The 127,520-nt window shown below is 38.5% G+C and overlaps 1 protein-coding gene across 1 annotated transcript; it reads right to left on the bottom strand.

The window, feature by feature from the left end:
- Positions 1-8,321: 8,321 nt before the first annotated feature.
- Positions 8,322-113,462, bottom strand: LNPEP (leucyl and cystinyl aminopeptidase). Its single transcript, XM_023212204.2, has 18 exons — positions 113,339-113,462; positions 66,736-67,576; positions 61,560-61,698; positions 60,096-60,227; positions 52,093-52,213; positions 51,256-51,410; positions 48,729-48,842; positions 47,124-47,255; positions 41,785-41,916; positions 39,096-39,256; positions 38,804-38,892; positions 31,300-31,483; positions 30,026-30,182; positions 22,744-22,928; positions 20,790-20,951; positions 18,716-18,856; positions 17,978-18,059; positions 8,322-17,394 (listed from the first exon to the last, which is right to left on the bottom strand). Exons 1-18 carry the CDS (start codon positions 113,355-113,357, stop codon positions 17,263-17,265), a joined length of 3,078 nt encoding a protein of 1,025 aa, XP_023067972.1. The 5' UTR covers positions 113,358-113,462; the 3' UTR covers positions 8,322-17,262.
- Between the last annotated feature and the right edge of the window lie 14,058 nt (positions 113,463-127,520).

Here is a 127,520-nt window from a genome sequence, read left to right as displayed (position 1 = left end):
ATCTATCTATCTATCTATCTATCTATCTATCTATCTATCTATCTATCCATCCATTCCATTCCATTCCATTCCCTTAATTAACCTGCTTTCTTCTAACCCATCCCAGCCACTGGCTGACCTGCATAATGTATCTCTTCTTAGCCCCAGGGATGCTTCCTCTCCCCCAAAATGGTCTGCACAGGTGGGCCATTAGTATGTATGGAGCATCACCAAGCTTGGAAGCCTAAGATATGAAGCACCTGTTTTAAATGTCAACACCATGAACAAACACTTGTGGAGACAAGAGCTGCAGAAAATCCCACAGGGAATGTTTGCCAAACTGCCTTCTCCACAAAGTCCAGTGCCTAATACTCTCAAATACTCATCCCTCTTATTAGGTGAGACTGGTCTGAAATGCACATTCTATGTTTTTCTGCCAATTACTTGCAGAACTGGTCTAGAAAGGAGTGAAATAGGAAATGTTCCTGGAGCAGTCATAAGGCTGAGGCTGAGCTGCAGTTCTCTTTCGTACACTAGGGTAATGCCACTCAGAACTACTTTTCATAGCAAACCAACAGTCAGTACATCAGCCTCATTATGGGTTGACCAGGCTCCTGTGCTAACTCAGGACAATCATTTTTAAGTCAAACAAGAAACACCTTTGAGGACCAGCACTCCTCTGCCTTCCCCGCTAAGTACCCTTGTCTCACAGACCCTAGGGAAGATTCCTTGCCTACAGAGACCTGGGACAGGGTTTTCACCCTGGAAGGCATTCAGCTGCCCTGGGACAGCACCACTTTCCACATCTCCTGTTGGAGCCAGTCCTACTCAAAACAGCTCAACTTCCTTCCTGGTCATCCTGGCCAGTGGAAATTTCTAGGCTATCTAAATCAGACCACAGATCAGCTCAGCCACTTTACAGGAAGGTGCAGGATACTGTTTAGAGTTAACTGTTCATTTCAAACTACAAAGGGGAAAACTTTCATTCTAGGCCACTTCACTGGAAACTATGCTTTTTTAAAGCACCCTTTCACAAGAAGCACATTTCCCAGGATTTCTTCAATTTCATCTGAATTTCTCTTCTTTTCCATGTGAGTCTGGAAGTTTCCATGAGTGCTGTGTGGACTCTAAGCTGTTTGAGGACAGACAAGCCTCCCCGTCTGTTCCTGGTCACTCCTGGTGAGCACTGGGCAAGGACAGAAGCCACCAGAGTTCTCCCCAACCAGCCCACACCGGTCCAGCTGACACTGCAGCCCAGGCACATTCTAAAAGACTTGAGCAGACTGCTCTTAAGGCAAGGACCCTGGAGAGGTCAAAGATCAGAATTCCTGCTCTGATTACTGAGGCTAGAGGGCAGTCATTGAAATAACTGAGGCGGGTGCCTGTCATGAAGAAGTCAATCAGGCAAACAGTGCCATTTCCTGTGTGGCACATTTAATTGATTATGCTCTGGAACTTCACCTAGGGGCTTTCCACTCCAGGCAGCCACAGACCCTCCTTTTATTGAAGTTTAGGTGTTAAGTCAAGACTCCCTGCATTACAAGTCTATCTTGAAACACTCTCTTTATTCTTAGCCACACAGAGGAACTCAGACAAGAAAGCACTCTTACAACTCAGGTTGAGGAGAGCCAAGCTCATTTATGGCTAATTAGAATTTAGGAGAAACCTGGAGTGAAACTGAAACAGGCAATTAATTTCCCACCTCCTGTCATTCACTTGGAACACCCGCAGGAATGTATACCTGTGTGGTTACTCAGTGTGGATCAAAAGCACCTCTGGTTCCCAATAAGCGACACAGGGCATTCAACGTGGTACTTAAGCAGCGGTGAGAGGTCTCCACTTCTCACATTCCTCTGCACACTCCAATGAACAGAGGGAGACTTCTGGCTGAGGAATGCGAGTCCCCCAGACTTGCCCCACTCAAGATGGTGTGCTGCCATTGAAACAGGCTACACCACCACCAGTTTCACAGCTTGAAACCTCCCCTGGCAACACCCTTCACTTCTGTTCCACATGAACCCCAATGCCCTCGACTGTCTACCACCCACCACGCAGGCCGTGTTATAAAACCCAGGTGGCAATTCCCCGCCCTGAGCCAGCTACGCACATTAGAGTCAAGTCTCGGGTACCCACGAGCTCAGGGCCTGATGCATAGTGGACAGATCACAATATTTGTTGAATAAATGATCCATAAAAATATTTTTAAAGTATGCCTTGGCTTTCCTCTTCCACCAGTTCAATTTATGGCTGCTTTCTCTTGCACCAAGTCTGGATGGGGTCAGATAGAAGTCAATTATCTATTAGTCTGGAAAAACATAGGAAGAAAAATCTGTTGCCAGTCTACAGAGGCAGATAAAGATTTCTAAGAACATTTGTTTGAAATAAATAGTTGATAAGCTGCTTGCTTATGGGAAGGGGTGAGACTCCAGGGAGCATGTCCAAATAGCAAAAGGCCTCCAAACCTTGGGGCCAGCTGCTCACTATAGGCCGTTAGTTTTGTGGAGCTTTTGATGTGCTTGGCGTCAGCAAGGCCTGGGGGTGTGTGTGTGTAATTTGGGTGAGGAGCACACAAAAAGATCCCCCCAGAAATGGCAAGATAAAGGAGAGACTCTGGAGAACAGAAATATAAGTGAGGATGACACTGTTACGGCATGTGAGAGTAACTTCCCTCCAAACTCTCCTCTGGGTACTATCTTGGAGAAAACCTATATTGCTCAGCAATGCTTTGGCTTTAGTGCTTTTTGTGGAAAGGAATCTTGAAGAGGTGCTAACTTCCAAGTCTAGGTTTGCTCAAGGCTGAAAAGAAACTACAGACATGCATGCGGGGCAGAAGAGGGCCAACTGCATTCAGGTTGTCTCCTCCATAAAGCAAGTGAAATCAATGGTTTTTAAATTGTTTAATGTTGCCTCTTTTCCCATGCCTGTATACTTCTTGAAGTTCCTGTCCTTGTGGCAACAGGAGGTCTGTTGAAAAATAGGAAAGAGGCTGGGCATGGTGGCTCAGGCCTGTAATCCCAGCACTTTGGGAGGCTGAGGTGGGAGGATCACTTGAGTTCAGGAGTTCAAGACCAGCTTTGGCAGCATAGAGAGATCACTGTCTTTATACAAATTTTAAAAAGTTAGCCAGGCATGGTGGCACACACCTGTGGTCCCAGCTACTTGGGAGGCTGAGATGGGAGAATAGTTTGAGCCCAGGAGGTTGACACTGCAGTGAGCCATTATCGTGCCATTACACCCCAGCCTGGGTGGCAGAGTGAGACCCTGTCTCACAGGAAAAAGAAAAAAAAGAAAGGATGTCAGTCTACTCTCAAAGTCTAGGATTCTGTGGCTGAGGACAGAAGGCCCATCTCGGGCTGATTTCAAACTACACTCATGCGTTGTTTGCTGATTTCATCATGGTGCAAACAACACAAATCTTGGTGGCTTAGACTACTACACACCTAGGCGATATGGTACAGCCTATTGCTTCGTCCTAGGCTACAAACCTGTATAGCACATGACTGTACTGAATACCACAGGCAATTATAACACAATGGTATCTGTGCATCTAAATACATGTAAACATAGAAAAGGTACGGTAAAAACAGTGTTAGGAAGATTTTTATTTTTATTTTTATTTTTATTTATTTCTATTTTTTTATTATTTTTTTTTATTATACTTTAAGTTCTAGGGTACATGTGCATAACGTGCAGGTTTGTTACATATGTATACCTGTGCCATGTTGGTGTGCTGCACCCATCAACTCGACAGCACCCATCAATTCATCATTTATATCAGCTATAACTCCCCAGTGCAATCCCTCCCCCCTCCCCCCTCCCCATGATAGGCCCCAGTGTGTGATGTTCCCCTTCCCGAGTCCAAGTGAACTCATCGTTCAGTTCCCAACTATGAGTGAGAACATGCGGTGTTTGGTTTTCTCTTCTTGTGATAGTTTGCTAAGAATGATGGTTTCCAGCTGCATCCATGTCCCTACAAAGGACGCAAACTCATCCTTTTTTATGGCTGCATAGTATTCCATGGTGTATATGTGCCACATTTTCTTAATCCAGTCTGTCACTGATGGACATTTGGGTTGATTCCAAGTCTTTGCTATTGTGAATAGTGCCGCAATAAACATACGTGTGCATGTGTCTTTGTAGTAGAATAATTTATAATCCTTTGGGTATATACCCAGTAGTGGGATGGCTGGGTCATATGGTACAAACTACCATCAGAGAATACTATAAACACCTCTACGCAAATCAACTAGAAAATCTAGAAGAAATGGATAATTTCCTGGACATTTACACTCTCCCAAGACTAAACCAGGAAGAAGTTGAATCCCTGAATAGACCAATAGCAGGCTCTGAAATTGAGGCAACAATTAATAGCCTACCCACCAAAAAAAGCCCAGGACCAGATGGATTCACAGCTGAATTCTACCAGAGGTACAAGGAGGAGCTGGTACCATTCCTTCTGAAACTATTCCAATCAATAGAAAAAGAGGGAATCCTCCCTAACTCATTTTATGAGGCCAACATCATCCTGATACCAAAGCCTGGCAGAGACACAACAAAAAAAGAGAATTTTAGACCAATATCCCTGATGAACATCAATGCAAAAATCCTCAATAAAATACTGGCAAACCGGATTCAGCAGCACATCAAAAAGCTTATCCACCATGATCAAATGGGCTTCATCCCTGGGATGCAAGGCTGGTTCAACATTCGTAAATCAATAAACGTAATCCAGCATACAAACAGAACCAAAGACAAGAACCACATGATTATCTCAATAGATGCAGAAAAGGCTTTTGACAAAATTCAACAGCCCTTCATGCTAAAAACGCTCAATAAATTCGGTATTGATGGAACGTACCTCAAAATAGTAAGAGCTATTTATGACAAACCCACAGCTAATATCATACTGAATGGGCAAAAACTGGAAAAATTCCCTTTGAAAACTGGCACAAGACAGGGATGCCCTCTCTCACCACTCCTATTCAACATAGTGTTGGAAGTTCTGGCTAGGGCAATCAGGCAAGAGAAAGAAATCAAGGGTATCCAGTTAGGAAAAGAAGAAGTCAAATTGTCCCTGTTTGCAGATGACATGATTGTATACTTAGAAAACCCCATCGTCTCAGCCCAAAACCTTCTTAAGCTGATAAGCAACTTCAGCAAAGTCTCAGGATACAAAATTAATGTGCAAAAATCACAAGCATTCTTATACACCAGTAACAGACAAGCAGAGAGCCAAATCAGGAATGAACTTCCATTCACAATTGCTTCAAAGAGAATAAAATACCTAGGAATCCAACTTACAAGGGATGTAAAGGACCTCTTCAAGGAGAACTACAAACCACTGCTCAGTGAAATAAAAGAGGACACAAACAAATGGAAGAACATACCATGCTCATGGATAGGAAGAATCAATATCGTGAAAATGGCCATACTGCCCAAGGTTATTTATAGATTCAATGCCATCCTCATCAAGCTACCAATGAGTTTCTTCACAGAATTGGAAAAAACTGCTTTAAAGTTCATAGGAAGATTTTTAAAATGGTGCAGCTGTGTAGAAAACTCACCATGCATGGAGCCTGCAGGACTGGAAGTTGCTCTGCATGAGTGAGTGAGTGAATGTGAAGGCCTAGGACATTACTGTACCCTACTGTAGGCTTTATAAACATTGTACACTTAGGCTACACTAAGTTTATAAAATAATTTTTCTTTCTTCAATAGTAAATTAACCTTAGCTTAATGTAAACTTTTTAATCATTTAAAATGTTTTAACTTTTGATTCATTTGTAATAACAGTTTAAACACAAACACATCGTACAGTTGCACAAAATAATTTTCTTTATATCTTATTCTATAAGTTTTATATCAAAAATTTTTTATTTATTTTTTAACTGTTTTTGTTAAAAACTAAGACAAAACCAAACACATTAGCCTTGGCCTACACGGGGTTAGGATCATCAAGATGTCACAAGGCAATGGGAATTTTTCAGCTCTATTATAATGGGACCATCATCGTGGCACATGACTGTACTTTAGGAAAATGGTTCATTTTCACTTTCTACCTATAGTTGGTGAAGCTTAATATTTATGTTCTGCCATTGTGGCAGTTGTTACTTTACCAACGCTAACCACCCTCCCTCCTTCCTGAGATTCCCTTTGGTGGTGAAGGAGTGTCTGAACCTTCTGACATTAGTATCTTCTACTTGAGAAATTACTTCAATGTAATTCACTTCATTTAAACATTCAAAAAAAAAAAAAAAAAACCACGCTACTCTTTTGAGATCATGTTATTTGAATCATTCACGGCATCATTAAATGTAAAAGTGAAAACATTAGGATAGTTTAATTTAGCTCTGCACTCAACAACAATGAAACACCTCTTTCAACAGCAAATTCTAATACTCTCTTCTCCAAAGAAGCAGTATCCCGCAGGCAATTGCACATCATTTGTCTCAAAAATGATGCATATAAACTGTTTCTAATCTAAAAACATATACAAAATTAACATACAATGTTATATCATGTGGGATTTTAGCTCAAGCATAACTTCTAATGCCCTTAATCTGTAAAAGGAGGAAATTTAGACTAGGTCATGTGAAGGAAGTTTTCCTTCTAGCACTAGTAATCCGAGGTCCTAAAATATTTGGCCAATTTCTCTCCATCATGCCCTCTAATGCCTAAGTTGCAAACAATTTTTTTTCTAGCTAGAATGGAGTAGAATGGAGACTTAGGCATGTCTGATTCATTTGCATACTTAGGCAAGTAAACTGAGAGAAGGAAATGAGTATTTGTGGAGTACCTAGGAAGCACCAGGTGTATTTTCCTACATACCTGTTCTTCATGTTATTACTGCAAAGTAGATTTGCTTTGCAGATTAGTCAAGAGTAAGTATTTTGTTTTGTATCTACTTTTAATTAACCAAATTCAGCGACAGCCAGAATTAACTTCAGTAGTGAAACCTATATAACTCCACGTTTTTCCTAATATAATGCCTCTCAAATAAAATCTTTGCATATTTAAGGCTTAAATAAAAAGCATATTAGACTAAAATTATTTCTGTAATTTCCTGACTAGCAAGTTATATAACCTTATTCAATTTTAAAAACTCATTTCCATCTGTAGCTGAAGATATTAATATCCATACACCTCACTAAGCAGCTGGGAGTTTTAACAATGACAGTTAATACTTACTATGCCTGGGCCAGGCAATATACTAAACAATTTATAGGTTATTTTATATAATGCTAACAGCCCTGCAAGGTAGGTAGGTAGGCAGTATCTCGGTTTTATAAATGGAGGAAACTGAGGCAAACAGGAATTAGTAACAACTCTCTAAGTGGAAAATGATTGAACCAGAAATCAATTCTAGTTCTGATTGATACCAGCCTAATTATTTCATAGCCTTTCAAGTATTTAAATTTCTTGAAATTGTTACCTTTTGTTATGTGATAATAGTAATATTCCAATAATTTTGCTCAAGTTAAAAATTACAGAGATCTTTGGGTCCTACATGCAGGATTGAACATGGGCTGCCCTATGGATTTAGTGACTGTTTATGTCTTCATTTTATTTTTCTCAAAGATTTCTCATTCTAGTTCATATATCTGGAAGCCTAAGAAATTCTCAATTCTCCCTCAAGGATCCTCATGCAGATAGAATCAAGCAGCTCCTTTTGTAGATCTGACCAGGAATGTAACTGTGGCAGTGTGCCTCTAAAAAGGTGCACTCATACTCCTACTTATATGTGAATCAATGCAAGGGATATTTCCCTGATAACATCCAGTGTCTCACCTTCAAAGTAAGACAGTGTTCCTTGGTTTCACTGGCATATGACACGTATAACATTTCTCACACTGATTTAGGTACTGTATTACTACTGCATCAGCTGGCTACTTAGGTGACCTGAGTGTTTACGAGAACTGCTTTAGTCCAAACAGTAAATAATGGTCCTGATGGAGCGCCCATGACTGTTACTTAGTTCTCCGCCCTATGCATCCACTCCAAGTTTTAACCCTCACCTCAGGGGACATTTGGCAATGTCTGGAGGAGAGGTTTTAGTTGTCACAACTGGGGACAAGAGTTGCTATTGGCAACTAGTTGCAATTGGCATGGGAGGGATGCTGCAAAATGTCCTATGATTCACAGAATAGTCCCCACAACAAAGAATTAGCCACCTCCAAATGTCAAATGTCAACTGAGGTATATGCAATAAAGATACTGGATACTGGTGAAATAAAAAAACTAATCACAAAAGACAATGAGTACAGGAGCTGCCCCGGTAGAGGTCATAACCTAAGAAGAAATACCACTTTATATATACGTTAATCCAAAGAGTCCACACAATATTTGTATTTAAATACTTTTATTTTCATTTCACAAAAAAGCAACAGTGTTTGCAGTTACACATGCCTTTCAGTCAGTGCTGGTCATATGCAAAACAAGTTATCAGAAATATAAAGAAAAATAAGCCTTTTCCCTTTACAAGTGAAACAACACAATTTGCATATACAATATTATATATATACATATTTTCAAAATCTTTCACAAAAGACAGATTATGATACAAATTTAGAATTCCACCCACAAGCTCAGACTCAAGGAATTGAAGATCTCTATAGGTGTTTAAATATAAAAATGTAATACCTTTACAAGTTTCCAAGTGACTACTTTCCAAAGTATTTGAAAGAGGCTATTCTTCACAGCAACATGGAACACTTGGCTTTAATCAAGACAGCTGTAAGACTAAGTTTCGTCTCAATCTGAGTTTGTTGATTAATGCAAATGCTCCAATTATGCCATAATTCTCATTTTATATACACACACATACACAGCGTATTATTGTACTGATGGTTTATAAAGTCCAATTTCTGGAGCATTTCCTTCAGCTAACCCATGACCTTTACTTCCTTTGAAGTATTTTAAGTTAAGAACTGTTCAGAAATATCACTAATGACTACCATGACTAACTCCGAAAAGGTGCCCTTTTTTCTTTTACTTCTGATCAAATTTAAATGTGTCATGAATAAACTTAGTTTTTTCTATGGCAGCAGGTATAAGTAATAGCAAAGTATAGGCTTTTTCAACACTAGAACCTGAGAGTTTGATATACAGTATATAACATTTCTTTGAAAATTTTCTAGGAGTTCTATCATTCAATATTTCCAAAACAGTAATATGGCAAATCTTCAGCATGGAATAGTAGTGTCAGAAATGGAAAACAAACAATGCTAAGAGACTTGAAGGAAGGGAAGAGAGCGGGGCGGGGGGGGACGGGGGGGAGGATGTGTGCATATGCATTTTCTCTGATGCAGACAAATGTGGAGTTTTAACATTTACCATATGGTAGATGAAGAGACAGTGTGATGTAAGAATGCTTAAAGTGAACATACAGTTCTGGATACATGATATGCACACAAAATACAAGGCTAATGAGGCAGCAATGGCTTAAATTTGTGAATGCCAGTGAAGAAAAACACCTAACAGTGTAGGCACTAAAGACAAAAAGTAAAGCACACAATGGAGAACAGCGGAGAAAGATGCAGTCACACAAAATAACTCTGGGTAGGAAAGGGCTAACTTGTCTTGCCACGTGGGGGATGAAAGATAGAAAATTCCTTTTGGATTTAGTTTTGGGGCTCATGTTCTATTCATCGGAGCCATGTCAATAACTCAAAAGGGTCACTCCAACAAACAATTTCTACCAGGTACACAAGCTATGCAATTGATGGAATCATAATAGACTTCTATAGATGAACCACAAGCCCAGGCCTCAAGAAGAAGCTACGCTTAAGGGTTTGCAAATGAGTTCTAGACAGCACTCTTATTGGCTTATCAGCTTCGCCGGTTTACCAGTTACTAAAAGATATACGAGCAATGAAGTTTAAACACATCTTTATTCAATACTGTCCTCTTGCCTTTCTAGAATTTACAAAAGCACAGGTCCCTTTTCACTATCTCATTCAATTTGAATCAACATAAGAAATGCTGGATCTAATTAGCTTTCACAACTCAACCATAGCCGAGTGTCTTCTCCTGTTTTATCTGCTGCACACTTGTTGCCATTAGTTACATCACTACACTGCTACACCTTCCAGCCAGACGGCAGGGATTTAGTAGGTCTTTATTTTTGTTAGGTACAGTCAGGTCCCCTGCAAGGGACTTAGTGTTAAAAGAAAATAATGGAGGAAAAAAGAAGCAAATGATATATGTGCATCTATATGCTTGTATCCTTAATGGAATAGATCCTAGAGAATGAAATAAAATAACCACATAAGTAGGAAAAGAAGTAGTGAGGTGTCATATTACAAAACTCAACTTTCATTAGGTCCCTACGTAGCCATGCAAAAGACTACAAAATGAAATAAAGATATGAAAACATATTTATACTTATTAAGAATATTCCCCTACCAAAAATAGAAATCTCTCCAAAACAGATAAGTAAGTAAACAACACACAACTATTCTACTTGCTATTGCCAACACAGGCAATAAGGAAAGGGGAGGATGGGAGATTTGTCATACACTGATCCTCGATTTTCATTAAGTACCTATATATCCATGCAAAGGACTAGGTACAAAAACCAATAACATGAAAACATTTATATACATCTTTAAAAAGTATAGACACTGTCCTTTCCCCCTAACTACTACCCACCCAAAGAACCCCTCCCCACACAAAAAATTAAACAATAAAAAACCCAAGATATGAAACCATTGCCCCTGCAGGCAATGAGGGAAGGGAAACAGAGGAGAGTTATCATACGTCTGGACCTCCATGTTTCATTATATACATACATGTCCCAGCAGAGGACTGGGTACCACATTATATAACACAGAATGTAGCAAATATTTATATACATTAAAATGTGTGTGTATAGTATATAAATATGTGTGTCCTTGTGTGTGTATACACACACACACACACACACACACACACATACACACACCCAGACACCCCCCAAAAGAAACCAAACATCTATTCTACCATTGCCCCCTAGGCAATGAGGGATGGGGAGTATGGGATATTTTTCATAGAGTTAATCTCAACTTTATTACTATTAAGTACCTAAGTGGTCATACAAAGGACCAGATTCAAAATGAAGTTAACACCAAAAAGGGGCAAAACATTTATATACATTAAAAAATTATATATCTTGCCTTTTCCTCTCACAATCTCACTCCTCATTAAAACCCTCAAAAGCAAAAAACCAAAACCCAAACCCTGTAGTGCTCATATACTATTTGCTTGTGTACACAGCTCTGAGGAAGGGAAAGAATATTTACCATATTCCTGGGTCTGGGTCCCTCATTACATTTGATTCCTACAACCCTAAACAAAAAACTGTGTTGAGAGTGAAAGAACAACAACAACAACAACTAGCAAACTTTTATATACATTAAAAAAAAAGACACACCCAGAAATTCCCCCACCTCCCCCCCACCAAAAAAAACAAATCCCTTAAACTACTCTACTAGTCATTGCCAAAACAGGCAATAAGGGAAGGGGAGAAGGGGAGATTTTTTCATAGAATGAACCTCAATTTTCATTACGTACCTAAGTATCCATGGAAAGGCCTTGGCACACAATGAAGTAACAGGAAAAAGAAGCAAGAACATTTATATACATTTCTAAAAGTGCACACCCCACCCTCCTGAAGATAGGGAGATGGAGTAAAAAAGAAAAACCATCTATACTACTCTATAATTATTGCCCACAGAGGCAATAAGGAAAGGGGAAAAGAGGAGATTTTCATACATCCGGACCTCCACGTTTCATTAGGTACCTGTAAGTCCAAGCAATGGACTGGGTACAGCATGAAATAATACAATATAGTAATGAAAAGTATATATACATTTTTAAAAAGTATATAATCTGCTCTTAGATCCTTCCCACCCCTCAAAACTTCAAAAAATCCAAGCTACTTTAAAATTATTGCCCATATACATAAAAAGGGTTAAGGGAGAAGAGACTGTTATACATCTATAACTCCACAGCTCATTAGGAACCTACATGTCCAAGTGAACGACCGGGTACCCAATTAAACACTATAATAAAGAAGTAAAAATATGTACATACATATACAAAAGTATATACCCCAATACCCACAGAAGAATCCCTGAAGCTAATCAACTACTCTCTTAGACACCTGCCCACACAGGCAATCTAAGGGAAGGTGACAAGAGGAGAGTTGTTACAGGCTGAACCTCAATTTTCTTCATATATCCATGTAAAGGACAAGGTAAGAAAGGTTGTGACAGAAAAGTAGCAAAAACATTTATATACAGGTTTAAAGTATATACTCTTACCCTGAAACCATTTTCTCTCTCCTAGCAAAAAATCTTCAATAAACCCAAACTACTCTAAGTATTGCCCACATAGGCAATAAGGGAAAGGGAAAAGAGGAGACTGTTATACATCTGGAACTCCATGGTTCATTAGGTACCATTTAGTCTGGGCACCCGATGAATTAATACAGTGTAGTAGTAGTATAAACAAGTATATACATTAAGTGCCTTTTCCTACCTTCCCCATCCCTCCCCTTCACCTCAAATACTCAACTTGACAACTACTCTGTTAGCTACTGCCCAGCAGTCAATAAGGGATGAGGAGAATGGGAGACTGTTACACATCGAGATCTCCACATTTCATTGGTACTTTCATGTCTATGAGGACACAGTATGAACTAAATTAGTAATACAATGTAGTAGCAAGTATATTTATATACATTAAGTGCATACTCCACTCTCTCCCACACCCCAAAACAAAACAAACTACTCTATTAGCTACTGCCTAAATAGGCAATAAGGAAAAGGGAAAAGAGGAGATTTGTCATACTCTGAACCTCAGTTTTCATTATATATGCATCCATACAAGGAAACAAGTATAAAATGAAGTATAAAAAGGTGGCATAATATTTATACACACTTGAAAGAATATACAACCCCAGCCCCCAAGACTAGATCAAAACAACAGCAACTAGGATTGCTCTGTTAGTTACTGTCCATGAGAACAATAAGGATAAAGGCAAAGGGAACATCTGTCATGCTTTTGGACCACCACGTTTTAGCTACACGTCCACAAAATGGATGAATGAAATGAAAATGAAATAACACAAAATAGCAAAAACATCTGTACACACTTTTAAAAGAACATACTCTGCTCTCCTCTCAACATCATCACCTTCTTCCAAAGAAGGAAACCAAATAACTAGTCTGTAGCTATTGCCCATATAGGTAACATGGGAAGGGTAGATGAAATTTTCATAGGATGATATATCACTCTTCATCAGGAAAAAAATATACAAAATGAAATAATACAAAACTATCAAAAACATATATGTACATTTTAAAAGTATATACGCCCAAAAAACCCACTGAAAAAAAATCAATCAACTTTTCTATTAGCTATCACCCACGCAGGCAATAAGGTTAAGGGAGGAGATTTACCATACTTTGGCACCTCCACTTTTATGTGGTACTTACTTGGTAAAGCAGGGAATGGAGCACAAAATAAAAGAATGCAAAAACAAGCAAATATATATACCTTAGTTTTTAAAAATACAAATGGGGTAAAGGGGGAAGGAAGCTCTTTAAAAAGAGATTTAATTCCCCTAAATACAAAAGTAACAATGGCAAAGATGAGAAGAAAAGCTACGTCATATCCATGACCTCAGTTTTTAGAGAGGCCTAAGTAACAAAATCCAGACCTAGTTTTGCAGCCCAGGAACTGCTCTCCTTGGAAGTGACTCATCTAAGATGTATTTGCCTTCCCCGTAGCCCTGTGAAACATGGGATTATGTGAATGTTTAGCAATCTGATGGCAGATTATGGTTCCAGGTACTTTGGTTTGAACAGACTCTTTTTAAAATCCACCTCACTGTCAGTAATCCAACAAAATCGACACTTAACTCTTTTTTTTTTTTTTTTTTTGAGACAGTCTCACTCTGTTACCCAGGCTGGAGTGCAGCGGCATAACCTTGGCTCACTGCACCCTCCACCTCCTGGGTTCAAGCAATTCTCATGCCTACCAAGTAGCTGGGATTACAGGTGTGCACCACCACGCCCAGCTAATTTTCATATTTTTAGTAGAGACGGGGTTTTGCCATGTTGGCCAGGCTGGTCTAGAACTCCAGGCTGGTCTGGAATGGTCCTCCCACCTTGGCATCCCAAAATGCTGGGATTACAGGCGTGAGCCACCGTGCCCAGCCAACACTTAATTGATTTCTTATTTCCTAATAGAAAGGATTCTGTTTGGTACCCTATAATACTGATGCAGCTTGATTTGCTCTCTATACCCAGGAGTCTTCTGACAACTCTTCTGTTCCTATGGTGGCTAATGTCCCATAAAATGGAAACACATATGGCAAAGAAAATTAAAGTAGAACCTGTGATACTAGGAAAGTTCATGAATGCTGAAACAATGACAACAAAATTTCATTTAAAGAGACTTAAATAAAACAGGATGGAGGAAGGCCCAAGCTTATAGTGAAGCTGATACTACTTGCAGTTTAATATATCTAACCATTTTATATTAACAGAACAAACTGGACTCATCCAATTCCTACATTCATAACTTTTTAGATCTCCAAAGCATAAATATTTCTTCCACAATTCTAGATTTCCAATTCTCTTTTTTTAAATAATCTAGTATGATGTCCCTTTTATATTCAAGTAGACCTCTCTGCAATGAGAACACTTGTTCAACAAGTACTTGTGTCATGAATCTGTGTGCTTAAATAAAAGAAGCATACTGTGACTTCTGTGCTTCAGTCTGAGTTCTCAGAAATACAGTGGCTAAGACAATGTTTTGAGAAGATAAAACTTTGAAAGCTACCGTTATACCTATTACACCGCAAGTTCTACCTCTCATTTAACCTCACCTTCCTGATGTAGTTTTTAGAAGTCCTAGATAGATGGGTTAGTTCAATATTAAAATTGTGGAATTCTGTGGGAAAAACTGAGGCAAGGCCTACTAAAACTACAAATAATTAAGGTAAGGGCAAGAACAACAAAAACCTACAACTACTATGGATCTGGTATCAAGGGAATGAACAGCCTTTGAGTAATAAAGATAGCAATGGATCATGAGTTATCTCTTTTTTAGGCCAAGTTTTGATAAGGTTTTACTCATAACAATACCCCCCACACCACACATACACACACACACACACACACACACACAGAGAGAGAGAGAGAGAGAGAGACAGAGAGAGACAGAAAGAAGGAGAGAAATGATATAATTCAAGACAAGATTTGCCATATGCAGAGTTAACTAACATACATTACAGGAGTGATGTCAAGAAGCACAGGTAAAACTGAAGAATCTTAACTGATTTTGAGAAGTTACAAAATTTAAATTTTGTATCAAAGTGGAATTTAGTACAACATGGTAAAAAACCAGCAACAACAAAACTTTCAAAAGTTTAGTATTTTTCCCTCACTCCAAAAATATAAAAACACATTAACTTTCACTATAAACCAAATTATCATTCATTTAACCAAAGCACAAGAATAAAGACTTACAATCACCTCAGTTGAGTAAGACATACTTAGATGATTCTGTGATTCTCAGGATATAATATTTTCTACTCTAAAACAGATAAGGTTTAGAAAAGACTAAATTGGGGAAAACACACTAGGATTAAAGACGACTATTTTTTTAGCTTACCAGCCTTTTAAATTTTATTATATAAAAATATTTTCATAAAATAAAATATAATTTTATTCACAATTCCACACATTCTAACTTTATACCTGCTGAACAAAAAAGGTGACCTTTCCCACTGTCTGACTCTGTGGAGTGTTTTAAGTGCTCACAAATGGGTAACTACCCTTTTTATGTACATAGAAACTGTTTTCAAACATAGTTCTCAAGAGTTATTAGGAAGACAGCTTTTCTCCTAAGAATCAAAGAAACACAACAATCTAGGTATAAGTCTGCATAGCTCAAAAATTCAAGTACAGTATTTCTCTTTCAGAAGGAGTAAAATGCCATACAGCTTTGGACATCCTCCCTCATTTTTCTTTCTTTCCTTCTTTGAACACTCCTTTTATGCTAGTTTGGACACACAAAAAAGAAAAAACTGTAATTTTTAACTAAACAAAAGCACGATTTCTGATAGTGAAAAAAATTCAAAGCCCACCATACTAAACATGAATTCAAGTTACTCCTATCCCACATTCTCTTTGTTCCTTTAAGGTACTATGGTGAACTTCAAATATTTTTTTTTTTTCAATTTCTCAAAGGCCCTGTTTTAAAATACGCTTATAATATGCTACACTATCATATAAAATGAAAATTCACACATGGGTATGATTCAGAGAGAAAGTTTCTATGATCTATGATGCCAAAAGGCAACTTAAATTGCATTCTTAGTAATAGTGATAAAAGTCACAATGAAAAACACTGGTGTTAGCAAAATGCTTGCCACGAATGTAGAAATACTAACCTAAAGTATATCTACGGCAGGGAGTGATAAAGGTGTACAGATTTGGGGACTATCACCATTTATGAATGAAATAATTTTAATTAAAGTTAACTCAGTTTGGAACAGTTTCCTATGGTAACGCTACAAAAGATGAAAAAGAAAGTCTTAAATATTCAAAACATTTAACCTTTTGGCCTTGTTTAGCTTTTCAATACAACAAAAATTTTAAAAATCTGTAGCACCTGGCTATTCTGCAGGAAAAAAACCACAATAGTTACAGACATTATTTAACCTTTTTTTCAGAAAAATAAAGAATTAATCAAAACCCCAAATCAAAGTAGATATGCACACCTGAGGTCGGTTCTTACAGTGCATGCTTTATTGTCTTCGTTATCATATTCTTCAGAGCTAACTTTGTACCACATTCCAATACCATCTATCAATAAGAAGCAACAGATGGCTGACAAATCAGCGGCCTGCAGTGATGGTGGCTCTTAGGGTAGAACTTTCCTTGTTTTACTATGTCAGTAACTTTCTGTATACTGAGGAATAGAACAGAATTCCAAAACAGGGTTTTTTCCCCCATTTGTGTATCTTCAAAGTAGAAAAATTACTCACTGTTTTTGTAGATGGTTGGCATTTAGGTGAATATAATTTTATAATAAATAACTACATACTGCCCAAAGACATTTCAGAAAAGACGGATGAAAAATACAGTCAGGCCCTGAGCTAACTAGAACTCCTAAGAGTGCAAACAACTTGGCAGCAATCCTGGCTTTACCTTGGCTTTTGAAAAAGCAGCAGAGCCCAAGCTTACAAGCTCTCTGAATGGGCGACAAAATGAGGTGCAGTTGTGCATGCTACAGCCACCATGTGAGAGTTTTTAGGTTCTTCTCCATCCACTGGATATTCAACTGAATGACTTCCAAAGCCTCCTGGACACAACGAAGCCGGAAGGTTGCCTCTGACTGATTTTCAAAGAATGCCTGAACCTGTAAGTTCCACACAGAAGAATTTCAAAAGAAGGACAATAAACTTTAGGTAACTCCAGCTTTTAAAATAAGCTTTAACTTAGTGATGGCTATGCTGCTATCTTGAAAGCAGTAGAAAGAAGTACTTTAATATTCAAGGTATCTACATGGAGTTCCCAATCAATATGGTGATATCTGAAACAATTTTAAAAAGGAAATCTTTTTACTCCCACACGGATACATTTTTTCTAACGTAAAATGGAACTGAAGAGATGTTTAAGTAACAATAAATAAGGTAGAGTCCAAAGGCTTGGTGCTATGAATTCACCCTAAGAATGCAATTCTTCCGAACAATTTTATGACCCCTTAAATTATTTATATTAGGGAGACAAGGGAAGAGAATGGAATCAGAATTTTTCCTCATTATCATATATGCCACCCTCTAGAAGTAATCACAATGCTGAATCATTAGTACTGATTAAGGAAGACAGAGACAAGAGACAGGAATTAGCACGAAAATCCACCACCTCCCTTAAACTGAGTAGCCTGGCCGGGGTGTGCGGAGGGTTGCCCAGTCTCTGTACTAGCATTTTATAAAACCAACCTCAGATAAATGTGCCTTTGTTGAAAACAGGTAAGTTGATCCAGCAACAATACTTTGTATGGTATAGGACCCCAGATGGAACCTGAAGAAACACAAAACCAAAAGCAAAAAAATTTGGCAGCTGCTGGTAAAACACTGTTCCTGAGTGCAAAGGAGTCTTTAATGCCAAAGACAGAGTGGAATCCTCCTTCCGGAACCACAGCTGAGGAAACTGGGGTAGCCCTATGCATACTTATTGCCGGCGGGAAAGAAAGGTGGGCAGAAAAAGGGAAGAGTTCAGAACATAGAGACAAATTATTAATCCGCTTAATATCGTCGAAGATCACACTGTACACCCAGAAATGCCGTTATGGATTTAAAAGAAGCAAAAAGCCTACATCTGCATCTAGCTGAATGTGAGTTCTTAACTGATGCCTTGGTAATGCAGAGGTATTTTTCAATATGCATAGCTAAACGGTTGCTGTGGAATAGTCTGTGGCCATGCTGAGCTAAGTAACCTGGTGCCAAGCAAGGCTAGCCTTAATTAGAACTTAGATGGAATGCTACTGTTAAATGATTCATGCTATGGAATTATGTTAACAAATGTGAAAATTTTCGGATGTTTCAATTAAACTGTCATGGAAGTATTTTTCCTCTCACAGAAAATCCTAACTTCTGTGAGCCAACACAACACTGGGAACTTTTTTCAAATGCACAACTTGAGAATACTAAAAGTTAATAGTTCTCTGAGAAACTTACTTCTGTACAAGCTTATTCCAGTTCTCTTTGACAAAATCCCATGCCAGCAAGTGTCCAGGAAAATGTCGACCCACTGTTCTAATGATAAAAGACAGCTTCTGTGTTCGGATGTTATCTCCATTCAGGCTACTTTTCATTAACCTGAAGAGTAAAGCAGATTTAGCCTCCAAAATTATTATTCATGAAGAAGTGATGACTGAACTTAAATTAAAATTAGTATGGTTTCCTCATTAAAGCTCTGTAGCAACTCAAGAAATAACTGTTGCATTAGTCTACGATCGATCTATAGATTGAAAATATCATTTTTTTAACCAAGAAAGGACTCACCAATGAAATAGACATTTACCTATATTGTCACATGACAATAAATAGTTTTTAAATAGTAAAAACATTTAGGAAATAAATTCTGGTAGAATTTATTACAATTCGGGAGGGGGGTATTTTTTCTCGTAAAAACTTTATTTGATTTGAATGGGCAGGTATGTTATACTACTATTCTTAAACTAGGCCATTTGAATTATTTGAAAATTAGGATATATTTCAGAATATACTCTTATTAATGCTCACAGTAAACATTTACTGACACTATGTACTAAATAATGTTCTAAGTCCTTGACACAACAATGCTATAAAGTAGGTATTTATTAATACTACCTAACTCAATTTTATAGTTGAAGAAACTGAGGTTATCTAATTGACCCACAGTTACACAGTAATAAATACCAAATCCTGACATCTGAACGAAAGCAGTTCTCATCTACTATGCTGTACTAGTTGTTTACAGTGAGAAACCACCCCCTACTCCAAGACTGTGGCAGTATTTTTAGGAGGGAAAAAAACAAAAGCACAACAAAACGTGATGGGTTAAATAAATTATGATAGAGCCATACTACAGAATATTATGAAGCCATAAAAACACTTCAGTTTTTTTTTTCTTTTTTTATAAAGCAGGCTTCATGAAGTGACATGGAAAATCTCACAGTCTGATCATTCACTAAAAAGACTGTCACAAAACACTGAGTATGGTATAAAACTAACGTGGTTTTAAAAATGCAGTTAAATATGTAGGTATATATGTATGTACATACATACATCTGTACATATATCTATTCCTACAGATGAATACAAAGACCAGGACTGACACTGTTGTTAACAGAGAAAACGAGAATGGAAGTGAAGGATCATAAGAAATGCTTTCATATTTTACTCTATATTCTCAGGTACTGTTTGAATACTTTATCATGGGCATTATTAGTGTATTACTAGTACAGTTTAAAAACAATGATTTTTCTCTATTTGTTAAATCAGAGGCTGGCTAATACTTTAAAGAAAATGACTATTTACAGTGTATCTTTTGGTAAGTGCATCTGGACAGGTACTGAGGACATCTCTGGGACATTATTAAGATTTATCTGAGCAAAATCATACAACAGAAGTAATGAGACCCAGAAGCCTCCTTCTATCCTCAGTGTGACTTTTAACATCTGTGCTCTTTTGCTACACCAGATACCTCCACATTCCTCTTGGCTACGTAGAGCTCCTCGGCCCCACCACTGCCTGTTCTTTCTGTCAGGAGGCCCGACTTGCTGCCCTACCTTCATCCATATGACACTCCTACTTCTGGGCCTTCATCACTACATATTAAAAAGGAAAAGTCTGACAAATAAATTCATATGAACATAGAACCTAGAAGGTTTAATATGTTATCTTTTTCTGAAATATCTGCATTTTTAAAATGACAGCTTGCATAAAGCAATGCCTTGGTCCCAAAATATGGAGTACCAATTGTGGGGTACAAGACAACACTCCAAGGGGAAGAAGACTTTTTGAGCAAGGAGGAGGAGGGGGGCTGTGACTCCTGACTTCTTGCAATCCCCTTTGCGAAAGGATTTTCTGCTTGTCCATAAAGATAAAGCCCAGCACCTGTGGTCTCCTCACCAGACTGTCCAACTTAGGCCTGGCCTGTAACAGAAGGGAGGAAAGCAGATCCCCTCAAAAATGAGCTCCTACCCAGGAGCACAGTGTTTGTATTCTTTTGGTTTCTGTATATCATATTCCTCGGGTGGTTTCATACCAGTAAAGCTTCCGCACATCCTCTGAGCTGGCAAGTGCTTCTAGTATTTTGTTCTTCTCTGCTTCAGAGCCTATAGAAATGTATTTGCCCAAAAGGAAAGACCAGCCTTTGTCAGTTTTCGCTCCAACTTTGAACACAGTTGTCATGACGGCAGTAGGTAGGCTGTAAGAGAGGTGGTCAAACATGAGAATAACAAGAAAATATTCTGAATACAAAGGTGAAGAGTTGGCTGTGGTGGAGTTTCTGGTGTGAGGGTCGGTAATAATAACAAGTTTGAGTAAACAATTTAGGGTTGAGAAAAAGTTTAATTCAGTGACTGCTATTTTCCTAGCAGTGCAACTATGGATACATCAGTTCAATTTAATATTCACTGAGAACTCACAAAGAACTACGCAGGCAACAGGCTGGACACTAGGGAGCGGAAGAGAAATGAGAGCCTCTGTCTTCTGAGAACTCACAGGCTATTCCGAAGTATAGAGCAATAAACACAAGCATTACAATTCAGTGTGATAAGTTTCATGGTAGAAATATAGCAGTAAATGGGGTACAGGGAGAAAACACAGTCTACTGCCTTTATTAAGATCTCAGAGCTTGGAAAGACCTCAAAAGGTTATCCAAATCCTCCGTCCCAACTCTTCATCTGATGCTTGAATCTTCTCTCCATAATGTATGGTAAGGAGCTGGAGAGAACCAATTACCACCAACAGCTTTTCTATTCACTGTTAACTCTACCTGCAATGTTTTATTTCTAAATTAAGACACTTGTTTATCACCTCACACCCATTAGGATGGCTGCTATCAAAAACCCAGAAAATGGCAAGTGCTGGCAAGGATGTAGAGAAATTGGAATGCTTGTGCACTGTTGTTGGGAATATAAAATGGTGCAGCTGCTGTAGAAAACAATATGGCAGTTCCTCAAAAAATTAAAACTAGAATTGCCATATGATCCACCAATACTACTTCTGGGTATATATCCAAAAGAACTGAAACCAGGGTCACTAGGAGATATTTGCATACCCATGTGCATGGCATTATTATTCACAATAGCTAAAAGGTACAAGCAACACAAAGGTCTATCCATGAATGAACGGATAAACAAAATGTGGTATATACATACAATGGAAAATTATTCAGCCTTTAAAAAGAAAGAAATTTTAGCCGGGTGTGGTGGCTCATGCCTGCAATCCCAGCACTTTGGGAAGCCTAGGCATGCAGATTTTCTGAGGTCAGGAGTTCCAGACCAGCCTGGCTAACATGGTGAAACCCCATTTCTACTAAATATACAAAAATTAGCCAGGTGTGGTGGCAGATGCCTGTAATCCCAGCTACTCCAGAGGCTGGGGCAGGAGAATCACTGGAACCCAGGAGGTGGAGGTTGCAGTGAGCTGAGATCGCACCACTGCACTCCAGCCTGGGTGACAGAGCAAGACTCCGTCTCCAAAAAAAAAGAAAAGAAAGAAAGAAATTTTAATGCATGCCACAACATGGAAGAACCTTGAAGATATTATGGTAAATGAAATAAGCCAGTCACAAAAAAAGCAAATTCTCTATGACTCTACTTATATGAGATACACAGTGTAGTCAAACTCACAAAAACAGGAAGTAGAATAGTGGTTACCAGGGACTGGTGGGGAGAGGAAGTGAGGAATTATTCAATGGGTACAGAGTTTCAGTTTTGTAAGATGTAAAAGTTCTGAAAATAAGTACACAATAATGTGAATATACTTAACACTACTGAACTGTACAGTAAAAAATGGTTAAGATGAATTTTATGTTATGCGTATTTTACCATAATTTTTTTAAAAGTCTTGTTTGAGACTGCAGATACATAGAGTTCACCTACACCAACACTCAGTTTTATAACATTTATGACCCAGGATGAGAATATCCTGGTTTCTGTATAAGATATGAGATAAAGAAAAAGAAGATAATTCATCTGAGTAGAGTACTTCACCTTTGAGTTCCATTGGACGCCATCCAGTCATCAAACAGTTTCATGGCAGTAGTGGAGCAGTTCCCCAGGTTGTGGGTGCAGGCAAACTCTAGCAGGGCTGACCGAAGCTCTCGCATAGATGGAGTGCCCTCATCAGTCCAAGTTTGTTGTTGAATTTGGTTTTGAAGTAATTTAAATACCCTGGTCTAGAGAGACAAAATAGATTATTAGGACAATCAGAAAAAAACAGGACAATTACTGCCAGGCACAGTGTCTCATGCCTGTAATCCCAGCACGTTGGGAGGCCGAGGCAGGCAGATCACCTGAGGTCAGGAGTTTGAGACCTGCCTGGACAACATGGTGAAATGACATCTCTAGAAAGGCATGGTGGTTGTGCCTATAATCCCAGCTAATCAGGAGGCTGAAGCAGGAGAATCACCTGAACCCAGGAGGTGGAGGTTGCAGTGAGCCGGGATAGCATCATTGCACTCCAGCCTGGGCAACAGAGCAAGATTCCGCCTCAAAAAAAAAAAAAAAAAATTAGGACAATCAGATCTCTTTTCCCCAAAATTTATCCAATGAGGAAAGAAAAAGGCATAGATATTACTCATTAAATATCAACTGACATATGAAGCCCACATACAGCTGGGATGAAACCATTTGATGTAAAGGCTATGCATAAGACTGCTATAGCTAAGGGGAACTTTTAGTGATATTAACTCAGAAAAAAATTAATGACTTCTGTGCAGTAGGGAAACTCTTTGCTGCACTTCTATCTGTACTCAGCTAGAAGTTATTTTCCTGCCAAAAAGTGTCACTTATAACCACTGCTGGAAGGAAGTCAGAACTTCCTGACCTTGTGACTTTACAATCTATAAACCTATAAAGCAATGAGAGAAAAATAAACTTCTTTACTGATAATGTTTACATGTTTCTGAATCCAATATTAAAGGTATATTTAACATTATCAACTAGTTCGATGCTATAACAAATTAACCAAATTAACAAGGAAATGAGGCCTGCAGGGAAGAATAGTTGTTTATAGTTTATTTTTTCTCCCAAGTTTTTATTTAAACAACTTTCAAACCTACAAAAAAAGATAGTACAATAAACACCCATACACTGTTCATCTAGATTAACTGGTTTTTAACATTCTGACATTTGCTTTGTTTTCAAGTGTGTATCTCACACACACACACACACACACACACACACACGTTTTTTCTTGTTTTAGCTGAACAATATGAAAGTAAGATACAGATATGATATTTCATTTATAAATACTTTGGCATGCAACTCACAGATACCAGAACATTCTCTTACAGAATCATAATACCTTATCACACTTAAGAAAACTAATAGTTATTCATTAATATCATCTACTATCTAGTCCATTGGTATGGGATGTCATTGCTAAACATATACTTGTGGTATTAAGGTACTAACAAACACTTTCTCATCTCTCTCCAAAATAAAAACACCAAAGTTGTTAATAGCATGTCGACGTATTTCCATTCTGCAAGTTGTGCATGGTGGGTGGGGGGTGAGGACACATGAGATTTTAAAAAGCATCATATGAAATATGCTTTTATGAATACCACTAGAAGGAACAAACATTCTGATATCAAAAATGTTTTTAGGTATTCTTTATTTATTTATTTTTTTTGAGATGGAGTCTTGCTCTGTCAACCAGGTTGGAGTGCAGTGGCGCGATCTCGGCTCACCGCAAGCTCTGCCTCCTGGGTTTACGCCATTCTCCTGCCTCAGCCTCCCGAGTAGCTGGGACTACAGGCGCCCGTCACCATGCCCGGTTAATTTTTTTTTTTTTTTTTTGTATTTTTAGTGGAGTCGGGGTTTCACCATGTTAGCCAGGATGGTCTCGATCTCCTGACCTCGTGATCCACCCGCCTCAGCCTCCCAAAGTGCTGGGATTACAGGCGTGAGCCACCACGCCCGGCCATTTTTAGGTATTCTTTAGAAAACCTTCATGGCTATGTAAGGAGGACCAAAATGAAAAAAATTCAACAGATACCCCCTCTGCAGTAATCAGCACGGGAGGATTTCTTCCCACTGGTACTTCTTTACCTCCACCACCATCGTGGCGTCTCATCTTAAGTAATCATGTACCACAGATGACCACATACAAAAACCCTTAACTTCAGAAGTTTAGCTCAAGTTCTTCACAGAGCATTGCTTTCTTCCTTTCTTTTAGGTATTGACAGTGAGTACCACTGACTACCACTGTCAATACCTAAAATGAATCCTATTTGGAAATTTTTAAACTATTGAGGCCATTATCCTAGCAATGACTTACTCTGAATAAGCATCTTGTGGATCTGAATATGAGAATGGAAAAAAAGAATCTTCAAGGAAAAGAACTCAAGGTTTGTGATAACATGTCAACTTGCTTGTGTTTATTTCAAAAGCAATGAAACACAGAACAGACACCTTGTGGAATGTGTGAGTGGTAGAGCTTTTGAGTCATTGGGAGGACATGAAGTAGAAAAATAGTTACTATGCTGACTGACAATGCAAGGAATGGACAAGCAATGCAGGAGATCCCACTTGACACACCTGACTTCATTCTACATGGTATCTTCACTGGCTTTACCTTCTCAATAGCATTATGATAGAAAACCATCCCAAATGACTGGAGAACAAAAGAAATTTAAATCCTACTCATAACTGTCAAATAGGAACAAATGAAGAATGTGAGAAAAAAAATCACATGCTTGAAATCCTATTTAAAAAAACAAAATCAGTGAAGAACAATGGCAATACTCACTGAGCATTTACTAGAACACAAAGGCAGCAATGGAAAGAATGGCACTTAAAGTCCTGAAAGCAAAGGAAATCTGACACTTGAAGATGGCTGTGGCTAATTCCTGAGCAGTCACACCACTGAATTACAGGGAGCAATTTTACTAGTTAGTCTCCATACAAAATCATTAAGACAAGTTCTCAAAATAGTTGCTTAAATGTATTTCAAATTATAACATAAGAGAGTAAAACATTTTAAGAAAGAATAATTATATTATTAGAAAAATCCTGTTATAAAATACCATTTTTATAAGTAATCCAGGTTTTTAATATTAATTAATATTAATGAAGCATAGTATGTGCTTCAAATTACCTTTCCCTTTTAGAAACAAAATGAAAAGTTTTTCGATGGCTCCAAATTAATTTTTTTGAAATTTAAGCTCATTCAACTCTATGATTTTACAAAGTGAAATAGCAAGTGAAGAGAGGAAATAAATTGATGGGTTATACAAGCTACAAACACTGGATTTGTAATAAAATGCAACAACAACAATAATATTAAATTATTTTTAAAATAAAACAGGCAGGGAAAGATGCTAGCACTTATGTTGTATATTACATTTTGATTTACTGCTTTAATTTTACACTGATATGCCCAGGGAGTTCTTTCCTGGGTCAACTGAGTTTCTTAAAAGTGAAATGTCAGTTTTTATTGCCAAAGGTTTATCCCACCAATGCCTCATATGTAAAAGAATGACAGATTTGTAAGTGATAAAATAGGAATATGGCTAGGATCAGATGTTAACATCAGATGTGAACAATTTAACACAACTGAAATGTGCCTCCAGACCCTACCCATCACAACACCACAGCATCACAAAATGCAGCATATGGCATGTGCAGCCTTTATAACAAAATGACCAATAAATGCACATAATACTTTGGTTCCAATGATACAGAAGTTAATTAGAAATCAGTCTTAGACACTAATACATTTGAACATCACATCCAAGGATTCATACATGTCTGCCATCCCAATTCCTAACTGTAGAATGTCAGATTTCCCAGTTTGGGAGTACTGATGCTACCAGAATGCCCTAATATTAGAATAAGAATGTTAAAAAGACACGTTCTCCCTCTTGGTGAACTAAAGTTAACTGGGCTTTTAGCTAACCATATGAAGACATACAGCAGTAAAAGGGCGTCCGATCTTGGAAACACATACTAAGCCTTCTGCCCTTGCCCTCTATCCATCAGTCCCTGGATCCCTCCTTGAAGTATGTTCCTAATAAACACATATCTGCCCAGAAAGCCGGAAATCATCTGGGATGAAGATGCAGTTGAAAGAAAAGGTAAGTATCAAGTGCTTCCTGAGCACTAAGCTCTAAACAGAGTTAATAGAGAGGCAAGGAGAAGATTGACTTCTGCCATTATGAAGTTTAACTGGGCAGCTTCAGAGTCGGGAGATATTCTGCCTCCTCATGGTATATTCAGAACCAACACTGCCCTTTAATAGTGAAAAAAAGTGAGTGATATGCACTAATCTTATTTATTGCCACCTGTAGTAGGTTGAATAGTATCCCCTCAAATTTTGTGTCTGCCTGGGACCTATGAATATGACCTTATTTAGGAATAGGGTCTTTGCAGGTACAATCAAGTTAAGATGAGGTCATCCTGGATTATGGTGGATCTTAATCTAAGAATGGGGAAATATGGACACAGAAATACAGGGAGAACACTGTGTTGACAGAGACAAAGGCCGTGGTGAGGCACCAACATGCCCAGGAATACCAAGGATTGCTGGCAATCACTTGAAGTTAGGAGAGGGGAATGGAACAGGTTCTTCGTCAGAAGGAACAAACCTTACTCTGCCAATACCTTGATTTTGGCCTTCTAGCTTCCAGAACTATGAGAGAATAAATGTCTGTTATTTTAAGACATCAAGTTTGCAAGGACTTGTTTTGATAGCCCTAGGAAATTAATATACTACCCCAAAGGCTGTTATTATACTAATTACCTCAAACATAATTCTATGCAATATTTTAAAATATACTGGTCCTGGGGATAACTGGATATCCAGACTGAAAAGAATGAATCTTGGTGTCTACCTCACACCATCCACAAAAATCAATTTCAGATGGATCATAGATCTAAATGTAAAGGATAAAATAATAAAGTTTCAGAAGAGAACACAGAATATCTAGGGGTAGGAGAATATTTCATAAGCTAGATTACATTAAAATTTAAAACTCATATTAATAAAAAATCATTAAGAGAGTAAAAAAGCAAGATGGAGTAGGAGAAGATATTTGCAAATATACATGACCAACAAGATTCATATCTAGGATATATACAGAACTGTTACAAATCAACAAGAAAAAGGCAGACAATTTAACAGAAAAATAAGCAAAAGATGGGCATTTCACAAAAGAACATGTAATGGTCAATACATGTATCAAAAAGAAAATCATCTTCACAATCAGTAGAAAAATGTAAATTAAAGTCAAAATTGCAGTACCACTATGCACCTATCCACATGGCTAAAAAGGATTTAATATGAATGATAATTATCAGCCAAGATATAGAGCACCTAGAATTCTCATACACTGTTAAGTGTAAATTGGTACAACTTTGAAGAACTATTTGATAGTACAGTATTAACTATGCATATGTTATGATTCAATAATCCCATTTCCAGACATATACACCATAGAAATGCATAAAGACATTCATCGAAGACATCATAACAGTGCTATTCATGATAGCTCCAAACTACAAATAACGCAAATGTCTATCAACAATAGGCGAATTGGTTAACTAATGGCCAATCTCTTTATTATATGAACACTAGAAAGTTGCTATTGGATTCTAAGTTTGCCCTAAAGAGATGAGTAAGCTATTTGCATACTTCTTGGAAAGGCACATAAATATTGTTTTAAAAAGTCATTATTAACATTTTAGATATAAAAAAGTCTCTTGACAATTTCATTTTTAGGAGAACAATTAGATGTGGGTCAGTCACTTGAAACCTTAAATGTATGGTCTGCAAGCTTTTCAAAAGAATATGACAAGAAGAAAGCTTTAATTTTTCTAACAAAAGGTATCCTGGAAAGACAACGTTGCTAGGACACAAACTAATTTTACAAATAGCAATATAATACAAAGAGAAGTCTTTGGAGTGAAATTAATCTGGGTTTGAATCTCAGCTTTATCATTTACTAGCTAAGTGACTTTAAAGAAGCTATTCCATCTCCTCGTTTATTTAATGAGGGTAGAAATATCTACCTTGGCATTGTGTGAGAATTAAATGAGGTAATCTACACTAAGCACTGAGCACAGTGGTGTGTAAAAGCACTCAAATGCACGTGTTTCTGGTGTGTTTCAATCATTTATTCACTCAACATTTACTGAGGGTCACTACAGGCCAGGTCATGTTCCAGGCACTGGTTTTTATTAAGGCTGCTAGCTGAAAGCCTTATGAAACAGAAAATGATAAAAATCTTAACCATTAGAAGAGACCTCAGAGAATCACCTAACTTAAGCATCTTGCTCATGGGTAGGGATGGGGTAACTTCTTTGGGGTCAGATCAGAAACTTTTAGAGGAGGAGAGCTTCTCAAGTTCCACACGGCCACTCTGCCCTGCATTCCCTCCACTCACTGAGAATCATGCAGGTGATGAGAGAACTGTTTACAGGAGATGCACGGTAAGGCAATAATAGAGGCAGAAAGAAGGTTGTTTTAAGAAATGATTTAATCCAACCCCTTCCTTTTATCAGTGAGAATACCAAAACCCCCAAAGACTTATTCTAATTCTTGGTCTAATACTATCTCCCTTTCCCTGAAAGCTGCCTTTTGCCTGGGTCCCTGGGAAATCTCACTGGTTTATAAAGCAAACTCTGTTGTCAAAATGTGCTAATTCAGAGAATTAGATAAAAACAAATAATTTTTCACTCTCTTTCAAGCTTTTAAAGTCTCACTTAACAGTTTAATATTGAAAGTATCCAAAATAACAACTGTTAAGATCAGGCAGTTGATATTAAGAAAGGTAAAATGCTCTCTAATACTAAGAATCCTTTAGTGCTTTGCAAAGAAACATATCCACCAGCATCATTATCCATTAGACAGTTATCAGCAAGAACTCTTAAACAGAATATTCTCAATACAAACATAACTGTCATTTTATAATGACCACTAGAAAATTAATGGAGAGATCTACTTTGTAAAAGGGCCTATTTCAAACATTCATCATGTAAAAATAAAACAGGATTTGAATAGAGAAATACTATTCTCATGTGACCTCATTTTGACAGTAGTGTCAAATGTCTGTATTTTGATATTCAAAGAAGACTATATCATACTAAGCCTTTATCAGCTCTTCATCATAAGCAACATCTTGATTTTAAGTAAAGATTTCACAAGGAGGAAAGTGAAGAAAATGGAATTTAACTGGTTGCTTTTTCAGCCTATTATTGACTGAAAATGGAACCATGAATAATAATATTAAAGATAAATAGCAAGAAGCTGGTAAAAAGGCAGACTTACCACCAGTCTTGAGGCCAGATCCATGTATCCCAGTTTTTCAAGGAGGTTATAGATGAGGCCTGTCTGAAACAGGGCTTCAGTGATGGGTGCAGTATGGTTCTCATTTCCAAGATAATTAATCAAATCAAAGGCCCTCTGGAGAGGTACCTTGCCTAGACTAAAGGATAAAAGAACAGGAAAAGTAAATATGCAGAGACACACAGAAGAACTCTATGCATGCTAAGAGAGAAACTTAGGGTTAGATGGCGAGTCTTGAAGACCAAAAGTTTAAGCTTACAGTGGCATTCTGTAAAGTTAAGCTAAATATGATTATCTCTGATTAAGTTAATGTGGCCCAAGATTAAGGAAGCATTTCAAGAGAAAGATAAACAATAGCTCATTTTTTTAATTCCTAAGTCTCCTGTAAATTGCTACTAACTCAGCAAAAATATAATATCTTGGGTTAGAAAAGATGAATAGTACTAATTTTATTTATTAATTAGTTATATTTGCCAGGAAAGAGAGTATAGCATAGACAGTATCTGAATTTTTAAAAAAATTTTGTTGGTTTAATGGGAATTTGTTTTTCAAACTTGTTATGACAAGGTCTATTGTGAATTTACGGTGAGTAAATTTTTAAAATTAACCATTTTATAGAAATCATAGCAGTAATGGCTAAGATGACATAAGAAGGGTACTTCATAAAAAACGAGACAAAATGGAAATGTCCAGGGAGGTCAGAAGGAATATTCTTGTAACCTGAAATGTTCCTGTGTTTCTAAGCCTATCATCAATCTAAATTGGTAATATGCTATTCAGATAATATCTTTACATGAAGTCACTGTCATCCTTGGTTTTGGGATTCTATAATGCATAAGGTGGTTGGAGAGGCAAGCAGTACAGATAAGGTGGCGCCAGCCATCAGAGATGTCCCTCAAAACCAACGCATAAGCACTAATTTTCATGCTTAAACCAACTGCTGCTTGAAAATAATTCTCTTATGAAATAAAGCCTGAACTCCTGTATCAGTTTAGTCAACAAAATATGTATCCTGTTTTTGATATCTAGTCTTGAATTACTATGAAATCCTGTTTCATTTAACTGTTCAGTATGTTTGCAGCTAATGTTTTATAAAATCCCTGGAGGCAATGAACACATCTTGTATTTTCCCAATCCTCCAAAATGAATTGTACCAACCAATACATGCTAGTTCTTTCAAACTGTTTTTCATATATGTTCTTTACATCAATGACACTTTTAAAAAAAGAAAAAAACTCAAACTAAGTATACTCTACCCTGCAAGTTCAAAGATGTTGTTGATAAGGTTGGCTCGGTCTTTGTCACTCAGAACATAAGGATTTATTTTCAACTGATTGATTAGAGCTTCCCAATCATCATCTGCATAGTGTACAATATAATAACCATTCATGTTTACATTCACTTTGACCCACAGCACTTCTTCTGTAAGATTGATGACACCTAATGGAAACCAAAAAATGAGAGATTGAGAGAGAAGACAATTGGACAAGAAAAAAATAATTACATGAGTGCTTTGTTTCTAAGTTAGTTTATTTTTAATCACTCTAGTAAGAAAAAAATGCCTGTCTCCAAGTACAGTTATTTTCACGTTAGTGAAGGTCAAGATATTCATTTAACAATTATTTATTTACTGTGCATTATTGGCTGTAAGCTAAGCGCTAGAAATCAAATGGTGAACAAGGTAGATATATCTCTGCTTTTAGAGATCTCACAGTCTAAAGTAACCAGGCAAGTACAATATCATACAAGCGCTATTGACAGAAAAAGAAAAGACAGCATTCAACGAATGCACATAGAAAAAATGCCTCACTCTCCTAGGGAAAGTTAGGAGCAATTTCTTGGAAGAAATGACATCTAAGTTGTCGTTCTTCTAAGAGACCTCAAAATATTTAGGTGTTGGCCAAGTGAAGAAGATATAGTAGGAAACCTAAGTGCTCAAGGCCCAGAGAGAAAGTACACATGGTATCCATGCACTGAACTGGCTCCCAAGTTCATTGTGGCTAGAGGAGAGAGGGAGGGAGAAAGTAAAGGTGCAGGATGAGACAGCAGTAGAAGACAGTGAGAGAACGGTGTAAAATGTGTCCCATTTCGGCCTCTGTCCTTTGTCATGTTAGCAAAAGAAGAACAAACAAAATCATTTAGAAAAGTCACATTATTTAAAGCTAGCAAAATAAACGTTAGGGAAGGCTTAAGATTACATAAGAGACAAATAAGAAATAATTGGGTTAAAATAATAGGAAAGGTTAGGCACTTTTTGGGTCTCTACTATAAATGCTGAGAGAATTGTTAGAAATTTCTATGGAATTATGTCAATTAATGTACCAATAACGAAGTGCTAAGAGTTAACTGATCACAAAATATATGTATGAATTTTTAAAATCCTTAAGACTGCTAATGAAGAAATGTCTTTTAAAGTTGGCAACAAGGACGTAGACTTAATTATAATGGGGGTACGCTTCTAAGCATCTTGAGGTTTACTACTTTTAGAATATAAGCTACATAAGCTTACTGTTTTGTTTACTGCTAACGCCTCAGCCCCTATAACTATGACCTAGCAGGTATTCAACAAATACCATTGAATTAGTGAGTGAATGAATAAATAATGACTATGTCACAATAAATAGTTTTAAATCAAGTCTAGATAAAGGTTTGTAGATGTTTACTATATAATTTTTACCCCCTTTTAAAATAACAAATACTTAAAAAAATTTTTAATTGTAAGAAAAAGAAGAGTAGAGATAAGAATAATCTAAACTCAGACAATGATAGCATTCCGGAATGTACTTCTTGCCAAGTTTTTTTCTGGTTTTTAATATTTTATATGGCAGATCTATATGCATTTATTTTATCCTTTTTCACCTATCAGACCCCCCCCCACATTTTTCCATTGTCTTCATAAGCAGTGTTCAAATATCTTCATAATATTCCATTTCAAGTTTATCCAATCTATTTTGAACAATTTGGGCTGTTTTAAAATGGTCACTATCATTATAATTCTGTAGTGAAACTTTTTTATATAAAATGCTTTATAAATATGTTTTCAACCTAAAGATTATATATTAGTACCTGAAGCCTTAGCTTAGGTACTAAGTGTTATATATTAGTACCTAATGCCTTAGGGTTTATCAACTTCAAAAACCTGAATTATTCAAATGTGTCAGATGCCCTTAATATCTTTGTTACTCCAATTATACTGATACTGCAAAAGATGTTTAAGATAAAAAAGACATTCTGATCACATATTAACAGGACATATAAGCTAAGCAGTCTTTTGTGCTAAAAAAATTCCATACTTATTTCTGTTATATTGCTGATATAGCAACAGATGGGAAAGATCAATTAAATAAGGTTTATTCCTTTTTTGAGGGCAGAATGCAGTTTTAAGGGATACTTGTGATGGCAGCAGTGGCTGCTCCTAGTTGAAGCCATTTTTAGCAAACCTATGACTAAGGAAATTAACTTTATCATTAGCTAATCCAAAAATATCAATACTCTCCAGGTCACCAACACTATATCCTATGGAGCTTTTATCAAGAAAGAACCCTGGGCCTGGGCATGGTAGCTCACACCTATAATCCCAGCACTCTGAGAGACCAAGGCAGGAGGATCACTTGAGCCCAGGAGTTTGAGACCAGCCTGGACAACATAGTGAGACATCATCTTTACAAAAAATAAAAATTAGCCAGGCATGGTGACACATGTCTGTAGTCCCAGCTACTCAGAGGCTGAGGGAGGAGTATCACTTGAGGTCAAGTATCACTAGGTCAAGGTTGCAGTGAGCTATGATCGTGCCACTGTACCTTAGCCTGGGTGACAGAGCAGGACTCTGCCTCTAATAAAAACAAAGGTAAAGAAAAGAAACAAAGAACCCCAGGAAGAAGGGCTACAGAGACCCAAATCTCCCTTGCCCATAAAAGGAGACAAGGAATGATAGCTATGACAATTGTTCCACTAGATGGATGCAGAAAACATTGAAATACATACAGAGTATCTTGGTTGATAAGCAACTTGTCATGTTGTAAACCTAGCCAAGTCCAGATGGTAAAGAGGAAGGACACAGCTGGGAATATACTTGAAATTATTACTGTCATCGAGACGACACAATATAAAGCAGTACAGCCAACAGCACAAAGACAGAGAGAGTTATCATTTAAAGAATCAACATTATTAGTCTCTTTCAGTTCTTCTGAATGATCCAGAATGGTGGACCTTAAAACCACAGGTATCGAAAAATAATAGCTTTGCACACAAGGGAAGTAACTACATCCTGCAGCTCAAATGTGGATGAGGCTACCCTCATATGTTTTTAATTTACTATAATCATTAACAGATTAACACTTCAATTTTCAGTCTATTGAGTAGCAAAAAAAGAGTGACTGCAATATTAAATGGCAGAAGCCCAGACGAAGTAATCTAACAGTGATTTTTAAAAACCATTTGTCAATGAGCTATGAAAATCAACTACTGTTTTACAAAAAAATTAAAGTTCTGAAACTAAAAAACATGTTTTTACTACAAAGTTACAAAATTTCCTGTACAGTTTGCTCTAGAGTAGCATCATACATGCTACTGAACTGTATCACTCCTGTTCAAAAGCATTCCCTTCTCTAATACCCCTTTCTTTCTCCTTTACTTTATCAGGGGAAAAAAAGGCAAGAGCAGAGAATGGCACATGATAAATATTTTAATTACTATACGCCCTTCCTTCTTTCATCCTAATTACCTTTTCTTCCAACGACATATCTTTTACTTTCACAGCAGTATTTCTCATAGTGATATCCATTTGGAAACATGAATGTTTTGCATTAGATTTAATATGAAAATCTCCTATAGTTAAAGATCTTAGGTCTGAGTAAAATATGGATAAGACAGAGAGAGGGAGGAAGAAAGGGAAGAGGGAAACTTTTAAAAATATAATTTCCTCAATATGTAGACTGGAAAAATGGCCCCATCAGCATTTCTTGTGCACAATAAATATTAATTGTTCAAAATTAATGTATGTGAGAAAAGGAGACAAATATGTTAACCAAACATAACTCCTATATACAACTGAACTAATGAACTAACCCAACAACCCTTGAATTAGAACACATGAAAATATATTTAAAAAAGAAAGAAAAGACATTAAAGATTTAACCAACCATCAAGCATCAAAATAATACACTAAAGTATTACAGCATAAAAGAAGCCTGAAGTCACCCTCTCTGCTACCTTCCTTTTGAGAATAGAAAAAATAAAAATGCAGTTAAATTAAGAGTAATTCTCATCAGAGCATTAGGAACCAAGAAGGCTCAACTGTCCTCAGGGTCAAACATAAGGACAAAAGTTTTCATGTGGACTTTCTAAACCTGAAATGGCAGGAATTAAAATAGCAGCAGCAGCAGCAGCAGCAGCAAGGGAAATAACACAGTTGAGAAGAGGAAGTAATAGACACTACTTTCATCATGTATTGGCCCAGTTCCAGTTCTAGATTAAATCAATTATATTCTAGTGAATTCTGTATATTCCTCTTTACTAAGAGGAAGGGAAAAAGAAAACATCATTTTATCAGGCTTTGCATGTTATTTTCCTAGAAATTTTTATAGTGAGACTGGAGTTACTTCATTATGGACTAAAATTTACTAATTCATTAAGTTTTTGTGTGCCTACTGAGTACTAAAAGTGATTTACAGTCATTCATATAGCCATGATCACTACCATCAATGGGGGAAATACCTAATATGAGGATAGACACGAGTGAACAGTACTTATGGTATATTATGAGTGGAGAAGTAGAGAATGTTATTAAAAAACCTAAGTAGGGCATCTAACCTGACTTCAGGGGAGGAAAGGTTTCCTGGAGCAAGCAATGGCTGAGCTAAGACCTGAAGAATAAACAGGAGTAGGCTGAGGGAGTGAGGAGGCAAGGGTGTTCTTCAAGGAGAGAAAATAGCATATGCAAAGACCTAAAGAGGCAGTATGGCGTGTTTGAGTTGCTGATAGAATTTTTGTGTGGCAAAAGCACAGAATGCCAGGTAAGGGCCTAGAAGGCTAAAGAAGTAAAATATGAGCTAGTCTATGGGGTTAAACTCTCAAAAAGAGCTTAACAAGCTCAGAAGAAAACTGAGGTAAAGAGTAAAGAGAAGCCAGGTGCGGTGGCTCATGCCTGTAATCCCAACACTCTGGGAAGCCAAAGCAGGAGGATCACTTGAGGCCAGGGGTTTGAGACCAGCCTGGGCAACAGAGTGAGGCCCTGTCTCTACAAAAAATACAAAAATTAAGCCAGGCATGGTGATATGTGCCTGTGGTCCTAGCTTCTTGACAGGCTGAGGCAGGAGGATTGCATGAACCCACGGGTTTAAGGCTGCAGTGGGCTATGATATTGTCACTGCACTTCAGCCTGGGCAACAGAGCAAGACTCCAACTCAAACAAACAAACAAACAAACAAACAAAAACCAAACAAAAAACCAGATAATAAAAGATTTCTTATTGCCCATTTCTAATAGCACTAAAAATTAATATACTGTCAGAGAGTTTGCAAAATTTCCTTGTTAGTTTCTTGCGAATACTCCAGCCCTGTTTTGGCTGTGCTGCAGGATATAGGGAGATGGGGTTATTTGTTCTCTCTTGTGTCAGAAACTATCCTTTTAGGGCTCATTCAAAGTTCTGTTTACTCAAAGACAGTAGCAATTCCTTGCACTTCCAGCTATGCTGTCAAAGATACGATGACATTACCTACTACCACTAGGATTTTAAATAAGCAAAATTAGATTGTTGCTGCTTTAACATTCCACTATGGTAAAACTGCAATGAAACTGGCACATGTATCTCAGGTGGCATTATCAACTGTAACTAGACAATAAAAGGGTGATTTAGTTATATGTACCAAATCACAAAAGGTAATGCAGCCTTCATTTTTGAAAACCATTCCTTAAAAATTTTCATATAATGGGCCGGGCGCGGTGGCTCAAGCCTGTAATCCCAGCACTTTGGGAGGCCGAGACGGGTGGATCACGAGGTCAGGAGATCGAGACCATCCTGGCTAACACTGTGAAACCCCGTCTCTACTAAAAATACAAAAACTAGCTGGGCGAGGTGGCGGGCACCTGTAGTCCCAGCTACTCGGGAGGCTGAGGCAGGAGAATGGCGTAAACCCGGGAGGCGGAGCTTGCAGTGAGCTGAGATCCGGCCACTGCACTCCAGTCCGGGTGACAGAGCGAGACTCTGCCTCAAAAAAAAAAAAAAAAAAAAAAAAATTTCATATAATGGAAAAACCTTTAAGATTTGAAATATTTAATTAAGGCAATATTTTATAAAACAAATGGTGAATCAAGTAGGTTAAAAAAAGGTAAGATACAGAAATCATATATATATAATGATTTTGACTACAAATATTTATTAAAAATGACTGTAAACAAATAATCATAAGAATAGTTTTGGCTGGGCGCGGTGGCTCAAGTCTGTAATGCCAGCACTTTGGGAGGCCGAGATGGGCGGATCATGAGGTCAGGAGATCGAGACCATCCTGGCTAACACGGTGAAACCCCGTCTCTACTAAAAAAAAATACAAAAAACTAGCCGGGCGAGGTGGCGGGCGCCTGTAGTCCCAGCTACTCGGGAGGCTGAGGCAGGAGAATGGCGTAAACCCAGGAGGCAGAGCTTGCAGTGAGCTGAGATCCGGCCACTGCGCTCCAGCCTGGACGACAGAGCGAGACTCCGTCTCAAAAAAAAAAAAAAAAAAAAAAAAAAAGAATAGTTTTGATGGTAATATTATTTTTTCTCCATTTTCCAGGTTTTATGTGATATAGATACATTATAGCATTGTTCTAGGTGCTTCATATAAATGAGCTCTTTTAATCCTCACCACAACTACATAAAGTAAGTATAATTACTGTATCTTTTGTACAGCTGAGGGAATGAGGCTCACATAACTCACCTAAAATCATATAAGTGATCAATGGTAGTGCTAAGAATTGAACCAGGCAGTCTCCAAAGTCCCATTCCCTTACCCCTAAGCTACACTCACCCCTCAAAAATATAGGCTTTGACACCAGATCCAAATTCAAATGAGAAATTTTCCCTTTTCATCAATCCAAAGCGTCACTAACGCATCCTACAGAACCCAAGAGCCTTGTGTTTCTTTAGGATGTAAATTAAGAGGAAGATATGTGGTGTGACATTCATAGTGGTATTTAACAAATGGCCCCAAACTACGTTTCAATTGCTTTTCATATTGTAGGTCAGCATATACCATGTTTATATTTTACTATTTCCCTCCACCTTGCTATCATAGTTTCTTCCCCCATTTTCTTGTTTCCCAAAACATATGCTATGTCTTCAGGGCATACTGAAGTAACTATTTACTCTAAATCCAATCATGAATCAACCTCAATTATGCACACAAATCATTTAGGGTGTATCTTGTTAAAATGCAGTTGCCCCAGCCCAACCTGAGACAGCAGACAGCAGAGTATACTTTAAGAAACCCCTCTTATTTTGTAACAAAATATTAATCTTGAATATAAAAACATGGCATTCGCTATTTTCTTTCAGGAATGCCAGTACGTTCTCTGCAAATTTTTGTACCTTATTTCACACGGCTAAAGCCAGTTTTGTGCATGATATAAAGAATCAATCTCATGTTAGTCACATCTTGTATACACAACTCATAAAATCAGTTCAGAGAGTGTCCACACGGGCAAGTGTAATCTTATATATGCACTCTGATCCGATTTTTAAAATTATGCCATTTCCAATCAGAACTGTCATTATAGTCAAACCTGATTTCTTATCCAGTAATGATACCGACTGATATTTTGAATAATTTCTTCCTTCAGTGACATAGGATAGTGGAATATGCCACAGGTAGCTGTAAAGAGAAAACATTGGAAAATTACTATTCTTTCAGTTAGTTGCATATGATTTGTTGGTTTTCTTTTTTTAAAAAAAATTGGTAGGAAGGTTAACTTTGTTAAGCTATTCCTAGGAAGGGATAATCTTGTTAGGTTTCATAAGAACTTATGATCACTGAGGGTGCAAAAGAGACGGCATGAAAAGAAAGAGAGCATGTACCTTGTATCTGAAGGCTGAATTTCAGGCTTCATATTTAAAAAGAATCTCTCTTGTTGTATAAAAAGTTGCTTTCCTTTCTTTTGAACAGTCACTAAAGGAAATCCTTTCTGCAGGGTCCAGGTTTTCATCATTCTCTTTACATCTAGTGTTTCGTTTGTGACCTATAAAATGTATATATATAAAACTCTTTTTCCGTAAAAATAAAAATTGGTTTAAAAATAATTTTAATTTATCTGTACACTTCCCTCTTTTCCTACCATCTATAAAGACTACATTTAATGTTAACATAAAAAAGAAACATGAATGTTGAGTTTACACTTCTCATCTAGGTAAATGAGCAACTGCTAAAAGGAATATAACCTGGAACAGAGCTAAGTGATAGCTAAGGGAGTGAGGGAGGCACTAGGTTGAGAAGTTGCACATGTATCAACCAACTAAGAGTTCATTAAAATCCCTAAATTCATCAATATTAAAATCCCTAAGAAGGTATAAGTATTCTTTCAAATCACAATACTATCATCTAGAAGATATGAATAATGATATACAGTCTAGAATCAGAATCATTGCTACTCAGTGCTGTGAATCACCTGAGTCTGGGTTTCTCTTTATGCTCCTACCCTCCACCTCCATAATGACAATCTCTTAGGACCTAATACTGTGGGAGTGCCAGGGAGCAGCGGCAGCAGCAGCAGAATGACATATGAACAGGTCAGTTGCCTTAAGTCTTTCTAGAAAACACAGGTAAACTACTTTGGTAGTCACAGACCTTCTTTCTCAGAAAATATATGAAGTTATCTATAAAATCTAGAATCTAGTGTCAGAGCTTTGCAGACCCTCTAAGGCCCAAAACCCGTAAGACATCTAGTATCCATAACTAAGAAGCAATTTTTGAACAACAGCCTCTTTAAAGCAGGTGGTTAAACTTAGGATTCAAATGATTTTTCTAGATTACATATGAATTTGAATTGTAAGCAACAAAGTCATGATGTACCTAAATTGATAAAATCACTCTACTACGGCAGGCCTTACCTCAATCACCATATGCCTATTTATTATAGCACAAAAGGATGGAGCAAATCTTCCCATTTTAATTAATCTTATATTTATCATGGCTCTAACCTATTTATTTCTGAACCAGAGAATTAGAAGAAAATAAGCTTGCCTAAAATCAAGATGCTTTTGGGTGTCGAAGCAGTATTGAAGTGAAGAAGCCAATGCATAATTTGATGTGGATGCTGAAAAACCTGAGGATACTGTTAGGAACTAGTTTGGGAAAGAAAAACACCATGATGCAAAAGTTGCAGTCAATAAGAAAGGTAGAAATATGTTCTAAATGCCAACAGATAAGATGGTAAGTATAAAGTAAACAATGTGGCTTTCAAATGAAATGCATTACTATATCAGAGGAAAAAAACAATGATTTGGGAACGACTGTTAGGTAATAAGTTCTCAAAGAGAATTCAGAGAGTAGGGAAGATATATCTTCTGGGCAAAAGATTAACAGCTAGAAAATATCAGGATTCAGATGAGGCAAAGAAGCAGAAAGAATGTATGAGAAAGATCCAGAGCAAGGGTTCCTAACCTAGAGTCGATAAAACTTTGAAACTCTGTGTGATGTTCTGCACATATGTGGTTTTTCCGAGTAATATGGCCAGAACTTTCATCAAATTTCCAAATAAGTCTGTGATCTGATCTTTCCTTTTTTCTTTTTTTTTTTTGAGACAGTCTTGCTCTCTCACCCAGGCTGGAGTGCAGTCGTGCAGTCTTGGCTCACTGCAACCTCTGCTACCCAGATTCAAATGATTCTCCTGCCTCAGCCTCCCAAGTAGCTGAGAATACAGGTGCGTGCCACCACGTTGGCTAATTTTTGTGTTTTTAGTGAAGATGGGGTTTCACCATATTGGCCAGGCTGGTCTCGAAACTCCTGATCTCATGATCTGCCTGCTTTGGCCTCCCAAAGTGCTGGGATTACAGGCGTGAGCCACCACGCCCAGTCAAGTCTGTGATCTTTTAAAGCATTATGACCCATCAATCTAAAGCAGGGTAACAAACACAAATGCTTATAAGAGTTTTGCAGTCAGCATACATGCATGAAGCAGCCCAGGTTCATGTGCTGCTTTGAAGTGTAACTTCTACATAATTACATTGCTTGTTAGAGTATTTCCAGGAACGACAAAATTCCAACAGCAAAACCATCTAAAGGTAATATGCAGTCAGCTTGTGATGTATCATCTACTCTGGAGGAACAGTCACAAAGGCAAGAGATTCATAGAGCAGAGTACAGAATCATTCAAAGGAGGCAGAAAAACTAAAAAAGGGTAAGGATAGGAAAAGAGATTTTTGAAAAAAAAAAGTCAAATAATAAAAATATAGTAATTATTCATTAATATGGAGAAGACAACTTTCCTACAAAATAGGAATAGAAATTAAGGTACAGAAAAAAACAAAAAACAAAAAACTGGCTACCCAAGCCCACACACATTTTTTCCAACAACTAAGAACAGCATTCCCATTTCTTTACATAAAATTCAGTGCTCCATTCATAAATATTTATATAGCAAGCTCCATCCCCCTCTTTCTTAAATAACTATGCTTTGTACCACAGATTAACTTACACACATGCTAAAGAGTATAAATAGACGAACTCCTCTCTTTTTACTGAGCTAAATAAATTACCCAGGTCACTTACCTCATTAAAACTATCCCACAGATCATCACTCTGAATGGATGCATAGCTGTGATTATGCAGGTAAAGGACAACAGCATGTTGAAACACATCTTCACTAAGGTAAGTTTTCAGCATCAACAAGAGAGAAGCTCCCTATTCAAAAAAAAAGTGAGGAAAAAGAAAATAATAGAATACTATAGATCATCAAATTGGGAATCTAAAATTCAAACTATAGTCATTCTAAAAATTTACTTCCATATGTAGAACTTAGTTATAATACACTGCTACTTAGTCTGATATAACTAGATGTGGACTGTGTTCAACTATCTTCACATTATTTTAAAGGATTTGAAAAAGAATGAGTAGATTCCCATGTGCACTATTCTAACCAGGAGCCAGTCTGTGTGGTCTATCGGTATACTCACCGTTTCATTGTTAGTGTTGAAATGCTAAGTATTTATAAATACATTTTAATAGAAAAACATGGCAAATTTTCTGTGGCATCCACACCTCCATCCCCAGTGCTTAAATTACCCGTTGAATTCATGAGCACACACTGCTAGAGACACAATAAATTGGCAAGGCTCTCAAAAGACTCCCTGCTAGGTATGTCATTAATTTCCTATTTTAGTATATTGTGTTGTGAAGTAACCAGAATCTCTTTTCTTCCTGCAGAGTCACTTCAAATGCTTGGAACTAACAAATGTATAGGGCAGCAAGCATACTATTAAGGTCACACTACATCCATTGATGTACATGTCATCCTTCCCAATCCTGAAATAAGCACCACCTCCTCTGTGAAGCCCTTCCTGGTTTGAAATAGAAATCACATTTCTCCTTCTTCAATACAGTTTATTTGACATCCTGTACCTGTTACACATTTATTTCCTCATCTATGCTGTAAGCTAACTGAGAGGAAAAAGTGAAAACTCAACTCCAATGACTAAAACAATGCCCACTACGTGGTAGGCACTCTAGTAGTTTTTGAATGAATTTCACTTTTGATTAAAATGTAGTAATGTCAAGATTATTGTACAAATAACTAAATTATTACCTACTACTCATTTCTATATCACGCTTCATAGCTCTTACTTGTTCTATAAATGTAAGTACTCGTTGTTGTCCCCAACCGTCCTTTCTCTTCTGCATCACCAACTTTCCCCTCCATACTGTAACATGCCCATTAACAAAACAAAAACGGGCCGGGCACGGTGGCTCAAGCCTGTAATCCCAGCACTTTGGGAGGCCGAGACGGGCGGATCACGAGGTCAGGAGATCGAGACCATCCTGGCTAAGACAGTGAAACCCCGTATCTACTAAAAATACAAAAAACTAGCCGGGCGAGATGGTGGGCGCCTGTAATCCCAGCTACTCTGGAGGCTGAGGCAGGAGAATGGCGTAAACCTGGGAGGTGGAGCTTGCAGTGAGCTGAGATCCGGCCACTGTACTCCAGCCTGGGTGACAGAGCGAGACTCCGTCTCAAAAAAAACAAAACAAAACAAAACAAAACAAAAACGAAGTAACATTCCTAATTTTAAACAAATGAAAGGCTCTCTACCTTTCCCTAACTTCACCTTCCTCCAGTTATGGTGCTATTTTTTTGTAGTAAAACTCCTCAAAACAGTTGTCCTCAATTTGCCATCTCCATTTGCTCTCTTTCCATGCTCTCTTGAGCCATCTTCTAATCATCACTCTACTGGAAGTATTTTTTTTTTTTTTTTTTTTTTTTTTGAGATGAAGTCTCACTCTTGTCACCCAGGCTGGAGTGCAATGGTGTGATCTCCGCTCACTTCAACCTCTGCCTCCTCAGTTCAAGCGATTCTCCTGCTTCAGCCTCCTGAGTAGCCGGGATTACAGGCACCATCACCAAGCCCACCTAATTTTTGTATTTTTAGTAGAGATGGGGTTTCACCATGTTGGCCAGGCTGTTCTTGAACTCCTGACCTCAGGTGATCCACTTAACTCGACCTCCCAAAGTGCTGGGATTACAGGCGTGAGCTACCACGCCCAGCCGGAAGTATTTTTATCAAGGTCACTGGTAAACTTCCTGGTGCCATACAAATGTGAATTCTCAGGTTCATCTTACCCACCTATTGATAGCATTTGATATAACTGATCACCCGCTCCTCCTTGAGAGCTGCAGGAGACTACTCTTAATTCTCTCCCTATTCACTGGCCATCCTTCTTAGTCTCTTCTACTGAATCCTCCTCATCTTCCAATGACGGAAGTGTGTCCTGGCATCTGATCTTTGGACCCCTTTTCTCTATCTAAATTTCCTTCCTAGTTGATCTCCCAACTCCAGGTTTCCATATGATCCCCTAATGTATATCTCTAACCAGACTTCCTCCCCCTTGAATTTCAGACCCATATCCAACTGCCTGCATGGTATCTCCATTTGGATGTCTAATCCACATCGCATACTCACTCAGAAATTGAAGTTTCTTCCCCCTTCTTTCCCTAAACCTACTTCTAAAGCAGTCTTCTCCATTTCAGCAAATGACAACTCCATTTTTCCAGTTATTCAGGTAAAAATCTTAAAGTTACCCTGACCCCTCCTCTTGTATTTCATATCTAATCCATGAAAAAATTCTACTGGATCAATCTTTCAAATACATTCTAAGTCCAGTTGTATCTCCATCACCTTCACAACTTCCACACCTGTCCAGGTCACCATTGTCTCGCCATCCATCTATTACAATAATTTCCTAACTAGTCCTCTTAACTCCATGTACTATTGAAGACTAGAGTGATCTTTTACAAAATAAGCCATATCATGGTACTTCCCTAATCAAATCACTTTTCATTTCACTTAGAATAAAATCAAGGTCTTTACCATGGCTTAGCAGACCCTATAATAATCTGGCCTCTTACAATCACTCTAACTTCATCTGCTACTTTCTCCTCTGCTTACTCTCTACTCCAGATAACATTGGATCCTTGCTGGTGCTTGAACATGCAAGCAATCTTTTATCTCAATCTCATATCTCTCTCAATATCATATCTCATGTGAGAGTCCCCAAGACCAGTTCCAGGTTTGATGATGCACTAGAAGGATTCACAGAACTCAGCATATAGTCATACTCGCAGCTATGATTTATTACTGTGAAAAGATATGAAGTAAAATCAGCTAAGAAAAAAGGTGCATGGGGCAAAGTCCAGAGGAAAACAGGCACAAACTTCTAAGTCCTCTCCCAGTGAAGTCACACAGGATGTACTTCATTCCTCCAGAAAGTTGTGACAACATGTGTGAAATACCATCTAACAGGGATGATCATTAGAGATTCAGCACCCAGGTTGTTTACTGTGGGCTAGTCACGGAGGTACCTTCTGCCTAGCACATACCAAAACTCTAGATATCCAGAAGGAAAGCAGATTTTCAACATAAACTACATTGTTTAGACACAGTGAGCCACTCTTATCATGCAATAGTGGGAACTTTCCCAAAACCCAAGTTCCCACATGCCACCCACGGGTCAACCTTGCAAGCAGATCTTTCAAAGGATACCAGTCTCAGGCCTCCTACATTAACTCTTTTCTGCACACAAGCACTATACATTGGTTATTTCCTCTGCCTGGAATATTCTTCCCCAAGAAAACCACATTTCTCATGCCTTAGATGGTGTTCAAATGTCACCATACAGGAGGTCTTCTCAGCCATATTATATTATAAACACCATTTACTTTGTCATTCTCATTTCCCTTATCATGCTTTATTTTCGTATTAGCACTTATTACTTAACACGATACCTACTTATTCATTCATTTGTATACTGTCAGTCTCTATCTTTGACCCCTGAAATGGAAACTTCACAAAAGAGACAAAGTCCACCTTCTTCCCTGATATAACTCCAGCACCTAGAACAATGGCTGGTACATGGTTAGTACTTGTAAGATTCGCTAAATGAATGAAATCTTGCAAGGCAACCTGCATCAGAATTAGGCTTGATGATTATAAAGGCCAAACAGAATATGTCTGCTAAACATATTTCCCTACTGGTGCTTACCTTCTTGTACACAATACTGGTAAGTTATCCAGTATCCCACTTCTCTTAATTACACAGAATATTTGCCAAATCCCCAATTCTGAAACAAGTAGTTACCATATTGACAGGGGTTGACTATGATATGGAAACTACATGTTCAGAAGACATTGAATTCTGGGTTTAGAGGGTTGGGGTCAGAGGCAGACAGAGCTCTGTTATGACTCTGTTATTATATACTGAACTTATAGCATTTTAAGCAGGTTTTCAAATCCTAAAATAACTGCTCTAAGTTTGGTATAATAATAGAACCTCAAGTTTTAAATTTTCTTTATTGACAGGTCCACTATGGGCTTCAAAAATCACACCAGTAGCTCTAATTGGAATAGATGTTATATAGGTAACTGAACTCCTGATTTTCTTGTTTGTTAATAGTAGCTGTATAATAATTCTTGTCAGTCAGGTTTGTATCTCACACATTTTGTGTATTTTCTTCTCTATCTTGTCTAACAGCCATAACATTCATTCCTCCCCACAATATAAATGTGAATGACACTGTTATCCCTATTCTTTCATTCTGTGACCTATGGTGATCCAAATGGGGTTTAACATTCTGCTTTTTCTTTACCTCGAAACCCAGGGTGTGTGTTTCAGATTCTGAAATCTATCTTCTTTTTTTTTTTTTTTTTTTTTTTTTAGACGGAGTCTCGCTCTGTCACCCAGGCTGGAGTGCAGTGGCCGGATCTCAGCTCACTGCAAGCTCCGCCTCCCGGGTTTACGCCATTCTCCTGCCTCAGCCTCCCGAGTAGCTGGGACTACAGGCGCCCGCCACCACGCCTGGCTAGTTTTCTGTATTTTTTAGTAGAGATGGGGTTTTACCAGGTTAGCCAGGATGGTCTCGATCTCCTGACCTCGTGATCCGCCCGTCTCGGCCTCCCAAAGTGCTGGGATTACAGGCTTGAGCCACCACACCCGGAATCTATCTTCAATTCTTAAAAATCTCTTTTTGCTTACTTGTTTTGGCAATCCTGACTTGAGAGCATACCTCAATTCTGAGTAACACAGCCAAGAGCTTGCTTAGGACCTTCCTCGAACATATTCTACCTATAGCTCTGGAGAGTAAACTGACTTTAAAAGATGCAGTGCTATAAGATCTGGTTAATTGTCTGGAATACTAGTCATACAACTTAAATGAGAGTTAGAGAAAGAAAAAAAACTCCCAAAAAAGTTAAGGCCAAGATTTATATAGAAGCAAACATTTTATAGTTTACCATTAATACCTGAAAAAAATTTAATCTTTAAAATAATCTAAGTCACGCAGCTTGCTCACATATGAAATTTTAAACCCACTCCAGCTATCTTTTTGTTCACAGCAATACCTTAAAATAGGAAAGAGAATCAAACATTTCTTCAATTTGTTCTGAAGACTGAACAGATGATGATATTGGATGAGATGAATTTAAGGAGTCTTTCTTCATGGTTTTAAATCGAGCATCTAAGAAATCTTCATACTGTCAAAAAATGAAAAGATTAGAATATCACAAGTAGTATCAAATGCAAAAGTATAGCAATTATTTATATGAATTAGACTAATTAGTATGTAAGATCATTAGGAAAAAAATGACCAGTGTCACTAAACTTCAGGATATAAGCTCTCAAAAATGTAGGAAGATTATAACCTTCATGAATATTCCTTAAATTTAAAGATACAATTATAACCTGGCCACATTAAAATTAGCATTTCCTAAACAACAGCATATGGGAAAATTAAGAATCTATTACCAAAGTAAACAAATGCCAACTCTGGGTATCCAAGATGAATATTCTAAAAATGTTAGCATATTTTTTTTTTAATGAAACCTGAAATTTAAAAAGAGAAAGAACAAAAACTGGTCCTTATGCTGATTTCTCATATATGGTCTAGAATTTCTACAAAGAAAATATACATTTCCCTTAACTGAGGTCCGTTTTAAATAAAATATAACTCTTAAACAGAAATAATTCTTTAAGAGCTCAGCAGACGAGTTCCCCTAGAACATGTATTAGACGTTTTTACACATTCTGGGCACCACCAAGTGGTCAAACTGTGTATCTCATTGCTTACGTAGTATACGTGGATTTAGAATATCTTTCTTAGTATTCTAGCTACCACTTGATATTATTATCAATTAATTTCCCCTACCACTTGAAATTTTTCAAAAAGCCCTATCTAAAATTTCAAATCAAAAGCTCTAAAAGCATTTCTGTTTTAAAAGCCATCTTGGATCATAACATCAGGAAGTTTAATAGAAAGTCAAAAAATTTGGGGGTTGGAAGGTTATCTTTACACTTTCCCACCTATTGTTTGAATTGTCTTGACAATATCTGTCATATCATGGCCTAGTGTGTCTGAATATCCCTAAGTACTGAAAATGTTTCCCAAGAGTCTAATACCATAGTGAAACCACTATTATACTTCTCTGTACTGAAATGGTATTCCTAATCTTTGGAAAAAGGCATAAAATGTGGTTTGTACCTTAAAAAGGGCAAATTTTATTTGTACCAAGCTATATATAACTATTACAAGAATGTACACAGTGATAACAGAGAAACAGTATTGCTACAAAATATTTTAATTTTTTATCTAATTTTTACACAGGATAAAAAAGTTTAATTTTGCAAAAAGGACTTTGCAACTTTAAATTCCTGCGAACAGAAGAACTACAGCTGTTTAAAAGAAAATGCTGCAAAACAATTTAAAATGTTTATCTTAATGACAAAAATGTAAAGTAATCTTATATAATTTCAGTTTTCAATGAAACACATCAATAAATAACAGCATCACTTTCACTGTCAAATCTCAAAAGGTATAGATATCAATAATCAAGGTCAAGTTTTGCATACCTTCCTAGAAACAATTTTCATTACTCCAGATGCACTGAAAATCTGATTTGACTATTTTTCCTCCTAGCATTCATAGTAGGCCAAAGGAACCCTGTACTTACACTAGAAAGCTCTTTGAATATTTTTTCCAAAGAGAAATACTCCATGAAAGTGGCAAAACCTTCATTTAGCCATAGATCATTCCACCACTTCATTGTTACCAGATTGCCAAACCACTGGGGGAGAGAAAACAATTAACCCACAGGATATTTACAGTCTCAGGAATTTTTTAAATAATTGGCTGAAGTGTCATATTAATCACTTATAACTTGATTACAATATCTTAAAGATATACTGGTATTGTAGTTAAAACAAACTATATTCAAATTAATTTAAAATTTACAAAAGTTATATAAATTTACATTAAAACTAAAATAAAAATTTTAATCTTTTACCTTAACTGAATGGGAAACAAGTAAGCAAAGTTATTAGCATATTTATCAATTTAACAAACATGCAATATAGCATGAATATAGGGAAATAAAAACCTTTCTTGGCCACCTCATGAAATGAGATTTCCTGGATAATGACATTTTTCTACCTTCTAATATCAAGTTAGTAAGATTATTTTCCATTGTATCTACAACCATCCATGACAACTAAAAAGTCTCTATATGAGAGATTTTCCTGTAGTCAGAAAGCCTATATTTTGTTTCTCCTCAGTTGCCCAAACTGAAGACAGTATTTGCATGATTCAAAACGGAATTCAAACAACATTCCTTAAGAAAGTTGACATATACAGGCTGGGCATGGTGTCTCACACCTGTAATCCCAGTGCTTTGCGGGGGCAAGGAAGGAGGATTGCTTAAGGCCAGGAGTTCAAGCCAGCATGGGCAACATAGCGAGACTCTGTCTCTACAAAAAAATTAAGCCAGGCATGGTGATGCATGCCTGTGGTCCTAGCTACTTGGGAGGATGAGGTGGGAAGATCAGTTGAGCCCAAGAGTTCAAAATTGCAGTGAGCTATGATCATGCCACTGCATTCTAGCCTGGGTGACAGAGTGAGACCTTGTTTCTTAAAAAAAAAAAAGATGGCATATATATAAACACATGAAGTCAGACAGATCTTTAAATATTTTCTTCTATGAGGTAATAATGAGGAGGAAAAAAATTAATAAGAGATTCTCCTTAAAAAGTGTATCTAAAAAAAACCCTTGAAATGAAAAGTAGTTATAAGGTATGTAATTTGGTCAGTGTGGTCTTTGGCTTATCTCAAATCAGCAGCAAAAGGACGAGATTACTGCATAAAACAAAACACCTTTCAGAATTACAATAACATATTTTTCTAAGATATCATCTTAAAACCTGTTTCAGAGGAAGATGATTTCTAAGTCCTAAAGAGGAAATAACAGAGAAATACTCCCAAATGGTGATGAGTGGCTTTAGAAATAACAGACCTAGAGGAGATCCCCAAAAAGACATCTTATCTATATGATCTATTTTTTTTTTTTTTGTGATGGAGTCTCTCTCTGTTGCCAGGCAGGAGTACACTGGTGCAACCTCAGCTCACTGCAACATCCACCTCTTGGGTTCAAGTGATTCTTTTGCCTCTGCCTCCCAGGTAAGTGAGATTACAGGTATGTACCACCATGCCCAGCTAATTTTTGTATTTTTAGTAGAGATGGGGTTTCACCATGTTAGCCAGGATGGTCTTGATCTCCTGACCTTGTGATCCGCCTGCTGCTGCCTCCCAAAGTGCTGAGATTACAAGCGTGAGCCACTGCATCTGGCCCATGACCTATTTTTAAAGCAAATAAGAATGTGCTCATATGCCAGCTTGTCATGAAGTCTTCACAAGGGCTAGATTCATATAAGGTGTTTGATGTAGGAAATAAGCTCACCAGAATACATCCTATTCATATACTGAAACTGTGATGACATCACCCAAACCATACCCAATGCTAGTTAAGCACCTCTTCCAGGGCACAATAGAGACAAGGTGTTAGGGAAGAATGGGGGTGTTACGTACCCATATAATCTTCTTTCTCTTCATGGGACAAACAGTCCCTTTGCCATTTTCTCAGAAACCCCCTCTCCAAAATTAAAGACAACCCTGTTCTGGCAGGAGATGAAAAAAAAAAAAAAAAAAAATCCAGCCCTGACAGCTACAGTTTGAGTTGTCAGAAGGGTGCAACTTAGGGAAAGAGATTCTTCCCCAAAAAGTTATACTGGGCAATGGGCATTTGTCATAGGTGATGCAGCTGTGTATTACTGAGGGGGAGAAGAGATCTTGAAGAGATAGTGGCTCTTCATGGCCCAGTGCTGCCACTTATTAGCTGTATGACTTAGGGCAACCCATTTATTTGAACTGAGTCTCAGTTTTCACATCTGTAAAATGTGATTAATACCCACCTTAGAGAAGTTGTAAAGTAAGACAGATGTGAAAATGCTTTAACTTGTAAAGTCCTATACAAACATCTGATAGAATTTTCATTTGGAAACGAAGTTTGTGTTTAAAAAGCATCTTTGTATTATAAAAGAAGGCAAGACTTAAAAAAAATAGAATTATTAGCATCTAAATGCTAACAATAACTCCAGGACACGAAGTAGACCACAGGTGTGACATATAACAGCCTTGGTTGCTAATACCTGGTGAGCCAGTTCATGAGCAATGATTTTAGTCACCAGTTTTCTATCTGCCATTGAAGAAGTGTTACTGTCATACAGAAGCGTCTCCTCTCGGAAGGTGAGCAAACCCCAATTTTCCATTGCTCCTGCTTCAAAGTCAGGAATAGCCACCAAATCTGGACATAACAGGAAATAAGTGATCAACTTTCCCTCATCTTAGGCATTTTCTACTCAAAGTATTTTATTCAATGGTTTATCACTGTGAACGCAATGAATTCTTTTTATACTTCTAATAAATGGAATCTTCCTTATTCTAACTCTGTATGCTCCCTACCCACATGTCAGCTGAGGAAGACCTGTTCAAACCCTTTTAGAGTCACTGTTCCACTCTCCCTTAGTGAAGAAAGAGATGCCTAATTCCTTTACAATCAATCAGCTTCTCAGAGCAAGAAGGACAAAGTTCACGGCCAATACTCTGCTCTCGAGGACTAGATCCATGTTGAACAGTACTGAAATGTTCTTGCTTTCCTGAGCTCCCATTACTCAGTTGTTATTATTTAAATTGGGTATTTCTTGGAAGTTAGAATTAGTCAAATTGCAGACTAAGCCCTAAGCAAATTCCCATTTATATAGCACCTTCTTAGCAGCCCTATAAACTTAAGTGTTTTAAGCTCCAACTTCAGATATATTCATGAAATCTAAATAATATTAACAAATACAAACAATTTTTAAAGCATTAATAATGGTTTTTGGTTTTCTCTGCAAACAACTTGGGCACAACCTCTTTCTAAAAAACATTCACAAAATAAATCTAGGTTCTAATTATAACAAAAATCAGAGACACTATTTGATTCTTACCCAATTTCTTAAGTGGATACTGAATTTCAAAGTAGTTTTGATAAAACTCAAGAAGCTTCACAGTTGTTTCCAAGGCATAGTGAACTTGACTGATCTTTTCTGGTACAGCATATATAGAAACCTAAAGGGAAACATTATGTATGATATAAGGACAGGTATAATTAAAATGGCATGATACTCAAGTAGCACTGTCAAGACTAGCATATCTGAAAATTCTATAGAATTGTGTGAGATCTTTCTGGATAGAAACACTCGCTTATGGTTACTTTAGCCCCCACAGCAAGTCCCTTCTACACATACAACATTGTTGAAAAAATTTACTGATCCCCCCCCCCTTTTTTTAAGCTAGCAACATCCAAAGTAACTACTTTAGGTCATCTTATAGCAATTTATAAGTATTTGCCTATTTAATTTTATGATACTCTTCTCTTCCTCTCCCCTTACCTGTAGCTGCCCTTCCTTACTTACGAGGTAAAAAGATTGAGTTATCTGAAAGACAAAACTAAATTTTCATCCTTTCAGGACCTATCACCGTGCCTGGCATCTAGCAGGTACTCAACACTGAGGAGTCACATCTTATGACGGAGTTAGTTCTAAAGTTAACATGTAAGGCATAAATTGCACATTTGAAATTATCCTGGAAAAACCAATTAGAGACCAACATATTCTCTTCCAGTAAGTATGGCACAGCCAGTTTATCTTCCAGTGCTTGGGACAGCTTCACTTTTTTTTTCAGTTGTTGGCTTGTTTTTAAGGATCATGTTATAAAAATATATATATTACGCAGAGAAACACTTGTGTTACCAGTTGTACACAGAACTAAAACCAACTAAGGGAACAACAGTTTCATGTCTCCCACTGCCCATTCATTCCAGGGTACATACTAAGAAAGAAAGCAGATGGAATCATCTTTATTATTTAAATTGCAATTCTTGCTCACTCTCCTTTTTTTTTTTTTTTTTGGCTAAATGAATAAATTAAACATATATGATGTGACAAACTATGAACATCTTATTCAGTAAGTATCAAAAGGCAAGTGCTAAACAGCCATGTTCAAAGCAATGGGTTTTACAAAACAATACTTTCCAATTGATTTTAAAAAGCCCTCTATACTCACCTGGAAAAGTGGGATGTAGATTAGACACAGCAGAAAAATAAAAACCTCAAAATGAAGATCTCAACAGGTGGAAAATGTAAACTTTTTGAACAATTCATAATTTGGGAAAAGCACATTGGTGAACTCTAACTCCAATTCTGGTTTCTCATTAAATGATTTAAAAACTGTCAACAATTTCTTGAAGCAAACAAAAACAAAGTGGGAAAAGGACACCCTATTCAACAATCAGCAGAGTGAACAGACAACCCACAAAGTGGGAGAAAATCTTCACAATCTATACATCTGACAAAGGCTAATATCTAGAATCTAAAAGGAACTCAAAACAGCAAGAAAAAAAAATAATTCCATCAAAAAGTAGGCTAAGGACATGAATAGACAATTCTCCAAAGAAGATATATAAATAGACAACAAACATATGGAAAAATGCTCAACATCACTAATGATCAGGGAAATGCAAATCAAAACCACAATGCAATACCACCTTACTCCTGGCAAGAATGGCCATAAGCAAAAAAATCAAAAAATAATAGATGTTAGCGTAGATGTGCTGAAAAAGGAACACCTTTACACTGCTGGTGGGAATGTAAACTAGTACAACCACTATGGAAAACAGTGTGGAGATTCCTTCAAGAACTAAAAGTAGAGGAATCATTTGATTCATCAATCTCACTACTGGGATTGATCAATGAATGGATAAAGAAATTGTGATATATATACATACCATAAAATACTACTTAGCCACAGAAAGGAATGAAATAATGGCAATCGCAGCAATCTGGTTGGAATTGGAGACTATTATTCTAAGTAAAGTAACTCAGGAATGGAAAACCAGACATTATATGTATGTTCTCACTCCTAAGTGGGAGCTAAGCTATGAGGATGCAAAGGCATAAGAATGATACAATGGACTTTGGGAACACGGAGGAAAGGGTGGGAGGTGGGTGAGGGATAAAAGATTACACACTGGGTACAGTGTACACCACTTGGGTGATGGGTGCACCAAAATCTCAGAAATCACCACTAAAGAACTTATTCATGTAACCAAACACTACCTCTTTCCCAAAAACCTATTAAAATAAAGCAAAAAACCATCAACAATTTCTAAAAGGTCAAATAGGTTTCAACCATATTGTCTTTATGTGAGGCTTCAGTCTATAGAACATATGCATTCATCACAGAAATACAGAGGTGGCATAAAAGTTAAACAATATAGAATGTTTAAGTAAATGAACAAAAAATGAAATATATAGGCTCTGTATATACAGTGCTGGGGTTCAGATCTCTGTTATCTGTATGACCTTGAGCAGGCTAGTTAAACCTTACTTTCTTTATCCATCAAATGGTGATAAAAGTGGCTCCTACTCTCATAGAACTTCTGTGAGGATTAACTAAGCTAATACATGTATAGAACTTAGATTAGTGCATGACACAATGTCTAAGTGTTCAATAAATGGTAGTTATTACTGTTATTACAAATAGACTCCCATCAGAATTGAGGCAAAATATGTGTGAACAGAGTATCTGTGGTTACAGTTATTGGAAGAATTATATCTATAGAACTGGAGTTAACCAATTAAAAATATGTTGCTTTCTAAAGTAATGAGGGAAGAAATTTATTCTCCCATATTATGTGGCCAACCATACTTCATTAGCCCAGCCTTCTACCACCTGAAGCCCCTGATACAGGACTGTGACCACAACTTACTGAATTCAGTCACCGCCTACAAGCTGATCCTACTTACTGCATTTCCTGCATCTTTCCCCAACAGAAGTCAGTTTTAGTATACACACACACACACACACACACACGCACACACGTGCGCCTGACATACAATTTTTAAATCTCCAGCTATCATTATAAATAACTGTATCAAGATCACTGGAATTTAAGACAGGTCTTTATTAGCTGTACCTGTTCTTTGCAGACAAACATATCTTGTGTTACAGTTGCCTCAATCATCTAGAAGATGGTATCCCAATAGAAACATCACCCATACCTCCAGATTACTCTAAAACATTTTTCTATCACACACACCATTTGGCAACTCCCATCACTGTGCACCTTTCCTTAGAGGACAAGTCAGGAGAAAAAGTTCAGACGAAACTGAACTTTGACAAAAGGGTCCACTCATTCCCATCTCTGGAATATAATGATTAGGAAAAAATGTAGTTTCAAATACTTTCTCTTCCTTTCTACCTCTTTTTCTTTTCCATAAAAGAACATCTGTAATGAGTTCTTACTAGAGGTAAATAATCTGGTCATTATAATTATTACCAAGCTTCTCTAAGAGCAACAGATGCAGTAAGAAATAGAGAGAGCAACCTAGCTCAGCAAAGAAAGTCTTGAACAGCATTCTGGACTTGGTAAGAGAACTCTAAACATTGTAACATTGTTAAATAAAAGTCAGTCAGCACTCAGGCCTTAAAACTTACAACTTGCCAGATCTCTTTCTTGCTAGATCTCTTTCAAAGATCTTATAGGAGATTTCTAAAAACACAACTAGAAAGATCCCTGATCAGCTCTCCAAGAAGAAGGTTAACATTGAGCAATAACAGATTTAAGTTTAACTTATTTCTTAATTTAATAATAAAAAAAACTAATTAACAAAAGCAAAAATAGAACAAAACCTCATACCCTCAAAAAGGACAATAATACGGTCTGCAAGATTTATAAAGGCAGAAAATATTAGAAGCTTCAATACTAAATTTTCTGAAAAACAACAGTCTTCCTCAACAGATAACTGGACACACATAAAAGCAGAAATTCTACCCCTCTCCCCCACAAAAACAGTTAAGTCTATTCAGAATAACTGATTAGATGGCTTTAGGAGAATGATATAAATTGTGTACAATGTTCCAGGCTGGTGGAAGATAGTTGAGGTAGAAATGTTTTTAGAGGAAATTTGGAACAAAGTCATGTAGTCATGTTTCTGACTAAACATGAATAAATTAAAATTATAACTTCACATGGATGATACTGGTGAAGTTTCTATTTGAATGCTCAATGTCAGATGTGGTGGCCACACCTGACTAACCATGACTAGATTCTGATTCTACATATTATGCCTGTCTACAGTAAAAACAAAAGCAGGCAGTGGCAAACAAAAGTAGACATTGTATTTCACAACTGGCCTAGAATTGTCTAGGTAATTCTGGTATTTCTGAAGGCAGGGGGAAGTTTACGGAATGAAGAATGAACAGAAATAATGAAATACATGTTCCTCTTTTTTTAGGTCTTTGACAACAATGCAGTATTTAACACTGAAGAGGACACATGTAATAATCTATAGTCAACTCTGAAACTTTTAGTTGGTGAGTAATATTGACTTTAGTAAGTAAAGCTCTATTGACTTATTTCTGAATATTGCCTTATTTCTGAACCTACCCATCAAATATTACAAAATAGAAGCCATCCTAGAGATTTTGGCATAACAAAATCTATCAACATATCAAAAAGTCTAGTCCTTTGTTAGACTCCAAGTTTTAAATTTCTGGTCACCATACCCAACATAAACAACAGAAGTTACTTATATCATTTGGTGTAGGCAGCAGAATATTGTGGTGAACAAAACAATTTTGACTACAACTTACTGATTATGTAATCTTAGGTCAATTACTTAATTCCTTTGAGACACTGCTTCCTTATCAGCAATGTGGGTCTAATACGTATCTTCCCCTTAATTGGCTTATAAAATGAAATAATGTTTATAAATGAGTGCCTAGAACAGCTGCCAGCACAGAGTATAACTCCATGCATGTCACATTCCTCCCCATTTCCTGATAAAAAGGCAATAAATTAATAAAACTATTATTTATTTCTATAATGTTAATATTTTCAAAACATTTACTTCTGGGTATTAAAAATAATGTAGATTATATTTACTCACATGCAACGATTTTATATTTTCATATGGTAAAAACGAAGTATGCACTCTATCCATGCATATGTGCATACGTATATGTGCGTATATGTCTGTATATATGTGTGTATATATATACATACTGAGAAAGGATGAGAGCAGTCTACTTAAGGGCCCATAGCTAGTAAGCTGTCTAGGAGGGATGTTAACTCATTTAGACTCCAGAGTCTATGTTTAACCATGTTGTTTCCGAATACAGGCAAATAAAAAGCAAAAAACAAAAAATAGTCACCTGAAACTTCTCTCTTTCTCTTTCCAGACACATACACACAAGCATGCACATGCACACACATATATGAGAATGCAGTATGTATGTGGGCAGTGAATAATTCAGCTTGCCTAGATGAAAGAATTCACAATGAGGCAATTGGAAATATAGCTGAATTTGCCAGAAGTGTGGTTTAAACCTGTAACCCCAGAACTTTGGGAGGTGGAGGCAGGAGGACTGCTTGAGCCCAGGAGTTCAAGCTGGCCTGGGCAACATAGCAAGGTATCTCTACAAAAAATTAAAAAACAAAACAAAACACCTAGCCAGGTACGGTAGCAGGTTCCTGTCTGTAGTCCCAGCAACTTGGGAGAGAATCACTTGAGCCCAGAACTTTAATGCTATGGTGAGCTATGACTGCACCACGTACTCCAGCCTGGGTGGCAGAGTGAGACCCTGTCACTAAAAAAATTTAAAAAAAGATCCCAGCACTTTGGGAGGCAGAGGCAGGCGGATCACGAGCTCAGGAGTTCGAGACCAGGCAGGCCAAATAGTGAAACCTCGTCTCTATTAAAAATACAAAAAATCAGCCAGGCATGGTGGAGGGTGCCTGTAATCCCAGCTGCTCGGGAGGCTGAGGCAGGAGAATTGCTTGAACCTGGGAGGTGGAGGTTGCAGTGAACTGAAATTGTGTCATCTATACTCCAGCCCAGGCAACAGTGTGAGGCTCTGTCTCAAAAAGAAAAAAGAAAGATCAGTGTGCAGATGGGTGGAACAAATTTTTTAAAGGAAAAAATAAACTTTAAACAAGAAAAGAAATATGGCTGAATTATAAGGAATTTATAAGGAAGGCCTTGAGTATCAAATGATGAATTTGAATGTAATCCTACAGGTAGTGTGAAGCAAACACAACAGATGAGAGAAGGAGGGAAAAAGGAAGAGAGAGAGTGAAGAGGAAGGAAGAAAAGAAAGTGGGAAAATGCCAAGACTGCATACATTTTGGGCTACATAAAAAGTGCTGGGGGTTTTATACCAATGAGTATAAGAACTACAAAAATGAGATAATTAAAGTGCTATGAAAGATCAGAGAGGGAATGATTAATTCCAGCTGGGGTAAGAAAGAAATGCTTCATGGAGAAGGTAGTGTTCAGCTGAGTCTTGAAGCAGCAGCAAACCTGGCTCTTTTAGATTGGGCTTCTTAGGCTTTATTGAGGCTGCAAACTCTAGTTCTTATTTTTTTTTTTTTTGAGACGGAGTCTCGCTCTGTCGCCCAGGCTGGAGTGCAGTGGCCGGATCTCAGCTCACTGCAAGCTCTGCCTCCCGGGTTCACGCCATTCTCCTGCCTCAGCCTCCCAAGTAGCTGGGACTACAGGCGCCAGCCACCTCGCCCGGCTAGCTTTTCGTATTTTTTTTAGTAGAGACGGGGTTTCACCGTGTTAGCCAGGATGATCTCGAACTCCTGACCTCGTGATCCGCCCGTCTCGGCCTCCCAAAGTGCTGGGATTACAGGCTTGAGCCACCGCGCCCGGCCTAGGAGGCTGCGAACTCTAAAACAAAGGCTAAATGTGTGGTGCAACACCAGAAGTGGAATTAACTGAATTATTTCAGATTTAAACCAGTCATAATATCCTTTTGAAAGGATTCTGAAAAATCCTTGACATAAAGTCTTTCAATCCAAAGGTGAGTGAACCATTATTTAGCACTTAATATTATAGTCTACACTTACCATTAAACACTTAGTTTACTTTTTGAGTAGTGTCATTAAAGGCATATAGTATTATTGCTGATAAATCGCCAGAGAATCCTTACCTCTGCCCTTATCTCTGAGAGGTATGGGATAGACATGATATGATAGTCTTTTCTAATAGGAAACATACACCCTTTTGAAGTAGCAAAATGATAAGATCCAAGGATCCTGTGATTAATATAAAGCTCTTTAGTCTAGAAAGGAAACCCAAAACTAGCAGGATATTCCCTGGTAGAGCTCAAAAATATGAAAACAGAAACTAAGACATTCTATCATATTTCTATCATAAAGAATAATTGTTTTTAGTTTAATAAATATGATAGAATGCCTCTTCTCCTTCTATGTTGTATTTGAAAAAATTAACTTTATTAGGTGTCTACTGTGAAATTAAAGTATAAAATTCAATCAAATAATCATTTACAAATAGGTACTAATGACAAAGAAAAACAAAAGAGTCTAATTAGAACAAATCATCAATTTTGACAAAATACAGATAAACCATACCCTTAACTAAATAAACAAACTTATTCATTAGGATGAGGAATCTCATCAGGATTTGCTTTGAAAAAAGTGAGGATTCATCTAATTTTTACAACCTAGAGCTATGGAATATGTAGCCACTAGTCACACGAACACTGCTGAACACTTGAAATATAGTTAGTGAGACTGAGGAAGTGAATTTTAAATTGTATTTAATTTTAATTAATTTAAATCTAAATATTCCCCTAAGGCTAGTGGCCATCACTCAGTTCGAAAAGTTTTAGTATACATACAGTATCTTACTAAAATTCTCCTTAAAAGTAAAATTTTTTAAAACTTGAAAATTATTGACTTTCAGGTATTAGTAACAGTAAATAACAGCTAAGCAAAAAAGTAGCATTTCTGATATAAAATGTCAGAGTGCGATCTAAAAGCTTGTTTATTTCATACAGCAAACACCAGGAATCATTAAAGCAAGAGTTCCTCTGAACCTCTTGTGACACAGGCTTTCAGACAATTACCACATCGACATACCAGGGTTCCATTTATGTCCTGACTCAGGTTCTTCATCTCTCCCACAATGAAAGCAACCAGGTAAGTGCTCATCTTCACACTCTCAGAAAACTCATCCTGAACAAGTCCATCTTCTAGAATGACTGATGACTTCTACAAGCAGAGGGGAAAAGACAGTTCTGTTAACTATAGGAATAAATGGCAATAACAAACAAACAGAGAAACTGAAAATTCAAATAGGAAATAAGTGGTAAACATGCTAGCATATTATAACCTCTCAGTATGAATTTCTGCAAAGAGCATGGCTCTTAGTCTCAGTCTGTTGTACCATCCTTCATCCTGAGGACATATGGAGCACCGTGAAAATCCTGAACAATTTTTCAGTCCCAAAGATGACTAAATAAATGTTAAGTTAGAGGTAGTCACGGATGGTTCTGCTTCTCCCATTGAAACACCTCTGAAACCAAAATCCTTCCTTATGCCCTGGGATTGCTCCCCTCTACTGCTACAAATACATCCACAGAAGAAGGAGCTCTAGCTGTGACATCTCTTCAAATGATCTGAAATGGCTTCATGGAGTACCATGTTGAGGATCCCCAAGAAAGCTTAGTGGGAACAAAATCAGGAGGAAGTCATTAGAGAAGTCAGCAGCAGACACAAAATGAGGGAATGCAGGCAACCTTACAGAATTTTCCAACCACAAATTAAAGTAGGCATCTGCCTCTTTAGAGAAAAATGAAGTTGAAGAGTATGGCTGAGTGTGGAGAGTGAGCTGGTACAGTGCTGTCTTGTTATAGATTATGCTCTCTGCTGCCTACAGGATTGGCTCCATAGCCTGCTGGGTATGGCTGCTGCTCCTCTCCCTTAGCCACATGGGTCCAGGAGGCTCCTATCAAGCTGCACAGCCCCTCAGGTGTCCAAGACCAAAAAAAAAAAAAAAAAAAAGGACCCCCTAGGTTCCAGGTTTTGTTTGGCATAAAAACAATTACTGGTTTCACCCTCACTGCATCCCACACAGAGTTAACATCTAAGAATCTAAGAAAGAGGCTCCTGTTCTTGTTGTCAATCTCCAAATTATAACAAAATTGGTTTTTCATTTACCAAGAAAATACCAAAACCAGTTATTATTCAACACTCTCAAATAACACTGTTTAGAATAGCAAATTCATCCTGTCTCAGAAAATATTACTCTAATCTTGTGAGTTCATTATATTAATATTTGCACAACTTAATACACAATGCACACTCACATTTCCTACCCACACATTCCAAGTCCAGCAGGTCTTTCTCTTTCCTCAAGTCCTCCTCAAGGTGACTTCCCAACTGATGCCAATATATTTTAATTTTTATTTAAGTATTTTAAGGAAGAATATTAATGTATATGATTTTAATCATTCTCAACTGCAGTTTGGCAAAGAGGAATTTAAGTGTTCTTAAAGAAAGAGACCCATTCAAAGATTTTACATTCAAGGAACAGAACGGTACCTTAGGCATATTTGATAAAGCAGTGTATTGCTCATCCCTTATGATCCTGATGATAAAAGTGGCTTTAAATGCTGGTTCATCAAAACAAGGAAAAGCAGATCTTGCTGCCAGGGGTTCAAACTGAGTTGCTGCAAAGTACCTAAAACAAACACAAATTCAATCCAGTAGTTACTGAGCACCTACTGTACAAGGCACCCTGCCAAGTATACTAAGATAAATATGTTACAATCCTAGTCATTAAAGGATCTGCAATAAACTGGGAAAGGCAGACATTTATACAATGAATAGAAACTTACATCAGGCTGTAAATCATGTCCTAACAATGAAAATAAAGCAGTGGGAACAAAGGGAAGGAAACAAATTCTAACTAGAGGTGGAAGATATTATAAGGAAACTTGTACAAAACCCGAAGAGGGCCTAAAAAGATGAGTATTTGAAAAGGTGAAGAAGGGAAGAAAGTATACTCTGGAAAGAGTGGGTAACACAAGTGTGGCAAGCCAGGTCTCACTAATGCAGGCCTCCATAACAACTCTTTCAGTACTGGCTGAGTGGGTTAAGTTAACTATTAAAAGCCAGTGCCCTTATACAAAGGCTGGAATTTAACAAAAGCCCACCAAGAGTTTTGCCTGGGTCTTAAAGCATGACAAAATAATGAAGGAATTCTTAACATGACCCATTTAGGATTAAATACGTCTTATTGGAGGGTCTGAAGAATACTCCCCAGGCCTCCACAGACAATTACTGGAGGTCTGAAGGAACTCCCCAAACCTCCGTGGTTTAGCAGGAGACAAGATAAGGGTAATCACCCCAGCACCTGGACCCATTTAGATTAAGTAAATTTACTGAGTCTCCAGAGGAAGGTCTTCAAGACTCAGACCTTAGTTATGGATTAAAAGAAGTTAATCACTTATGTCTTTAGATAAATGCACACTTACATGTAAACATATAGTTTAGAAGGTATATAAACTCTGGAAAACTTCGTAATTTTGAGTTGGCCTGGCAATAATTTCCAGGCCTTCTCCCTGTATAATTGGTTATAGAAATAAAAGGTTTCTTCCCAATTCATCTGCATCTCGTTATTGGGCAGCAAAAAAATAGCAGCCTGACCCTCAGTTTGGTCTGGGAACACAAGGAAAGAGAGCAGTGCACGTGCAGAAACTCGGGGTGGCTGCCCAGTGTGGCTGGAGATGAAACCACAAAGGTAGGCTGCAACTGGGCACTGAGGTTTCTGATGGAAGATTATTAAGAAGGGTGGTCATTAATTGCTGCGAATTATCTGTACAGCCTCTGGCTTCACAACACTAAACCTCAAATTCACAGCTTGCATTTTCATGAAGACTGAAAACATTAGGTGTCCTGTAGTATTTTTGTTTCCTTTACTCTCCTCAGAGATTAAAAGAAATTTCCTCCTCTTTCTATAGCACACCAGCAACAGTTGAGAATATGACACATAGAAAAATCCTCAATTACAGTCTGGGCCAGGTGGCTCATGCCTGTAATCCCAGCACTTTGGGACGCCAAGGTGGGCGGATCACTTGAGGTCAGGAGTTTGAGACCAGCCTGGCCAACATGGTGAAACCTCATCTCTACTAAAACTATAAAAATTAGCCAGGCATGGTGACACATGCCTGTAATCCCAGCTACTCAGGAGGCAGAGGCAGGAGAATCGCTTGAACCTGGGAGGCAGACTGCAGTGAGCCGAGATTGTACTACTGCACTCTAACCTGGGCAACAGAGCAAGATGCTGTCTCAAGGAAAAAGAAAAAAAGTCCTTGATTACAGGTTGGTGGAAAAGCATAAAAAGAAACAAGGAGAAATGTAGATTTTCGGTTAAGTAAAAGAATAATGCAGATCTGAACTTGGGAGATCTTGAATCCCAATGTGGCTATAATCCCAGCAAATATGGCCCTGGTGTGCATATTTCAGGTACCAATCAATATAGCACATATACAACCACCACTTTGGAGGTGGTAGCTTCTCTTATTTCAGGCTAGTTTCCACTACTAGAAGATAAGGAGAAAAGAAAGAGTATGAGATTTGGAGTCAGAAGACCCAGACTCTATAATTTACTAACCACATGATTTTGGGCAGATCAGTATCCTACATCTCATACATTTCAATGTCCTTATTAGTTAAATTAGGACTGAGATAGAATCCACTGCCGAATACCAGGGTTTTTGTTAGAATCAAATAAAACCATTTATAATAAAAATTACTTGTATACCATATGGTCCTAAATACTAGGATTTTTGTTAGAATCAACTGAAACTATTTATAATAAAAAACTACTTGTATATCACATGGTCCCTAATAGATATTTATTACAAATGCAGGATAGTCCTAACTTCTTCCACACTTAAAATTAGCGTACTATTTTTGTTTTGTTTTGTTTTGTTTTTGCTTTTTTTTCTGTTAAGGATGTGTCCCCAAATAACTGTTGCTATTGGATTGGGTAAACTGCAAGAAAAGTAGCAATCAACATATATGAAACAATTTACACATATTATGTTTCTAATATTTCATTTCTTCAACCCACCCCCAACATTCTTATCTAGTTAACAGAAGATTTTGGAAGAGAAGCATAAGGGACCAGGGAATAAAGTTTGATGTTATCCCTACTATTCATACAAGAGAGACCCACCACTACTGGATAAAAATTAGATCATAACACACTAAGGCAAATAAAACCTTAAACTGTTGAGAGATCCAATCATAACTATCTCATATAAAAATCCCTTTGAGAAGGCTGTTGCTTGATAATACTTATAATCTATCTGTTCTATCTATGCTGAATAACTTGAAGCTTATTCTTTCACTGGAGAGTATATTTCCTTTCTGAAATACTAAAGTTCAACACTTTATCAAGTAGTGTTCAAGATAATTACAAATTAACTGTGGATAAGAGAATTTTAAGCACTGGAGATAACAATGTACAAAGGAAAGCAAGTATGAACTAGAGAGGCAGTGCACCATGGTGGTGAAAAATGTGGCTTCTGTAGTTAAAATGACCTTGGGTTTGAGTTCTCCCTCTGCTACCTGCTTGCCATGAGATGCTGGATAAGTTACTTTATGTGCCTCTGCTCCCTTAGCTGTAAAATGAATATAATGTTAACATCTATCTCTTAGTGAGTTTGACAGAATAAAAGACTCAACATGTGAGATGCCTGGAACAGTTTCCAGCCCTTCAGTTCCAGGTGAATACTGGCCATTATTATTACCAGAAAGTTCACCATGGCAGGTGAGAACTGTGAGAAAGAAAAAACAAGGGCCAGATCAAAAACAGTCTTGAATTAAATCCTGTTAGAAATGAGGAACTGCTGAAACACATCCCTATCCTGAATTTGTTTACTAGTTCTTAGTATCAGTTTGTTATCTAGGACTTTAAGCCTATCATAAACAACTTCTAGATTTAACTCCAAGGTTACTGATTGTCTCTATCTCTTAGATCACATGGGTAAAAAAGGTAAAGTTCCCTTACAACAAGCAGTGTCTATGCAAGGTGTCTGACATTTACATACAATGGTTTTCCAATCAACAAGAAATATATCCCTTACTTACTTTATCTACCAGTATAAACATGTATTCTAATAATACCTCAGAGAAGAAAAATGTATAAAACTTCTCTAACAGAACTAAGCAAAATTAAAAGAGAGAAAGACCAAAAAAAAGCTTTGAATTACAGTTTTCAGACATCTTGAAAGGTATAAATAATCTAAACATTTACCTGGAATCAGGATGTACTATCACGTAGGGGATTCATTTTACTGAAACTTTTATTTTGTTTTGAATAGCAGAGTTTCACTAACTCATTTATTTTAATAGATTATAAAATACTGTTTTATAATACTCTTAATTTTAAATAAACATATTCCATTTTTCTGACATTTTCCACAACTCAATCCAGCCCATGGCAAGAGTCAACAAGTGGCCATACCAAAAATCACCTTACTCTGCTACATTTATTCCTCCCATTAAATAGTTAACGAGTACGAGGATTCCAGGGTCAATGTCCTAAAAGTCTGTTTGCATACTAAGAACATTGTTTTTATGTATATCTTACATTTCCCGGGGATAACAGGCATTACAGAAGGAGAACTAAAGGCAAGAACTTTCAAGTTCCCATTGCAATTATACATTTGTGTTTAATGCCAGATCTTATGCAAGAATTGACATGCAGGGCCAGTATGCCACTTATTTTAAAAGTATTACATAGAGGGAAAATAAAATAAAAATTATTTATCTGAATAGAATGATGGATCTTGCTTTGTCTCTTTCTCCATTTAAGAAGGATCAAAAAGTTTCCTTTAGATATAGAATACTCATTTCTATTTCTCTTAACATGTCAACATACATTAGCCAAATGGTCAGCATCAGTAATTCACATACTGTTTTACAGAGTAATAATGAGAGAATGATCCAATTGCATAAAGCAGATGTAGTGAGGACTTTGTGCACAAGACAATTGATATCACTGCTACTTAAGAATAACCTCCATACTGTGTGAACTCCATCTTCCCAGAATTTCAAACTACATGCTATGAATGCTAAGATTAAAGTACTAAACATATACTCCAAATAGGGAGCTGAATAATTTTATATTTTGTCTCACCTTTTTTTCTGAACCAAATTAAGTCTCTCCTAGACCTTAAAAAAAATTTCCACCAGAAATCCAAAATAGACTGACATTTTAAAAATAATAAATCAGTAAAGATTAAGGATATTAAAAATGATATATGGAAGCACACCACACTTCACACTTCATGTCCTCTTTCTGTATTTCACTAAGTACCTCCTAAAAGTTCTGCACATTAGGAAAATAGGTCTTAAAGAATAACTCATACTCTTTACTCTGCTTCCCAACAGACTTCATGAGGTGACAGAAAACTAGATTCATCTTAAAAATGTGAAAAACTCAAGATAACAAGTTTTTTGGGATGTAATCTTTATCCATCCTTTTCTACCAGCACACCCCTATCTCCACCCCACCATGATATATGCTCAAGGCTTTGACTAAGAGAGATAATATATTCTTCTAAATCACCATTCTACTATTTTGTATATAACTTTCTAAATTAAAAAAAAAAATGACAACTCGTGTCTCTGGTGTGGGCGAAGGGATCTATATTACAGAAGTTATCAGAATGTAAAACCAGAATCATTTAAGAGGGCTACATACTTTTTCTCATTACTTTCATCTGTGTAGGAGAAGCCATAAAACCCATAGTAAGAACTAGATATATTTGCCGAGAACTCTATCTTCAACGTATAATTGTGCCCTGCTAGAAGAGCTTCAGGGGCAACAATGGCGATCTGTTCATGATATGGATATTCCAGGATCTCAACTTGTTTTTCTTGGCTTGAAACTGCTGACATAAAGGTCACTCTTGAAATATTATGACCTGTGCTATGAAGAATGATATTCCATGTGACCTGAAGAGCCTGAACTGAAATTGTCACAGAACCCCTGAATGTCATCGAGGTTAGGTTTGGGTGTAGGTTGAGTTCATAGTGTAGTGGCACAATGGCAGTGGGAAGCCTGATTTGTGCCCATGGAAACAATTTCCCATTTGTTGCAATTGGCTGAATTAGTCCAATTGATTGGTTTTTTTTATGGCAGCCTTCTTTGGTAAAGGTACATCTGGGTAGTAAGTAAATCACCATGATTACAGAAGCAGCAACCACAACGACAAAAGCACAGACCACCATGGTCCTTGCAGAGGGTATTGAACAAGCCCCGTCTGGGCTCTGCCTGTAACCAGTTGCACTGTTCCGAAGGCCTGAGCTTCTATTCATGAAGGACATGCCCAGCAACTTTGCTGATGACTCATAATCCTCTTCATCCTCGTCCATCTCATGCTCACCAAGACCCCGCACCAGCAGTCGGGAACCCCGGGGCTCATATTCCACCTCATCAGGCTCCAGAGGATGTAAACAAGGCTCTTTGGCTAAATCCACCACATCTGGTTCTTCCTCAAACATGCTGTTTTCAATCATATTCCTGGGGAGCTGAAGCCGATCTAAAAAACCAAACCATAAAAACAAGGCAGAGTCAGAAAAAAAAAGCTTATAATACTAATAACATGTCTTCTAGCTAGACCACATTTAAAGTAAGAATTTTTTTCAGTCACTAAGACTTATTTCCATCTTAGAGCTACTGCCATTATTGAGTCATTCATTAAAAACCAAAACATAAATAAAAGTATATCAGTTATGAAACAAGAAAGTTAAATAAACAGGCTATTATATTTTTAAAAAGATATCTGAGATAACATAGTAATTTCCTTAATATACTCCTGCCCCACAACCTGGGACCCTGCCCTGGCCTTGAGAGGGCCCTGTTTTGGCGTTCCTCTGACTACATCTGTTCCCACCAGGCGAGGAGTCAGTAGGATTAAAGGGATGTGCCCACCTAGAGTCCATGCTTCCCCTTCTAGTGTCTGGGCACTGGGATCCCAGAATTTCTGTCCAATAGGCCTCAGACCTGCTTCCAAAGTACTTGTGGGTCTTGTCCCTGAGTCTCATTCTCCCTAGGGAGCACCACAAGCTGGTATGCCCATCTCTAAGACTGGGTGTGGCTAAGCAACAGGATGGGTTATTGTTTTCCCCTGAAAGAGGAATGTTTCTGTCCCACAGCAAATGGGAAGCAACAAATTACATAGGAAATTTCCATAAGCAAGAAATAATTTTTAAAAAGACCAAAAGACAATAAAAGTCAGATAAAATTATAATTCAATCTGTTTTTCATGCTTCCATGGCTTTGAGTAGTACAACATATTTCCATGGGAAACAACCATACTGCACACCGTAAGTGTTAGTGGATCTCAGTGGGAGCTTTTACAAACTACAACAAACCACACCATCCGATTTGTCAAAATCACTGAGAAAAAAGACTCTAGAAGTAGAAAGGTAGATAATCCACCATATATCAGTAATTCCTCGGATTAGATCATTGAATTTTCTTTCTTTAAAATTCATACAATTTTAGTTTTTAAGGGATCTCAAAAATTATCAAATTGAACCTTCCACTAATCTTCCCTATAAGGCACTTTATACATCTCATTTCTAACCCTTACAACAATCCTATAAAATGGCAAGTATTCTATTTTAGACATGAGAAAACAGAAAAAGAGATAATTCACCTTCATAAAGTCATATGCACAGCTATTTTAGTCATAAAACTAATGTTAAAGCCCAGGTCTAAAAATCTGATTCAAAAGTTTACGCTCTTTTCATTATTATATTGCATCCCTCTACCCAAACTAATTCAATAAAAGATGAGAGCCCTGAATTATTTATTTAATACCTGGCAATGAAGTTGCTAAGAGTATTATTTCACCATCAGGAGAGCAAAGCTTACAAAAAACTACTGAATATCTAGCTTAAGATAAATGCTATGTATTTTGAGCTATTCAACAAACACTGTAATGGTGGCAACTCTTCATCCATAAAACGAATTACTGATAAGTATTAGGGTAACATTTGCAGTTTTGCTGCTTAGTGTGGCCCGTGACCCTGCGGCATTTGCATCACGTTGCAGCTTGTTAGAAACGCAGCCTCTGAAGTCTCCTCCTAGAGTACGAATTTTAACAAATCCTCAGGTGCTTCACGTGCACTTAAGTTTGAGAGGTACTGGTATAAGCATCTTCCATGGTCAGATCCCAGCCAGTACTAACCATACCATTCCTGAGTATGCTCTGGCCACCCCAAACTGCTTACTATTTTGAGCACAGGTCAGGCAGCTATTCCACACCATCCTCCACATGTCTTTTTTCTTTTCTGTTTTCTCTGCCTGCAGTGTCATCATCTCCCTTTCCCATGCCCATCCACCTGGTGACTACCTGGTATTCCATACCTCAGCTTAACTTGCTACAACATAAATTAAGAGAAGTTATCTTTTTTGTTTTTCCTTTGTTTTTATTACCTTTAAAAAATAAACTTTCTTTTCATTTCACCTCACCCATTTCTGCTTTGGGGAGCATATGGATCACAATGAGGTTGCCTTTTCCTGACTCCTCTCCAACCTGAACTTTGTACAAGTTATGCTACTTTAGAATTTTTATTTGAATAAAACTTTTAATCATTTTCTAGGTACAAGTTTAGCAATATGCCATCTACCCATCTACTATGAAAGAAGAAGTGTTCTAACATCCTGCTTTTGGGAATATAATCTCCTAAACTTCCTATAGTGCCCCAATTTCTTGTAAAAAAAAAAAAAAAAGAAGAAGAAGAAGTATGTTTTGTTTTGATAGTTAATAGTGTTTGGGGTCATACACTTCATTAACAGAGTAAATATTGCTGTATTCAATTTTTAAAAATTGCTTTTAAAACGTTTAATGATTAGAAAGTTTCTGTAGTAGTTTTTCAGTGCCTGGCACAGTGCTGTAAACAAGCTTAATTTTTTTTTTTAATTTAAAAATGTCTAAAAAGGCCTTTTTTGACTTTTTTTTACCACACATGGGAAGATTATGCTCTCAGGCATTTGCCCCATGTGTTTTGTTCTGTGTCAGGCCTAATACAGACAACAATGGGTTCTGCACAGTATGGTTTTATTTACGATATTTCTAAACTAACTCCAGGTAAATCTTAATATTTACAGCATTCCCATCTCTCAATTCCATCCCCTTAGAACTTTGTTGCTGGGGTTTTTTTTTATTCTTCAGCCATGCCATTTAAAGCCAAGAGATATTCCACAGTTTGACCATTTGGCATCTCCTGTCTGCATGTCATTAATTTCAAATCTTCTGACAAGGGCTTAGTCAGATGCCTGCCTAAATCCAAATAACTTACTTTTATTATTTCACTCCCAGTCAGAATAATACCTACGTAGAATTTTAATCTTTCAGAAGTGGAGATCACATAAACCCATTTGCTGTATTTTACTGCGCAATGGAAGCACGGGTTTTTTTTGTTTCTGGTATGCATAATCATATCAAGTTAAATATATCAAATCAGGGAAAATCACTTTTATTACAGGTATCCCATGAAGATCCATGAAGGTACTTCAAGCCTATTTAAGAAAATGTTGATTTGATTCTTAAATCAGTACACCTTGATTTTGGCATTAAATTGTAATGTAACACATGATTACCCCTTGATCAATGGGATTTATTCCCACTGAAAGAAGGGATCCTAAAGAAACACAGAATTTTCTAAAACCTCTTAAATCCATATACATAAGCTATCTATAAGCCAAAGCAAAGAACTTTCTAGCTGAAATGTTTCAGTTTTAAATAACATAGGCCCATGTGGTTATAATCTAAGAGAACTGAAGACATTTCTTTTCATCAGATACTGTGAACTAGCACTCCTCAATGTTGTTTGTGGACCAGTGCCAATGTGCAAAGTGTGACCCATCTGGGACAGGATATACATAGAGTATTAGTACCCAAAAACTTTTATGACAATTTGACAGAGTAATTTTTATGTGTGTTGAATTTAATAATGTTTAAAACTGAGCTATTTTGTATGTCTTTTTTCATTTCATTTTTCTAATTAATTTTTATATGCTACAAAATTTCTGCAACAGATTAAAAATTAAAAAAACAAAAACAATAAACCCTGGTTCTTCAGCTCAGACAATGTGAGACTTAGACTGTCACTGTGACACTGGGCTCTGCCTGTAACCAGTTGCACTGAGTGAGTTAGACTGTCACTATAATGGCAATAACAGTCAAGATAAAGTTCTTAACTATGTCAGTAGCAGTGGGAATAAGGAGGAGGGAATAATTACAAGTCACATTAAAAAAGTAGGTGCACAAGAACTGATACTCCCTTGGGCTAGATGGACCTGCAGGGTAGGAGACAGAGAAAAGTCTATGTCAATTCCCTTTACATTCCAACTTGTATAACTGAAAAGAAGGAATGTCATTCACTGAGATTGAGAATATAGGCTTTCACATTTTCTAATTTTTTTTGAGGCAAGGAAGGAGAACAGGATTATGAGATGGCATTCAGTGTAGGATATGATATATTTGATGGATCTGTCAGATAACCAAGTGGAGATGTTTGATTAATAGAGTTAAAGGCCTGATTTTAGGTAGAGGTTAAAATCCTGGCTTTTCCACTGACTGATCTCAAACAGGTTACCTGTCTTAGCCTCAGTTTCCTCACCTATAAATGTGGGAAACAGTACTATTTTGTAGAATTGTTAAAAGGATTGTGTTATGTGGGTTTAGAGCTCAAAGGAGTGATCTGGGTGGAGGATTCAGGTTTCCGAATCACCTGTGTAGATATGGTCATTAAAACCATGCAGATAAATGAGACTATCAAAAGGGAGTTGAGTCAGGGAGGATCAGCATTTAAGAGTTGGGTGGCCAGAGGAAGAAGGACAGCAAAGGAGAAGAAATGGACCAAAGGCAGGAATATCAGAGAGTGGCATCCCAGAAACCAAAAGCAGGATTTCATAAAGACAAAAGTGGCCAGCATTAAATATTTTAGAAAGGTCAAGTAAAATGAGGCCTAGAGAGGCCCTTACATTTGGCAACCAGGGAACCAGTGACTTTAATAGTGAGAGCAGAAACCTGACTCCAGCGGCCCAAAGAAGAAATGCAAAGTTAACGAAAGAAAACAAGGGCTGCAGACTATTCTTTCAAGGTATGTAGTTGTTTATCAAGGAAAAAACATAGAGATAAACTAAAGGAAAATGTGGTATAGAGAAAACTTAAATCTTTGTTTTTCATGTGTCTGTGTTTAAGATGGGAACAAAGGAAAATGTGGTATAGAGAAAACTTAAATCCTTGTTTTTCATGTGTCTGTGTTTAAGATGGGAACAACTTGGGCACGTATTTCTGCAGGAAAGGAAAAGAAAGACGAAATGTGGAGGTGGAGGAGTAGGGGAGCGAAAATGCTGGCATAGCATCCAGACGGATAGGGAGAGTGTACAAGAAACCCATTATGATGGGAGCTAGGTCCTCTTCCTCCAAGCCTGGAGGACAGGAGGTGAAGACAGAGAAAAGGCATGTGCATGAGCACAAAACAGCAGAGAGCCTTCCTGTTCTCTGTGATGAGTGCAAGCAAGGACATCTGCCCAGAGCTAAAGGCAAGTTGTTGGGAAGGCATAGGGGCTTGAGCAGAATGAGGGACAGGTACCATGGGAGAGGGCCAAGGAGTGGTGACCCCAAGACAAGCATGACCGAGAAGGTCAGAAATCCCAGTGGAATCTGTCATACCATAAATCTCTAAAAAACATCTTTAGCAGTTCTTACCAGCCCAGGTCTAAAAGAAGAGAAGTGTTATGTATATTTTACCACAATAAAAGTTAAATAAAATGTTTATAAAAGGTAGAGAAAGCAGATTGTTAGGCAGGGTTAAACATAAGGGAGGATGTGGTAAGAAGCCAACTGTACAGTGCATAGAGGCTACCGGCAAGACAGCAAGTCATCAACTGAGGGGTACAATTTAGAAAACAGGACAAAAAGTGAAGCCATGAAAAACAACATTAACAGCAACTTGAACTAAAAGAAGCAAACTTCTCACAGACTTTAAAAGGATTAAAGCTTTAAGCTGCCATCACATTTTCAGAGAAAATTTAACAGTTGTCCCTAGGTATCTGTGGGGGATTCATTCCAGAGCTCCTTGTGAAACCAAAATCCAGAAATGCTCAGGTCCCTTCTATAGAATGCTGTAATATTTGCATCTAATCTTTGCATATCCTCCCACATACTTTAAATCATCTCTGACTACTTATAATATCTAATCCATTGTAAATGCTATATAAACAGTTGTTATACTGTATTTTTTAGGGAATAGTAACAAGGAAAAAAAAGTCCAATGTTCTTCTGAGGCCCCTATGACATATTTATATAGAACTATAAGCTCCAAGTATGGGACAGCACTTACAATATTTTCTAGATAAATTTCCAAAGTGATGACTAAGTATCACATAAACTATTTCCCTAATGAGAATCCTCTTCTATCAAAAAAAAAAAAAAAATCCATTTTTTTTTTTTAAGTTCAGGCTTAAAAAGAAAGAAAAACACTACAATTTAGAACAAAAATAACGTGATTCTTTTTCTGGGTAGGTCCAGATGGACAAAACATTACCCAACCCCCACTAAACCCATACTCAAAGAAAATCTCTTCCTGTTAATGACAGTGCTCATGAGAAGTTACAAGTTTAGGTGTATCTTATCTCACCAGAATCTGAAGGGCAGTCATTAATAGCAAACAAGTTTTGAAGATGTATCTAAGTCGTCCCTTTCCCTGACACCTGTTTCTACAACACCTCAATGTATAAGCAGTGGCATAAAATACGAACACGGAAAGTCCTGCATGCATTACTACTTTACCCCTAGTATATTGTGCTTTTTCACACTATCTTTAATTTTCCAGTTCAGAAGCCCAAGGTCATGACATAGGAGCAAGATCCAAGTAAGGTCTGTCTTCTGCTGTCCCTCACCCTGACTTTGTCTCCCTTGTGAAGAGAAAAGTAAATGGATGACTGAGGGTGGGAGGCAAGAAGATCAGAGAGCAATGATTCAGTCCATAAGCATACTGGGAGAGACTTCAACTTTCCATATGACAGAGTAATTGGTACCAGATTATCATTCCTCTCATAAACAACTATTAAACTAGATAAAACGATACACCTGTTTGCACATACTCACTAACAGAGTGAGACCTCTGAGTGAAGGAACAGGTGAGCCCACAATAACTCTGGTTCTCTGTCTGAGGACAATTTCCCAACTGTAGTCTGCCAAGCTAGGGTCTAAGTAGAGCAGTGCTGGTGAAGGGGGGCATGTGCAGAGGGGAGTCACGGAGGTTCGTACGAGGTTTTCTGAGAGTCCTTAGCCAATTCACAACTTGGGGCATAGAAGAAAGTGGCCGCAATAAGGTTAAGACAGAACAGAAATACTAGAGGTCAAGCAGTGCAGGGAAGTAGTGGCAGGTCAACCCAGTCAGAGCAAAGAGAACTCATAACACCCTAGGCATCAGCTTGAAGCACTAGAAAGGCCTCAGTGTAGAAGTAAAAGTGCCACCCTAGAAGAAGGCCTACTCTAGATCCATACTAACAAAGCCTAAAACCAAGCCCTAATAAAATCCACAGAGGAAAAAGTATTTAAGGATGAGTCTTACTAAGTTAGAGGAGCCTGAGAAACACCTTAGGCTTTCCACAGATCAGCCCTAAAAACTTCAAAAACAAGCTTACACAAGGTGATCAGCCAGTAACTAAGCTGTCTACAGAGACAGAGCGAGAAAAATCAACATTTTACAGTTTTTTTTTAATTCAGCATCTCTACAATGTGTCATTGACACTATTCAATATGTAATAAAAAATTACTAGACATTTAATGAAACAAGAAAATGTGAACCCTAAGTAAACAAAATCATTAGAAAGCAATCTTAAGGTGGTCCAGATATTTGACTGCATTTAGCGAGTCTTTAGAGTAGCTATTATAAATAAAAAAGAATCCCTGAAGAAGATGTGTTTTATTATTTTTCAATTGTATCCCCATCGTTAAGCAGGAAGATGTATTTTAAAAAGGAAAAATTGAGAATATGTGAATAGATGAGACTCTCAGCAGGGAAATCAAGACTAAAAAAGAACTAAATGGGAGGGAAAAAAGAAAATTCTAGGAGAAAAAGGTTCAATAAATAAAATGAAAAAGTTACTAAATGGACTTACTGGCAGATTGGAGACAGCACAAGAAAGAGTCCATAAACTTGACAGATCATTAGAAATTACCAATTTGAAGAACAACAAGACAAAGGATTGAAGAAAAGTAAACACAGCATCAGGGATCTGGGGGACAGTATCAGACAGTCTAACATGTGTCTGACAGGAGCCACAGAAGAAGAGTATGAGAATGCGGCAGAAGAAAGTATCTTAAGAAATAATAGTTAAAATTTTATTAAGTTTGATGAAAAACACCACTTACCAGATCCAAAACGTTCAGCAAACCCCCAAAAAGATAAATACACACACACACATACACAAATAATAATGTCTTAAGCACATCATGGTCAAACCTGCTTAAAACTAAAGATAAAAAGAAAACCTTTAAGAGAGCCTGGAAACAATGCTACATACAGATGAACAACAGTACAAACACTAACTTCTCATGTCAACGGTGGAGGCCTGAAGATGACCGTGCATTTTTAAAGAGTTGGAAGACAAAGAAAATTCTCAACTCAACTTTGCACATACAGTGAAAATATGCTTCAAAATAAAGAATAAAAGACATTTTCAGATAAATGACAGCTTACAGAATTCATTTAGAATACATTTTCCTCAAGCAGATGCACACTACAAGAAATTTTAAAGGAGTTTCTTCAGGATGAAGGGAAATACTACCAGACGGAAACTCAGATCTTCAGGAAAGAGAGAATACCAGAAATAATACATGTTAAAATAAAAGTATACATTCTTTATTCTTCTTATAATTTCCATAAAAGACTATCTTTAAAAATTGTATGCTTAAAAAAAAAAAAAAAAGATACAACAAAAGCACAAAGAATACAGAAGTTGAGTAAGAGTAATTAGGCAGAAAGGAAGAAGTGTCAGGTATAGAATGTGAAATGATACAATACTGACTATACACAGACTTAAATAAGTTAATGATGCATATTATTAACCCTAGAAGAAACACTGAAAAAAAAAACAGCAACAACTATATACTCTCTATAAGAGATGCATTTTAAATTTAGACACAAATAGATTAACAAAGTAGAAGAATATTTTCTAATGATAAAAGGAGAAATTCAGCAGGATGTCAATCTTAAATATGTATACCTAATAACAGTGTTTCAAACAGAAGTTTTTTATGAAGAACAGAACAAACAAAAACATCCACAACCATAACCTTTCTCTTCATAATTGATGGAACAGACAGACAACAAATAAGTAAGGTCACAGAAGGTCGGAACAATACTATTAACTAATTTGACCTGACATTCACGGAACATTAACAGCTGCAGAAATACATATGAAACGTTCACCAAGATGCAATAAAGCAAAATAAAATAAAATAAATCACACTCAACTTCAAAAGACTGAAATATGCTTTTTAGAGACTTTGTTCTCTAAACACAATGCAAACAATTAAAAAATCAATTAGTAAATTAGGTAGACAATCCCTAGATATTTGAAAAATAAAAATAAAAAGACTTTAAATCATTCATGAGTCAAAGAAGAAACCACAAGGAATTTATAAAATATTTGAAATAAATAATAATAAAAACATAATATATCAAAATTCAAGAAAATTTATTGCTTTAAATGCCTATAGTGGGAAAAGGTTTAAAATTAATGATATTTGGGGGGGGGGGGCACCCAAGATGGCCGAATAGGAACAGCTCCAGCCTCCAGCTCCCAGCATGAGCGACACAGAAGACAGGTGATTTCTGCATTTTCAACTGAGGTACCGGGTTCATCTCACTGGGGTGTGTTGGACAGTTGGTGCTGGTTCGCGGCTGTAGCCTGACCAGTGAGAGCTGAAGCAGGGCAAGGCATCACCTCACCCAGGAAGCGCAAGGAGGAAGGGAATTCCTTTTCCTAGTCAAAGGAAATTGAGACACACAACACCTGGAAAATTGGGTAACTCCCACCCTAATACTGAGCTTTACCAAGGGTCTTAGCAAATGGCACGCCAGGAGATTATATCCCACATGGCCCAGAGGGTCCCACGCCCATGGAGCCTCCTTCATTGCTAGCACAGCAGTCTGAGATCTAACCGCAAAGCAGCAGCAAGGTTGGGGGAAGGGCGCCCACCATTGCTGAGGCTTAAGCAGGTAAACAAAGCCACTCGGAAGCTTGAATTGGGTGGAGCCCACCACAGCTCAAGGAGGCCTGCCTGCCTCTGTGGACTCCATCTCTGGGGACAGGGCATAGCTAAACAAAAAGCAGCAGAAACCTCAGCAGAAGCAAATGTCCCTGTCTGACAGCTTTGAAGAGAGCAGTGGACCTCCCAGCACGGAGGCTGAGATCTGAGAATGGACACACTGCCTGCTCAAGTGGGTCCCTGACCCCTGAGTAGACCAACTGGGAGACATCCCCCACTAGGTGCAGACCAACACCTCACACCTCACAAGGCTGGGTACACCCCTGAGACGAAGCTCCCAGAGCAAGAATCAGACAGCAATACTCGCTGTTCAGCAATATTCTATCTTCTGCAGCCTCCGCTGCTGATACCCAGGCAAACAGGGTCTGGAGTGGACCTCAAGCAAACTCCAACAGACCTGCAGCTGAGGGTCCTGACTGTTAGAAGGAAAACTAACAAACAGAAAGGACACCCACACCAAAACCCCATCAGTACGTCACCATCATCAAAGACCAAAGGCAGATAAAACAACAAAGATGGGGAAAAACCAGTGCAGAAAAGCTGGAAATTCAAAAAATCAGAGCGCATCTCCCCTTCCAAAGGAACGCAGCTCATCCCCAGCAATGGAACAAAGCTAGACGGAGAATGACTTTGACGAGTTGAGAGAAGAAGGCTTCAGTTGATCAAACTTCTCAGAGCTAAAGGAGGAACTACGTAACCAGCACAAAGAAACTAAAAACCTTGAAAAAAGATTTGATGAATGGCTAACTAGAATAACCAATGTAGGGAAGTCCTTAAAAGAACTGATAGAGATAAAAACCATAACACGAGAACTATGTGACAAATGCACAAGCTTCAGTAACTGACTCGATCAACTGGAAGAAAGAGTATCAGTGATTGAAGATCAAAGGAATGAAATGAAGCGAGAAGAGAAGTGTAGAGAAAAAAAGAGTACAAAGAAATAAACAAAGCCTCCAAGAAATATGGGATTATGTGAAAAGAACAAATCCACGTCTGATTGGTGTGCCTGAAAGTGATGGGGAAAATGGAATCAAGTTGGAAAACACTCTGCAGGATATCATCCAGGAGAACTTCCCCAACCTAGTAAGGCAGGCCAACATTCAAATTCAGGAAATACAGAGAACGCCACAAAGATACTCCTCGAGAAGGCAACTCCAAGACACATAATTGTCAGATTCACCAAAGGTGAAATGAAGGAAAAAATGTTAAGGGCAGCCAGAGAGAAAGGTCGGGTTACACACAAAGGGAAGCCCATCAGACTAACAGCAGATCTCTCAGCAGAAACTCTCCAAGCCAGAAGAGAGTGGGGGCCAATATTCAACATTCTTAAAGAAAAGAATTTTCAACCCAGAATTTCATATCCAGCCAAACTAAGTTTCATAAGTGAAGGAGAAATAAAATCCTTTACAGACAAGCAAATGCTGAGAGATTTTGTCACCACCAGGCCTGCCCTACAAGAGACCCTGAAGGAAGCACTAAACATGGAAAGGAACAACAGGTACCAGCCATTGCAAAAATATGCCAAAATGTAAAGTCCATCGATGCTAGGAAGAAACTGCATCAACTAACGAGCAAAATAACCAGCTAATATCATAATGACAGGATCAAGTTCACACATAACAATATTAACCTTAAATGTAAATGGACTAAATGGTCCAATTAAAAGACACAGACTGGCAAACTGGATAAAGAGTCAAGACCCATCAGTTTGCTGTATTCAGGAGACCCACCTCACATGCAGAGACACACATAGGCTCAAAACAAAGGGATGGAGGAAGATCTACCAAGCAAATGGAAAACAAAAAGAAGCAGGGGTTGCAATCCTAGTCTGATAAAACAGACTTTAAACCATCAAAGATCAAAAGAGACAAAGAAGGCCATTACATAATGGTAAAGGGATCAATTCATCAGGAAGAACTAACTATCCTAAATATATATGCACCCAGTACAGGAGCATCCAGATTCATAAAGCAAGTCTTTGGCAACAAAAGCCAAAATTGACAAATGGGATCTAATTAAACTAAAGAGCTTCTGCACAGCAAAAGACACTACCATCAGAGTGAACAGGCAACCTACAGAATGGGAGAAAATTTTTGCAATCTACTCATCTGACAAAGGGCTAATATCCAGAACCTATAAAGAACTCAAACAAATTTACAAGAAAAAAACAAACAACCCCATCAAAAAGTGAGCAAAGGATATGAACAGACACTTCTCAAAAGAAGACGTTCATACAGCCAACAGACACATGATAAAATGCTCATCACCACTTGCCATCAGAGAAATGCAAATCAAAACCACAATGAGATACCATCTCACACCAGTTAGAATGGCAATCATTAAAAAATCAGGAAACAACAGGTGCTGGAGAGGATGTGGAGAAATAGGAACACTTTTACATTGTTGGTGGGACTGTAAACTAGTTCAGCCACTGTGGAAAACAGTGTGGCGATTCCTCAAGGATCTAGAACTAGAAATACCATTTGACCCAGCCATCCCATTACTGGGGATATACCCAAAGGATTATAAGTCATGCTGCTATAAAGACACATGCACACGTATGTTTATTGGGGCACTATTCACAATAGGTAAGACTTGGAATCAGCCCACATGTCTATCAGTGACAGACTGGATTAAGAAAATGTGGCATATATACACCATGGAATACTATGCAGCCATAAAAAAGGATGAGTTCGTGTCCTTTGTAGGTACATGGATGCAGCTGGAAACCATCATTCTCAGCAAACTATCACAATAACAGAAAACCAAATACCACACGTTCTCACTCATAGGTAGGAATTGAACAATGAGATCACTTGGACACAGGAAGAGGAACATCACACACCGGGTCCTATTGCGGGGAGTGGGGAGCGGGAAGGGATAGCATTAGGAGATATACCTAATGTAAATGACGAGTTAATGGGTGCAGCACACCAACATGGCACATGTATACGTATGTAACAAACCTGCACGTTGTGCACATGCACCCTGGAACTTAAAGTATAATAATAAAAAGAAAAAAATTAATGATATTTCCACCCAAGAACCTAGAAAATAATACCAAATTAAACCTAAGTAGAAAAAATAATAAAAAAAAACAGGACAAAAATCAACAAAACAGAAACCAGATAAACAACTGAAAAATAATGCAAAAAATGCTGCTAGAGGGCAGGAAAGTAGTGTGGGCAGCTCTAACTCATATTCTCCTAGAAACTGGCCCAAAAGTCCACACATATCATGTCCTGGTGCATCTCCAAAACCAATTTTTCACTTCTCAAAAGTCCAGTTAGGTAATTTAAAGGGACAAATCAGAACTTGGTCACAGGCTAAAGATAGAGATCTTTTAACAAGTCCAGCTGTCTTACATCTGTCTCTCTTTCAAAAATATCTGGCAAACACAAAATCATTTAGCCAGCAATAATACTAGTTATGCCCAAATTTAGAAAATACAGTATGTTCTCCCCCTCCTTTCAAGTAAAAAGCTAGGGAAATTTTCTTTGTAAATTCAAATATTTAAAATGAACTAAAGAACTTTTAAAGGAAACTTCTTATGACCTCATCAAAAGTTTAAAAAAAAAAAAAAGCATTCTTAAGCAAAAAACGACTTAACATCCATTTTTGTATTTGGATTTCTGTACTTCTTTCTTAAAAAAGGGAAACTCCTTTTAAGTGTCCACCTAAAATTTTAACTGAGTTTTTCTGGATAGGAAAAAAAGCCCTCATTTTAAAGCATCTGATTTAAAATTCTTAACTTCATTTGAGGTAATCACAATTCTGAGGCACGTTTTGCATAAATATAACCATTCTGTGGTAGTTCAGGTCACAGCTATGTGAAACAAAGCTAGCATCTTTGTTCTAAATCTAAGAGACCGAGTAGCCCTATATATAAACAAACTAAATTGGTCCTCAGCTCTTAGCCATGCTTCCACAAATACCTAAAGCACATACAACCATAAACAGTGCCTGCCCTGCTTCTGACCAGTATGTGAGACCATACACATCTTACAAACATCTTGGTTTCTCTTAAGCACATACAGCAGCTATATCCACTTCACTTTGTCCTCTTATCCCATCCTCTTCTCTGCAGCCCATAGGCTTTTTTTCTCCCTCTTTTTTTATTATATCAGTCCAATGTAATGTTTTCAAATTCCTAGTTTCTTTTACCTTTAAAAAAACCAATCCAACTATTATTGGAACAAATGTCTTACTCTGACCAATTTTCCTATTCTCCCTAAAATAGTACACCATACATAGTAAGATGTACAAATGTTCTCTTAAGACAAAAAGGTTGTAAGAACTGCAATAAAGAAATGCTTAAATGGGCCCTGAAAAAAATAACCCAGAAGACTTCCACAAATATTATTATATTCACTTTTCTCCCCATGGTAAGTCCCTGGACAATCAAAGAAAAGCAACTTGATTTATAGTAAATGACACTATCTAATCATCATTCTAAAAGTAATCCTGCCAACTTGGGGCATTATCCAGTACAGGCTTGCCTCTTGGTAGCCACTGTACATAGAGTTTTGTTTATAGTTAGACTGTGTAGTGTTAATTATGCTGGTTGCCCTGCCAGTATTCTACAGAGCCTACAAGAGGAGATCAAAACAATCATTCCAGAATTATGAGTCACTTCACTCTCTCCACACTAGACACCACTGGCAGCCTCTCAACCCTGGAAAAAGGAAGTTATGCACACTATTTGCCTATACAGTCTTTCACATTTAGGATGAAATATTGAGTTCCAAAACCTGCTCTACATTTACTTGTCTAGAATAATGGATACATTTCAATCCTGGTAACTTTTTGCTGCTAAAGAATTAGAAGTTGAGGAAAGAAGGTTTAGAAAACTCTCAAGGCCCAGTTTATCCTGTAGAAAAAAAGAATTTCTGCGTAAGTAAACTGCAATTACAAATTTTGCTTCAAATTCGAATAATTTCTCCAAGGAGAAGTTTGTAACCTCATTCATCTTTTTATGCTTGGTGCCTAGCAGGGAAGAAACATGCCATAAATGTTGAAATGAAAGTAGCAATAATCTAATACATTAAAATGAAGTATTAACAAAAATTACCTCCATGTCCATGCATGAACTCTTCAAGGGCTGAACCCAGGTTTACTGGAGGCTTGGAATTAGATAAAATTCATACACTGTCTATAAGGTTAACAAGGTCCTTCTAATACCTGCTGTGGGGCTGGATCTTAAATCAGGAGGACTTAGTAGTACTTCAGTGATTATGGGATCTGAGTCACTGCCTTTCAGTTCTACCAGACACTGATTCTTGAGAACACTTACTACATTCCCCCTTCTTTCCTCAAAGCTGGTAGATAATTCAAGTCAATTATTGTTTAGAAGACATAAAATATAGTGAAGAGGCCAGGCACAGTGGTTCACACCTGTAATCTCAGCACTTTGGGAGGCTGAGGCAGGAGGCTCACTTGAGGACAAGAGTTTTAAGACCACCCTGGATAACACAATGAGACCCAGTTTCTACCTAATAATAATAACAATAGCCAGGCTACAAATTGTAGCTGTCATCCAGTATATTGAGTTTTATTGTGTAAATGCAGTATAGTACATAAGACACTTAATTCTTAGGGATGTTTTGGGAGCAATTATAGTGTTTTTATATCAAGGCAGCCATTTGACAAATGTCTTAGAAGTCAGATGACTTGGCCGGGCGCGGTGGCTCAAGCCTGTAATCCCAGCACTTTGGGAGGCTGAGACGGGCGGATCACAAGGTCAGGAGATCGAGACCATCCTGGCTAATACGGTGAAACCCCATCTCTAATAGAAAATACAAAAAACTAGCCGGGCGACGAGGCGGGCGCCTGTAGTCCCAGCTACTCGGGAGGCTGAGACAGGAGAATGGCGTGAACCCGGGAGGTGGAGCTTGCAGTGAGCTGAGATCCGGCCACTGCACTCCAGCCTGGGCGGCAGAGCAAGACTCCGTCTCAAACAAAAAAAAAAGAAGTCAGATGACTTAAAATGTAAAATCTGTGTGTCAAAATCTCTGTGAAACAGATAATATCTAAAGTTCCACTATACCTGAGGGTTCTCCAGGGACATTGCTCCAGCTGACCCTAAAAGACATCAAGAGGCCAGTGTTGTTGCTTACTTAAGTAATTTGGTATTTTCGGTATTAAAGGCAAAACGAGGTTTCTGGACTCTTCATATTTTAAGAATCTACCTATTAATGTGTTCTGTGAATGATAATGAAACATCATTTTTAAGGCATGAGGGGGGAAATTATGCTAATGAATCTTAAACAGAAAGACTAGTGTGCTTTGCTGAAAAGTAAAGACATGTTTATTGTCTTATGATTTTGAAGCTTCTACCCTAATTATTTAATAGCCACGAGCTCTTTATTAATAAAGCACTTCATAGTTTGCAAAGTGTTGTCACCCATGTATCTTATTTGACTCCTATGATAATATAAGTAGACAGGGCAGTTATTATCCCCATTTTACCTTTGAGAAAACTGAGGTTCCAACATATACTAAGTGGTAAAGCCAGGACTCCATCACTGGTAGGGCCAGGTTTCTCTTCACTAGACACACACACACACACACACACACACACACACACACACAAATATATATAAGACAGAGTCTTACTCTGTCACCCAGGTTGGAGTGCAATGGCACAATTATAGCTCACTGCAACTTCAAACTCCCAGGCTCAAGCAATCCTCCTACCCCGTCCTCCTGACTAGGTGGGACTACAGGCATGTGCCACCATACCAAGCTAATTTTTAAAAAAAATCTTGTAGAGACAGGGTCTTACTATATTGCCCAGGCTGGTATTAAACTCCTGGTCTCATGCAATCCTCCCACTTCTGCCTCCCAAAGTGCTTGAATTACAGGTATGAGCCACCACACTTCGCCTCCATCACTTTCAAATTCTCTACTGCGTTATATTTACGAAGTCTAATCACAACTGCTATTTTCTGTGCAGTTCTATAGTCCTATAAGCAAAAATCAACATTAAAGTGCTAAAGAAAAGAAGCAGAAAAGATGAGCCACTTCTGGTTTAATTTTGTACATTGTTTTAAATATCTATCATGGAGAACATTTTAGTTGAAAAGGAGAAATTCCACTAGAGAATGCCAATGACCAAGGACAACTGCAAACAGAAACAAAAACTATAGCACATAAAGAATCCTGCTGTGAAAAACATCAAGGACAGGACCAAATAAATAACTATAATACAAATCTTAATCATAAAATCTTAAGCCTAAAAAAAATTTTAAAAATGAGGAAGTCACTGCTTTCCGTAAAAGAAGAAAAATGACTATCACAACAAACAAGGTAGAAATTCTTTTAACTCATGTCGACCTAACAAACCTCTAAATTAACCAATGTCTTCCATACTCTCTGTAAGACATTTTCAGACGCTAAGTGCTCAATGAATGCCAACAACTAAAGGGCTACTCTCCAGAAGGTCCAAGCACATATGCCCTCACCAGAGGCACTCTACTCTAAGAATCAGTTGTTTGTTCTCAAGCCGATTTATGTTAAAATTTTAATTATGGTTTTATAATAAGTATTGTGCCATTAAATGAAAAATATAAAAAGAAAATTTTAAATTAAAACTGAGTTATGCATCAGAAAGATCCTACAAAAGTGAGTCCTCAAAATAACCCTGCTGCCAAATTAGGTATGGGCAAGAAAAACCTAATACCTTGGGGTTGGGGGTTGGAGGTGGGAGGCAGAATTCTAGGATTTTTGCACCCAGTCTTCAAAATGCCTGCATTCTCAATCTACTTTTTTTTTTTTTTTTAAGGACCTGGAAATTACAGATGAATGAAAGGCAAAATATATCCACATGTAAAAAGAAAGATGAAGAACTCTAATTAGTGGACCCAAATGCAAAATGAAAGCTTTGGTCACTAAGACAACGTTAGCTACAGTCAACTTACTACTGTACTATTGAACACTAGCTCTACTCCTTCTAACTTTATTTTTGTACCCATTAACAATAATTTAATGTATAGTGCAAAACAGATAGAAGAACTGGAATGTTTCCAACATAAAGAAAAGATAAATGTTTGAGGTGATGGATATTCCAAATGCCCTGATTTGATCATTACACACTGTACGCATGTATGAAAATGTCACAGCAATTGTAAAAACATGTATAACTATAATGTATCAACAAAAAAACCTGCAACACCAGAAAAACAAGAAAATATTAGCAACTAAGTTTATACATTTTGATTTGTAAATGAAATGCTAATGAAATGTATTTTTCTTAATGGTTTCTATTTCAAATTAGCTTTTAGAAATTTCCCTTTCACATGATCTCAAACATAATGAATCCAGCTCTGCAACATTATACTCACTAATAAGTTTAAACCAGAGAATTCTTAAAATCATGCCTCATCAATACATATCAAAAGTCCAAAATACTTATTTGACCAAGTAACTTCACAGCAGGAATTTTTCCTTGGAGTAACTGCCAGAGATATACATATAAGAATGTTTACAGCAGTGTAGTTTACATAGCAAAAAAAAAAAGAGAAAAACCTAAAACAACAAGGGATAGGTATATTCATACTGAATAAGATATGCAGACAAAAAATTATTTACACCTATTTTAAACACAGAAAAGTATTCAAAATATAAAGAGAGAAAAGCAGGTTATAGACGTTTAAATAAATATCCAGTTGAATACACTGAAAATAAAAAGGTTAACTGGTTATTTCTGAGAGGTGGAGTTGTGGATATGTTGGGTATTTATATTATCTATATTTTCTTTTTATATTAAAAAATAGAAATAAACCTCTCAAACGTGTATAGATCATGTTTTCATCTGCCAAGATCTTAATAAATTAACAAAAAACTATCAATGCTGTTAGGATGTTTTAGAAATGATCCACAACAGTGAAATCAGGAAACAAGGATACCAGGATAGAATCTGCTATTAGACAGAAAGACAAATACCACATGATCTCACTCAAATGTAGAATCATTAAAAAAAAAAAAAAAGTTGATATCACTCATAGAAGAGCAGAGAGTAGAACGTAGTTACTGGAGACTGGGGAGGGGACAAGCGAGAAGATGGGGAGAGGCTGGTCAAAGGATAAAAAGTTACAATTACATAAGTAGAAGAGATTCTGGTGTTCTATTGCACAGCAGGGTGACTGTGGTTAACAGTAAAATATTGCATATTACAAAATGGCTACAATAGAAACTTTTGAATGTTCTCACTGCAAGCAAACGATAAACGCATGAGTGATCATTATACTACCTTACTAGATCATTATATAGCACAGATATGTACAAAACATGGAATTATACTCTATAAATATGTATAATTATAATGTGTCAATTTTTAAAACGAATGAACAAAACATTCTTTTTTAAAAAGGAATTTGCTATTAATCTCCAATCATTAGGTGAAGTTTCTATCGCCACTGATTCCAGCCTTGTAACTTGCTTTAATCAATGGAATGCAGCAGAAATAACACTGTGGAATGGACGTCCAATCCTAGGCTTTAAGAGGCCTTGTAGCTTTCACCATTTATCTTTTACTACCTGAGAGCTTCATGAGAAGAAAACTAAGCTAGGCTCCTTGGGGATGAGGAACCACATGGAAAGCCAAACCCAGTCAAAAGCCACTATCAATGGGCGGATACGACTGAAACTATCTTAGACCATCCAGCTCCAAGTCAAGCTGCCAGATGATGGCTGCTACAAGAGTGACCTCAGGCAAGATTAGCAGAGGACACACCCAAGAGAATCTAATCCAAACTGTTGAGCTAAAAAATCATGAGCAAAGAAAATGGTTGTTGCCTTAAGCCATTAAGTTTTATGATATGATATGCAGTAATAGAGGATCATTTCATTCATAAATTAATCACTACACTATTATCACAATTAATGTTTTGATATACTATTCTTAGACTAATTGATCCCCTAAGACAAAATTGATATTATATGCTACATACTAGTTTTATGATTCTGTGGCATTTTTGAAATGGGAACACACGCAGTGTCTCATGATTACTTCAAATTTCAACTCAGAAACATAAGGAGAGAATGAAACACTTGGTATTCAGAACATTTTGTATTCTTTATATAAAAACTCCTCTGTGCAGCTGTGGGGTTTTTCTCTTAAGCCCAAAGGCCTTGCTGTATGTGACTTCATAGGAAGCTCTGCCTGGGGTCCTAGCACAGGACCAGGTTAGACACTGAAAAAGTAAAACCAAGTTCATCATCGTCACTACCACCACTGATAATGTTGATAAAAGCTAACATTCACTGAGGGCAAATCATATGCTAATACCCAGCTAAGCAATAAAGAGACAGCACAGCAGAGTAATTAAGACTATCTCTGGAGGTTGGTCCCAGTGCAGTGGTATTTACAACTAATGGATCATAACCAGTTACAGGCTTATTTCTTCCTTCTCCACTCTCATTGCTTCACTTGACTAGCCTGGAAAAAAACAAAAAAAAGAAAGAAAAGAAAAAGAAAAAAGGGTATCTCTGGAACCAGACTGCTCTGCCACTTCCTGTGTAGCCTTAAGCAAGTTACTTCATCTTTCCAAGCTCAGTTTGCTCATTTATAAGATAGAGATAATAACAGTATCCATCTCATTGAGTTATAAGAATTAAATGATATGTAAAAGCATTTAGAACACAGTCTAGCACACAATGTGTACTCAAAAAATTATCAGCTGTCTATATTAATTAGCATTTTACACACATTGATTAACATTTAATCCTCACATTTTACAGGCGAAGTGAGAAAAAAAGGGGTTTAAGAACTTGCTATTAAGTGGCACGGCCAAGTTCCAAACCCACCATTTTTTTGACTGCAGTACCTATACCCTTTAATACCCTTTTAGACTTTGGGTAAAAGAGTCCAGGAATGTCAAATCGAGTCCCTAGTTCCAACTAAACACTTCATGTCTACATAGCCTCTGGAGAAGGCTGGGGGGGGCGGTCACAGAGCCACCTCTACATTAAAACTAAAGAGCTGCATGGAGGTTTAGGATAGTGCCACAAATTCTAGAGACAAACACAACTCCCAACAATTATAGAAATGTGTAGAAACACATTGACACTGTGGTTTCTACAACTCTCTCGGCCAGGTACTTGGCAGGTATTCAAAAAAGGTTGGCTGATGTCTCAACTAAATTCACTGTATTACTACTTCATCATGGGCAGTAAACCGGACTTTCCCCCCATTCCCTTTCTCTCATTAAAATTATGAAATTATCCAAATATAGTCAGTCTGTATCTATAGTTTCCAGATCTATAGACTAAACTAACTGCAGATTAAAAAAAAAAAGAAAAAATCAAAAATAATAATACAATATAGTATAATTTACATAGCATTTACATTGTATTATATTACTAATCTAAAGATAATTTAAAGTAAATGGGATGATACATGTAAACTGGTTATATGCAAATATACAGGGATTGAACATTGGTGGATTTTGGTAGGGGGGAGGGGATCCTGGAACCAATCCTCAGAGGATACTGAGGGATGAATGTACAGCACAGTACCCATGCTACTGACACTTTGTTTTGCTATTTTTAAAAACCAGAAGCTTTTTTTTAAAAACAGCTATTGCTATTTTAGAAAACTGTAAGCTTTGTAAAGAGAATCTCCAATCCTATTACATTTATAAATAAAACAATTAGCATCTGTCCAAAGATACTCAGCTAGTTAGTAAAAATGACAGAAACCAAGCAGATTTCTTTTTGTAATTTTTAAATTTTAACTTCTCTAGAGGAAGACAGAAGTGAAACAATAAGTGAATTTAACCCACAGAACTGCTCAGCTAAGTTTAGTTCTACCCAAATTCTGTCTGGTGATTTTGAAAATAACCACTTTCCCATGCTTACAGGAAATGGTTAAGCAACCTCAAAGAAGTCATTTGTTTTTGCATGGTAGACAGTTTTTTTTTTTGAAAGGTAAATCCTTTTCAAATAATAGGATAACCATTCATCAACTGAAGCAACTCTACAACACAGTACAAGTTATTACTTTATTCCAGATACTCTTTTTTTACAGGAACAAAAAGAACATCATATTTAAATGAACTTTCACATTTATAATAAAATGAATTCTCAGAACTTTAAGATCAAACCAGAAGAACAAAAATCATTGCAGAGAACAGACAAGCTGATGGTTCAAGACCAAGCAACATGGTTCCATCTTGGTCTCAAAAAAAAAGAGACAAGACATGATTGTGGAAAAAAACATATTTTTAGAGAAATTTCTCATGTTATATTATATTGATTTTTTTCAGAAAAAAACTATCTACTGTCTCTTTTTTTCACTGTAGCACTAGGTGATTCTAAGAACAGTAAAACACGGTATTTGAGATGAGAGACTGTATAATTTCTAATAGAAAAGTTTTCTGCCTAGGTGATAAAACTTTACTAATTTTTAAAATTTGGTTTTTGGTGGAAATAATTCTAACATATTTTACTATTTTCCTGTCTTCTTACAAACACTAGTCTGAAGAGTTTTATGGTCATCATAAAAGGAAAAGTCACTGACTACACAATACTTGTTGGGACACGGAACTGTATCTTGGCTGAAAAGGTAGAGAATGAAACCCCCCAACCCACACCCTAGAATGTGACAAATTTGCCTAAAATGCATTTCAATTAACAACTAAAGATTTAAAGCAATTCACATTGCATGTGTTGCTTTAAGTTTTAGATTTCTACGTTGAACCAAGTTTTGCTGCAGTTAGTTACTCCAGCTACGTTTCAGCGGACTTGTTAGCATAACTGAAGTTCAATTCTGATTATGATTCATATATTAGTCAGTAAACATTTCTTCTACTTAAAAATATTTATTTGATAAAGTCAACTGTAAAATCTGTGAATTAAGATAAATTTTGGTAGGGCGCGGTGGCTCATGCCTGTAATCTCAGCACTTTGGGAGGCCAAGGCAGGTGGATCACCTGAGGTCAGGAGTTCAAGACCAGACTGCCCAACATGGTGAAACCCCGTCTCTACTAAAAAACAAAAATTAGCCAGGTGTGGTGGTACATGCCTGTAATCCCAGTTACTCTGGAGGCTGAGGCAAGAGAATCACTTGAACCCAGGAGGCAGAGGCTGTGGTGAGCCAAGATCACACCATTGCACTCCAGCCTGGGCAACAGAGTGAGAGACTCAGTCTCAGAAAAAAAAAAAGATAAAAGTAGTTGGCTGAATTTAAAATGTGTTGAAATGTACATGTGAATATTATTTAGTACTACTACTCACAGTAGAGCCATTGCATAAGACTTATAATTTGAAATGCGCAAGAAATTTTCATAATCAAAAATTTTAGATCTTCCCAAGTTTAGAAAATCCTCAGATACTCAAGTTTGGTCAGATATGGAGAATTAGCTACAGAGTATGGATTTGGCTAAATCAAATTTTAAAAATCTAAAACTAAAATAATATGAAATCAATCATATCTACTAAAATGTCACCTAAGTCTTCAAAAGTTGTTTTAAAAATCACCATCTAATATAAATGGCTAAAAACTTCATAAAAAGTAAAAATAAGGAAGATTTCAGCAAATTATTAAATTAGATAAAATAATTACATGGATATTTAGGTAAACTGACCAAGGATCACATTTTGATGTATCATGAGCCATGGCAAAATAAACCCATTGCTATGTCTTCCTCAATTCTACCCACAAAAGACCACAACAGAATACAGAGGTAGCTATATTAACTATAAATTAACTAAAATTTCAGAATAAAATCAGCCTTACAGAAACTATTCTGAGACGTATTATTTGTTCCAACATTACTTCTACATATAGTAGTCACTTGTCTACTTCATCAGCTCAATATATACATCATTACATCATTCATCATTACATTACATTCATCATTACATAAATAAGATTAACTGGTATGGTCAACAGACTAATCCTCCCCAACTCCCAAAATGTCCATGTCCTAATCCTTAGGGACATGGTTACAGACCTTGAGATGGAAAGATTATTCAGGATGGCCCAATACAATCACAGGGGTCCTTAAAAGGCAGAAAAGGTTGGGAGGCCAAGGTGAGTGGATCACGAAGTCAAGAGATCAAGACTATCCTGGTCAACATGGTGAAACCTCGTCTCTACTAAAAATACAAAAATTAGTTGGGCATGGTGACCAGTGCCTGTAATCCCAGCTACTCGGGAGGCTGAGGCAGGAGAATCGCTTGAACCTGGGAGGCAGAGGTTGCAGTGAGCTGAGACCGTGCCAGTGAACTCCAGCCTGTCGATATAGCGAGACTCTGTCTCAAAAAAAAAAAAAAAAAAAAAAAAAAAAGGCAAAAGAGGCTATCAGAGTGAAATAATGAAAAAGGACATGTCTTGCCTTTGGTAGCTTTGAAGATGAAGGGCCAGGAGCCAAAGAATGTGGATGACCTCCAAAAGCCAAAAAAGTGAAGGAAATGTATCCTGCCCAGAGCCCACAGAAAGGAACACACAGCCCTGCCAACTCCCTCATTTTAGCCCAGTGAGACCCATGTCAGGCTTCTGACCTACATAACTTTAAGATAAATTTGTACTGTATTGCTGAAGTTTGTGGTAATTTGTTATGGTGGCAATAAAAAACTAATACAACTAGTCCCCACAACATGCCTGACATTCAGGGCTGTACGGCTCCACTTCTGTACTAAGTGGAGTTAGGAGCTTGCCCAAGGTCAACTGCAGCATTTCGAGTTATGCTTGGTATAGCTATTAGGTAATTCAATTAACTTGCAAAATAGATGAAGAAAGCAATTCTGAGAAGATCAGCTGAATTCACCAGAAAAACTCAAAAAGTCAAGCCACTAAAATTCTTGTTGAATTAGGTAGGAGACAACTCTAAAAGACTGGAGAAAAAACTGAAAGTCTAGACAAATTTTGCACTTGGACCACTTCACAGGTGTCCACATTTTCATTTCACTTTATAATAGGTTATAAAGTCAAAACTTGCTGAAGCAAAACACATGGGGGTGAGTTTCTGTTTTAATATTGTTCCATTTCCTTTCTCTACTTTGCCCTGAGGGCAGGCTTTGGTCACAGAGTGGTGTGGCAATGCCAACAGGTAAAATTCCAATGAGTCCCATATTCCTATCCAGAGAAACCAGAAGTAGACCTTGTAGGCTACACAGAAGTAAACCTGTAGGGTCTACAGGGTCTCTTCCTGTAGGGGAGAGAATCAGAAAAGAGGATCCCTTAAATCTGTGCATGAACCTGCAAAAATTACAGAATAATCACTGAGCTACATATGTGCAGAAAAGACTCAAAGCAATATAGCAAAGTCTATTAGTTTCTATTGCTGCTATAACAAATTAACCTCAAACTTGGTGGCTTAAAACACAAGTCTCTTAAGATTCTAGAGGTCAGAAGTCTAAAACGGGTCTCACTGGGCTAAAATCAAGATAGCAACAGTGCTGTATTCCTTCTGGAAGCTCTGGAGAGAATCCATTTCTTTCTGTTTTTCAGCTTCTAGAAACTGCTTACATTCCTTAGCTTGGGCCCCCCTCCCATCATCAAAGCCACAACTGCAGGTTGAGTCTTTCTCACACTTTGCCTCTCTGATATTGACTCTTCTGCCTCACTTTCTCACTTTTAAAAACTTTATGACTACACTGGGCCCAACTACATAACCCAGGATTTATTTTAAGGTCAGCTGATTAACAACCGCAACTCTAACTGCAACCTAATTGCTCTTCATTATATAACCTAAAATATTACCAAGGCTCCAGGGATTAGGAAATGAATATATTTGGAAACCATTATTCTGTCTACCATACAAAGGCTAGGAGAACTAAACTGATACTGGAGCCACTGGCCACAGATGGTGAAACAGAACTAAGGTCTGAACCCGAGCAGGGTGACTGCCAGCTAGAACAAAAATATCAACATTCTTCAGAGAATAAAAGAGTCTACACAATATACCACCCATAATGTCCAGGATGCAAGCCACAACTACTTGAAATACAAAGGACCAAGAAATTGTGAACAATTCTCAATGGAAAAGGCAATCACCAGATGATAGAAAGATCGGATACTTTAAAGCTGTTATTATAATTATGCTCCACGAGGTAAAGAACATAGTGAAATAAACAAGAAGGTAAAAATTCTCAGCAGAGAAATAGAAACTATAAAAAGTACCAAAATAAAATTTTAAAACAGACAACAAAAATTCTTAAAAGAAAAATTCACTGAATGGCCTGAAGAGCAGAATGGTGATGACAAAGAAAAAAAAGTCAATGAACTTAAAGACTAACAGAAATGATTCAGTTTGAAGAACACAGAGAAAAGAAAGATTGAGGAAAAAATAAACAGTGCCTCAGGGACGTGTAGGGCAATATAAAAAGGACTGAAACATATGCAGTTGGAGTCCCAGAATGACTGGAGAAAAATATTGGGGCAGAAAAATTATCCGAAGAAACAATCATCCCCAAACTTTACAAATATGGTAAAAGACATCAATGTACCAATTCAAGAAGGAATAAACTCAAAGAAAACCAAACCAAAACACAAGATGCTGCAAACCAAAAGTAAAGAAATACTCAAAATCAGCTAGGAAAAAAACTCAACATATTACATACAGGGTAACAGTTCACATTACCATGGATTACTTTGAGATGGAGTCTCACGCTGTCCCCCAGGCTGGAGTGAAGTGGCATACTTTCTGCTCACTGCAACCTCCGCCTTCAGGGCTCAAGCGATTCTCCTGCCTCATTCTCTGGAGTTGGTGCGACTACACACGCGTGCCACCATGCCTGGCTAATATTTTGTATTTTTGGTAGAGACAGGGTTTCACCATGTTGGCCAGGCTGGTACCATGTATTTCTTAATTAAAAAAAACTCTGGAAACTAGAAAATGATAGAGCAACATCTTTAGTGTTTTTATATAGAGGGAACTATTAGATATGTTTGTGTAATATATATATGTAAATATCTTTGTGTAAGCATGTATCCAGAATATTTGAAGTATTCTTACCACTCACTAAGACGACAAATAATCCAATGTAAAGGAATGGGCAAAAGATTTGAACAGCCATTTCACAAAAGGTGAACTAATGTTCAAAAAATCCATTTCTCCTTCCCCCTACACAAAGATAACAAACATCAGTAGCCATTAGGGAAATGCAAATGAAAACCCAAGGTAACCACATCTACTGGATTAGCTAAAATTAAAAAGATTATTATACTAAATTAATCAGCACTCGCATATACCACTGGTGGAAATGTGAAATGGCACAACCAGTTTGAAAGATAGTTTAGCAGTTTCTTAAAAAGTTAAAATTTACAGTACCAGATGACCCAGCCAATCGACTTACAGGAATTTACCCCAGAGAAACAAAACTGAATGTGCATACAAAGAACTTATACTAGAGTGTTCACAGCAGCTTTATGTGTAATAGTCCCAAGCTGAAAACAAATGTCCATCAAATGGCGAATTAGTGAATAAACAAATTATGGCATATCTGTAGAGTGGAATATTATTCACCAATTTTTTTTCTTTTTCTTTTTTGAGACAAAGTCTCACAATGTTGCCTAGCCAGGCTGGAGTGCAGTGGCACAATCTCAGCTCACTGCAACCTCTGCCTCCTGGGTTCAAGTGATTCTCCTGCCTTAGCCTCCCAAATAGCTGGGACTACAGGTGCGCATCACCACACCCAGCTAATTTTTGTACTTTTAGTAGAGATAGGCTATTGCCATGTTGGCCAGGGCTATCGCCATGTTGGCCAGGCTGGTCTCGAACAACTGGCCTCAAGTGATCTGCCCACCTTGGCCTCCCAAAGTGCTGGCATTACAGGCGTGAGCTGCCGTGTCCAGCCCTATTTACCAATTTTTAAAAGAGAAACTAGTATGCTGAGTCAAAGAAGTCAGGCCAAAAAAGAGCACTGTATGATTCCACTTACATAAAATTATATAAAATCTATATAATTCAATTTATACACAATTCTAGAAAATGTATACTTACCTATAATACCAGAAATCGTATCAGTGGTTGCCAAAATATGGGCATGAAAAGAGGAATAGAAGGGTTATTTTTTGTTTTGCTTTAAGTTTCAAAAATATAATTGCAAGAATGAGGAATATGCAACACTTCAGCACTCTGATTTTAATTATACTAAGGTCAATTTGAGCAGTTTATTCATTTGAACAATTATTGCACATTCTCATATGCCAGATTCCAGATCTTTACTCCACAAATTCTGTCCACTCACACAAAGGAACCATACAAGATCTTCTGTATAAAAGCATTTCTGACACTTAACCATAAACACCAGCAGAGTGAAGGGCTAAATTTCTGTAACGTCAATAACTATTTCAAGGTATTTTGAATGAATGAGTTAGAATGGGTAGGTATATCATCTACTTTCATATTAATAGAATTCTAGCTCAGGCCAGCTGACCTTATAATTACATTTCAGGATGTACATGTTTATATCTGATCACAGATTACCGTATGTCTTATTTTAGAAGGAAAGAAAAGGAAGACAGTTTTAGGGTTGTTATTGATAACTTAAACTTGGAACTTTATAGTCTCAATTATCTCTATTTTAGCATGCCATAACCCAATACTAATGTCTACAGAGAACCTTGAGACCACTGACAATGCTGCTGTGGACAGATTAATACAGAATATACACTAGCGACAATTTTATTTATTCTGCAATATACCTAGTAATCAAAGGCTTGGTGAGCATTCCTTAACCTCAAGGATAAAAGCAAGCATAAACTGACGAACACCGGTTAGAACCTGCTATGGGTTCAGAATCCGAAATAACCTTTGCATTATGCCACACAAACATTTCTTATATTAACCTCTATCAACACATCTGGAGTAAAAAACAAAACTTGAATTAGTTTACATAAACTAAGACATAGATTGGTTTGCTTCTTAGAAATTAATATTTTAATTGAAAAAGAAAATACCAAGATACAAATGGACAAGAGAAAACTTTCAGATGAAAAGCCAAGATAACACATGAAAATCCTAGAAATGAGAGAACCACACATTTTTATATACAGCAACATATTATTTGGCTACATATTATGTTTCATATAAGGGAAGCCAACCTGCAAGAAGTGAATGTCCTTTTGTATGTCATTGTATTCTATGGGACAAACAGGACTTTTAATGGCCTCAGGGATGTCTGGGTTTGTGAGAAATGTGGCTGGGGCAAGGAGGGTGGAGGTAGCAATTAATAGTGGAAAAAAGAATTAGTAACTCAGTTTTAAGCAACTCTTAGGTGCTAAATCAAACTCCTCTATTACATTTGCTCTAAGAAAAGGACACGATAAAAGATCTCCAACCATTTTGTGATTACATCTATCTGTCTACACCTTACTTTCACACTAACAATATGCTAATCAGGAATGCGAGGGTCAAGCTGTCTTTCCTAAAACCAAGCTCTTTCCTAAAACCTGATATGTGTGAACACCTAGATGAAAATCAGTGTGTAGCTTACCGGAAGTACCTTCCTTTCCCCACTGCCAGCCAAATGGAAATTACATTATAGCAAGCTAATTACAGATTAACCATCTGTTCTAGGCCTGGGGCAAAGCTTGAGAAAGCAGATCAACCCTAGTCATTCATGGCCCCAGAAAGTCCAGAAAAAGAGGACTGATTCTAGACCTCTTAAAGGTCTAGATCATTCTATGGCAGGGCAGGTATGAAACAAAGAGTTCTATATCATCTGGGATTCCTGGGTCCAAGAAAAGCAGGAGAAAAAAAAAGCAAATGAACTTAAACAAGTAGGCTTTTAATTCATTAAAACTAAGATTAGTCGGCCGGGCACGGTGGCTCACACCTGTAATCCCAGCACTTTGGGAGGCCAAGGCGGGTGGGTCACGAGGTCAGGAGATCGAGACCATCCTGGCTAACACAGTGAAACCCCATCTCTACTAAAAAAAAAAAAAAAAAAAAAAATGCAAACAATTAGCTGGGCATGGTAGCAGGCGCCTGTAGTCCCAGCAACTTGGGAGGCTAAGGCAGGAGAATGGTGTGAACTCGGGAGGTGGAGCTTGCAGTGAGCCAAGATTGCGCCACTGCACTCCAGCCTGGGTGGCAGAGCAAGACTCCACCTCAAAAAAAAAAAAAAAAAAAAAAAAACACAAAACACTAAGATTAGTCTAATAAATCATGAAAGGGCTGAGAAATTAAATGATGTATCTCCATTATGTTTTTGTTGAGGGGCTGGGGTGTTGAGAAAGGGGCAGCTTGTTGAAAACACTTTGGATATAAACAAAAAATATAGGGATAAAAATCAATGGTTTTTAAAGGCAATAGTTTAAGAAAAATCTGTCTCTCTCTACTTCAGAATCATCTAGGGCTGAAATAAATGACAGCAGAATCCGCACATAATCAAGCCATCTGATAATGTGGCCGGGCACATTTGCCTGGCCAGAACATTCCCCTCCTGTGACCTAGATCTATCTTAAGAAACTTGCTGCCCAATTCCAACAGCTCCACTTTCTACCTTCTGTGGACTCCTAAACTATTCCTCTCCAGCTCCTGAAAAAGGCAAGATTAATGTTCTCAAGATGTGATATAGGTACACCTAGAAATCCCTGATACCCTTGCAGGAGGCCTTCAGAGTCAAAACTATTTTCATAAAAATATGTTATTTGCCATTTTCACTCCACTTCTCTCATGAGTGTACAGTAGAGTTTTCCACAGGCTACATGACTTGTGCTATTACAACTGACTGAATGCAGAAGCAAATCTGAAAATCCAGTTGTATTCCTATTAAGCTAAACATCAAAAAGATTTGCAAAAATGAAAAATAATGCATCTCATTAATCCTTTTGTTTTGAAAAATAATAGTTCTCTTTTATTAAAAATTTTATTTAATATGTAAAAGGTTTTTATTGTTATTAAATAAATTAATTTTTTAAAACGTTAATTTTAAAATATCTAGAGAAATAACTCACAAACAAAAGCTCTTAGGGGTCCTCGATAAAAAATTTTTTAAGAGTGTAAAAGAGATTCTAAAACCAAAATGTTTCAGAAGCATAACTCTGCCTTCAAAGATAAACTACTCCCAAACTCTCCAGACATCTTGATCCAAACATGAAAGTTTAGTATACTGTCTGAAAAAGCATATAGAGTAAATACACAAAGTCATTAAATACAGAAGGTCTGGATTGCTTCAGTGCAGGACAAAAATGGGACAAGGGGTTTTGTATCATCCTGAATTACTGTGTCCAAAAAAAAAAAAAAATTGAACTTCACTATATATGCTTCTTCTAACATCCTTAGGCAAGAATGTAAACTCCAATAACTTATTCCTGTGGAAAAATAATTTTCTTTACCCTGAGGTTTACAGAAAGAAACTGTCTAAAGTTAAGACTCCTATGATACAGAGTTATATCCCCCACCCCACCCCCAACACCCTGCAAATTCATGTATTAAAGCACCAACCCCCGGCCGGGTGCCGGGTGCCAGGTGCCATGACTCACACTTGTAATCCCAGCACTTTGGGAGGCCGAGGTGGGCGGATCACGAGGTCAAGAGATAGAGACCATACTGGCTAACACGGTGAAACCCCCGTCTTTACTAAAAATACAAAAAAAATTAGCCAGGCATGGTGGTGGGCGCCTGTGGTCCCAGCTACTTGGGAGGCTGAGTCAGGAGAATGGTGTGAACCCGGGGGGTGGAGCTTGCAGTGAGCCACTGCACTCCAGGCTGGGCGACAGAGCAAGACACTGTCAAACAAAAAACAAAAAACAAAACAAAACAAAACAAAAAAAAAAGCATTAACCCCCAATGTGATTACATTTGAAGAGAGAGCTTTTAAGAAGGTAATTAAGGTTAAATTCCGTCATAAGGGTAGGGCCCTAATCCAATAGTATTGGTGTCCTTGGAAAAAGAGAAAGAAACAGCAAAGCTTGCTCTCTCCACATCTGCACAGAACAAAGACCATGTGAGGACACAGCAAGAAGGTAGCATTCTGCAAGTGAGAAAGAGCCCTCACCAGAAACTAACCATGGTGGTCCCTTGATCTTGGGCTAGTAGCCTCCAGAACTGTAAGTAAATAAATATCTGTTGTTGAAGTCACCCAGTCTGTATTACTTCATTCTAACAGCCAGAGCAGACTATTACACTGCCTATACTCTGTTCCCATATAATTACTCTATAAATATACTAAGGAGTAGGGAGAAATGGAGATTTTCTTAAGGGGGAAGGAAGTACTGAATCAACGTATTCATAGTACCACACACCATAATTTAAGTTGTATGGTCATTAATGAGTTATTTAGGTTTGTTTTCCTCAAAATGTCATTTGATTTTTAACCTTTGATTAACATCAGTACAGAAACATCTACTTTTTTCCCTCCTGGATAGTGTCAGGTCTAAAATTCATGCTTTCATACCTCAACTGATACTGCAACTAATTCATAACACTAGTTATTATAATATTTTGTTATGTCAACTAATAGAGAGTCATGCCTTTCAGTGGCTTTGCCCATCTGACAACCATGACATAGCTTAACCTTTACTCTTCCCATAAGGCTACATGAAAGCTTACATCTGACCCATTCAATGCCTTCTCACCAACTCTATGGTATATTAGGAAATTCCTTTTTAAAAGTTGAATTTAATTGGCTAGGGAATTGTTTTCATGGCTCTTTAATGAAGGGCAAAGTGCCCCAATATAGGTCAGTCAGAAGTCCTTGCAGCACTGTAGGAAGAGAAATTGATTTAATTGCACCACTTAGGTCTCACTTAGGTCTCAAATGCACAGCAGCTCTCTAGCTATGAAATAAGAAGATGAAAGGAGAAAGGAGGGAAATGTTGGGTCACTCTTTAATGTTGATTTTGAAAATGCTCAGAGTAAGAGACTCCCTCCCTCCACATCATCTTCCTTTCCCTCTAACACTGAGAGAGTTTCCTATTTAGCACTGTCTTCTCTGTAAAAGCATAGGGTTTGAAATACTGCAAGTACTCAATAAATTCATTTCAGTGGAAAGGGAAGCTGAATGAAAACTAATAAGAATGTTCCAAAAAATGATTTGGAATTACTCTATTTGCTATGGTAAAGTTTATAGAAAAAGGAAAGGTGAAGGGGAGGATGGAGAAGGAAAGGAGGGGGGAGGGAAGGAGGACAGAAGGACAGACAGACTGATCTCTAAGAGTCCAAGCAAAACTGTTAAGTCTTTGCTTTGGAGTTGTTTGAAGTAGTATTACTTTCAGATAACATTTATTAAGCATCTAATATGTGTGCAACAAAACACTATGTTAGATGCCAACCATCATAGCAAATATAAAAGAACTGTGTTTTTGTCTGCTATATGTAATTAATGTTTTTCAGATGAACAAATAGAACCTATTTGTATTAATAATGAGGTGCTGCATATTGCATTTTCTTGAAGGTACCATGAAAGCAGACCTGGGCCAGAATTAACTTGGATGTAGGAATGTACAGTTCCTCTACTCTTTAGGCTAGTGGCTTCCCAACCTTTTTGGCACCAGGGACTGGTTTTGTGGAAGACAATTTTTCCACAGACGGGGCATGGGGGAGAGCGACGGAGGCAAGAGCATGAAGGGATGATGGTTTTGGGATGAAACTGTAACACCCAGATCATCAGGCATTAGATTCTCATAAGGAGCATGCAACCTAGATCCCTCCCAAGTACAGTTCACAACAGGGTTCTTGCTCCTGTGGGAATCTAATGCCACCCTGATCTGACAGGAGAGGTGCTCAGGCAGTAACGCTCGCTTGCCCACTGCTCACCTCCTGCTGTGTAGCCCAGTTCCTAGCACTGGTCCTTGACATGGAAGTTGGGGACCCCTGCTTTAGGCAACACTTCCATGAAAGTGATGCAAATTCATAATTGTTAATAAAAATGAAATGGAATGAATCCTCCTATAATCGCCTCAAGCCCTTAGTAAAGAATTAGGATCCAAGAAATACCATTAGTTCTCAGCTTTTCAAAATCTCACTATGGCTGGAATATGCCCAAACCACCATGTATCTTAGACCAGTACTAATTTCAAAAAAGTTTTAACTTTTGAATGTAAATTTTAGGTTTTTAACTAAAGATATTAAGAGATTCTGGTAATATCCTTAAGAATCAGAGAGCTAGTGAATAAAGAGCCAGGATTTGAATGTGGCTGTCTGAACTTTTCACTTCACTATTGCACTACATTATACAGTAGTCAACAAAATAAGATAGATTTATAGATAGATCTCCAAAATGGGGGGGGGGAAAAAAGAGTACAAAACCAAATGTATCTGCAGTAAAAGGCGTGGGACTGGACCTATAATTCTCAAAGTCTGATGGTTTCTGGAGAGTATGCTAGTTTGCATGTTCATATCAATAATCTTTTCAAGAAATAATTCCACAAGAATGTAAGCTCCTCAAAATCAGGGACCATGCTAAATTAACGTTTGTAAGTTTAAGAACAAAGCTTAGAACAAGGTAGCATACAATAAAGGAATATTTTAATGGATTTAATGTATTTATTTGGGAGGGCATCTTTTTGAAAATAGAATAGATTTTTAAAGATACATGGGCATAAGTCAAAAGCAAAACAAATAAAAATACTTTTTAACTGAAGCAGTTTAAAACAGTATGCAAGAAGAAGCTGGGCTGGGCGTGGTGGCTCACGCCTGTAATCCTCCCAACACTTTGGGAGGCCAAGAAGGGCGGATCACCTGAGGTCAGGAGTTCGAGACCAGCCAGGCCAACAGGGTGAAACCCCATCTCCACTAAAAATACAAAAATAAGCCAGGCATGGTGGTGTACACCTGTAATCCAAGCTACTCGGAAGGCTGAGGCAGGCGAATCACTGGAACCTGGGAGGCAGAGGTTGCAGTGAACCGAGATCGTGCCACTGCACTCCAGCCTGGGAGACAGAGCAAGACCCCGTCTCAAAAAAAAAAAAAAAAAAGAGGAATCTGTATTAAAATGTTTACACTGTGCTCTTCCTGGATCCCCACGACCCTTTCCCCAATAAAAGAAGAATGAAGCATGGTGACCTGAAAAATGATTTATGCTTTGCTGTTTTCTGCCTAGGTGATAAAAATAAGAGATGAAGAACAAATTACTAACATAATGTAAAAAGGAAAAAATTCAAAAAGAGAAAAATGGGAAAATAAGAAAAATTAAGTAGATTTGAATCCCATTATTCTCTGGTTTCAATAAAATAGAATTAAACCCAAATCACTCATCTCCCAAGATTTTTTTTGTACATTATATTCTCTCTATATGTAATACTTCTGTATTTAGTTTTCTGGTTGCTATCTGCAGTGGAATATACAACTAAGATAAAATATTTATAATAATGTACAAAGTTCTAATAATAACCATGGAGTTCTACTGAACAATTAGGCATTCAAAAACATTGTCAGTGCCACAGAGAGAGAAACACATTGTCGATTCTACAGAGGAAGTCCTGTAGTTAAAAATCTGTCTAAAGGACATCTCAAAAGCATCAAAATACCAAATACAACACAATATTCCATGAACTAAAAAACAGACAAATAGCATGGGAATAAATACTGAGAGCATTTGGTTGCTTTATCCTTACATTAATCATATGACCATGCTTAAAATTCATATAAAGATATGCTCTTTTAGTCACTTAAAAGATAGCCAATAACCCTGTTGAGGGAAAAATCAAATTATTTTAGCTCCAATTTTCAATTTTCTTTTCCTACATAAAATTATTTACATTTATATTTATACAAACTTGTCCCCCTAATCAAATTAACAAAAAATCTTTACCTGCCGAAGTATTTCTTAAATCTTTCCTCACGATATAGGTGCCCGTCTTTAACAATGCTTAGGGCCCCTGTTAGACTTAGCAATCTAAAGTAATTTACATTGTCAGTGATGCCTAAATACGTATGCTCATTAATCTCTCAAGCAAATCTGTATAGCTGCAAATACCTTTATAAGATCTAAAGATAAAAACTCTACTTTTAAATTCCATCAACTGGATATACTATAGTCTTAAAAGAACATCTTAACCTATAATTCCTTATTTAAAATGAAAAATTACATTAGATATAATGAGTATCTGTGAGTTATTTAACAGAGAATGCATATCAGTAAATGGGATCTGCAAGGGAAATTTATAAGAATTCTTCAATGTATACAGAAAACTTGTGAGTTAAAAAAAAAAAAAAACTCTCAGTTGGTGAATACATTTATTTGCCAGATCTCAGAAGCATCTGAACAAAAAATTACTTTGCAGATAATTTTTTGTAATATTTTTCCATGTGACTTATTGGATTGATAAAACACCAGGTATATGACAGTCTTCAGTCTTTATAGTAACAACTTTGTCATCAATTTACAACTGACTGAGGGCCAGTTTGCTTGTCATTAACCAACTTAAAAGACTTAGTTATGGATTAGTCAAAAGGCTGGGATTGTAACTACATTTTTTCTACCAATAGTCATTGTCATTCGATAATGTACCAAGAAAAGATTCTATGCATAAATTCAAGTCTTAATCTCAATTGTATTTCTTGAATTGGTAATTAATTAAAACAGAACTATGTACCCAACTGCAATGAATAACTGGACTTGAACAAAGCTAGCCACACTTTAGTGAACATGTGCTTATTTCCATCTAATTCAACATGCTCTATTATCTAATCCCCAAGTCAGACTAGACCCTCTTTTCTATATTCAATTATTTTTCTGTGCACTTCCTACAACTGGAAAGTTACCAAGCCTCTCAGTATACTGTACTGACGCAGATGGAAGTGAGGCTGTTGCTTTAAAAAGCAATGCATTTCTTATTCCCACTAATACCCAATACTCTATAGTTCAGTTTGAGGTATCTTCATAATGTAGCTACCCAATCTAGACCCTAAGGCACTGAGCCTCCAGTTTAAAAAACAGAGAAACCACTAATAAGAGGGGGCCAGCCCAAAATCCTGCAGGTGATCTTGATAAATCTGGATACACTAGTTCTTCTCACCAAGACTAAAATGTCATCGCAGCCTCCCTTATTTAATCATTGAGGCCCTTCCAACAATTATAGGACAAGCAGATGCCACACATGTATTACATTCTTTCTGTCTTCAAATCACATTACCAATACTAACTTAAAAAGATATTTTAAACATCTTCTTTTGATTGAGCTCTCCTCAAGATTGAGTTCTCCTCAATCATTCCCACTAAATTCTATACATTTTTCCTCTAAAGAGGATCTTGGAATGATTTTGTAAACCAAAAATAAAATTATAGGCCCCTAAACTGACTGAATGGACCCCTCTGAATGGCCAAGGGCATTCCAAAGTAAACATGAAAAACTAGCTCAGGCTATGTGGGAAGGGGGGGTCAGACATACCTCATCATACTCTCCTCCCTTTGGAATTCTGGCACAACTGACCAGCATTAATATTAAAACAGAGATCTGACAAAACAGACTCTTTGTTGCAATAAAATACCAAATTCTAAACTGACTCTAGTATAATATCACACAACATATAGCAGGCTCTGAAAGAAATAAAAGTATTTTACCCCAAAATATATTTCTTAGACCTATTTTGAAATGGCCCTGCAAAGCTGTCTCTTGTATGGAACATTCTATAGAAAAAGACCTTTCTGATCTCTTTCTTCTTTTGAGATAAGGTCTCACTCTCTTGCCCAGGCTGCAGTGCAGTGGCATGATCATAGCTCACTTCCCCTTTCCCCAGGCTCAAGTGATCCTTCCACCTCAGCCTCTCAAGCAGCTGGGACCACAGGTGCATACCATCACACCTGGCTAATTTTTTTTTTTTTTTAATTTTTAATTTTTTTGTAGAGATGGGCTTTCACTATGTTGCCCAGGCTGGTCTTGAACTCCTGGCCTCAAGCAATCTTCCGGCCTTGGCCTTTCAAAGTGCTAGGATTACAGGTGTGAGCCACTGCACCGCCCCAGGTCTTTTTCCGATCCAGGAGAGATTTAACTAAGAGTCTGGCACCTTTTAGGTTCTGATAAGAGATAATAACCATCTATTCTCTTAAATCCTGCTACCTGGCGGGTTCATCACATAATAAGAACCTTGGTCTCCACAACCCCTTACCTTATTTTAACCCAGACACTCCTTTCTATGGATTCCAGGTATTTAGATAATAACTTAATTGTTTCGACCAATTGCCGATCAGAAAATCTTTGAATGTGGCCAGATGTGGTGACTCATGCCTGTAGTCCCAGCACTTTGGGAGGCTGAGGTGGGTGATGACTTGAGGCCTAGAGTTCGAGACCAGCCTGGGCAATATGGCGAAATCTCACCTCTACTGAAAAAACACAAAAATTAGCTGGGTGTAGTGGCAACATGCCTATAATCCCAGCTACTCAGGAGGCTGAGACACAAGAATTGCTTGAACCTGGGAGCCTGGGAGGCGGAGTTTGCAGTGAGCTGAGATTGCACCACTGCACTCCAGCCTGGGTAACAGAATGAGACTCTGTCTCAAAAAAAAAAAAAAAAAAGGCAAAAATAAGAGAAAGAAAAAAGAAAATCTTTGAATTCACCTATGAACTGGAATAGAAGTCCCCACTTTGAGTTACCTTACCTTTCCAGACTGAACCAATGTATACTTTACATGTATTGACTGCTGTCTGCCTATAAATTCTGTCTCCCTAAAATGTATAAAATCAAGTTGTAACCCAACCACGTTGGGCACATATTGTCAGGACTTCTTGAGACTGTGCTTCGGGCCTTGGTCACACATTATTTGTCTCAGAATAAGCCTCTTTAAATATTTTACAGTTTGACTCTTTGCATTAACAATGTAATAATGTTTCATTGATGAATATACTAACAACTGTTTTAAATTTGACAAAATAAGTTTCAGCTGTGAGAAATACTATGGCTTAAGCCTCCTTCGCTACCAGAAATTTCCTCTATGGCACTGAATGACACCTGAGGCAGTTGTCTGGGAAATGCTCCCACATAGCGCTGGTCATCACTTGCTGCAAGAGGAAGGGAGCACATCCAACTCATAGAGGCACCCTTTTCTCACTGCACTCCTCATTCTTCTATTTCCTCAGTTGAAGAAGCCTTCCCCAGCAGAAACACCAGTAAGCCTTCTTTTACTTCCTTCACCCCAGATAATTGGCTGGAGGAGACTCTGAGCCCCACAATCTAGAGAAATTCAGACAACTGATTCAAGTTCTGTTTCACTGACTACATTTTTGAAATATGTGGAATGCCCAGGAGTACCTTCATTAAGCAATATGTACTAGAAGAAAAAGAATTTCAAAAAATCTCCTGTAATTGAACTTGATCCTCCATTGTTTTTTGAAACTCCCTTGGAAGCTTGAATTTTCTTTATTTGGCAAATGACCTGGTTTCCTCCTCATTTACATGTTAAGGATGGAATTTTTAAAAAATTAATTGGTTCATTGTTATATCACAAGCACCAGTAGAAGAGTGAAGCAAAGCCAGGCTATAAAGAATAGTAGACTGGCCACAGGGCCTCACTGGCTCACACCTACAGTCCCAGTACTTGGGGAGGTCAAGACAGGCGGATCGCTGGAGCCCAGGAGTTCGAGACCAGCCTGGCCAACATGGCGAAATTCCATCTCTACAAAAAATACAAAAATTAGCCAGGCATGGTGGTGTGCACCTGTGGTCCCAGTTACTCAGGAGGCTGAGGCAGGAGAATCGCTTGAGCCTGAGAAGTCAAGACTGCAGTGCTGTAACCGTGCCAAGGGTCAGCCAAGCAAGACCCTGTCCCCGTCCTTCCCCAAAAAAAGAATAAATGACTGCTACCATGGTAGTCCCCAAAGGTAGACAGCTCTCTATAGTTTTTCTTTCTTTTTCTTTAAACAACTGCTAATCATTTATTAAAATAGTTGACTTAAGCATCTGTAATGGTGACTTCAACCTCAACTCCTGGCTCAATAATGATGGAAGTAATCTGCTTAACAATCTCAGAAAGACTGTGCAAGTCAATGAGTCACTCGTGTATTCTCAACTGGAAATAATATCATGTCTCAGAACCTTCATAAGAAGTTTTTCTTGTAATGATTCTCAAGGTCTTGGTAGGCATTCAAACTGGTCCTATAACTTTGAGATTCTTTTCCTTGGCTCCACCGATCAAGTCAGCACACACCTTGTCCAAGGATTTTATGTTGCTGCTCGTTAGAGTGATTCTTTTCTTGTTTGTAGAGTAATTCTTTTTTTGTTTGTTTGTTTGAGATGGAGTCTCGCTCTATCACCAGGCTAGAGTGCAGTGGCATGATCTCGGCTCACTGCAACCTCCGCCTCCTGGGTCCAAGTGATTCTTGTGCCTCAGCCTCCCGAGTAGCTAGGACTACAGGCACGTGCCAACATACCCAGCTAATTTTTGTATTTTTAAAAGAGACGGGATTTTACCATGTTGGCCAGGCTGGCCTCAAAGTCCTGACCTCAGGTGATCCGCCTGCCTCAGCTTCCCAAAGTGCTGGGAGTACAGGTGCGAGCCATCACGCCGGGCTCGGTGATTCTAATTAGAGTGATTCTAATTTGGTGAATTGCCACCTCTGGCTTCATGGGCATTTTTCTGTATCTCCTGACCAACCTGTTTTTTGGTGAGAGCGAGCGGTGGTGAGTCAAGAGCAAGAGCAGGCTTACCACAGCTCCACACCATGTGGTTTATCAAAGAGCTATATTTTTTTCTTTAAATCTAAAACATTCAGGAAAGTGAACAATCCCAACTTACAAGTGACTGAATTTTCTGACTATAAAAGAGAAAAGAGCGTATGCTTAAATTTCTGGCAAATGTTTTCTATCTCTTGCCAAGGCTCCCAAATGCCAATCTTAACTCATTCTTCCCCTGAGCCCTCAATTCCATTAATCCAACCAGACCCACCTACCTGTCCCCTTCGAACCTATACTCTGTCTTCAACCTCATACAACAGTGTCCAGATCTCCAATTGAAGCTCATTTCTGAACCAAAGACTTGCAAGGATCAAGGCATGACCATTTTTAAAATCTCTGCCTATCAGCTTCTTCCTTTACCCCCAATCTCCACATTTCTTTCATCTTCATCATTGATTCTCCTCTTCCAATTTTCCCTAAACATCTTCGTAAAATGCAAAGTCCTTCAGGTGCTGCTAGGACAATCACAGATGGATTACAACAATGGATGAGGTTACAAGGGAATCCTGTCCACACTTCCATGGACACAGAGAACTTTTGATGTTCCATTTACTGTCCAGAAACACCAAGGCAATGAGCAACCCTCTCTACAATGGCCAGATGTAGATCTAGGTCAAGATCTAGATATAAAAAAAACTGTACCACCACAAGGGCTCCAAAATGTCCCTCCATTCTCAATCCTGGTTTCTTGCAAACTTTCAGAAAAGTTGCTGAAATTTATCTAGGGATTGAAAGAAAGAAAGAAAGAAAGAAACAAAGAAAGAGAAAGAGAGAGAGAGAGAGAGAGAAAGAGAGAAAGAAAGAAAAGAAAGAAAAGACTGTGTCTTTCTGGTTGCTCCAATTATATTATGGAAAGGCCTACAGTAGGGGGGCCCAACCCCAAGGCCACAAACCAGTACCAGTCTGTGGCCTGTTAGGAACCGGGCCACAGCAGGAGTGAGCAGGAGTGAAGTTTCATCTCTATTTACAGTCACTCCCCATCATTAGCATTACCACCTGAGCTCCACCTCCTGTCAGATCAGTAGTGGCATTAGATTCTCATAGGAGCACGAACCCTGCTGTGAACTGTGCATGTGAGGGATCTAGGTTGTGTGCTCCTTATGAGAATCTAATGCCTGATGATCTGTCACTGTCTCCCACCACCCCCAGATGGGACTGTGTAGTTGCAGGAAAACAAGCTCAGGGCTCCCACTGATTCTACATTATGGTGAGTTGTATAATTACTTCACTGTCTATTACAATGCAATAATAATAGAAATAAAGTGCACAATAGTCATCACAAAACCTTTTCCCCTTTAGAATATATCACAAACTAGAAAGTATACATCTCCTGGACCCTGGTCCATGGAAAAACTGTCTTCCATGAAACTGGTCTCTGGTCCCGAAAAGTTTGGGAACTACTGCCCTACAGTTTTCAAGACATGAGGTGACTAATTGACAAAACATAGTTGCACTGACCTCCCTCAACTGCCAAGAACCACAGGCCTCATCTAGGTCCATCCTAACGTCTGGGGTAATCTTGGCTGAACTCTTCCAAATCTCAATTTCCTAATGTTTTCATAGAGAGGATTAACACTGCTGTTTCCTAATAGGAGTATTACACTAAATTAGTAGACATGCAAACTTATGGAAACAGTTATGAACAGATTTCTGTACATTTATTTCATAATTAGAATACTGTGTTAGACAAAACTTTATTGCTTTATTTCTTCTTTGTTTGCATATTTTCATATTAGCATGACAACAAAACTAGGTTCTTCTATTTCTCTTATTTAGGTAAGCATCATCTGATGACAAGGTTGTGGGGTTTTTTTAAAATGTAACTGTGCCTAGCAGAAAATCTACTTGTAAGTGGGCATTCAAAAGATGGCTGTATGACTGAATTACTGAGCAGAAAATTATCCCTTACTTATTTTCTATATAATTTCCTTATAACCAATCTCTCTGGTTATATATCTTTCAGGCTGAGTTATCAAGGATAACCTATAGATAAATGATAATCACTGGTTATAAGAGTTTCTAAAATATGCTGTTTTTATGCATGTATCAAGACACTTTTTGGAAACTGGTAAATAATAGCAAAGAACTTTTCTACCACTGGTTCCCAGTTAAAAACTGGGCTGTTTCAGCTGGGCGTGGTGGCTCACGCCTGTAATCCCAGCACTTTGGGAGGCCGAGGTGGGCAGATCATGAGGTCAAGAGATCAAGACCATCCTGGCCAACATGGTGAAACCCCATCTCTACTAAAAACACAAAAATTAGCTGGGCATGGTGGCGGATGCCTGTAATCCCAGCTATTCAGGAGGCTGAGGCAGGAGGATCGCTTGAACCCGGGAGGCAGAGGTTAAAATGAGCTGAGATTGTGTCACTGCACTCCAGCCTGGGCAACAGAGTGAGACTGTGTCTCAAAAAAAAAAAAAAAAAAGAAAAAGAAAGTATACATACTTTCTACTATATATTTCATATATAATCAGACCTCCTCAATCAGATTCTGAGGGTGAACCTTAGCATTTGCATTTCTTAAGATGAATTTAAGTTTTTCCAAACTATACCAACCCTGCATGCAAATGAGGACAACAATCTGGATAAACATCAAAGAATTATTTAATCTAATATCCCTATCAAAAAAAGTAGTTGCCTTCAATTTTTTTTTTTTTGTAATATACAAATCACTATGACCTAACAGTTTTACCTCCACCTGCCTAACAAGACATAATCATTACTGCCAAAACAATCTTAAGCACTGGTCCAGCACATCTCTCATCATAAAAAAGCCACCAAAGATCCAAACCCAGACCGGATGTCCAGACTTCAGCATAATAGCAATCCCTCCCAAGGACAAAGCCAAAAATAGATCCTGAGCTAAATGGGAATTCCTAGCACTAAGATCCATCCTTATAAGCCCTTTCCGGAGATATGCATTTTAAATGGTTTGCAGAAGTATGTTACCTGAACAGGTTAACATGGCGTATTCATCAAATGAACAAATTATCAACAGGTAGAGACAGCAGGGCCCAACAAAAATAGGTTGTAACAGTGGCAACTTTGGACAGAAAACAGAGAAACTACAAAAAAACCATACTGGAATAGATGAGTATTGAAGGCTAGAGTGACAAGATATAAACTAAATTCACTTCCTTTACAAATGCATAGATCAGTAGGTGAAACCAGTGACAAGATTTTTAACTAAAAGATATGTGGTCCTAAATTACTGAAATTGTTTTTTGTTAAGCTCACACACCTCTCTACATATACAGGGATACATGAGAAAGTGTAAGTGGGAAAGATTCCATTAAAATAGGATGAATGTGTAACAAAATCCAATACCAGGCTCGATAAACCTTGCAATCATCAATTCTATGGATAATGAAATACTCTGCATCATCACACCCAGACCAATGGGAGCATTATACATGCACTACTTTTTGTACTCAAAAAGATGAAGTATATAACTGTCTACTGTACCATGTCATTTGAAAACACTAGAAAATTCTACAGCAATCCTTCAAAACTTTTCAAATAAATACCCTGTCCATCTTAAACCTGAAAAGCACTTCAAATTGCTAACATTTAATTTCTTGTTGACTGTAGATATTGTCATTTGTTTTCCTTGTAAAAGGATGCTAAATAAGGCTCCAAGAAGTGACTGCTACATTAACCAAAATTATGCACTGCCAAGCTGTCTCCAGCATCAACTCTGAAAGATAGGAAAGGATCAGAAATCCAATTTCCTACATGAAAGTTGAAGCATTGCTTCTTTTTTGGTTCTCTTCTGTGGGATTTTTCCATTGTCCTCCCAAATGTGACAGTTTGCAAATACCCACATCTAGAAGCATATTCTATGAGAGAAAAGACGCCAATTTTAAAACTTGAGAAGATACTTTTAATTCTGTAGGCAAAAGTTCAGCAAATCAGCTAGCACTAATCTTGACCAAATGGGTGAGTCAGCCTTGTCACGGAGATTTTTTTTTTTTAATTTAGATGAAACTTCACATTTAAAAACATGGTAACTCCAAGCATTCTACCAAGAACAAAGAATAAGCATTGGAATAGTCACTTACAAGGACTTAACGACTTGTATTAAACATATTTTATGCTAAAGTACTAGATGGTCTCTCTAGTTCCTTTTAGCTCAAACCTTCCTTAATTCTTCCAGTAACTTCACCAGACTATTCTTTTAAGTTTTAGTAATTACAAACAGAACCTGAATGAGAAAGAATTCAGAATTAAAGTTGTTATCAGTAAGCCTAATTAAACAGTACAGACAGAGAGATGGCAGTAGAATAAAGCATTCTGTATTAGGAGAAGTGAGAATATAATCAGGAGTTCGCAGCCCCATGAATGAAGCACAGCATACAACAGAGTCTGGCTGGGATTTGGGTAACTAACATACCTAAACAGGGATAGACTGTGGCCCCTATTAATGGGATACTCTACTTGAAGTAACCAACCACACTCAGAAAAACATGTCAACCAGAGAGTGAATCCTCTAATTTTAGTGAGTAGTCTCCCTTACTGGCAGTTTTCCTACTTTCTATCTTAAAAGGGAATCCACACACTCAACACCGCAAAATGGTAAGACAGCTCATCTCACCCCTATATTGTGGCTCTGGCACTTCTGGGTCGCACAAAAGCCATCGTTCTAACTAGGGTGGGATTTATGCTCCCCGTTCAGTGAAGGGCTGTCTGTGGCTGTTTGCAGGGTGCAGGCTCCCTACGTTGACTCTCGCTTCCTGTCACACAGTGGTATCACCGTGACGGACCCTTAACATTAACAAGTCTTTGACTGAAAAACTGATGTGATCTGCAGCCAGTGGGGGGAAGCGTGGTGGCCCGGCGGAGTGCCTCGGCAGGGTCAGCAGGGTGGCACTGCGGGAAGGCACCTCTGCGGCCCCGAGCGAGGTGAGCAAGGCTTTCCTGAAGTTTTCCTTCCTTCCACAACATTAACCTGCCAAGACTCCCACCCCCACCCCGCCCTATTAGGAAAAGTCACGCCGGCAGCTCACTGAAGGGCAGGGGGACAGCTCCTGGTGCCCCACAAAAGTTGGGCTCGGCGGCTGCCACAGCTTAAAGCTCCTGCAGGACAGTCGGGCCGACACCGCCTCCTCCGGGGGCAAACCTGAGCTGCCAACTTTCCCACTGCCCACTCCTCTGCGCACAGCAGCCCAAACTTTGCGGTTCGCCCACCGGCCGCATTCGGGGCGAGCGGCGGCGGCGCTGACCTTCACGCCAGCCCCGGGTCCTGCGCTGGCCGCCGCCCGCCCCCCGAACCTCCCTGCCTCCCCCAGATCCCCTCTGCCTGCCTCCCCCAACCCTCGTGGGAAGCCCGCGGTGTGGGGGGAGACGGCAGCAGCCCGACCCCGCCTATCACTACTGCCCACGACCCTCGGGGCTCCGGAGACCCTGGGTCCCAGCGCCTCGGCCGCCCACTCACCATTGGTGAAGGGCTCCATTTTCCCCCCTCCGCGGCTCCTCACAGCCCGAGCGCCCGAGCTTCCTACTCCGAAAGCTGAGGCGGCCCAGCAGACTGAGCATGCCCAGCGCGGCCTCCAAGGGCTGCCAGGGAGGTGCCGCGAGGGGCGGCGCCGCTCCGCCGCTCGGTGGCTCCGCCGTTCCGGGTTTTCGTGGCGGCTGCAGAAAGAGCGAGGGAAGCAAGAGGGAAAAGCACAGTCCAACCCCCAGCGGCTCCGCGGAGAGGCGAGGTGGGAGCGGGTGCGCGCTGGGGCGGGGCCTGGGCGGGGCCGGGAAAGCCCCGCCCCTGTCCGAAGGGGACCTGGCTGCGGCGCTCTCACCGGCCGGGAACCGTGTTCAGTCACTCAACAATTGTGGAGCCCTACTGCGACCCGCCCGATCCTGGACGCCGAGACACTCGCACTGCGCCAGAAAACATGGTCCCAGTCCCAGGAGCGGACATTCCAGAAACAGACCATAAATAAACACAGAAGACACACGAGTGTAAAGTCAGTGCCCCGCTGCGCATTCAATCGGGGTGATGTGATGGCGAGCGAGTGGGTAGCTAATTCGGATGGCTTGGTGAGAGAAGGCCTCGCTGAGCAGGTGCCACTGAAGCCAAGGTCTGAAGGCAGAGCAGGAACCTGCGGGCGAAGGTCGCTATCCGAACCGCGAATCGCCGGTTTCCCTGGGGAGATTGGCCGCGGAGGGATCACTTTTCGAAGGACCGAGGGATCGGGCGCTGTAGGTCTTTTCGGCAGGGATGCCCTCCCGCATCATAGTGCCCCGGGAGGGCGGTGAGAAAGAGACGGAAGAGAGGGCGGGGACCCCGCAGGGCCGAGGGCTCCCTGGGGTCCAGGACCGAGGGCGCCCTGGGGTCCAGTCCCGGGACTGGCGGCTGCGGGCGCGGCCTCTAGGTGCGGGCGGATAACAAAACCCGGCGCCGGATCGCCCGGGCCGGATCACGGGCGCCGCAGGATGTGGGCAGAAGGCCTGCCTGTTCCAAGCCTTAAATCAGCACCTGCGGTTCCCGGGGGGTGCGACCGCTGGGGCTCGCAGCAAGGCTCCGCGGCGCTAGGCCCGAGAAACCGAAACTCCCCTAGTCGCCCCTGCCCCCCAGCTCTCGCGCCATTGCCTCCAGCCCCGAGCCACCATTGTTTCCAGTGCCAAATCGGGCAGACCCGCTAGCCTCCGGGGCCGAACCGCCAGGGGCCCCGTGAGCCCCGAGGAGGCTCTTAGGGGACGGCTTCCTTTTCCCCCTCTGGGTCTGCGCATCGCCACCACCCCTCGCTGCAGAGGCCGCCGCCCTCCCAGCGCGCCACCACCGCTTCCTCTGCCTCTTCCCCTCCCCCGGCCCCGGCCCCTGCATTGACTTGGCTCGGGCTGCGGCTCACTGCGCCTGCCAACTGTCACACGCTCCGAGGCTGTCAACAGCGGGGCGCCAGGGACAAACAAGCCGCGGCGAGCGCAAACAACCTGCGTAAACGGGGACGGCCAGGGTGTTGTTTGACCAGCACTGGAATTGGAAACTAGGTTTCGAAGAAGTCAAGTCGAAGTACAATATTGTATTTTAAAATGTCTGTTGTTATTACATCCCTCACAATCCACGCTTTACTTGAAACTTCCAGTGCATACCAACTGCACTTAGAAAAAAACATGAAACTCCTTGCCTAACTCTGGGACCTCATCAGCACATTCTCACCATGTTTTGGTCACAGAGGCCTTCATGCTGTTCCTGGAAGTCGCCAAGTTCCATCCATCATTGTTAAGCATTCCTTTTGCTCGCTCCTCGCACAAGAACTGTTTCTTCTTCTTAGTACTTTGCCTACTAATTCCATCTTGTCATTTAAGTCTCAGCTCAAATGTCACCTCTGCAAAGAACCCTTGTCTGACCATACATCTAAAATAGCCACACTCTATAAAGACTTGGCCTTGCTTTATTTCCTTGTCAGCACTCAACACTGTCTGAAACAATGTTTTGGATTTGGTGTTTATCATCAGTCTCCCTCTCAAGAATGCAAGCTTTGTGAGAGCAGGGTCGTAATCTTTTTTAAAGCTGTATCCCCAATGCCTGGGTAAGTATACAATAAATAATTTTTGCATGAATAAGTGAAGGACGTAGTGGTGTTTAGAGTTCACTTCCACTGCTGCAAGCCCTTCCGGTTAATGACTCCATACTGAATGATGTGTTTGATCAGTACAGAGAAGGTTTCTGTATCATATGATATGTCAGAGCTGCTGTCTTCCTAATGTATGAAAGGTAATCAGAGCCCTTAGGTTGGCCCCTTGTGCTGGCATTTCAGAACCAACAACTGTGAACCACGGGGGCCGATGTATCCCAGTTCAGATATTATATAGTATATGCAGAGCTAGATTTTGTTAACATACTTCACACATTGTATTGCTTAAATAAGATGCTCTTCTCTATATTTTAGGTCATGTCATATTCCCTTGGAGTTATTTTTGCAACCAAACCACTTAGTATAGGAGATATTTAAAACACCACAGCTTGTTAAATCGCCTCACCTCGCGTCACCTATAACCTACAGTCTACCATGCTTTTAAGTGTGAAACATGTTACCTTGTGTTTTGTTTTAAATATCCCAACTCTGCAGAGACATGTGGTAAAAAATGCACTAGCGAATATAGGTGAATCATTATGTCTTTTTGAGATTTCTTTGACAAAGAAACAAATGATTTTTTTGCCAACCTCTTGCCTCCCGCCCTTCCCATTCCTTCACACACATGAGGACCATTTAAAGACATGTAAAAATACAAAAATATAAAATTAGCCAGGCATGGTGGCGCACACCTGTAATCCCAGCTATTCCGAAGGGTGAGACTTGAGAAGCTGAGGCATGAGAATCGCTTGAACCCGGGAGGCGGAGGTTGTAATGAACGGAGATCGCACCACTGCACTCCAGCCTGGGCGACAGAGCAAGACTCCATCTCAAAAAAAAAAAAAAAAAAAAAGCCTGGCGCGGTGGCCCCCACCTGTAATCCTAGCACTTTGGGAGGCCAAGGTGGGTGGATCACGAGGTCAGGGGATCTAGACCATCCTGGCTAACACGGTGAAACTGCGTCTCTACTAAAAAAAAAAAAAAAAAATAGCCGGGCGTGATGGCGGGCGCCTGTAGTCCCAGCTACCAAAGGCTGAGGCAGGAGAATAGCGTGAACCCGGGAGGCGGAGCTTGCAGTGAGCTGAGACCACCGCGCCACTGCACTCCAGCCTGGGCGACAGAGTGAGACTCCGTCTCAAAAAAAATATAAATAAATAAATAAATAAATAAATAAATAAATAAATAAATAAATAAATAAGGTTTCGTATAGGAAGTAAGAATAGTAAACCAAAATGTTTCAGAATCCTACCTAGGAGCAAAAGAATAATAATGAAGTTTGTTTTGTTTTATTGGATACTGTTTTACATTTGACTTAATAGAGCCTTTTTGAGGGAACATGATATCACAGTTTCACAGCCAAAACCCATTATGTTTTCATCTTTAACACCTGCCTATCCTCCCACACAGAACTTGCTCTTTAGTTTAAGAATATGACACTTTAAGTTATTATGAAGTTACTATTCATTATCAAAGGCACCCTGAAAAACAAATTGCGTTTGTTTAAAGAACTGATGACCTTGATAATCAATGAATATAGGAATATTTTTATCAAAATAAAACACTTGGTGTACCATAGATCAGCAAATCCCAGCCTCACATTGAAACAGATAAGGAGGGAACTACTATGTAGAGAGGGTAGAATATTTACTCACAATCCAGGAGCAGACATGGACCGGAACTCAGGCCATCTGTGTTCTAAACCAGTGCTTCAGAGTTTTCTGTTGCCTCCCAATTTCCACAAGCAAATTGGGGTCAATGACAAAAATCCACAAAAGGGATATGGAATAGAGAGAAATATAGGTAATTTCAGCTATTAGAAGTCTATTCCATTAATCACATAATTAAGATTCCAACTTAATTAGTTGGTATTCCATAGGGAATTTGGATTCAGCCCTACTAAGTGATTTTTCTAATTATTTTGAAATAAGCAACAACAATACTTTAATTCAGTGAACACATTTGAAAATGTTATTTGTTCAGCACTCTTATGGAGGAATCTGCTTCCCGCCAGGGCAAGGCTGACCATCGTGAGGTTTCCAGCCACCCTAAGGACTGAAGGAGTCAATATCTCATTACCTTTGTAACCCATTTGCAGCACACATACACTGCATTAATTAGTAATGTTTGAAGTTATACCAAATCAAGAAATGTTTAGAACACAGAAGAAAGCAGAATAATTATCTAATAAAGTTCAAGTAGAGCTTAGGCATTAGCAAAAAAACACAGCCAAATAAAGTGAAAGGTTATTATTTGGAAAGAACAGTGATATACTAGTTCAGATTCCTTGGGCTACAAAAAACAAAACTCTGAGTAGAACTAGTTTAAATGATACAGACATTGATCAGTTCATATAACAAGTCCAGAGATAAGACAATCTTCAGTTACAGCTCACCGACCTCATCGAGAGCCCACCTTCTCTCTCTCCACTCTTCAGTCCTCTATATGAGCAATTTCCCAAAGCCCAGACTACCATATGGTCAAAAGTTGGCTGCAGCAAGGGAGGAAGCAGGAACTTACTCTTCCGCATCTCTTTCTTGGGAGCAGGGGAGACACGTCTCAGAAATTCCCCATTAAAATTCCCTTTAGGTCTCATTTACCAAAACTATATTTGTACATTTATAGATCAATCACTGGAAATGAAAATGAGGTTACAGTTGAGACAGAGTAGGAATGGGGCTCAGCTTCACCTCACCCCACTAGAGCATTCTTTAATGCACCCCCACCAAGCACAAAACCTACACCACTACCTCACTGATGCCTTAATGTTTAGACCATGCCTTTTACTTAAAGAATTCCAGGAACTAGGCTGGGCACAATAGCTCACACCTGCAATTCCAGCACTTTGGGAGGCCAAGGCGGGAGGATTGCTTGAGCCCAGAAGTTCAAGACCAGCGTGTACCCCACAGCAAGACCTCATTTCTACAAAAAATTGAAAAATTACCCAAGCATGGTGGTCTGTGCCTTTGGTCCCAGCTACTCAGGAGGTTGAGGTGGGAGGATTGCTTGAGCCTGGAAGGTGGAGGCTGCAGTAAGCCAAGATCACACCACTGCACTCTAGCCTGGGCAATAGAGTGAGATCCTGTCCAAAAAAAAAAGAATTCCCAGAACTGCCTTAGATGACCAAGGTTGTGGAGTGTCCTAGCTAGGGAAGGAATGCTGAACAATTGATTTACAGACTTGTTGCCTCTGGCCAGCACAAAAGGTGCCCGTTACTCAAGATAACATAGCAACCAGGTAATGCTGACCCACATAGCCTACCCATCATATGCTTTGCCCAGTCTAGCCTGCATACCCTACTCCTGATGTCAATTCCTGCACTTTGCCTAATAAAAAAGCACTACTAGCTCTTTTTGAGGAGTCTGTCGGGGAATTCTCTCTTTTGTGCTACCTCCCTTATGTCCGAGCATAGACTCCAATGAAGGCTTGTCTGGGGAAACTGTTTTGGCCTCTTGACAATCTCTATTGCATTGAGAGACCAAGAACCAGTGGTCAGTTAACACCATGATTGGTTTCTTAGACAAAGTACAGCCTAAATGTGCTGAGTTTAGGATCGCCTTCCTTGTTTCATATGGGAGGAGAGGGTATTTGAACAAAACCATTTTACATTCAGAAAGGAAAAGGAGAGTGTCAACTGAGGAACAGATGAAGTTCACAAATTTGGAAAGTTATTTCTCGAAAAAGGTTGCAGCCTGTAGGGTAGCCATGCTGACAGGCTGACCCCACAGCCAGAAGCCAGAAACAGACACTCTGAGGGAGGGGCAAAGAGAACAGGAATTTATGCTGAGCAGGGTGGCCAAATATACATATTCAATAAGCTATAGGAGGAGTCATGAATATTTATGAAAGGATAAATGTGTGCATGTGCAATGGAGCTTCATGCCCCTTCACGGGTTCCATGTACAAAAAATGGCAGTGTTAGCATGATCCGAGGGTGAAGTTTTCAGTTCTCTGACATCAAAAGGCGAAGCAGAGGACATGAAAACTCTTACTGTGCATTTTCTGGAGATGGGCCAGAATCACTCCATGTGGTAACCTCTTATCAGGCAAAAAACTAGAGGCAATATCAGGTGGTCGGTTGATATCAGTGGTGAAATCTTTCAAAAGGGCTGGTTTCTGTTTAGCCCTTAGGGAAGAAAGTCTCATCCTGAATATTGAGGAAGGAGTATAATAAGGCTTGTTTGACCCTGGCATCCTGTCATGAATGAGAATTTAGCTTTCAAGGTTACCCTGGAGTCCCCTTGGCCAAGGCATGGTCTGTTCAGTCACTAGGGAGGCTTAGAATTTTATTTTTAGTTTACAGGAGTTAAGCAACCAAAATGTTAGGCAGGCAACCTAAATGTCCACTAAAGGTGATAAACACTGACATATTTTAATAATACTTTGATATTAATGTTTTAAAACCCTAAGGCACTTATATAGGAAAAGTAAAGATAAAGCCATTAAATACAATGTAATTTTTATATAATTGATTAATATAATTAGGATTACAAACCAAGAAGTGGTATATTATTGTCAATGAAAAGAGTCAAACTCTGTAAAATATTTGAAGAGATTTATTCTGAGCTAAATATGAGTGGCCATCACCCATTACAGAGGCCCAGGAGATCCTGAGAACATATCCCAAGCATGCCTGTAGTCCCAGGTACTCAGGAGGCTGAGGCAAGAGAATCATTTAACCAAGGAGGCAGAGGTTGCAGTGAGCCAAGATCACACCACTGCACTCCAGCCAGGGTGACAGAGTGAAGCCCCATCTCAACAAAAAAGAAAAGAAAGGAAAGAAAGGAAGAAAGGGGAAGGAAGGAAGGGCGGAAGGGCGGAAGGAAGGAAGGGAGGGAGGGAGGGAGGGAAGGGGAAAGTGAAAGGGAAAGGGAGGGAGGGAGGGAAGGGGAAAGTGAAAGGGAAAGGGAAGGAAAGGAAAAAGAAAAGAGAAAAAAGAAAAGAAAAAGGAGGGAGGGAAGGAGGGAAGGAGGGAGGGAAAGGAAGGAAGGAAGGAAGGAAGGAAGGAAGGAAGGAAGGAAGGAATTTGTATTGGACATTTGTATTAGTTTACTAGTGTTAGCAATGGCAAATCTGTCGAGTCTGTAGAAACTCTATTATTGTCTTCTTGGAGGAAAGAATTCGGCTGAGGGGCATAAGGCAGAGAAACTGAGGCAACTTTTAGAGCAGGAGTGAAAGTTTATCAAAAAGTTTTAGAGCAGGAATGAAAGGAAGTAAAGTACACTTGCAAGAGGGCCAAGTGAGCGACCTGAGAGATCCAAGTGGACTGTTTGGCCCTTGACTTGGGGTTTTACACAGTAGCATGGTGCTAGGATTTCTGTGTCTCCTCCCTTGATTTTTCCCTTGCGGTGGGCTGTCTGCATGTGCAGTGACCTGCCAGCACTAGGGAGGGACCACCTTACTGAAGCTGTCCACATGTTCACTTGAGGTGTTTTCCCCTTACCAGTTGAGCAATCCTAGAGGAAGGCCGTATACTTGTTGTATGCCATTTGGCCTCTTAGCGCATATGCTTGAGCCCTCTTACCCAACTCCTGAGATCTTATTGAGAAGCCGCCAATCACCAGCTTCAGGTGTTTTCTGTCTACTGGGAGATTGCCTTTCCCTGATGCTGGCTGCAACCAGTTACTATTTTAGAGAGACAGTTTAACAATTGCCTCTCTAAAATAGTAGACATGGATGGGGAGCTCTGCTGCCTCGCTCATGTCTGCCTGGCTACCTATTCTAACACTAGGGCTACTGTAAAACCTAGTGCATTCTGAATGACTTAAACAACAGAAATTTATTATCTCATAGTTCTGGAAGATAGAAGTCCGATATCGAGGTGTTGGTAGGACCATACTCCCCCTAAAGGCACTAGGGAAGGATCTGTTCTAGGCCTCTCTCCTAGGTTCTAATAATCCCTAGGCTTGTGGCAGGTAACTCCAGTGTTTACATGACATTCCTCCTGTGTGCATACCTGGGTCCCAACTTCTTCTTTTGACAAGACACTAGTCATATTGGATTGGAAGCCCACCCTACTCCAGTATGACCTTATCTTAACTAATTACACCTGCAACAACCTTATTTCAAATAAGGTCACATTCTGAAATACTGGGGATTATAAATTTAACAGATAAATTTTGGAGGACACTATTCAACTCGAAACAACTTCATTGTAACGGAAATAAGGTTGAAGATAAGTATCAAGAAAATATGCTTCAAAGGATAGCATCAAGAAAAGATAGCCAGGTGCAGTGGTTCATGTCTGTAATCACAGCACTTTGAGAGGCAGAGGTGGGCAGATCACTTGAGGCCAGAAGTTTGAGACCAGCTTAGCTAAAAATACAAAATACAAGAAATGATCTGGACGTGGTGGTGTGTGTCTCTAATCCCAGCTACTCAATAGGCTGAGGCGTGAGAATCACTGGAACCCGGGAAGCAGATGTTGCAGTAAGTAGAGATCATCCCACTGCACTCCAGCCTAGGCAACAGAGCAAGACTGTGTCGAAAGAAAGACAGAAAGAGAGAAAGAGAGAGAGAGAGAGAAAGGAAGTAACAAAGGAAGGAAGGAGACAACTCACAGAGTGGGAGAAAATATTTACAAACCAAGGGACTTGTATCTATAATATATAAAGAATGTTTAGATTTAATGATAAAAGATAAATAATCCAATTAAAAGTAGGTAAAGGATCTGAATATCATTTCTCCAAAGAAGATATACAAATGGTCAATGAGACATGAAAAGATGTTTAGTGTCATTAGTCATCAGGGAAAAGCAAATCAAATCCAAAATGAGCCACCACTTCACATCTACTAGGATAGCTAGACTAAAAAAGCCAGATAATAGTAAATGCTGGCAAAAATGTAGAGAAATTATAAGCCACATACGCTGCTGATGGGAATGTAAAATGGTGTAGCTGCTTTCAAAAACAGTCTGGCAGCTCCCCAAAAGGTTAAGCAAGAGTTACCATGTGATCCAGCAATTCCATTCCTAGATATGTACCCAAAAGACCAGAAAACTTATGCACATTCAAAAACTTGTACATGGACTGGGTGTGGTGGCTCACACCTGTAATCCCAGCACTTTGGCATGCCGAGGTGGGTGGATCACTTGAGTTCAGGAGTTCAAGACCAGCCTGGGCAACCTGGTGAAACCCCGTCTCTATGAAGAATAAAAAAATTAGCCAGGCATGGTGGTGCATGCCTGTAGTCCCAGCCACTTGTGGGGCTAAGGCGGGAGGTTCACTGGAGCCTGAGAGATCAAGGCTGCAGTGAGCTGAGATTGCACCAGTACACTCCAGCCTGGGCAACAGAGTAAGACCCTGTCTTGAAAAAAAAAAAAAAAAAAACTGGTACATGAATGTTCATAGCTACATTATTCACAATAGCCAAAAAGTGTAAACAACACAAATGTCCATCCACTGATGAATGGATAAATAGAATGTGAAATATCTGTATACATAATAGAATGTCCATCCACTGATGAATGGATAAATAGAATGTGAAATATCTGTATACATAATAGAATATTATTCAACAATAAAAAGAAACAAAGTACAGATACATCTTAAAACATAGATGAACCTTTTAAAAATTATGTTAGCTGAAAGAAAGCAGTTACAGAAGACCATATATTGTTATTCCACTTATTTGAAATGTATTATATCATTCCATTTATATGAAATGTCCAGACTAGGCAAATCTATAGAACCAGAAAGTAGAGTAGTGATTTCCTTAGACTGAAGGGAGGCAAGAATGGGAAGTGTCTGCTAATAAGTATATGGTTTTTTGTTAGGGTGATGAAAACATTCTGAAATTGATCATTTTGCTAGGCACTCAACCCTGTCACTATACTAAAAACCATTGAATTATAAACTTGAAATGGGTGAATTTTATGCCATGTAAATTATATCTCAGTAAAACTGATATATATGAAAGACTTGAGGTTATAATTTTTAGAAACCATAATAACAATGCTTGATCAAAATGAAACAGTAATGGCCAGGCATGGTGGCTCAAACCTGTAATCCCAGCACTTTGGGAGGCCAAGGTGGACAGATCATGAGGTCAGGAGGTTGAGACCATCCTGGCTAACACGGTGAAACCCTGTCTCTACTAAAAATACAAAAAATTAGCTGGGCGTGATGGCACGTGCCTGTAGTCCCAGCTACTTGGGAGGCTGAGGCAGGAGAATCGCTTGAACCCGGGAGGCGGAGGTTGCAGTGAGCTGAGATCACACCACTGCACTCCAGCCTGGGCGACAGAGCGAGACTCTGTCTCAAAAAACAAAACAAAACAAACAAAAAAAAAAAAACAGTAATGCAAATTATACTATGAGTATCTCCATTCACCATTGCTCAAGCAAGTTTGTTTCCCCCCATCTGGTTGCTACTATTAAAAAAGGTACAGATTTCATTCAATTAAACACTGACCTATTTAGAAACAGAAATGCTATAGAAAATTCTACAGGTGTAGATATATCATTTCCATTTTTTCCAAATGGAACCCTAAGCCTACTGGAAATGCTTAGAAAGAAATCTTCACTCTGGAAGTCCAAACTGTGGTAACTGTTAGAATTTCTAGAGGGAGCTTGTTAACAAAACAAATTTCTGGGCATTGTCCCCCGAAATTTCGATTCAGTTGGTATGAGATATTGCCTAAAATCTGCATCTTTATCAAGTGATTGTGACACAGGTGGTCCTCAGATAATCCTGCACTGAAGGAATTCTAGGGTAAATAAGGAGCAGTATGTTTCGTAGAAACTGCACTACCTTTACTACAGGGTAAATGAAGGGCAGCCCAGGACTGAGGTGAGAGCCTGGCCCCTGGAGGTAGACCCTAAGGGTTCAAATTCTGCCTCTGCCACTTTCTACCTCTGTGCCTGGGGCAAGTTGCCTGATCTTCACTTTCTCCTTTGTAAAATGAGGACAAGTCCCCTCACAGAGTTAGTGTGAGGATGAGACGAATTCACATAATTATACTTAGAGACTGGCACAAAGTAAGCACTAAAGATGTATTTGCTGTTACTATTGAATGTGAGTTATAAAATTTAAATACCATGTAGATCACATGCAAAGAAGTTTAGACTTGTAATAGCAAACCAATTTCTATAACGGTAACATATTCCAATCTGATCATTTAAAATAATGATGTGCTGGCAAACCAAGTTTTCAGTGTTGAGTTGCATCTAAGCCCTAAGTTAGATGGGGCCTACCTAGGCCAGGAAGTGACTAGGATGATAGGCCTGGCTATATAACCATAAAAACCAATCACAGGCTTTCTTCTATAAAAGTCAGAAGATAGAAAAAACATTTTTAGAAATGATCTGGGTCAGGCACAGTGGCTCATGCCTGTAATCCCAGCACTTTGAGAGGCCGAAGTAGGTGGATCACCTGAGGTCAGGAGTTCAAGACCAGCTTGGCCAACGTGGTGAAATCCCGTTTCTACTAAAAATACAAAAATTAGCCTGGCATGGTAGCAGGCACCTGTAGTCCCAGCTACTCGGGAGGCTGAGGCTGGAGAATCACTTGAACCCAGGAGGCAGAGGTTGCAGTGGGCGCAGATCACGCAATTGCATCGCGCCCAGCCTGGGCGAGAGCGAGACTGCATCTCAAAAAAAAAGAAAAGGTCTGTTAGCCCAAATTGTTATTGACTTGCTCTTTCTAGAGAGATGTTTATACTCTTGAATATTCTGATTTAGTTTTCCTTTTCCTTTGTTTCTTAGAGCTATGCTAAAATAGAGCCTGCCCAAGGTTCACTCCCATAAAATGTGTCCTTGAGCTTTTTGTTTGTTTTTTAGCATGAGAAGGTCCTATAATATTTGTGCCGAAAATTACATTTGGCTGTGTTTCTTGGCTGACTCTCAATTGATTCAGGTGCTTTTTTCCTCCCTTTGGCTGACGGTTGTCAGCACAGGCTGTCAGTCAGTCAGCACCATTTATGGAGGGCCCCTGGTGGGCAGGGCTTCAGAGACCTCAAAACAAAGCAGGAGCTAACGCTTGGCTTTTACGGCACATAGAATCTATTGGGCCAATCAGGACAAGCACACAGGATGTATACATAATACATGAAACATGACACAGACATATACCATCACGTACTAGCAGGATCAGCCTGAGGCAAATTTTCTATGTTTCTTCCTCACTTCCAGGTGCTGCTTTACAGCCAACAAATATTTATCAAATGACATCTGTGTAACATCCTTGAGTAAGTGACAGATGCTGTCCTCAAGACCCTCCTACCTAACCAGTACTTTCTAAGCTATTGGCCAGTTTCCACAATTCACTCCCCAAACCCCTCTCCCAACTTCAGGGTTCTCTTTGTCTCCTCAGGGCCCTTTGCTTAGCTAGCTATAAAGAAATATTAATTTTTAAAAAATGTCACACTAAAGCATAGCTAGTGAGTTACAATGTAATATTTTAACTTTTTATTAGTCCAAAGAAATAAATCTATAATGGCAAAATTATAAAAGAAAAGGCAACTGGATAAGAGTTGCCTTATATATTTTGACATGTATGAAGTTTCTTTTATTAGATAGCACATTTTAGGTTTGGATTTGCAAGGCCCAGTGTTGCCGTTATTTCTTTCCAGGTCCTCAGTGAGACCAAGGGGTCAACAAATAGTAGTTTCCCTTGGTCTTAAAATCCAAGCAGCCAGGACCTGGTGTGATAGCTCACACCTGTAATTCCAGCCCTTTGTGAGGCCGAGGCGGCAGGATCACTTGAGGACAGGAGCTTGAGACCGGTGTGGAAAACATAGTGAAACCCCCATCTCTACAAAAATTAAAAAATGAAAATTAGCCAGCCACGGTGGTGCACATCTTCAGTCACAACTACATGGGAAGCTGAAGCAGGAGGAACACCTGAACCCAGAAATTCAAAGTTACAGTAAACTGTGATCATGACACTCCAGCCTGGGCAACAGAGCAAGAACTTGTCTCAAAAAAAAAAAAAAAAAAAAAAAAAATTTTGGCTTCCCAGAGGCACAGTTGTTTGAAACCAGAAGAATAATATGCTTGTCCTACCTGATAATGGCTTCTCTGTAAGATAGAAGTTATCTGCTTTGATTAGTAGCATCATAACTTTTATCTACAGATAAGGCACAACTTAGAACAAGAATAAACAAATACAAATCTTTAAATGTTATCCAACCTCTTTCATTAACTAACAACTTATTCACTGTTGCATGAGTAACTCTAATTTAGTCTCTGAGTGTGAGTCAAGTTAACTCACCCGGACAGAGGGTCTGACAACTGTGGGCTCTGTCTGGTTCACATAGATTGTGCACAATTGTTTCAAACCAGGTCTTTCCTTTGATTCCTATTAGCTGAAGTCTCTCTACCTGTTTGCCCCACCCAGCTAGAAAGCCCTGTTTGTCCTTCTAAGACTCCTGCTTTTAGTCTTTGGCTCTACATCTGAAGATATGAATAGAAAGAAAATAAAATTATACGCCAGCAGTCTTATGCCACAGAGACAACTGTTTCCCTTTTAGAAAAATTGCCCCAAGGCCTATCCTGGCCTTTTTCCATTTCTAAGTTTTAAAACTCAAAAAACTCTCTATCCTTTTCCCAACTCCAACTCAAAATATTAGAGATGAGTTAGAATTTCCAAATTCAATTTACTAGAAAACAGTTTTTAAAGCAGAATACAGTTTTTTTGGTTTTTTTGTTTTTTTCTTTTTTTTTTTGAGACGGAGTCTTGCTCTGGTGCCCAGGCTGGAGTGCAGTGGCCGGATCACAGCTCACTGCAAGCTCTGCCTCCCGGGTTCACGCCATTCTCCTGCCTCAGCCTCCTGAGTAGCTGGGACTACAGGCGTCCGCCACCTCGCCCAGCTAGTTTTTTGTATTTTAGTAGAGATGGGGTTTCACCGTGTTAGCCAGGATGGTCTCGATCTCTTGACCTCGTGATCCGCCCGTCTCGGCCTCCCAAAGTGCTGGGATTACAGGCTTGAGCCACCGCGCCCGGCCCAGAATACAGTTTTAAAACTGTGAAAAAATGTCCTTTGTAGCTTTTCAGTCTTTTCATAGACAATTTATTCTGGCTAACTTAAAATAAGGTTTGTAATTTTAAC

This window comes from Piliocolobus tephrosceles, chromosome 4 (assembly GCF_002776525.5).
Source record: "Piliocolobus tephrosceles isolate RC106 chromosome 4, ASM277652v3, whole genome shotgun sequence".
Lineage (NCBI taxonomy): Eukaryota > Metazoa > Chordata > Mammalia > Primates > Cercopithecidae > Piliocolobus > Piliocolobus tephrosceles.
The sequence above is the reverse complement of the archived record's forward strand: the minus strand, read 5'-3'. Positions and strand labels throughout refer to the sequence as shown.

Coding starts and splice junctions, on each gene's coding strand:
- LNPEP (XM_023212204.2), bottom strand. Junction 51,411..52,092: donor GTATCCACTTAAGAAATTGG/GTAAGAATCAAA, acceptor TGTTATGTCCAG/ATTTGGTGGCTATTCCTGAC. Junction 20,952..22,743: donor GCGTCCAATGGAACTCAAAG/GTGAAGTACTCT, acceptor CCTCTCTTACAG/CCTACCTACTGCCGTCATGA.